Raw genomic sequence first — 138232 nt, 5'->3', positions numbered from 1 at the left:
CCCTGGGGTTCAGGATGGGTGAGGGCAGGCCCTGGAGGCTCCCAGGAGGGATGCCCCTGACCCAGCATGAGTTCAAATGCCTGATGCCCTCTGGCCACCAAACCAGGCTCGTCCTTCTATCCACTGGCCTCCGGAGGGGCTGGGACACAGGGCTTAGAGGGGACGGATGGGCCCTGTCTGGCCCCTTGGAAAGCCTCTGCCGGATGGAGGGAAGACCACGCAGCGGCCTGGCCAGTCCTGGAGCGTGGTCTTTGCAGGAGCTCACTGAGCTCCTCCCACTGGGCGTGGGGGTGGGGGTCCCACGGGTGGTGAGCCCTGGCCAGCTCCTGGGGGCCTTCCACAGGGTGCTCTGCGGTAATCCCCACCCGGTGGTGTCTGCGCAGTGGGGCTGGGGATCTGAGCCCCTCACACAGCCCAGGGGCTCCCCATTCAGGTGACCCCGCTTTGGAAATCCTTCCCGGCTGTGAGTTACCCCTCCCGGAGGGCGCCCATTGCTGCAGCAAGCTGAGTAGAAGTGGGCTGTGTTTTAATTTTGGAGGTCGTGCCCAGTGTTGGACCGATGCATGCTTGGCCGCTGAGCGCAGGGGAGCCCGTGGCCTCTGATGCCGGATTCCGCTGCTCCCAGCCGCGCTCGCCTGGCTTCTCCTCGGTCAGCAGGAGTGGGTCTGGCGGTGTGTGGGGATGCCCGGCTGCCCCTGGAACATCGCCAGGGCGCATGGGGGCCTCCCCAGCAGGGGTGCCGGGTGGCTGGGCCCGCGGGGTAATGCATCACCGCAAGGAGACGGAGTCTTCTGGTGGGTCCGGTGGGCGACGCTTCTCCTGGGGCTGAGGTCACAAGCAGCGTCTGCTGGCTGTTTCCAGGGCCTGAGGCTGGTGGCCTGGGTGGAGAGGGCTGGCCGGTGCTGCACCTGCGGCGAGACCAGGTCTGGGTCATTCCTGGCACTCTGGCTGTGCGACAGGAGCACAGTGACCTCAGGGCTCAGGGCAACAAGCCTTAGAGGACCCTCCATGGGAGCTGCAGCTGGGATCCTGTGTCAGTCAGAAGCCTCTGAGGGTTCCCGGGGATCCTGGCACTGGGAGGGCTGGGGGCTGCCCAGGGGAAGGGGCGTCCAGGGACTGGTAGCTGCGGCCTGCCCCTGGTGGGGGAAGGGAGAGGGGCTGGCATGGGCCGCGACTGTTGGCCGGGCTGCGCAGCGAGCAAGGCCTCACCGACCGGAAGCAGCCCCTTGCTGTGCCTCCCGTGGGCAGAGCCGGCGAGAAGGCAGCTGCTACCAGGGTCTCCTGGGGACGCTAGCTCTGTGGCTTTGATTCAGGCCCTCTCTGGACTATGGGGCCATCCTTTGCTGGTTCCTCCCACGGGAGCAGCTGCCTATAGCCTCGGATCCTGACCCGTGGGCCCATCAGATGTGGGACAGGCCCCTGCGAGAGCAGGTCCCTCATCTGGTTCCTCCCCCGGTGTCCATCCCAGTGGGGGTCACATGGCCACAGGAGAGCCCAGACAACAGGACTGAGCAGGGAGGCCAGGCGGGAATTTAGCAAGCCCCATGGAGAAGGGGTGCAGGCCTGTCCCCTGGTGAGTCCGCCCTCTGGCTTCTCTGGCCGTCCCCCAGGGCCTCAGCCCCTCCACAAAGCCCACGGAGCAGCCCTCTGCAGACACAGGGTGTCCCTGCCTGTGGCCCCATCCTGTCGCAGGAGACAGGGAACAAAGGGCATGCATATTACACATGACCGTCAGAAAGGAGGGTGGTCCTTCTGCCCCCCAAACTTTGCAGGTGACGGGGAAGGAATTACAGTCAGCCGTGTGTGCCCCAGGATCTGGTAGACAGAAACCTGGGACTCACTGGCCTGCAGGCGTGGGGTCTACCCTCAACCTGCTCTGACCCTGGGAGGGCCTTAGGAGGGCCCAGTGGCCTAACCCCACTGTTTTCCGCTGCTAGTGTGGGCAGCGGCCACCTCTCCCATGCTCCCTGGACCCTTCTAGACTGGACCTCGTGGGCAGTGTGAGCCGGCCTGGCCCTCCTCCCAGCTTCTGCTGGGTCCCTCGGCACCTGTCTCGAGCCCCCACCGGGATCCCCGGCCCCGCCACCGCCAGCGGCCCTCCTCTCCCGCCCCCGGGCTGCGCCCCATCAGCCTGTCCCGCGGCTCACACTCCTGACGCTCTTTGCTGAAAATCGGACGCTGGTGAAATCCTGCGCCTTTCCTGCCCTTTCGCATCTTTCCGCTGAGACACCGCAGAGACAGTAAGCGAGGGGCTTGATGTAGAAAACGTTGGGGTTCCGAGCCGAAGGCGGAGAAAGAATTGCTGAGCCATCCTCAGTGCAAAAAGGTGGTTTTATTCAAGCTCAGGGACAGGACCCCGGGGGCGGGAAGAGGGGCCCTGGGGAACACGCTGGGCGGGAACACGTTGCCCAGTTGGGAGGGGGTCGGGGCAGCATGAGTCTCTGAGGAATCTGGGAGCAGGGTTTCCGGGACCCTGTGGGGGCGAGCGGTTGCTGGGAAAAGGTCATTTATTACTGTTTAGTAAACACTCAGCCATGAGACCCTTCCGACGTGTACAGGAGGGTCGTATGCTCGGCGGGGGGTGGGGGGGACCATGCCGACACCTATCTTGGGGGCGGAGATAAAGGAAGTTTCCAAAGAATTTCTATATGTCAAAGTGGACGCACAGGACCCTGGGGGCTAAGGTTAACCTAGGATTGCCTTTTGCGCTCAGGAGAGTGTCCACGGTAAGGCCGCGAGCCCCCAGAGGACGGTCACTCGGTGCCTTCCAAGGGCTTGTCTTGGGGCTGTGGGCCGTAGGGAGACGCCCTGTTATTCTTCTCACTTGGCTCCGCGCGTCCGCGCTGACGGGCCTCACTCTAGGCCCGGGAGTCCTCTGGGCTGCGGGCGGCCCCTGGACCGATGACTCCTCCCCTCCCCCTCCCCCGTGGCCTCCGCCCCACCCCCACCCTCACTCCCAGGAGACCTTGCTTCCTGTTTCAGGGACAAAAGCGAAGGCTCTGCGGGGACGGGGTGGGGGGGGGTGCTTTCCCAGGCCTGCGGGTGCATCCTGCAGCGGCCTGTGGCCGTCCCCCCTGCAGAGGGCTGGCGGCTGCTCCTAGGAAGGCCACTTCCTGCCCGCACCCCAGCACTCGGCCAGCAGCCCCCTCTCCTGCCCTGCTGTGGTCTCTTTCCGTGCTCCTTCCCACGACACTTGGAGGCACCTCTCCCTGGCCCCACCCCCGGCCAGCTGCCCTGCGATTTGCATTTTGGACGCACCTGTTGCCTCTGGCAGTATTCTTAGCGCACAGCATCCCCCCCACCCTGTCCCCCCGGCAACCACAGGGTCTTTGCACGGCGGTTCCTCTGTGGGGACCCAGAGCTCTCCTGGGATCGTTAACCCAAGCTATCTCTCCAAAGCCGCCCCCCGGGGTCAGCACACAGCCCACCTTGAAGACATCTTGCTGGACTTCAGTGCTCTCTGGTTGAAGTCATGAGAACTTGATTAATTTTGTCTCGGTGTTTGTTTTGTGATGAAGTTCGATGGGACAAAGGAGAGGGTGCCCAGGCCAGGGCCCTCGCTGGGACAGGTTCCTGACTACTGGCTCCCTTTCCTGGGGTCCTAGATGCTGGCTGGCTTCCCCCGCAGGGGCCTGGGCATGGGCAGAGGGGTCGGGGTACCCCCCCCAGTTTCTGGGGGAGGCACTGCCCCTCCCCTGGCTGCCGGCAGGGCTGGTGGGGGTCAGGAGGCTACATCCTGATGCAGGAAACACAAGTGTCCCAATGTTTAATTTCTTAGGGGTCACCCATCTGCTGTGGATGGTGGTGAGAGCTTGCAGGAGGAGGGATGCCTCGTCCGACGACCCCCCCCCCATTCTGCCCCTGCTGGCAGGAGCTGGTGATGGTCAGGTCCCAGGACTGGCCCATGTGGGAGGGCTGGGCTCTGGGCCCCTGGGAGGGTCCACACGGGTCCCACGGACATCTCCCTCATGCCCGCTGCGTCTTCTGTTCTCTGTATGACGGAGGATGGGGGAGACGCGCGCTGACCCTGGAGGGGCCGTCCCTCCGGGGACTAGCCGACTCCCAGGGGTGGTGAGCAGCCCGTCCAGGGGACTCCTTCTGTGTGCAGACCACCCAGCCCTCCCAGCCCCCCCCCCCCACCGTGAGCAACCCTGTGGCCTCGGCGAAAGCCCCCGCGTGGCCTGGCGTGGCCCACCTCTGGGCCTCTGGGAACGCATTCTCCTCAGTGGCAGCTGTGTCCTGCCCTGCTGGCCTGCTGAGCCTCACAGCTCCCATCAGAACTCGCTGTTTTCAGGGGCGCCTGGTTGGCTCAGTGGGTTAAGCCTCTGCCTTCGGCTCAGGTCATGATCTCAGGGTCCTGGGATCGAGCCCACATCGGGCTCTCTGCTCAGCAGGAAGCCTGCTTCCTCCTCTCTCTCTGCCTGCCCCTCTGCCTACTTGTGATCTCTGTCTGTCAGATGAATAAATCAATAAAATCTTAAGAAAAAACCCCAAACCTCGATATTTGCCAGCAGCCGTCAGGCTCCGAGTTTGCAGGACGTCTTCGTCCCGTGACTGTCCCCGGACAGGCTTGCATTCTCTCTTTGGCAGCTGGAGGCACGGTCAGGGCCGAGCTGCACAGTGAACTCTGGGGTTTCGGTGACCTGGGGTGTGGGTTACACGCTCCCATGTGGGCTCGGAAAGCTGGCAAACCTCACCGCAACCTGGACGGCAAAATCCATGCTAGCAATTGTAACTCTTTCATTTAGTGAGAATGACATGAAATGCCAAGTGGGAAACAGCAGACAGGGACGGGGAGCAAAGAGACACTTCCCATGCGGGGCCCATAATGGCCCTGTTTTCCTGTGCGCTGGGTCCCGCGGACTGCACGGCGGGTCCCCCCACCACCCCCTTCCCCGGACAGGGTGGCTCCAGGGCCGGGGGTGTTGCCGTGGGGATGACGGTGGCTTCTGGGTTGGGATCTGGGGCGCTGTTGACGGTGGCGTAGGTGTTGTGGGCTGGGCGGAGCGGAGGAGATGCCCACGAGGTTTCCCGGGAGAGGACTCAGTGAGGACCTGGGTTCCTGCCGTCTCTCCCCGGCTACCCGGTAGGAAAGAATCCAAGTCAAGAAATCTTACAAACAGGGTTTACAGCCATGCAGGCGAGGCCCAGGGGAGCTGGGACACCCAGACGGGCAAGAGCCGGAAACCCCGTGTCCCCGAAAGCAATGTGCAGTGAGCATTCCTTCCTTGTGGCCCGCGCAGGCTGGGGACCCGGGGGCTGGGGGACACCCCACAGGACTGGCTGGCTAGCGTGGCAGACGGTGGGCAGGGAGTCCGAGAGAGGTGGCCCTGGAGTGTTTCCCGAACAGCAGGGCAGCCGTAGATGGGATTTGGCCACAAGTCGGGGCCTGTGTTCACCCGCCACACGCCAGCCCACTCCAGGAAGGACCCATCCCCGTAGCCCTACAGAGCCTGCAGTGTTGGGGTGGGTGGACTTGGGGATGATACCCTCAAAAAGGGCTCTTTAAATGCTCCAACCACAGGGTTGGATCCCATCTTCCTTTGGAGGAGTCGGGGTCATTACTTGGAAGGAGGGCAGGCAGAGGGGCCCCGTGAGCTCAGATCCAGCTCCTGGAAGCTCCCCCTTGGACCTCAGGAAGGCCCACCGATCCCAGGCTGGGGGGCTTGTGACTACCTTGCAGAAGACTGTTAATCAGCGGTTAATGACTCAGCCCTCCAGCCGCCCCAGCCCCGCATCGAGCCATGACGGCAGGTGGGCAACATAACACACAAAATTTGGCAAATCACTATTATTCACACACCCGTTGCTGCGGTGACAGCATGGGGTGCTGAGTTAATCCCGAGGGAGGCTGGTGAGTAGGGCTGTTCTCACCACCACAAGGGCTGGGGCAGAAGGCCGGCCGCGGTGATCCGCAGGGTGCGGGAGAGGCCCTAACGTGCACATGCCCCACTTCTCCGGACGTTTTCTCCCTCCTCTTTCTTTCTGGGCTTGCTCCTCCTCCCGCCGGAGCTTCCTTCCGTGCAGAGACAGATGCCTGCGGGGGTGGGGGAGGCCAGGGCTACCAGGAAGGCCTCTGCAGGGCACAAGTGCATTCTGGCAGGCCCTGGGGCTGGCCTCCTCACCCCAGCACGCTGGAGAAGCCTGTGTCCCTCCTGCCCGGCCGGGGCGGGGTGGGGGCGGGGTGAGCGGCGCCCAGCTGTGCGGCGCTGAGCCCGGGACTCTGGGAGCTGGCAGGACAGACATCCCCCGACCTTGGACCTCGGAAGATCCAGCCTGGGCGGGCCTTTCTGTCGGAGCACACGGACCTGCACAAGCACGGGGGCCTGGCCCCTGGCTTCTGCCGGGCTTTGTCTGGGCATGGACCGCCGGCCTCTGCTCTGCGGAGGTGGGGGCAGGTCGAGAGGCGGGGCTCCCGTTTAGTGCCTTTGGCACAACTCCCAACGGCAGGGAGGAAGTGAGGCTCAGAGGCCTTGCTCTGGAAGGAAAGCCCCCCGACACAGCTGCAGCCCAGCCCCCCGGGCCCCACTTGGCAACGTCTCTCCGGAGGAGGGGGGTGGCCTCTGAGCCCTGGTTCTGGAGATGCAGGCGGTGAGGGCGGGTCCTGCTTGTGCCCAGGAAAGGGAGGTGGGTGGGTGGGCTGCCGGCCGGCCTGCGGTGGGGGTGTCTGGGGCGATGCCCACCCGACAGGCAGAGCTTCGCGGCTGGCACAGGGGCTCGGCGTGGCAGCTGGGGAACTGGCCAGCGGCAGTGTGACCCCCTGGGCTGGTTGAGGGCTTGCATCCTCCTGGGGGGGGGGGTCGCTGGGTTCAGGTGCTGTGCAAACCCACTGGGAGAACAGTACCCTACCCCTGGGGAGGAAGGGGCTTTCTAGTGCTCCCTGCTGGGAACTGGTGGACCCAACGGCAGGCTGGATTTTACTGTTGCTTCATCCCACTTGGAATCCAGAGCGGCAGAGTTCTCGTGGGCTCAGGACGAAGGGCAGGGACCATCCCATGGCCTCTCATGCTCGGGGGGGCGTCTCGGCTGCTGTTCTGGGGCCAGAGCCTCAACCGAGGTGTAGGCAGGACTCCCTTCCTCTGGAGGCTCCAGGAGTGTCCCTCTGGCCCCTCCCGGCTCCTGGCAGCTGAGGTGGCCTTGGTGTTGCTGGCCTGTAGACGCACCCCTCCTCCCCCGCCCCCGGGACACGCGGCGACTCTCCATGCCTTCCCCGTGTGTCTGCTTCCTCCCTTCGTAAGACCCCGCTCCTGGACTCAGGGCCCACTTTCATCCAGGAGGACCTCATCTGCACGGATGAGATCTGCAACACACTTTTCCAGGTAACGTCACGTTCTGAGATTCCAGGGGACACACATGTGTGGGGAAGACCGTACAACCCCGTACGATACACGTGAATAGTTACTGAATCCCCCCCACACGAGCGCCCTGTGGGACGGGCAGAGTCGTGGAGAACGCACGAGAGGCCCCGTGGGGAGCAGACGCGCTTGTCTGTGGTTCCGGACTTGGTAGCACCCAGCAGCACCGGCACTGACCCGGTTTGTGGATTTGGGCAGGGCGTGCGGGGGGGTGGCTCTGGCTTGCATCCTGGGGTCAAGCTCTGTGAGAGCCAGCTGGCTGTCAGCGGCGGCCTCAGCAGGACACCGGCCTCCCACATGGCCTGGGCCTCCTCCCAGCTCGGTGGCGGTTCCAGGCGCCAGCGTCTGGGGTGCAGAAAGCCGGGTGGAGCCGGGCCTTTGTCCCAGGGGTGCTCAGGGGCACAGGCCCAGGAATGCATGCACTGCGGCGTGGCCTGACTCCTGCTGCCGAAGCCTGGAGCGGGAGGCCTGCCGACCCACGGCCCACGGAGTGCGGGCCCCTGTCCGCAGGCCTCGGCGTCCCGCCCCCGTGGGCCTGGCCCCACCAGGGCTCAGAGGCTGGGCCCCGTGGGATGTCCCCACACTGCCACCTGGTGGGCTCTGCCCCGAGCCCTGGGAAGTTCCGGGCACCTGGGCCACGTGTGGCTTCTCCAGGCCCAGGTGTGGTCTCGGCAGGGTTTTCTCACGCGGGCTCTGGCCCAGATGCTTCCTTCGCCGCCTGCTTCACCTGCGTGGGGCACCGTCATCCAGAAGCTGTTGGGAAGAACTCAGGAGCCTCTGGAGCCCACGGGCTGGGAACGCCCAGAGCCGCCACACGAAGAGGCCCCACCAAGGAGAGGCCCCATCCCAGCGGTCACAGCCCCGAGGACTCCCTCCCTCCGAGCAGCCACTCCCTCCCCAGTGGACGGTGCACGGGTCTGGGGTGTAGGGGTGACCAGCCTCTGGCTACGGGACAGAGAGTGGGGCCGGGCTGGGCGCTGGCAGGCCGGGCCGGTGGAGCAGCTGGGCTTGTGTCTGAGAACAGGGACTAACCAGCCTCTGCCCCCCAGGGCCTGATGTGGTTCAGCGGTGCCCACCGAGAGCTTCCCGCCATGCTCAGCCCCCTCCTGTCGTGACCCCACATGCCCTCCCCGCCCCCCCCAGTTCCTCCCTAGGAGTTGGGATGTGACTCACACACAAGGGCCTCTGGGACCTTCATCCTGGGGCGGGAGGTTCGTCACAGGTTGGCCCCGCACAGTGCAAGTGCCCTGGAGTGACCGGGGTCCGGGAGGGAGGTGGCTGGGTGTGGGAGCCACCTGCAGAATGGGGGGGGCGGGGAGCACACAGGTGCAGCCGACAGAAAGCTTTCCTGGGGGCCGCCCCTCCGGGACTGGCGTTCCCGCGGAGGATTGCTTCTGTTCTTTCTGGCCTCCGGAGGTCACAGAGGGTGCTGCCGTGGCTCAGTTTCCCTGAAATCGCGTCTCCCACGCCGGGGGCTCAACACTCGGTCTGGGGGCTGCTTTTCACGGAAGCTACACCAGGCGGGCGCCGGCGGCCGCAGCCCCAGATTCCCTCTCGGGGTGGGCAGAGCAGGCTAGCGGCCACTGCCTGGATGTCTGGACGCACCGTGGGCAGGGATCCAGGCTCCAGCATCCAGCACCCACTGTTGCCCTGGGCGACTGCGGGAGTGGAGATGTCATCCCTAACCTTAACAACCACTTCCCTACCCTGCCACAGCCTTCAGTCTGCAATCCGGATTAAGGGAGAGGGTCAGCTGGTTTAGGGACCCAGGCACCTCCCCCAAGCATCTGCGGCTCCCCCTTCCTGTGGAGATTAACTCTTCTACTTGCAGGGACCGTGGTCATGAGGTCCGAGGCCACTGGCGGGTTAGGGGCGTTGGGCGGGTTCTGCCCTCGGGGGCTCTGGGTCTTGGGGTTTTCCACGCCCCTCCACACCTCTCTCCTCTGTGGGGAGGGACCCCAGATGGGGGGGCCTGGTTGGCCTCAGCTCAGGTCAGCGCGGCCTCATCACCAGGCCGAAAGCCAAGACGCCTCTCTTGGTCTCTTGGCCCAAGAATCCTGTTTGCAGCACCTTCAAGATGCGCGCAAGTTCCAGGCTCTTCTCAGGAGACCCACTGCTGCCCCGTGTCTGGGCTGTGCCCATCCGTGTGTGGGGGACGGATGACCAGCCATGGTGCCCGCGATGGGCCTCACTCCTGCATCACCTTATAAACACTGGCTGGGTCCGTTTCTCCTTCCGGCTCTGCGTCCTGTTCTGTCTGATGAAGCCAGTGGCCACCCCCTTGAGAGCCACCCTGGGAGAGGCCCACAGACAGGGGACCGAGGACAGCGTCCCGCTGCCGGCCAGCAAGGAGCTGAACCCCGCCACAGGGCCCGTGGGTCAGGTCAGCAGGGCCTGCTTCCCCGGTGGAGCCTCCAGGTGGACCTCGGTCCCCCAACACCGCCTGCCAGGTTCGGGGTCATTTGCCAGCAGCAATAACCACCGTACGTGGGCCCCTACTCCCTCCCAGCAGCCCCAGCCCCTGTCCGCCCCGAGCCCAGCAGACGCCCTCCCGCAGCCCCCTCTGGCCGGCCCACCTTGAGCGCCCTCTTCCCCAGCCCCAGACGCGGCTACTGTCTTCCCACCTTCCCCGTGCTTCTGTCTCCGGGCCTGGGCGCGCGGGCTGTTGGCTCTGCCTGGGGTGCTTCCCCCGGAGCGGTGGGGGGAGCTCGCTGCTCACCTCCACAGGTCACCTGCCTAACCTTCCCCTCCCGGCACCTTCCTTTCCTGCATGCTGGAACCCACAGGGTCCGTCCCCGCCCACCCGCCGTGTCCTCTGTCGCCCCTCCTCCCGTGCTCTGGGGACAACGGGGGTGTCTCTGTGCGCCCCTGTCCCCCCTCACCGCTGCATCTGTAGCATCTGGATCCTCTCCAGCAGGCCCTCAATCAAGGGCTGGGAGCACACGGGGCACGGGGGCACAGGGCAAATCCAGCCCGGCCCACAGAAGGGGGTCTTGGGCCCTCAGCGGGCCTCAGGTGGTCCCCGTCTCTGTGTCCCACAGGATGCGGACGAGGACTCGAAATCCCCAGCACACCGGAGGAAACAATCCGCGGGCCTGCCCGGCGTGTCTGTTCCCGCGAGGCTCGGCTGAGAGCCGGGAAGCAAGGAGAGGGCAGGACACGGCCGGCCTGACCGCTGGGGGGACCGCCTCCCTCCGGCTCCTCCGGCTTCCCCCCTCGCCCCGTTGTGCAGGGGGAGCACCCTGCAGCCTCGAGCGACTCCCAACCTGTCTTCCCTGTTTTCTCCTTGAAAACTCACGAGAAGCATTTTTTAACTCCGCTAGTTATTGCCTGAATCCGTTCTTGCAAAAAATTCAGAGAGCTGGTAAAAACCACTGGCTCTGGCCCCTGCCTCCTGAGTCCCCTCTCTGGGGCCCGTGAGTGCGGGGAAACCCAAGGACCCGGGAGGTGGGGGCCTCGCGGCCTTTCTGGCCCCACACCTGTGGCGGGGTGTGCTGACCGAGGGTCTGAGCGCCCCCAGGACCCGCTGTGCTTGAGTGAGAAGCAGTCCTCAAGTCATCGACGTCCGGGGATGGAGCCTAGCTCACCCTGGCTGGTGCAGGCACGGGCACTGATCAACGCGTACCCTGGACAGTGGCAGGGCACGCCCGCCCACGTGGCAGACGGAGAGGAAGGTCTGCGCACACAGTGAGAGAGGGGGTGGGGCCAGAGGCAGGGGTGGAGGCCAGCCACAGGCCCTGGGCCAGCGGGTGGAGGTGGGCGGGGAGAAGGGGAGCGGGAAGGGGGTGGGGAGGAGGGTGAGTGCAGCTGTGGCTGCGCAGGAGCCGGGCTCAGCGGAGCAGGGAGGAGGGACGAGGAGGCTGCAGATACTGCGCCCCTCAGTGCCGGGACGGCCGACCGGTCTCCAGACCCCCAGATCCAGCCAGGCCTGAGGGCGTGTGGGTCGTGCCCCAGACCGTGCCCGCACTGGGACGCGCCCCTGGCCCCAAGCCAGGAGACGGGCTCACGTACATTCTGGGGCACCGAGCAGGTGGAGGAAACAGTGTGTCTTCTCGGTTGAGGGGTCTTCAGACGGCAGGTGCCCCTAGTGGGCCCGGAAAGCACCCCGCCAGGCAGGCATCCGCCGCGGGCCCCGGCTCCGTGCGGCCGACACATGGGACACGCCGGCAGGATTCACCGGTCTGGAACAGGACCACCGGAGTCTTTGGAGCTGCTCCGCACATCATTTGGCCTCTTTCTCTAGACACGTGCCCCTGCTTCCTGAAGTTGGGCCTGGCTGCGTGGACGGCTTTGAGCCTTCAAAGTCCCGGTCACGGCGTTTCCCGCTTTGGCTATGGTGGAGAGCTGCGTCAGCTTGGGGTCCCGACTCCCTGGCGAACGCAGAGTGAAAGCCTCCGCTGGCTGAGTCTGGACACGGGGAAGCAGGAGGGGGTGGCGTGTGCACGCACGGGGTGCGGGGGACAGAGTCTACTGCAGCCCCACTGCGAGCCCTACCCCTACCCCCCCGCCACGACCGGGCTCTGCCTCTCCCCTCCAGTCTGGGGGCAGCGTTCGTGGGGCTGTTCCTTGGGGAGGCTCAAAACTGCTTACTCCTGGGCCCCTCAGAGACAGGGAGAGGCACAGTGGGGCATCCACAGGGGTGCAGGGCCAGACAGCTGGGGTGGGGGCACAGCTCTGACCCCGCGGGCATGCGAGCCTTCCCGGTCGTGGGCACCCTGTGGGCCCTGTCCTGTGGAAGGGGCGGATCCTCCTCTGAGCGCATCCTGGATCCAGGCGGATCCTGCCCTCCGCACCCCAAACCCCGAGCCCCCCGGGGCCGGCAGCCCCAGAGCCCGCCTCTGGGGGGCCGGAGTGACCCCACCCTTGGAGAAGTGGCTCCAAGCCTGGGGTTTGCTTGTACTTTTAGACGCTCTGATTAAAGTACAGCTGTAACGCAAGGTGTTCGCGCCGCTGTCCGCCACGCAGGTGCCGCCTCGGGCCCGCCTCCCGCGGAAGGAGCCCGCGCTGCCCCCCGGGACGGCTCGCTGGTCTGTTCACACACAATTTCCGTGCATCTCTGAAGATCACTGTTCTAACAGCTTTGGGTATAGACACCAGGAAGCAGCGACACGTAACAGGGCATAAATCCAATTCCCCGTGCGTTTAATTTTCTCAGGCTGCAGAATCAATCTGAACCTGTCGGGGTCTGACTCCGGAGTCTATCAACGCCGGCTCCTTCCCTTCAGCCTCCTGTCTGGCTCTCCCCTCGTAGGAACTCAGCCCTGCAGACAAAGATGCGCTGGTACAAAGTCACAGCTTTTCTCTCTTGATGAGGAAATCTGGTTAGCTGTGAGGGGGCCAGAGCCTGGGGCCTGGAGGCTGCTCCTGGGCACTGGGGCCGAGGCCGCTGCCTCTCCTCCAGCCGTGGCTGTGGAGGACGTGCTTTGACTACCCCAGTGGCGCATGTTGGCCTTTCCCCTGGGCAGCAGCTGAGGGGGGCCGTCTCTCCATGGCATTCTGGGCGGCGCCTTAGCCCCATGGATTGGCTACGTGGCTTTTGTCCTTGGTCTGTCCTTCTGCCGCGGTGATGACAGCGGCCACGTTCCGAGCGTGGTTCACAGACCGGTCACTGAATGCCACGGGTCCCTGAGATGTACGTCTGTTCTTAACCCCATTCCACACGTGGGGAGCAGGCACCGAGCTGGTAAGTAAGGCGCCCACGGCCCAACAGCGGGCGGCAGAGCCAGGCAGGAAGCGCTTCCCCGAGGTGATTTGGACTCTTGTGAGCTCCTGGGGACACCGCATCATCCTGCCTGGTTCCATGGGCAGCCAGCATGCTTACCCTTTTGCTGAGAGCTCCAGGGTCCCCGTCTAGAACCACCGCTGCCTCTGGGCCAGTCGGGCACTGAGTGGACACAGCCCCTGCCCAGCCTCGGGGCTGGCAGCAGTGCCTAACGTCTGGAGCCGTGGGTGAGCTCGGGGTTCATGCAGCACCAACCGAAGTCGGGCCTGGGACTCCGGGCGGGGGGTGGCAGGAGGGGCTGTCCACGGGCAGCAAGCAGGTGGGACTGGCGCATGGGGGACGCTGCCCGGGGTCCCCTCTGCAGCGCGATTTCCCTGCTCTGCTTCAGCATCTGCATGACTGAGTGCTGTGATGCCTGCCCCTGTGTGCACGTGCCCACGAGGGTATGTGTGCCCCCGCGGTGCCTGGAGCAGGAGGGGCTGGGCTCACGGGCCACTCCCGTGGGCGCCGCATGCTCACCAGGACGGCTCAGGGAGATTGCAGAGCTCGGTGTGACCGTCTTTCTGAGTGAGCCCCAGGAGAGAGGCTCAGGGAAGGAAGCCACAGAGCCGACTGCCTGGGGACCCCCAGCTGCCCGTCCCAAGCTCCCGAGATGGTCTAACCCGTCCTCCCATTTAGGATTTAGCCAGGTCTGGGGTGATGAGGGGTTGCTTGGGTCGCTGGCTGTGCGCACCTCTCTGGGCCAAGCGGTGTCTTCCCTCTTGTCTGTTTGCAGGAGGGGAGCCCCCGGCAAGGGCTGGGTCTGGGCATACTCAACCCCAAACAGAACCCGGCCACTCTGGGACCCCGGTCCTGTTCCAGCCACAGTGTGCGCATGTCCGAAAAACGCGGGAGTCAAAGGGAGAGGTCAAGGTACGTCTGGGGCCCTGGGTCCTGGCGCCTTCAGCCCCCAGGGGCCCAGACTGTTCTGTCGGCGCCCTGCCCGCCCCCGCCCTGGCCAGCTCAGAAGGTCTGGCTGCCTCCATGTGTGCCCTCATGGGAGCCCTGAATTGGTACGTAAGGAATTCAGCCGCCCAGACTGTGGAGGGGCCACACAGAGAGGCCACGTGGAGAGGCCACATGGAGGGACCACACGGGGGGACCACATGCAGAGATGGCTCCTTCTAGTCCCCTAACTCAGAGACACGAGTTTAGTAGGGACGCTTCGGGAGGAAGAGAAGAGGCTGGACCCCCACCAGGACTACGTACAAAGGGAGAAGAGCGTCCAGGATTGATGGTGAGTTCTTAGGCTCCCCACTGACAGTCCGCAGGGGTGCGGCGGGGCTCCCCCGTCCTGCGCTCTCGCTCCGGACTGCCAGACATTGCCCAGGTGTTTGTGAAGGGACGCGGAAGTTGCCCACGGGGTCGTGGGTCTCCCCAGATCTGCAGGGTCACTCGTCACGGCTCCATCGTGGTAGGAGAGGACCAGGCTGCCGCATGCGCCCTCGCTCCCGTCCTGGGGCGTCCCCTCGGTCAGGGTCCTCTGGGCAGCCCCCGGCCCGGCCCAAGGGCCGCCACTCCCAGAGCCCAGCAGAGAGTTGGCCACTCCTGTGCTAGGCGTCGAGACCTGTGGGGCGGCCTCCTCCTTCTTGCTTTGTTTGGAGCCCTGATTTGTTGCCCTGTGGACGGGAGAGCAGAGGCTCCACCAGAGGGCCCGGGGGCGCGCGGACCAGGGTGAGCCCCCAGCAGGCCCGCTCTCTCTGCTCCTGGGCGCCGCTGCAAGAGCCGGGGACGGCTTCCCCTTTCCTTCCACGGATACTGCCTGGGGCTGGACGCCACCCGCGAGTGCGGGCCCGAAGAGGGTTGGACCACAGGCCGGGCGGCCACACATGGACCCCCCAGTCAGCAACAAGACGGCCAGCTGCCTCTGCCCTCGGCCCTCACCGACCGTGCGGGCCGTTTGCTCTTCCGGGTGACAGGGAGTGACTGTACCCCTGTCGGGTTACCTGCCCGTGGCACAGAGCACAGCAGTGTCAGCAGGGCCCGTGTTACTGTCCGTACCCAGAAGGACGATCGTCCGGGGACAGGACGGGAACAGCGTGACCCCGAAACAGGACCAGGCGCCGTCTTGGACTCAGGGGCCACTAGCGATGTTGTAACACGTGTGGGTTTTTTCCTGATTTCTCACGAGGCGTGTGAGGTCCTGGGAGACCGGGGTGTCGGTGAGGAGGGCCCCACCTGAGATGCACAGCGTCGCGCTGGGGCAGTGTCCCGGGAGGGCAGCCGCCGCGTCCCCCCTCCCCCGCAGGAGGCTTGTTACTGGACAGACGGTGGTCGGATGGACGGGCAGGCCCCCGTGTCCCGCCGCCTCATCAGTTTCCCGTGGGGCGTGAGCTGCCGCTGGGACCCTGTTAACCCCCTGCCTGGAGCCTTCCCGGCAGCCAGCTGGGCGCAGCCGTCAGGACCCATTGATTTGCTGTCCCTGTCCCTTCCCGTCACCACAGTCACGATGGCCTAATCAGGTCTCTCCCAGCGCTCAGACCCCGGTGTTGCCACGGCGACGAAATGACCCATAATAGTCCCTGCCTCCTCCAATAAATGAAGGAAGGCACAGAGATTTCCTACGCATCTGAAGCTGGGGACAGTGCACCCCGGCCTCTCGGGAGCAGAGCCCCTGGCTGCCGGGTCCCTCGGGCTGGATCCCGGTGACTGGCGACGGCTCCCCTGGCCCGCTTGAGGCCGCTGGTGCAAAGCGTGGGTCTCACAGAGTGTGCAGGGGGTGAGACGCACAGACCCGTCAGGAACCCCGGAGTGCTGGCAGGTTCTCCAAAACGCTGTCTTTCTGACCCAAACGTGCAGACGATCTTTGGCCGGGCCTGGTGGTAGACTGCACCGCCAGTGTGCCCTTGGCGACGCTTCTGTTCAAGGAAGCAGGGCAATGAGGCTGGCTGGGGTCAGAGCCCCCGGACGCCCTGAGACCATTTCCCCAGGCCTTTAGTTAGTCTGCTGGTCAGGCGTTCCGTAGGGCTGAGCCTCGGATCAGCGTTGCCTCTGTCCCCTTTTGGAGCGGGACAGTGAGGGGCCCTGTCCACCGAGCCCTGGAGGGCAGCACATGCCCTCAGCCTGCGGAGTCTCCCCCCGCGTTGTGGGGAGCCGAGACCCGACCACCACGGAGACCCTGCCTTCCTCGCTGATCCTGGAGGCCAGCTAGTCTGGCCACAGGGTGCGTTTCCCCGGAGGACGGACCTGGAGGGTCTGCCGAGGGCTCTGGTCTGGCCTGCTCCCCTGTAACACGGGGGCAGCTTTGCCCCAAAGCGATCCCCAAAGTGTCTGGGCCTCGAGGGATGGGGGCCCCTGGGGGCTGAGCAGCCGCCGGGGGAGCACGGGGAGGCTGGGGGCCGCAGAGGATGGCTTCGGCCTCTCTCCTTCCCTCTCGTCCTTCTGCGTGTCCCCCCAGCCCCGACCCATCTCAGGACGGGTGTCCGCGGGCTGCGTGCTCCGTGACTGATGGGCCGCTCCGGGCCCAGGACCAGATCAACCAGACTTTGTTTCCTCCTCCCCAAGGTCAGTGGGCCCTGGGCGGGAGTCATTGCCTGAGGCCACCACAGTCAAAGCTCCGCTGGACCGGACCAGGCCCGCGATTCACACCCAGAGCTGCACGGGTTAACGGAGAACTGGGGCCTCTAGCTCCCGGAGGATCCCGCCCCTCCCCAGGTCACTGCACTCACGCTGGGTGGCATCAGACGAGGGCGGGCGGACACCGTGTCCACCGGCTCAGGGCTTCCCGGGGCTGGGAGCACCCCAGGGGCTTGCAGGAGCACAGCCCACAGCAGACCTGAAATCCCAGAAGCCTGGCCGCCTGGGAGACTGAGTCCCAAACACCCAGGCCCTGGGCAGGCGTGGCTGGAGATGAGCGGGGAGACCCTCCCCGGGGGCAGGGGTGCGAGGGGTGGGGGTGCTCCATGGGCTCCAGTCTGAGCCCCTCTCTTTACTGGGGGCGGGAGGGGCAGCCCAGGGGGCACCAGCTTGGCCAAGCAGCCGGCCTGCTGCGGTGAGAGCTTGGGGACAGAGTCCGGCGCGTGCCCGCGGAGGGGGGCAGTCACCGTGCTCCAGCTCCAGGCCTCGTGTGGTCCCTCCAGGTTTTCGGGAATTGCTGCCGCGGCCCCGCACACAGCGCGGCCAACACCGACACCTAGCGGACAGAGGGGACGTTGCTCCTCGTGCTTCCGTGGGCTGGGAGGACCCTCAGCCTGGGAGGACCCTCACCCCTACCAGCCCAGTGGCTATGACTTTCACAGAAACTTCTCCTTGTTGGGGGGACTAGCAGGAGACCACCACAGGCTGCAGGAAGCCCCTTTCCCCGGGGGAAATCACGGAAGCCTGGCCACCTGGGGTACTGAGTCCTGACCCCAGACTCACGGCCTGGCTGTGCTCTACACCCAGGGTGCGCCTGCCCTGGCCTAGGGATGGGGGGTTGAGACCCTCGCCCATGCTGGGTGTGGGGGCTGTTCCACAGCTTCAGCCAGGTGGGGGCAGGGCTGGCAAGAGTGGTGTCCCCACGCTGGGACGCAAGGCTTCCTCTGGTTTCAGGAGCTGTCAGAGACGTTCCTAGCCCCCGGCCCCACACAGCTTCCTGCTCAGGTCCTCACCAGGACCCAGCGGTCTGCTCTCGCCACCTGCTCTGTTCCTGTTCCCACTTGGGTCTTCCGTGGATGTGGCAGAGCCTTGTTCAGCCCAAACCGTGACTTCTCCGGGGCACGCTCCTGCTGGGGAGAGCCACGTTCTCACTGCGGCTCTCTGGAGGCCCCGCCAGAGTCAGAGACCCTGTGACGGTGACGGCCCCACCTCTTGGGTGTGGTGGGCTGACGGACGTGACTCACTTCTGAAAGACAGGAGGGGCCCTAGCCCTGGGGTCAAGGTCACTTTGGCAACACGACCCTGAGGTGTCCCAATGGGAAAGTGTTTCTCCTCTGTAGGATCGTCCCCAAACCCACACCCACAGAGAACCACGAGAAAGCATCAGAGCAACCCGGACAGACTGAGGCCAGTCTGGGAGCCCCTGACCAGCGCTGTTCAAAGCTGCGGACGTGAGGGCCTGGCACAGGCTGACGGAACTCGGCGGGAGGCGGTGCCGTGGGCCCTGGGCACAGGGCAGGCATGAAGCGGCCTCTTGTCTCGGGAACGGCAGTTACTGTGGTCACTTGTTGCTTTGACCGCGGACTGTCGGGGGTCAAGGGTGAGCCTTCCCACGCTCAGGGAGGGTGTCCAGGGGAGCCGGGTGGGTGCACCCTGAGTTCTGCAGGACCACGTGCTCCCACTAGATGGCAGCAGCGCCCTGCAGCCTGGACCCCTCCAACCCTGGCAGGGCCGGGTCAGGGCCGCGGGGCTGGGGGGCTGGCCTTCCTCCAGGCGGTTGCCAGGGTTGGCAGCTAGGAAGGGGACCTGGGGGGCAAGGGGAGGGCCTCCTCATAAGGCAACCTGCCTGCCACGCTCTCTCAGTCCTGTCTCTGTATCTCTCTAGCTCTGGCTCTCTCCCTCTCTCTGTCTCTGTCTGTTAGTCGCCGTATCTCTCCATCTCTGTGTCTCTGTTTCTCTGTCTCTGTCTCATTCTGTCTCTCTCTCTCTTTCTCTGTTTCTCTCTCCATCACTTTTTCTGTCATTTTCTATCTCTCTCTGTCTCTGTCTCTTTCTGTCCCTCTTTCCAGACCTGAGTCAGACTGGTCTGAATTCAAGCCCAGGTCCCCCCGTTTTGGGTCAATGACTCGCTTTGCCTTGCGTCAGGGCCCATCTCAGTACGGGGTGGAAATAGCCTCTGTGGACAGGGCTGCTGGAAGCGTCATACAAGCCACTGTAGGAAAAGTGCCTGGGGTGTGGCCGGCACTGTCCTTGTCTGTGTCAAGTTGTCAAACGATGTCAGACGCCCGCCCCATTATGTGGAGCCCGCTGCCCCCAGGTCCTGGGTCCCAGTCCTTGTCTCCAACGGGGATGCGTCCAGCACTGCCCTCGGCACTCTTCCAAGTCCTCTGGTCTGGGTGAAGAACCAGGGCCCAGCGGGGACGGCCTGCCCCAGGCTCTCACTCCTGATGCTGGCCACTGGAGGCCCCAGCAGCCAGCCCTTATCCCACAGGCTTCTGCTGAAAGCCCTCGAAGGCAGAAGGACTGGCGTCCAGCACCCAGCCCAGGCGCTGTGGCCTCAGGGTCAGAAATCCCCGGGTGTGCTGTGTGTGCCCACGAATCGTTGGGACCCCTCTGATTTCTCCCTAGAACGCTCACTATGCAGCCCTCTGAGAAGCACACCTGTGATCAGCCGGATGCCCCCCGACCTCCCACATGATGCCGCCCAACCCCCGCCCGAAGCCCCCTGAGCTCCCCTCTGGTGCCCCCCAGCCTCGGGCTGACAAAGCCAGTCAGCACACCAGGTCCTGGCCAGTGGTCTTCCCAGCAGAGCTAAGAGCTCCGTCCACACCAGCTTCCCTCAGAGCTGGACACCCCAACCTCCCCTGGGGGGCAGAGGCCCGTGGCTCGGGACGGTGGAATCCACGTGAGTGGGAGCGGGGGAAGAGTGGGCGCTTGTGGAGGCCGTCCTGCCCGGCTCTCCTGCTCCCAGGCCGCAGGCGTGTCTGGCCTCGCTCCTGTCCCCGACGCTGTCCCCGGGCAGTGAGCACACCCGTCCCCCGGACTCGCAGGCTGGGGTTGGGCCCCCGCACCCTTCTGCTCACCCTGCCTGAGGCCGCCCTCCGCACTGCCTGGGTCCACGCTCGGTTCACCTGCGCCCTTGGCAGCGGGGCTGGTCCTGTCGGCTGAGCTGCTGGAACCCCAGCAAGGCACTCGGGGGCCTGGGTCGTCTGCGGGTCTGCGGCACCGACAGAGGCAAGGACGTCACGCTGTGCTGCCTGGACGAGGGCGTCTGGACACGCCTGCCGACGTGGGGCCACTGCTTTCTCCCCCGGGGACAGGAGGGAGCCGGTCCTGCCAGGGCCCAGGCTCTGGGTGCCAGTCCGCGGCCATGCACCTGCCCCCGCCTCGTGTCTTAGTCAGCTGGCCCGCTCCCCAGCACCAGCCGGGATGTCCCTCTGGTCACGCAAGATAACGTCCGAGCTCGGTGCCTCTGTAGTCCACAAGGGACGGGAATACAACTCGGACTAGCCTACGGAAAAGGCGGTGGGCGCTCCCTCTGTTTGCACAGGTCACTGAAGCCTGTGTCTCCCCCACGACGGGTTCCCGCCACGCCCGTGACATCACGATGGGTTCCCGCCACGCCCATGACGCCACGACGGGTTCCCGCCATGCCCACGACATCACGGCAGGTTCCCAGCACGCCCATGACGTCACGACGGGTTCCCGCCATGCCCATGACGCCATGACGGGTTCCCGCCACACCCATGACATCACGGCAGGTTCCCACACGCCCATAATCTCATGACAGGTTCCCGTCCCGCCCGTGACGTCACCGCGGGTTCCCAGCACACCCACGACGTCACGACGGGTTCCCGCACGCCCATGATGTCAGGGTCTGCGGCTTTTTTCCTGGGCTGGTTTCATCCTCCAGAGAACTTTGAAGGGGGTGCGGTTGGCTCCCAGCCCCCCGGACATACATCCCATCAGGTTACAGCCCAGCAGGAGGAGCACCTTGTCCCCATAGTCTCCCCGAGAGTTCCAGGGTGTCTCCAAGGGATCCTGACGGCGGTCCTGTCTATCCCCAAATCAACATTGATTTTGATTGGCCTGACGTAGATCAAGGGGACACCTTGAGCCTTGGGGTAGGACTGGCCTGGACCCAGGGAGCTGGCGCTGCACCAAGGGGGGAACGCGGGGCAGGCAGGGAGCAGGGCCTGGGGCAGGCAGGGAGCAGGGCCCGGAGCGAGCAGCCCGCTGTCTCCGGATGCACCTGGGTGCAGCGTCAGGCTACCCAGTAGGGCCCGGCCCGCCCTGCGGGGAGAGCTTTGTCAGAGGCAGGAAAACAAAATACTCTGTTGTCCGAATTCCGTGTTTCCCACTCAGCAAATAGCCATGAGCTGATTCCCCGGAAGAACTTGTGTCCCTGGCGGGGGACGACTGCTGGGGAGGGAGAGGGCTCCCTCAGTGACGGGGCCGGGCACGAGGAAGGACGCAGAAAGGATCATCATCCGAGGACTTGGAGACTGGAACAGGCTGGACCCCGGCCTGCTGGGGCTCTGGCTGGGCTTGGAGAGGAAACGGCTTTCACTCTCCTGGGTTCTCTCTCTGGGTTTTCAAACGCCTTCCCGCCCGCGCGTGCCGAGATCTCCTCCTTCAGAGTCTGGCCTGTGGTGGTCCGAGCGTTCGTGCCCACCCCACTTCGGGCGTTGGATCCGGATGTCCGGAGACGATGGTGGTGGGGTCTTGGGGCGGTGACGAGGCCTTGAAGGTGGGGCCCCGTGCGTGGGACTGGAGCCCTTTTAATAGGTTCCAGTGAGCGGTCCCGGCCGGAAGCCTGGAAGAGGGCCTTCTCCGGAGCGTGACCATGCGGGCCCCCGGTCTTGGACTTTCCGTCCCCCGGAACCGTGAGAAGTCAGTGTGTGCTGACGAGCGCCCCCACGCCCCCAGCGTACGTGTTCTGCTATAGGACAGACGGAGACCTAGTGTGCGCTTGCTTCCGCGTCAGGAACAGGATGGCTCCGTCTCCCTACACGGCTGTGGGGCAGGGTCCCCAATACCCCTCTCGCCTACTCTGACTTTAGCAGGGCACCTGACCACGGGACGGGTGGCATGTCCGTGGCGGGGGAGCCTCTCCTTTGGCCATAGGGGCGGGTTTCCCTCACCCTAAATGTACATCTTTATCATTGAAATTGATGCCACTTTCTTTTTTCTTTCATTGAAAAGGGGACTTATTTGGATTACGTGTTTCAGTCTAAAATAACACGAGGCAGAACCCAGGGAATAAAGACATAAGGAGGAAGTTAAGAGGGAGGATTTCTTTTCTTTCTTTTTAAAAAAGATTTTATTTATTCATTGGACAGAGAAAGAGATCACAAGCAGGCAGAGAGGCAGGCAGAGAGAGAGAGGGGGAAGCAGGTTCCCTGCCAAGCAGAGAGCCCAAGGCAGGGCTCGATCCCAGGACCCTGAGATCATGACCTGAGCTAAAGGCAGAGGCTTAACCCACTGAGCCCCCCAGGCGCCCCAAGAAGGAGGATTTCTTAGAAGCAGAACGCTGGGCCTGGGAGCCTCTGACCATGTCCCTTGGCTGCCCCAATGGTCTCTCCTGAGCTTTTGGGAAATAAATTTGTCCCACTTTTTCCCCATGTCTGGGAGCCACCAGTCCTGTATGTGACATTGTGCCTGGGGCAGGGTTGGGGGGGCTCATGGGGAGGGGCAGGGCTGAGCAGGGGACCCGGGACCCCTTCCTTCTCCAGTCACATTATTCTCAATCATTTCCGCCTCAACAAGGGGGCCCGGCCTCCCTGAGAGGAGCAGTAGCCTGCGGCGCGCCCCTTTCTCGCTCCTCCTGGGCACTGGAGGAGTTGGCAGAGACCACGGGTCAGGACTTGCCTCCCAGGCAGGGTGCCTGGAGCCTACAGCTGGGACTGCTCCTGGGCCCTCCTGCCCCATCCCTGCTTCTTCCGGGCTGGGGGCCGAGGCTGTCACGGCACGTCAGTGGGCGGAGATTAGCATCCCAGATGGCGAGCGGTTCCCGAAGCCGCGGTGCCGGAGGGACCGCCAGCCTTGCTGCACCCTGTCTGCTGGTGCCACACAGCCAGCCCTGCCTCTCGAGGGGAGACGCGTCCCAGAACTTCTGGATACACAGCCTCCCTCGACCCCTGTCCCGATAAACCCACCATGAGCTGGAAATGCACGTGACACACATAACCTATAGGGCATCGCCGCTGGGCTGGCCTGCCAGAGACGCACAGGGCAGGAGCAGAGACATCAGCCTGCGGCTGGGCAGAATCATGACGCGAGCCTCGTGTATAATAAAGTGACCAGCTCCCTCACTTACCCAGCACTGTGCTGAAAGAGACCAGCAGAACGGCTGTCGGGGTATCAGCTGTGGACCCTGCGGGCTGGGGGTCTGGCCGACCGGCTGTCACGACCCGGCCCAGCCTGCTGGGAGTTGACGGGCCGTAGACAGCACACCTGGGACTAGATCCAAATTCCCAATTCCGGTGTGGCTCCTACTGGATGCGGCTCACTTTCGCACCATCGTAAAGCTGAAAAGTCACGAGTGAAACCATCATAAGTTGGAGGAGACCATCTGTATCTTGAGGACCCCTCCCTGCTATGCACCTGTGAGGCCATCCCCGGTTCATCAGGCCGCCGTGCTCTGTCCGACATTTCCTGAAAAATCCCACTGGGTCAGCCCAGGAAGTCAGCTCCTGGGACCCAGTCCAGCAGGGCTGGCTTCCCATGGGGGTGCGTGGCCAGCCCCCCAGTCACCTGGCGCAGGGATAGCTCAGGACCGGGACCACGTGGCCCAAGAGAGGGAGCCCCACAGGGGAACGGACAGTGACTGGGCAGGGTGGTCCTGGGTCCCCACAGCATGGCAGAGGACACACCACAGACAAGTTCTGCTGTGGGCGTTGGGTCCAGCTCTCGAGCTGACCTCAGGAAGATGGCGTCTATGTGGGGTCACCAAGAAAACTGTCTGAATAGAGACAAGTCCCAGGAGACCATGGAAGTGAAAAGTAAGCATTTAATGGGAGTTACAGAAATCACTAGTTCCTCGGCCCAAGTAACCCAGCAAATCCACAAGAGGGAGGAGCGTTTCTTACAATCAGTACGACACGCATGACACACCCAGGCTGCCTTTGGAGAAAAGGTGCTTTGCCACTGGCCTAGTACGGTGTGCAGGCTGCCCTTGGACGCGGGAGGAGGTTCTGGGGTCTGTACGCCGAGGGGTTCACCAGGCAAGAGGGCTAGCTCTGCACCCACCCCATCCCCCACCCCAGGCTAGCTCTGCACCTACCTCACTGTCGGGGTCAGCCGGAGCCCCTGCCATGTCCCACGTGGGTCCCCTGGGAGATGTCCGGCTGAGGCTCCTCTCAGGGCCCCTGACGATGGCCAGGCAGAGTTCCCACTTTGTGCTGCGGGGCTGCCCACTGCCCTCCCTGTCCTGGACAAAGTCGGGGTTCTATTTGCCAGGAGGGCCGCGGGCACCACGGGAAATGCCATGTTCTCTCCCGTGGTCAGCACGGTTCACGGATCCCGGGCGCTCCCTCCCTTGCCCTGTCCGGGAGGCCCTGCTGTGTCTCCCTCCTTCCTCCTGCTCTGTCAAGGTCCGGAGGACACGCCGTGTGCTGGCTGTCCCACGTGAGACACCTCGCGTCCTGCCCCTGGGTCCCCTGTGTCCCCCAGTGTGACGCTGCGACTCCATCTTCCCACACCGGCGGCAGAGGGCGCGGCTTCCTCCAGACGCGGGGGCCTCACCGCCTGTGATTCCCCTCCTGACCTCGGTTCTTCCCAGCTGGTCCTGGTCTCCCTGACTTCTAAGTGCGGGGCATCCCCGGGGCTCTGCCAGCCTCTCTGCCTGGCTCCTCCCAGCATGCACGGCCTGGCACGTGCCTTCGGGGGCGTTCCATCCTCCCCGGCCCCCATCATGGAGCTGACCTTGCTCCGCTCCCTAGTCACAGCTCAATCACCAACTCCTCCTGGAAGCTTTGTCCCCCAGCCCCCGCAGACTCCGATTCCCACCCAGCATGCATGCAGGGGCGCTGACCCGCTGTCCCTCGTGTCCGGACTGGGATTCGTGCGCCCCGCGTCCTTGCTCGTGGAGTCACGTGGGGCCCTGAGCAGCAGGGGGGAGGGCACCCAGCCCCCAGGGTCTTCTCCGGTCACACACGGGGCGGCGCCCCTGGGGCTGAGCGTGCTCGGGGCTGTCACGGAAGCTTGCAGACTCCGAGGCTTTTGCCGTCTTCTGGAAGAGCCGCTTTGCTCCTGACCTACTTTGTTGGAAGACGCTAAACCGTCAGCACTGAGCGGAAACACCGGGGAGAAGAAAGAAAATATGTGTCAAGGACAGTGATCAGGGTGCGTGATGGCTGACCCCCTTGCTCACCTCTGGAAGGGCCCCCTCTCCGAGCACAGCCACCTTCTGGGGTGACCTTGGCGGGGCACAGTTGGGTCCTCCGAGCCTCCCTTCCCGAGAAAGCCTCCTGCACCGGGTCCGAGTGTGGTCGGATTGTGGTAACAGAGGCCGCAGACCGGCTGAGGAACAGCACACGTCTTTCTTGCAGCTCGGAGCGGGAGGTCGGGGTCGGACCCGGCACGGTCGCGGTCTGCTAGGAGGCGTCTTCCAGGACATCGCCAGCATCCTCGCTGCGTCCACGCGGTGTGGAAGGGGCCGGGGCTCCACAGAGCCTCCGTTATAGGGACACCGGTCCCCTCTCGGGGCTCCATGCCCACAGCCTCATCGCCCCCGAGGCCCCGGCTCCCGACATCCCGGGGGGTCAGTGTGAACACCCGAGTTTTGGGGAAGCACAAACGTTCAGGCCGTAACAGCTGGGTAGAATTAAATCCACCGTAGAGACGCGTTCAAGTCCTGACCTTCCATGAGGCTGACCTCAGGTGGGAACAAAGCTCGGCAGGCGTGAGCAGGTCAGGTGAGGTCTTCGTGGACTGGGAGTGGAGGGCACTGATCCGACGACCCGTGGTGTAGAAGGGGAGGTCGAGGGCCTGGAGGGTGCTCGGGGAGAAGGGCACGTGGAGGGGAGGGACGCAGGCCAGGGAGCCCTGTGGGGCCGGGACGGTGTCCCCTGCAGCCTCGGGGGCATCTGGGGCCTCGGGCCTCTGGGCTGGGAGAGGGTCAACGCCCAAGAGGCCGCCTAGCGGGAGCGTCCAGGCTGGGCTCTGCCCGAGTGAGAGGCACACTCTTACTGCCTCAAACCGAGGCAAACATGCCAGGCTCTGGGGCCTCGGCAGCCAGCCTGCTCCGAGAACAAAACAAGTCCCGGCTTGTCTTAGTGCGGACTGCTTCCTACCCACCCGCGGGGACGGGGCCCCAAAGGCACAAGCCACGACCAGCTGCGCCTGCGCGCCTCGCGCGATGTCAAGTGTGCAAGCCCGCCCGCGGGGCCCGGGGTCGGGGGGAGAGCTCGGCCCTGAGCTCGGAAAGAAGCTGGTCCTCACTTGTTCCTGAGAGCCATGCCGTCCCTTTCCAACGGTTCAGCTGTTCCCAGGCCTGGGGTCCCTGGCCGGAGCTGCCGCTACCACAGGAGGGCGCCAGGCGGGGGGATTCAGAGTCGCTGGGAGACCGCGCGCCCCATCTCCGGGCTACCTGAAACCGCAGCGCTGCCGTCCGCTGCATCTGCTCAGCCCCACACCCACCGCCACCTCGGGCCTCGGCCCAGGGCCCACGGCACCGGCAGCAGCCTCGCTGCCCAGGGACAAGCTTCTATCCGCTGGTCTTTCTCCGCGGCTCCTGCTTCTTCGTGCATCGACTCCCACAGGATGGGACGCTGGACATGGTGGCCTTCTGGCGTCACGGGGCTGCGCTGGGCGTCTGCGACTTGCCGGCCGCTCTCCCTGGCCCAGCCCGGTGGGTCCCTGTGGACACTCACATCCCTGGCCCCAGTCTGACTCGGGGGACCCTGTGAAGCTTTCCGGAGCACACAGTCCTCCTCTGGGACACTCACCTTGCACATTCCGCCTCCGTGACCTCGGCTCTGGGTCCTCTCAGTGCAGGGACACAGCTGTGCGTGGAGGGAGCCCCCCCCGCGGCGGGCTCAGCGCCTGCGGCCTGAGGTCTGCAGACAGCAGTCTTACCCGGTTTTCCGGTTGTTGATGCCGGTGGGCGTGTCCGTCCCAGGGAGCCCGGTGCGGCTGAAGGGGAGGTGTGGCGGTTTGCACCATCCCGGGCGGAGAGTGTTCTGGTCTTGAACCTGGAGCAGCAGGTTGTGGGTGACCATCAGTGTCCCGTGGAGACAGTCACCGAGCTCCGCCTTCCCCGGAAGATGCGTGCCGAGGGCACCAGCCTTGCCGGGGAGTGTCTGCACGCAGCAGGGCATCTCCGACTAAGCCTGGCCTCACGGGATAGGGTGGGGGGTGCTACCGTCGTGCGTCTTTCCGGACAGCTAGGCACCATCGCCCTGTGGGTGGGGTTGGGCCGGCGCCTCCTCCCTACCGAGTCCAGGTCCTCCTGTCCCTGTCCACGACGTGGAGGTGGCCAGGAGTTCCCTGGGTTTGACAGGTCAAGTATGGTCACACTAAACTGAGGGTCGATGCAGTGGGTTGAACTGTGAACCCCAAAAAGGTACATCCGAGCCCTAGCCCTGAGTACCTGGGGATGTGGCCTTACATAGAGATAAGGTCTTTGCAGATATGACCCTGTTAAGGGTGGCGAGATGAGGACCCCCCCTCGCTCTAACAACTGGTGTTCCTGGGAGAGACGCAGGCGTGCTGGGGAGAAGCCATGTGGGGACAGAGGCAGAGGTGGGCGGGACGCGGCCACAAGTCCAGGACGCCTGGAGCCCCCAGTGGCGTGGAGAGGCAGCAAGGACCCCTCCCCTGCAGGCTCTGGAGGGACCGTGGCCCAGGCTGGATCTCAGACTCGTGGCCCCAGAACTGAGAAAACAGCCTCTTTCTGTTCCAAGGCCTCCAGCGCAGTCGTTACTTGCAGAATCTCTGGGGGAATGAACCGTGCTGGCCGCACCTTGGTGTCTCGGGCTTGGAGCTCGGCTCGTGGCCAGACCCCTGGCAGCTCAGGAAGTCCCTGCTGCGTCTGACCCGACTGCACTCAACTTGGGAGCCACAGGGGTGAATGACACCCTGTCCTGCCCTAAGGACGCCGTGGGACACAGAAGGGGCGCACAAATACGTGGTTGTACCTGGGGCGCGTGGGCGTCCATCAGGTCCCGAGCTATGGATGAAACATGGGCGTAATTTATTAACCCACCGTCTGCATTTTGAGCACACCAAGGCCCGTCTTCTCAGGTGCGTTGGGCCTCAGGGAGGCCACCAAGAGAGGACAGCGTTCCTGGGACCCAAGACGGGTGCCAACGATGATCAGATCCCCAGGTCCTTGGTAGTCACACCCTTTGTGGCTCACGGCCAAGGTCCCCCTGAAGAGGCTCCGGTTACAGCCTCGGGGCTCCTCATGGAGATCAGCCGGCAGGTACCCAGGCGGACAGCCCAGTGCCCTCCGCATGGATCCCAATGCACGGATTCCCTTCCTCTGCCCCCGCTGGGCCACGAGCGCACAGAGCCCAGCCCTGTCCCGAGGTCCCCATCTGTCCCCTGAGACCTTCAGGCGGTCTCTGTCCATGTCGGCTCAGTCTGCAGCCACAAACGCCACAGCCCAGGGCTGAAAAAAAACAGGTGTTTCTGTGAGTCCGGGAGGCCAGAGCTCGCTGCCTGCGGGCGGGGCGTCTGGCGGGGTTTGCCTCCTGGCTCGCGGACACGGATGGTGTCTTCTCTGGAGCGCTCTGTCCTGGGGCTCCACCTTCACGACCCCTCCCCGCCCCCAGGCCCCAGCCCCTAGGCAGGGAGGGACCAACGTGGGAATTTGGCGGCCCGTTCTGATTCCGGCCGTCGTAGCACAGGCCGCGTGCTGCCCTCTGACGTCTGGACGTCGTGCCTCTCCCGGCTTCTCCGAGTCCCGTCTGGGTCCGGCCTCTGGGCTCTTCCCGCCCCGTGGGGCCAGTGCAGCCAGTGTGGATGGTGCTGGGGTGCTCCGGCGGATGCCCTCACGGGAAGCAGAGGCTCAGCAGCGAGGGGTGTGCGTGCCGCCCCCGCAGGAAGAAGCTGAGACGGGCCCCCCCACTTCCGCAGAGCAGCTCAGCCCCTGTGAGCCGACGTCCCGAGGCTGCAGCAGCTTTGCCCCCGATGTGCTCTCCGATGCGCCCAGTCCCAGAACAAGAACTCGGTTTCCAGGCAGCTGCGCACACGCCGGGTCAGGGCGGGCGTGAGCGCCGAGGCACCTCGGGCAAGGCCTGCCCTCGGTTCGCAGCAAGTTGAGGCAGCCAAGCACTGAGAATGAACCCGACCCCTGTCGCTTGTCGGAGTAAACACGTCAAACCTCCGGGTGGGTTTCTGCAGAGTCTCTGATGCCTGCAGGGAGCTCCCGATGCCCCACGCATCGGAGCGGCTAGGTGAGGGCAGGTGAGGGTGGGCAGGGGCAGGGCAGGGTGGGTGAAGCCAGGTGAGGCCAGTTGAGGCCAGGTGAGGCCAGGTGAGGCCAGGTGAGGCCAGGTGAGGCCAGTAAGGGGAGGCGGGGACAGGTGTGGGGGCCCTCCCGGCCGTTTCTGTGGTGTCCTAGCTTGTCCTAGCTTGTGTTCTGAGACACCCAGACTCATCTGGGTGTGAGGAGCTTGAAGCCCCTCAGAGCCTCCCAGCCTCCCAGAGCCCGGGCACCTCCTCTCTCCCTGGCTCACCTGCCCCCTCCCGGTCTCCTGGCCACGGGCTCCTAGAGCCCCGCACGCCTTATCAGTGGCCTGAGTGGTGGGGAGAAGCTGCAGTCTATTAAGATTTAAAGAGATTTAATGTCAGGAGACAGGCAAGAGAAGGAATCTAATTTAGTGATAAAAAGTAACCAAATCCCCACGTGTGGACAGAGAGCCCGATTGCCGATTGTTCTCGCACGCGTGTTACGAAGCCGGAGCTGGGGCGGCGCCTGGCTCCGGGGGCACAGGGCGGGGGCCGTGGAAGCGCTCCAGCCGGGGCCACCCAGCCAGGTGCACCTCCTTCTCACCGAACCTGAGCAGGTCTGCTTCCCGGGGCCCTGGGGGAGGGGTCGGCGCTCCTGGCTGCCCTTCCCAGCGCGTCCTCGGACTCCGGGGGTGGCCGGCGCCTGCGCCTGTTCCTCCCGCGGTTTTAGGAAGCCCGTCTCCGTCTCCGCAGGTTCGTTTATAAATGATGCTCTGACCCGCGGGCCGCGGCCACCTTCTCCTGCAGGGGGCGGGGGGGTGACCCCTCCCCGCTGGGGGTCCAGGGGTCCTTCCCTACTGAGGGGCGCATGACCCCTCCTGTTTGAGCCCAGTGGCAGCCGCGGGCGGGGGGCGGGGAGGCAAGAGGAGGAGGGAGAGAGGACACACGGGCACATAGCCTCCTTGGGAGTAGAAGGTCCAAGTCGCCTTTGGGGCTGAGTGTGAGGAGACCCCACTCACCTGGGGGTGTCGAGCTCCGTGTCTGGGGACGGCGGGAGTGCTCTTATCACCCTGACCTGCTCCCAGATTGGGGCCTTTGCCCCCTCCTACGCCCAGTCCCCCTGCAGGGCGTTTGCAGCCGTGCTGATGGGCCTCCCCTCTTGCCCGCTAGCCAGGCAGAGGTCAGCGGAGCCCCCAGTTCCCTTGCCCTGCACCCCAAGGGCAGCTGGCCTCCGATGCCCTGTCTGCGGAGGGTGATTCCTGGGTTGGGGTGGATCCGTCCAGAGGCAGATGAAAAGAACAGCTGTTGGGGTTGGGGTTGGGGTTGGGGTCAGGGTTATGGTTAGGGCAGGGTTAGGGACGGGGATGCAGAAGAGCAGGACCATCCTGGTGTGGTTTCTGACCCGGCATTAACGCCCAGCTCCGGCACATCCACTCCCCGCGCCGCCACAGTCTACGTTGGGAGGAAAGTACTCCGGTTTCTGTGAAAGAAGGCATTCTCATCACAAACAACGTAACTGGGGAAGTCCACAGATAGAAGCGTACTGCAGGCGCCTTTCCCAGAATGTCTGCTGTGCGCGCTTGGTGACACCCTGCAGGTGGGCAGGTGTGCAGGTGTACAGGTGGATAGGTGGGCAGATGCCGCAGGTGCACAGGTGTGCAGGTGGGCAGGTGCGCATGTGGACAGGTGTGCAGGTGTGCAGGTGGGCAGGTGCGCATGTGGACAGGTGTGCAGGTGGGCAGATGCCGCAGGTGCACAGGTGTGCAGGTGGGCAGGTGCGTGCAGGTGGACGCCCAGAGTGCAGCCGTGGCCGCACTGAGAAGCTCTTCAGCAGGACAGCCCCGTCCCATCCGCCTGAACTTCAGACGACAAAGGATGAGACATTTTTGAAACACAAATATCTTTCTGTCAACTCTCATTTCTTGAAAGAGCTCTTTAAATGTCGCTTTAAAAAGTTTATGAAGAACAGTAAAAGGTTTTAGAATGCCTGGCTTAATTTCTGATGTGGCTGTAAAATACGAGCCCTTGGTTGTGACATAATGAGAAATACATAGATTCAGTCTCTGCCCCTGTCCTACCCAGGGCTCCAGGGGCGGGGCCTCGGGATGGGCTGGCGGGAGGGAACGGACCCCGGGTGTGGGACCCCGGGTGTGGGGCTGCCGACGGAGGTGCCACTGGGGCTGCCGCTGGGGGTGCCCAGCGGCCACCGGTTAGTCAACGATGCCCACATGTGACGCCCGCGGAGCCATCCCCGGGGCGCGGAGAGCTTCCGGGCTGCCGAGCGCGAGGAGGGGCCCCGAGAGGGCGTGAAAACGGAGAAACCCAGTCTCTCTTTCCTCAGTCTGCTCTGCCCGTCTTCTTCTCCCCGCTCTGGCTTCGGTTGGCTGCACCCTTGTTTCATGTGGTCCCACTTGACAACATCGGTGGTCGGTTCTGGGGCTGTTCCGGGATTGCACGGAAGTGAGCACGTTCCCCGTGGACGCAGGGCTCGCCACGCTCTCCAGAGCTCCTCTGTCCCTGGAACTGGAGTCCGTTCTGGGTTGGTTGCTGGCAGAGCTCAGGAAGGACTCGTGGGTCCCGAGTTCTTCAGCCCCGGACCGCCTGCCTCCGCCTCCATCCTGGGGGTGGGGGAGCGCGTGTCCCAGCGGGGAGCTGCTGGGGGTCCCGGCCTCCCCCTTACCTCCCTGCACCCACGCGCTAACCTTTGATGGCTTCCGCTGAGGCCAGTCTTGCAGATGATTTCTTCGGTGCTCCCTAAAGCCGCCCTCTCTAGACGCTCTTGGTGTTAAAGGGTTAACTAAGATGGGTCACAGAGTTGGGTATTTCTTATCAGAATTTCCTGGGAAACAACCCCATCGTGAGCTCTGCCAGCCCGAAGCGGTTGATTGTCACTACTTCAGAGAAATTTCTCGAGTTCTACCATTGAAGGGTTACGTGTCTCGGTCTCGGAGCCGGGGTCCTCGGGGAGATGGGGGTTCCTCGGGCTGGACTGTCCCACATGTCTCCCACGCTGATCAGCTTCTCTCTTGTCTTGTTCATCTGTGCTCTGCTTGGTTTCTTCCTTCGGTGGCAAAAACTTGACGTTCAGTGGCATACATACGGAAGCGAGAGAATTAGACAAATACAATTTAGCGCGCGCTCACGAAGTTACCGTTCCAGGCCAGGACTAGAAAGTCTGTTGAGACAGTTCAGAGAATGGTGGACGAGGAGCCACGGGTTCGTCTCGTGTCCCCTGCTGAGGCCACGAAGATACCCTTGTGGGTGTGACCTTGAAGACACAAGGCCAGCGGAGAGATCAGATGGTCACTGCCTGAATCCAGGGCGTTACCTGGGACCCCCGCACATACAGTGTCTGTCACGTGAACCCCTCAGACTCCTCCCGGAGCACGTGAGGCCTCTGGCGTGGCTCCCAGACATGCAGGGGAGGCGGGTGACCACACACAACCGGCTGGGCCCCTTGTGGTCACGCTGGTCAGACGGAGACCGTGCCTGGTCTGATGACCCTCAAGGGACTTGACCCCCAATGCACCCAGGCCCCAGATATGGTTTCAACGGGCGGCAGCGCGGGGCGACTCCAGGGCGGCTCAGGAAACGTGGACATGGTCTGGGGATGAAATGAGGCAAAACACAGTGAAACAGGAAGATGAAAACCACCGACTGATGCAGGCAGGTAGTGGACAAAAACGTACAGTATGGTCTCAGTTTGTGCAAAAACGTGTATATATACGCATGCACACCGATCTGCGTGAGGAAGGATCTGGAAAGATGTGCCGCCAGTGTAGGTGGCCAAGACCCCTGGGGGTGGGAACTTGAAGTCGTGTTTTTTAATTCTCTGTGTCTCCCGATACTCTGCAGGGCACCCCCGTCGGTCCTGTAGGGACGGCGGGGCTGGTTAGGAATAGAGGAGGGCACGGAGTCAGAAAACGTCCCTCTTCGGGGGCGGCCCCGCCTTGCGTCTGCGCTGGGTGGTTTCTTAGACCATCCCCGTGGGAGTCTCTCCGATCTGCTCTCCTGCCCCTCGGATCACTTGGCAATTTCATTCTCTTGCCTCACGCATTTCTTGTTGAATTCATACCACGACCGTTTTACCGTGAAAAGTCACTAGAGCTTCCTTCAGTCCTAGAAGTCGGTTCTCCCCGGGCCGTGTCCGCCGCGCGGTCGCGCCGTCTCTTGGGGTCTCCCTGGGTGGGTGTGGGGGGGACCCTGGCTGGGGCGGATTGGGCGTGTTTGTGGTCACTTGCTTGTCTCTGCTGTGACGTGAGGGATTTCTTACTCCGCCCCCGGGACCAGGGACAGACTTGCTGCCCCCTCCCCCGGGGTCACCCTGGGACTCGCACTTTTGAGGGTGGCTGTGCTCGAAAATGACGGGTGCGTATTTCAGATGCTGCCGCTTCTTGCAAAACCTGGGCTCCGTTCTGCGCAGCGGTGAGCGCAGCTAAAGGCAATGGCTGTGATTCACAGGGTCGCCCACGCTGCTGGCCTGGGGGGCCCAGTCTGAGCCCCACCCTGGGCCCGGCATCCCTCCGTCGGGCTTGCAGCCTCTCAGGGTCTCCTGAGCATTTCCCTGGGTGGCCCCGAGCCTCCTTCCTTCCCTCCTGCCTCTCCGTGGGGCCGCCAGCCCCGTCCCGAGGCCTCCGCTGGAAGGAGGGAAAAATACAAAGACCCCCAGGGTTTGCTCCTCTGGAGATGAGATGTTTAAGAGCACGTGTAGGACTTCGCTAACTCACCAGTCTTTCTCGGTAAAATTATTTATTTAATTATTTATTGATTAATTATTATTATTTTTAAAGATTTTATTTATTTATTTGACAGAGATCACAAGCAGGCAGAGAGGCAGGCAGAGAGAGGAGGAAGCAGGCTCCCTGCGGAGCAGAGAGCCCGATGCGGGGCTCGATCCCAGAACCCTGAGATCATGACCTGAGCTGAAGGCAGAGGCTTTAACCCACTGAGCCACCCAGGACCCGCTAAAATCATTTATTTTAGTATCAAAATGGCAATAATCACCCGGAGGGTGTTGCTCCTGACCTATTACAGCCAAGAACTGCTGTCCACTTGTCTCTTGGAGCACATCATTCGGCACCCAGCCCCCAGCACAGCGGTCTCGGGCATAGCCCGCAGCATCTGGAAGAAGCAGCGGCTGCTCTCAGACGGGACCAGGACGCCTGCCTCTGCTTTACACAAATTCACAACCAGAGCTGGGGTAGGGGGTACAGGCCGAGAACTAGGAGAGGGGCTGGGGCAGGGAGGAGGCGGGGGAAGACTACGGGTCATTCCTAAGTGCCCCTCCCCAGGTGGCCCTGGAGCCCTTTGCTGAGGATTAAACCCGGCAGCAGACCCCCAGTTTGTCACTCTGACCCGAGCGAGGCGTGGGGCCTGAGCTCTGTAACAAAGAGCTCAGGATAGCTTGTAACAAAGGGTGTTTGGCAGAAGACGGCGGAGTCCTCGAGGCAGATGCAAAGCCTGGAGGCCACCCCGCGAGGCCCGTGGCAGGGTCCCGGAGAGGATTGGGAACACAGAGGCGTCCGGCTGCAGATGTGGTCCGTGCACTTTGCCCTCCGCGGATAGCCATGGAGAACCTCCTCCCCCACCACACGGGAGGGCTCCGGGGACCCAGCTCCAGGGGAGTGGTCGGCGTGTGCATGCACGGGGAGCTCAGGGAGGCCAGGATCTGCGGGAGGGACTCAGCGGCTCGGGTCACGCCACCGGCCAGCGGGAGGTGCCTCTGGGCATGTCTGCATGGGCTGTGGACGCAGCGCCGGCTCCGGAGAAAAGGCGTGGCTCCGGCCGCTCCATCGCCCGGCCTCCCGCAGGACGGGGACCGCCACTCGGGTCTGCTCTCTCCCAGACGGAGAGATGATCTCGGGTTTCATCGTTGCAAAAACTCATTTGAGTTCAGTGCTTTTCCGCCTGGACGTTAGTGGATTTTAGGAGGCTCTTAAATGCATTGCCTGGAAAGAGAGATGAGCTTCATCTGTCCTGACCGCCGCTCTCGCTGAGCGGGGCCGGAATGAGCCTGCGCACCGGGGGCTGTTGGGGGCAGGCGTGGAGGGGGAGGCGCAGTGAAGGCACGTGCGGGAGGCGCGCCCCTCCTGACACGTCTATTATTCTCTGTGTTTGGGGGTGTGTACAAGTCGAGCATCCTTTGTCCTGATCGTGTCAGGAGATTGCGTTTATGGGAGAAATGCTGGGAGGCAGAGGCGTGCACGAGCGTGGCCCCCAGGCTGCTGCCCAGCGGACGTCCCCGCTGTTGGGCTCTGGAACAACTGTGCTCCTCGAGTCTGCCGCGTGCAACGTGTTTCTCGTATTTCTCTCCCTCATGGTAGTGACCTGAGAGTGTTCCCTTGTGGAAATGGATGCCCCATTGTCTTGCTGTCACACGTTTCCCCGTCCCAGAGGTTTTGGTGCACGGGTCACCAAGGCCAGGCGCCCCACGTCAGTGGCTTCCAACAAGGTCAGGTTATTCCTGACACGGGTCCCTTCTGGCTTTCCCTCCTGGACACAGGCTGAGCAGCGAGTCCTGACCGGGCCACCGGGGTCTGTGCAGGGACGGGAACGGGCTCTGCCACTCCCAGGCTCCGGAAGCTTCCACTCACACCTTTGTCCCAAGTGGGACCCTGGCTGTGGCCGCCAGTACAGGGCCTCACCTGCAGCGCCAGCAAATCCCTGTGGTGGTGATACCGTCTCCCGCATCAGCCAGAACACGGTGGTGAGCATCCTGGAAAGATGTGATCCCACCACTCGCTGGTCCGGGTGGTGGGGGCTGCGGTGACAAGGCCCACGGAGCTGGGGGCTTAACCCACAGGCACACACTGCCCTACAGTTCCAGAGCCCAGAAGCCTGAAGTCTGGGTGTCCCCTCGCGGCTGTGCTCCGGGGGAAGGTCCTTCCTGCTCCCCGGGTACCTGCTGGTGGCCAGCTGTCCGCGGCACCCCTCACAGTCACCCGGGCTTCTCCCTGTGTCTCTGTGTCCCAATGTCCCCCTTGATAAGGACACAGTCAGATTGGGTCCCCCCTTCTTCAGCATGACCTCATCGGAACTGACGGCACCTGCAGGACCCTCTAAGGGGCCGGGGCTAGGACGGCAACTGGTGAGTTTTGAGGGGACACAGTCCAGCCCATGATGGACCACAGATGGAAAAGGAAAGTCTTGTCCCCCAGACTATGGCGTGGGGGCCACAAGCCACCGTGCTCCGGGCCCCTCTGACCAAGGAGCTCTTTTCACCGAGCGTGGGGAACACGAGGGTAACGGGCACCCCGACCGGCAGCCGGCTCCGTGGGCGGTTACGCCCTCACACGGTTTTGGGGCTGGGACTTCAGGAGAGGCCTGGCAGGGGCCCCGGCCTGGGGTCTCATGGGGTTGCCACTCGGCTACTGGTGGGCCTGGAAAGCTGGATGGGGCCGGACCCACTGCTCCCCGGGGTGGTCAGGGAGATGGGAGGATCCTCAGGCCCCGCACACCTGAGCTGTCACCACCCGCCCCAGGGAGAGGTCGCACAGGCCGTGGGAGGTGGGGGAGGACACCACACTCTGTGGTCCCACAGGTCAGCCACCCCCAGGGTGTGGGGCCACACGACCAGTTGGGCTTCACCCCTGCGGAGAACCAAGGCCCCAGCCGCAACACGGAAAACTGTCGGAGGAGCCGCCGGCTGTGGGCTCGCGGGTCCCACCCCTGCCGCGGGCTGTCGGCTCCGGAGCGAGGTCGGTGCTGGGGACGCCGGGGACACCCCGGGCGCCCGCCTCCGTCAGTGACACCCCGTTTCCCCACAGCGCCGCGTGTGCTCTTCTCCTGCCGAGAGGGCCTGCTCCACTGGGGCCGACCTTCCTCCTGGTCCTGCCCTCCCGCCTCCCTCCCACCCTGCACAGCCTCCTGCCTCTCTCCCTCACCCCCTCCCCCCCGCCACCAGGCAGCAGCCAGACCAGGCACTAAGGAAATCAGAGTCTCCCCACAGCAAACCCGCCAACAGCCTCCTGCTGCTCCCAGCACACAGCGCCCGCCCCACCCGAGGTTGGGTCCATGGGTGCGTTCGTCGGGGTCCGCCGGAGGAAGAGGACCAGAGGACATGTGGGCGTAGCTGTGGAGGTGCCAATCCTAGATCTGCAGGGAAGGAGGCGGGACAGAGACCTGGGGGAGAGCCGATGCTGTGTCTTGAGTCTGTAGGCACAATTCCCTCCCCGCCAGGGACCTCAGTCCCTCCCCCAACCCGTCAGCCTTCGACGGATCAGGCGAGGCCCACCCACGTTCTGGAGGCTAATCTGCTTTACTCGCAGTCTACTGAGTGAAATGTCAGTCTTTTCCCTCCAAAAATAGAAAACTCTCTTCTACAATTCCTATGGAACCCCCGTGGACCCTGAATGGGCAACAAAACTCTCGAAAAAGAAGAACAAAGCTGGGGTGTCTCACACTGATTTCAGAACGTTCTGCAAAGCTACAGTAATCCAAATGGTACCTAAAGACACACACAGAGGCCATAGAATGGAGAGCCCCGAAACCAATCTTCACCTCATGGTCAGAATGTGTCTGCCAGGGGTGCCGGTCACATCCCGGGGGTGCCAGTCGCATCCTGGGGGTGCTGGTCCCAGCACTGGGGACGGACGGCCTTTTCCACAAGGTGTGCCAGGCCACTGGGTCTCTCCACGCAAAGGAGAGAGGTGGGGGCCGTGCCAGGCATCATATACAAAACTTAGCCCTGAATACATCAAAGACTTAAATGTAAGACTTAAAACTATAAAATCCTGAGAAGAAAACACAGGGCAAAGCTTTGTGACATTGGATTTGCCAGGACACCAAACAGCAGAAAAGAGCACACAACTGCACTTCCCAAAGACAAAACCCTTCTGGGCGTCAGAGGACACCTTCGAGAGAGTGAATGGGAGCCCCCAGGGTGGGAGAAAATATTTACCCATCACTCATCTGGTAAGGGATTGACATCGGAATATAGAAAGAATTCCTAAAACCCAACAACGGCAACATAAACCCCCCAACAATTTTGATTCAGAAATGGACACAGGACTTGACTAGACATCTCTCCGAAGAAGACGTACAGTGGATGGTAAGGACTTGAGAAGATGCTCAGTGGCTTCTATTTGCACCCCTGTGACAGACGGAGGATGAACAGAATGTGGGGCGCACACGCAGCGGGCTACTGCTCAGCTTCAGAAGGAAGCGACTTTTGGACCCCGGCCTCAGCGTGGACGAAGCTCTGGGACTCAACGCTGAGGGCAATGAGCCGGTCATCGTCAGACGCTGCGTGATCCCACCTCCCAGGGGGCCCCAGAGCCCTGGGACTCCTAGAGATGGAGCGGAGTTGGGGCCAGGGGCCGGCGGGGTCCGTGTTTAGTGGGGACAGAGGGTCAGTTTGGGAAGACGAGAAAGTTCTGGGGGTGGACGCTGGCGGCGGCTGACAACGGTGTGAATGTGCTTCGTACCCCCGAACCGTCCACTTAAATTGTAAGCTAAGATGCCAGTCTTCAAGTTATGCTTACTTTACCATGATTTAAAAGGGTTCCTCGCACCCGGAAAGTACCCTGTAGTAACATTTACACTGGTTTTGAGGCAACACTGGGCACCATGGCATCGCCAGGTCGAGACACAAGATGAACAGCACAGAGATAGAGGCGGGAGGAGGCTGGGGTCCCAGGGGATGGGGGGGCTGCATCTGCAGAGGCCGCAGGGAGATGCCCGTGTGTATGTGGCCCCAGCCTCCTAGATGGCGCTTGTCCTACTGTCTCCCAGGCCAGGGCTGGCGGCTCTGGGCACACAGCCCTGCACTGCTCCGTCTGCGTGCCTGGAGGCTCACTCTGGCTGGGGGTGCCCTCCTGTCCCTGCACCCCCACAAAGCCCTAGGGGAGCCTGGGGGCCAGTGAAAGGGGGCAGTGGGCATGTGAACAAAGCACACAGGCTTGCCAGCCAGCCACCCCAGCCCTCACGCCACACAGAGGTGTGTCCTCATGGCCAGTGGCCATGAGTCAGCAAGCCACAGAACGTGGTCCTGACTTTCTACTAGGGGTGATGCTCTAGGGGCGTCCTCAAGGCCAGCTCTGTGTTCCTGTGGCCGATGGGATGGTGTTGAAAGCCCAGGGGCTACCAGTCGGCTCCTCCCCCAATCTCCCCCAACCTCATCTGAGCCCAGAAATGCGTCCTGACCTCTGCTGTACTTTGAGCCTGCCACGGGTCCGGCCCCTGGGGCCACGTGCCCACGAGCTGTGCCTGACAGCCACGACTTCCCGTCCTCTGACATTTCTCCCCGAGGGTCTGGCCCCCGAGGACCTCGCCCTTCCCCGAGGCTCCATCGCACAGCCTCTAGGCCAAGGGCCTCGGGGTCCCGCTAAGGATGATCGCTTCTCTTTTAACTGACCGTGGAAACGCGTTCGGTCCAGCGGCACCGTTCTTATTTGGGGTTGAATTTCAAGTAAAATAAGAATTAAAATTCTCAGCGCTGGCTCATCTGCAGTCATGAATCTCATCTCTGTTTGCCACACGGCGAGTCGCGCGTTCGAGAATAGTCATGCTAATGGATTCAGAAATGTAATTATATTGATAATTGGGAACATAAATTAGCTTCTTCTGTGAGTCTGGATCTAAATGTTAGTGGCATGTGTGCACGCGCACGCGTGTGTGATGTATATGTGCATGTGTGTATACACGTGTGTGTGGTGTACCCGTGCACATGTGTGTGGGTGCATGTGTGTATGAGTGTGCGTGTGCACAAGTGTGTGTGTTTGGCGTGTGTAATGCACATGTGCATGGGTGTATGGGCTCATGTGTGTGATGTAGGTGCATGCGTGTGTACAAGTGTGAGTTTGGTGTGTGTACATGTGCATGTCTGTGCACACACGTGTATGTGTGAGTGTGATGGACACATGTAGGTGCACACATGCGTACGTGTGCATGTGCGTGTGAGTGCACATTTGGCGCGTTGATGTACATGTGCACATGTGCACAGGTGAGCATGTTTGGTGTGTGTTCACGTGTGATGCATGTGTGTGTGTGCACATGGGCACGGGTGTGCATGTTTGGTGTGTGTGTGCACGTGTGATGCACATATGAGCGTGTGTGCTTGTTTGGTGTGTGTGTGCGTGTGCATGCACCCGCCCAGCAGGTATTTACTGAGGGAAACTTCTCTCACCGCACCCTGATGTAACCTAGACAGATCAGAGTAAACAGGCATGACTCCCTCCCTCGTTGGATGGGGCCAGAGCCCAGCCTCATTCTTCTTGGTGGCAGAGGGTGGACTCGGGAGGACCCCCGTGCAGGGGAGATAGGAGCCCTCCCCAGGGGTCCGCTCGGGGAGCTTGAGCAGGTTCTGCTGTTTGGGACAGAGTGACGAATGATGGCCCCAGGCTGCATGGGCTTCGCCCTGGGCACCCAGGAGGGCGATCTCGGACGTGGCCACCGGCTCTCCCGACGCAGCCCCCGGGCTGTCCTGGACTGGCCCGGGGCCCTGCCCTCCTGCCCTCACACCTCTGAGGCCCAGCAGTGAACGAGAAGGTGGCTGGCTCTCTTGGTTGCCAGGCAACATTCTCCAGGGCCATCCAAACCCCAATTCTGTTCAGGCAGCAGCACTGCGCTCAGGGAGGAAGCCCTCCCCAGCCCCCAGCTGATTCTCAGTCCCGGGCAGCCGATCCTGCAACGCTTTCGGCTACGCCGATGACCGGGGACCCCTCACCCCGGGGGTCAGCCGCCCGGGGGTCAGCTGTCAGTCGTCACCCAGCCTGGCTGATGGGGCTGAGGCAGAGACCGCCACGGGCTGCTGGGAGGCTGCGCTCTTGAGCAGGGGCAGGAGGAAAGGAGGGGCTCCCCGAGGCTTTCTGACGGTGACGCCCAGGGATGGCTGCGGGTCGCCGGAGAAATGCTCCCCAGCCTCCCTTCCTCCCGCCCCCAGCCAGCTGCTCTCACAGGTACGGATGAGAGACCTTTAATCCCTCATCCTTCTAGCTGCTTTTCCACTGGGTTTGTTTCTGGGTTTCCAGCTGCGTTCAGATGGGTCCAGGAGTGGAGAGCGGTTCCTCCAGTTAGGGCTTATCACCTGGGAAGCTGCTTGGTTTTGTCATCTTGTCCATGTCACCATTGAGATGGCACCGGCCTGGTCAGGAGGGCTGGGGAGATCTCCCTCCTCTTTTTCCGGGAAAGGCTCATGTAGTGTGGGAATTCCCGTCCTGACGGCCTCTCCACACGGCCAGGGGTGGGCCAGGAGCATTCAGCTGCCACTCGCTCAGGACCTCGGGAGGCCTCTCCTGCCATCCCTGCTACACGAGGGACGTGGGATGTCTACACCCCTCCTGCTGGCAGCACCTTCCCAGTCTAGTTCAAGGATGGCTTCTTGAAGTCATTTCTGCAGGGCTCAAAGCCTCAAGGTCAGGCCCTCCACGAGCTGCCTTGAAAGAAGACATTTCTTCTGCGAAAGAGAGAGGGGCCGAGCCCATGATGTTGCTGGGCTTCTGGGCCCAGCAGGGGGTCTTGGAGGCACAAATGTTCCCAGAAAATGCAAAACTTCCTTTTTGTTGAAATTAAGCAAATTAAGAAGTGGGTCTGTGTGTCTATCTGCTGGCCTAGCCGCACAGACCCGGTGCCCACAGAAGGCTCTCTCTCACCTCTGCGTCCCGTCCTGGTGCATCTACATGTCTCTCGGGCACAGACCCACTCGCCAGCTCTGTCTTGGGCCTTCCTGGATGACCTAGAGGTGCTTGGCCAAGCATCTCCAGGCTGAGCGGGGGGCTTTCCAGGTCCAGCTGGAACGATTGGCTCCCTCCCTTCCTGTACAGACTAACACCCATCCTGAGGACCTGCTCTGGTACTCCCTCATGCCCCAGCTCTGTGGAGAACTCCTGCTGCAGAAAATCTTTTTCTTTTGTTGAGTCTTGATTACTCAGGAATCCTACTACTTGATTGAAACCCCAAGTCATGAGGGTTCCTTGGCACTGACCTGGCTGCTGATCAGGGGCTGGGGCACTGAGGCCAAGGCATGGGCACAAGGGCATCTGGCTATGTACCAGGCCGTGTAGACCTGAACGGGCCAGCCTCAAAGGCAGTACACATTATTTGGGGTTATGTTCAACTGCATCTAACAAAAAGCTGACTATAGCAGGTTAAGCCAAGGAGGGCATATTGGTAGCACAAGGTTCAAACAACTGCTTGAGGATGTCCCTGAGACCTCAGACTCACTTCCTGCCCCATCATCTTTAATGTATGTCTTTTTGACTTCATGGGCACAAAATGGCTGCTGTACCTCCATGCATTACATCTATATTCCAAATAGGACGAAGAGGCAACACTTAAGTCAGAGAAAAACAAAAAACAAAACGAACAAAACAGCCTTTCCAGATATCCCCAGGAGACGTCTCCTTTGGCTTCACTGGCCCATATACACCGGGATGGGACAGAGCATGGAACCAAGCTACCCACTGAAAGGGGCCAGATGGGCAGGGGCCATGAGACAAAGTCGGGAGACCAGTGTGGGAGGAACTGCACTGAGTAAATGAAATTCACATTTTTGGATTTATTTTAAAAATTAATAGATTTGGGTTTTTTTCTTTTTTAGAGCAGTTTTAGGATTACAGAAAATGGAGCAGAAGTTACAGAGTTCCCCTATGCACCCCCACAAAAGGTTCTCCTATAGTTAACATCTCCCATTAGCGTGGCATCTTTGTTGCAACGGATGGAACCGCATTAACACATTGTTACCAACGATCAGCTCTGCTCTGCTGTGCAGTCCGTGGGTCTGGACAAAGGGAGGACTCTGCCAGGATGGCGGAGGAGCTCTGCTGCCCTACACATGTCCCATGCACGTACCAACTCCGTGTTTACAAAGCCCCACGAGGAAGGGGTTGTTACTGAACCCATTTCACCAAAGAGGAACCTGGCAAAGGAGGTGTGAACCAGGTCACCCCAGGGACAGGCGGCCCCCAGGAGCAGAGACAGCATCGAGTCTGTGTCGCCGGCTGCGGGGGGAGAGCCTCTGCCCTGTGCTGCCTGGAGTCACAGCGGGGGTCCCCTCCCTCCAGCACAGTGTCCCCCCACGCCCAGGCACCCGTACCGCAGCACCCCTCCAGGAAGCAGCCCAGCCCTTCCTGATAGAGAGAAGGTGTCACAGCCCGATCTCTCTCCTTAGAGGCGGGCCACAGAAATATTTCGGGTGCAATCTTATTGTTCTCTTCTGCAGTTCCAGCCGGCCTCCTCCTCCTCGGAGGCAGGGCAGGCTTTGCTGAGTAAACATTGTCCCTGACAGTTGCATCAACAGCGCTTCGTCTGTAATTATTACGCTTAGTCCAGGTGTAATTACCCATAATTTGAGGGGGGAGGAATCCTATATTTGCCTTGCAATTTGCAGAAGCATCCTAAACTGATGCACCAGCTCTTACCGCAGGAGCCTCCGCGGGGAGCATGGGGGAGCAAGCGCAGAACGTGGGGTGCGTGGGGGGGCAGCGTTTCCAGGCTGGATCCTGCGGGGCACTCAGGGGGTGTCTGCGGTCTAGACTTGGGGGTTCTGTTGGAGCCGTCCCCAGGGTGATCTGGCCTAATGTCCTGCCCTCCCTGTCACAGCGGCTGCCTCCACCCACATGTTGTGCGACAGGACATCTGTCTGAGGGGACTGTCCCACTTGTGATAAGAGCAGCTTTCTGTGCAGTTGGACAGCACAAGCCAGCTCGGGGAGGCCACCTCTCATAGGAGGACTTGCTCCTGGTCTCTGATTGTGAAGGGAGTAAGCTTGTGGGCTCCCCAGGCCTGGCGGGGGGGTGGGGTGGGGGTGGGTGGTAGGGGAGGATGGCCTTCAGGCAGCGTGTGCTCAAGGCGCCTCGTTGGGAGGATGTGGCCGCATGTGTGTGGAACCTAGGCCCTCCAGGATGGAGGCCTGGGTGAGGGGACGAGTGGGGGCTGTTCTCGGAGAACAGTCACCTCTGGGCCCATTTATCAGACATGGAAGCTTTTTAGCAATTTGCACAGACAACCGGCTTTAAGAGCCTAGAATGAGAAGATGCGCAGAGAGCAGGGAAGGGGAGGCATCCCGTGCAAGAGGCAGGCTCCGGGCACAGCTGGGGAGCCCCTGCCTTGGCCCTGTCACCGGGCCTGGCGCACTGGGGGGCTGGAGGGCATCTCCTAGTGGCCCTCTCGAAGGACAGTCTGGGACCATGGGCTGGGCACGGGTGTCAGGGGGCCGTGCAGGGCCCACGTGCAGCGACACTACCTCCGCCCTCCGCTCGCTTCTGGAGCTGGGTCTGCCCTGGGAACGGACCTCTCTGTCCTCTGCGCTTTTGGGGGGCGGGAAAAGCCTCGGGCACCATGAACCCTGTTTCTACCCTGAGAGCAGCTCAGCTCATACTGGGTCCGGCCCAAAAGGGCTCAGGCCCCTGACACGTCTGACAGCCCAAGCTTCAGGCTCCGCTTTCTCCAGGGGTGGAGCCGTGCTGTCGGGGGGCTTCTCTCCGCCGCTCTCAGCCGGGCCCTCTCCTGGGCTGGCTCCCTCCGCAGGCCTGGAAGCCTCCAAGCGTCTCTTTCCATAGAGGCTGCGGAGACAATGATCACACCTGAGCTCGCCTGGCCGGGTCACATGCCCTGTCCTGGTCGTCCCTCCACCCTGGGAGCAGAGAAGGGGACGCTGAGCACGGGAGCCACCTCACAGAGGAAAGCTGTCTGCGGTCACGACAGGGACATACCCTGGGTTCTTACCGGCAAGAGGAGCACCAGGGACGAGGCCAGGCGCATGAGGGAGGGGTCGCCGGCAACAAGGGAAGATGAGAGACGGTCACTGCTGTCGCCTGGGTCTGGAAGCTGCAGCCAGCCTCCACTCGCTGGACACCAGGGCCAGGGGGGAGCCTGTCCTGCCTCTCTGTTCTGCTCCTTCCGGATGGTTCTACTCCTTCCGGATCCCCCTGATGACCGTGTCCCTGGGGCAGCCCCAGGGCTCCCTCCGCCTTCATCCGTCTGCCAGCCAGGGACCAGCAGAGGTCAGGGGTGGCAAGGAGATGGCGATTCTTCTTCCCCGCCGCCCCGGCCGCCCTGGCCGCCGGGGCTCCCTGGCCGAGCCAGGCCCGAGAGCGTATTCATGAAGACCAGGCAAGCCTCCTGGTCGCTTAATTATGGGCTTCATTAAAAGGGAAGATCAATAGCCACGATAATAAAAGCCCACAGATAACGGAAACAATTAAACCGCTTTGTCCTAGGTGACACGAGAGATGTCCTGTCTGATGAATCCTTCCTTGCAGCCGAGCTTCCTGGCTCCTCCATATGGGCAACTTGGGTTGAATTAAAAATGACTGGGTACCTGGTATAGGGTCAAGACCCCCGACAGAAACTTCGCTCAGCTCTGACGGTGGCTCCGACCTGGGGGCAAATCCCTTGCTTTGGGACCACTCCCCGCGGAGGGACCCACAGAGAGCCAGTCCGCTTCGCCGGCATCTGAGTGGGCTGTCTGCCTGCATACCCCTCCATTCATTCAACAAACACCGGTATCTGGAGATGTGGTGGTGGGCGGGGTGTACAGTTGGGGTTTTGGGGACCTTCCAGTCCAGCAGGAAGGAAAGACACTCATTAAGTGGTCACAGGGTTACATTTCTGCAGACTTTGTAAGCATCGCAGACCTAGGGAGACGGACTCTGAGGGGACTCTTTACTGGCTCATCCGTGTCCGGCTGGGACGTTTCTCAGGTCAGCTGTGGCCTGAGCGAGATCTCTCATGGGGAGAGGTCTGCCCCACAACATCCAGCTTCCTTTCTTGGCTGTGTTTTCTCCCTCTGCACCTGTGTGGTCCTAAGGATGGCTTCCCACCTGGGAAGGGAGGACATCGGACTGGCCATCTGGAATCAACCTCACCATAGCTGATTGGCCAGGATGTGTCACATGGTTACACCCTGCTGCAAGGCAGTCTGGGGAATGTAGTCTTCATCTGGCAGCCATGGACCCTTGGGTTCTGTTGCCAGGTGGGGGACTGAGAGGGCCAGTCTAGAGCAGTACAGCCACAGAGACCAAGCCTTACGGAGTGTGGGTCTGGAAGCTTGGCATGGAGGAAGCCGGGGAGACAAGGAAGTCAAGGCGTGGGTTGGAGAGAGGGGCTTGGCGAGACCCAAACAGAGGCTCACCTGCCATTCCACAAAGTCAGATTTCATGGGTTAATATTACGGCTTCTAAGAACCGCATTCTAACTGGGTTACCACCACTTACCACCAAGAGCCTGGACAGATGTGGGCCGAGGGGGTCAGTGTGGTGCTGAGATGCCACGGACCCCTCTCATGACTCCCAGGGACTCGCCCTCGGTCGCCCCTCCCCCAGCCCCAAATCTCAGAGCAGCCCAGACGGATCCGTGTGGGCTTCCTGCTGGCCGGGGCCTGCTGACCTCGAATGAATGTGATGTTGTCTCCTCCCGACGGCGCTCGCATGTGACCCTCCTCCGCACCACCCAGGCCCCTGGAAAGCTCGTCTGCTGGCAGCCATCTCCACCTTTCAGAACAATTTCTGTTCTTCCAGAATCCCCAGGGTCTCTCCTCTAGGAGGAAAGCACTTGGCAAGGCGCCTCTTTCCTTCTTTCCTTCTTTTTTTGGTTTGTGTTTTTTAAAAGACTGAAGGCAAGCTGTCATGTGTCACAGCAACATATGAAAGGAAGCACATATTTTCCACACACAGTTGCTCCCCATCTCAGGTCCCAGGAATGCAAAGTTTTAGAAAGTAAACAGCAACGGATCGGAGTCAGAACGTTCCAGATGGCTGGGCTGCACCGGCTCCCTCGGAAGCTGGAAACTGCCGTGCCGAACAGAGAGGCTGCGTGAAGGGCCGGAAACGCAAGTCGCCGGCATTTCTGTCTCCTTGTGGGCATGACGAGGTGGTGCGGGCTGCTGCTTGTGCCAGGTGTCCTCACCCCTGCTTGAAGGGGTGAAGGTGTGAGGGGGCCACGCAGGTCTCCAAGCGTTGGGCAGTGCAGGCTCTGGGTGGCCCAGAGGGGAGGGCGGGGGCTCCATCTGCGTTTGGGTAAGAGGAGAGACCAGATCACAGTATGCAACTCTATTTTCACATAGTGACTGTGCGTCAGAGACCCCGAAAACAGCCACCATTTCCAAAGCTACGTTTCTATGCAATGGAGGAAATTCACGTGAGCCTGACAGTGCGTCCGCTGTCCGCGACGGGTGAGTTGCTGCGATATTTCTGATTGGGAGTAGGTTCGGGACGCATTGGGGAGGAAGAGGGGCTCCTGGGCAGGATCTTGAGGCCAAACTTCAGGGACTCCTTCGGGACAGGCCTGGCCCCATGCACCCTTGGGGGGGGGGTCTGTTCCCCAGCACAGGTCTGTGTCACATAGGGTCACACTTAATGAGATAAATCTGAAATCTGATCACAGCAGAGAAGGACAAATGCTGTCTGTGGAACTAGCCTGTAGCGTTCATGGTCCGTTGGCCTCGAGTGTTGGAAAAGCCACGAACCGGCAGGCAGAGGGGGGGCTGTGCTGGAAGTGTCCGGGACTGGAGGGTCCTCCAGCCCCGGGGTCTGGTGTCTCAGCACTTCGCTCCCTTCTGCAGCAGCCCTCCCACGGACAGGCTCCCAGCACCTGTCACCGGCCCGCCTTGCTCTCATACCCCATCCCCTGTACAGAACAGAAATCTCAGGACAGATGCAGGCCACATGGGGTTGGCTGGTGGCGATGATTGTGGACATGGAGGCCACTGGTGTTTCCCGAAAGCGTAGGGGCCCAGAGGAGGAGGGTCGTGTTCTGTGTCCACACCCCACATGCCATTCCTGCACAGTCCCTCCCACTGCGTCTGTGCCCCCTGGTCCCTGGGAACCAGCAGTAGCGTCCCCATGACTGTCCAGGGACTGGCCTTTAGCTGCTCCTCTGTGCTTCCCCGCCCAGTGACCCTGTACTGAGGGGTCAGGGCACCTCAACTGGGACAGTGGGAGCACGTGTCCCCCTGGATGTGCGACCCCTCCAGACACAAGGAGAACCCTGGGGACGGCCCCCGCTGGACGTGGCCATGTGCCCCCTTGGCCCCTGTGGACAGGAACTTCGCTGAGTCGGAGCCAGCCTGGAGGGCTACAGTGGGACAGACACTCGCTCCCTGGGCTGCTTTAGAGCCCTGGGGCTGATCAAGCCGTGCCTGGACCCAGCCTGCCCCCCATTCCCAGTTACAGGAGCTAACAAACCCTGTTTATTCTGCTCAAGCCCCTTCATGCTGGGTTTTCTATTATTTGCCACAGATAAAGTCCTGACCAACCAGCAGATATGGACTTGGGGCATTATATTAACAGATGCAAAAGAGGCCCACTGTGCAGAGAGCCACAACTATGAAATCTCCGGGGCTTAATACAGAAAGTGTTCACTTTCAGCATTAAAATCTCGTGCCGCTGTCCAGTGTAGGTCATCAGGGGCCGGTTGGTTGACAGGAGCAGGGTCGGCGCAGGCCCGTCTGAGTCCTGTGGCTCTGTTTCTCTTCTCAGCCCCGAGAGCCTCTCCACTCAGCAGGGGCTGGGGACGGAGCTGGGACAGAGCGGGGATCAGGTCTGGTCCTGGAAGGGAAACCCATCATTTTTGGTCAGAACTCGGTCACATGGCGACACCCTGCCGCTGGGGAGTCTGGGAAACGTAGTCCAGCTGTGCGTCCAGGTGGAAGAGAGGGGAAGGTGGGCTCTGCCTGGCTCTGCAGCTCACCTGCACACATCGTGGGTTCGCTTCTTACCAGAGGCTGGGCTGCCGCTCAGAGCTGGACCACAAGCCCTGGCCCCTTCTCCACCCTGGACGGGAGCTGGCTGGGCCCCGAGCTCGTCTCCACACAGCCCTGGTCATGCAGCATTGCACACCTGGGGGCTTATCGGTTTGATAGGAGCAGGCAGCAGGTTCTGGGAACATCCGGGCAGGCTTTTAAGGAGACACTTAAGACGTGGCAGAGGGGAGCCGTCCCACCGTTGAGCTGCTAGGTCCCCTATTTCCAAGTGCGGTGTTGGAGCAGCGCGTGGCGCCGTCCGGGACCTTCCCGGCTGTCTGGAGAGGGGAGGTGAGCTTAGAAACTGAGCCTCGGCTGCTCCCTGGCCCCATTCAGGATCACCATCTAATCGCCGCCTGTCAGCAGGGCCACGGACCCGAGGAAGACCGTCTCTCTCGGGGGAAGCCTGATTCCGTGCCGTTTGCCGCAGTCCCTCCTCCTCCTCGTGGGGGGAGCCGGTGAGGAAGGACAGTGAGGGCTCGGGAGCCCCAAACCTGCTTTAGACTCACATTTTCCTTTTCCTGCCTCACCGCCTTCTTCCCTCCTGCCCTGGGGGTGGGGTGGGGAGGCGAGGCCAGGAAGGAAGCGTTTGGATCCCCGGCCTGGGCAATGCCGCGCCCCAAGTACTGGCAGGGAGAGAGGAGGTTTGCCTCCACCCACTTGACAGGCGGTTTGGGAAGGAACGTGCGGCCCTTGTTCAATCAGTGCCCCTCGTCCCCTCCAGCGCCTCTCCTGCCGGGAGACTGAGCGTAGTGCCGGGGCCCTGGGGAGAAGCACGGACCATGAGGAAGGGGAGAGGGCGCGGTCCTGCGGGGGTCCCTGTGGGGCCCGCGGTTCTTGGCTTGGGGACTCAGACATGGCAGGCAGCTCAGGGTCTGGGGGTCTGGGTCACCGTGTGGCAAGAGAAGCCACGCACAGAGGCAGAACATCCGGGCTCTTTCCCCTCCTGTTTCTAATCATTTGCAGGGTCTGCAATTGGGTCGGTCTTCGGGAATCAGTTCTATCTACGAAATCACTGCCCGCTCTGCCTTGTCGCCACGGGGGGATCTAAGACCTGAAAGAGATCCGCGTGGGGGCCCTCGTCCTGCGCACGTGTGTGTCAGCGCACTCATTGTGGCCAGTGTGTGTGGACTGTGCGAAGCAGGACAGATTCTCTCTCCCTCTCTCAAATTTTCACTCTTAGATTTTCAGGCCCCTGTTGCAGATGTGAAAATGTGATGCTTGTCCAAGATCACCCAGCTAGGGAGTGAGGACCTGGGAGCAGCACTTCTGAAGCAACAGGAAAAGCCAAAGCCATCTGGAGAGGGTACCTTGGTCACTTGAGCGGAGGGAAGAGAGAGGTCAGGCTCCCCGGCAGAGGGGGCAGGAGGCGGAATGGAGCACAGATGCCTCGTCAAACCCTCGCCCTCGGGAGTCGGCCGGAGCCTGGGGGACTCGCTCATCCACGGCTGTGGGGGCCTTTGCGCGACTCCGGGGGCAGAGGGACCGGGGTGGTTCCTTGGGCACTCCTGTCGTGCCTGCCTCTAGGGCTGTGTCAGGAGGTCTGGCCTTAACTCTCAAGGAACAGGTACCCTTTGCAGTCTGTCCCCAGAGGGCATGGTTGTGCCTGGGTGGGTGAACTGGACACGGGGGTCGGGAGAACATGCTTGTCCTGGTGCCCGGGAACCCCAAGCAGAGGACCCGGCATAGAGCTGGGCGGACGGCAGAACCGCACCCTGAGCGCCCACTGCCCGCGGGCGCCGAGGAGGCCGCTGGAGGACAGTGTTTCCTCACGGACGTAGGTGCACTTACCTAATGTTTCTTGGAGAAGGAAATTGAAGCTGAGAGGATCTAGTGACCTGTGAGAGCTGCAGAACCCAGGCAGGGCTGGGACATTTCCAGAAACATCTTCCAGGAAAGGAAATGAATATGAATGCACCAAGACTGCTCTGGTTATAAGTGACAGAAACCCGGATGAGAGCGGCAGACAGAGCGGGTTCATTGGTCTTGAAGCTGGATGCAGGCACAGCTGGGTTCAGGGGTTCACATGTTTCCTAGGGCCCCTCTCTCTGCTGAGTTCTTCATTCTCCGCTGGGCCTCGGCGGCCAGGGAAGGTGAACCCCATGGGCTTCCTACCCGTGTCCCACAGGGGTGCAAGCGTCGTGGGGAAAAACACCATTTGCCAGTCTTCCACAAAACAAAATTCAAAGAACTGAGTTTCGTTGTTGTGTGTTGGGCGATGTGTCCGGCCCCAAACCAGTCCTTGGACGGGAGGCATGGGGATGTGTTAACTGGCCAGATGCGTCACGGGCTATTTCTGAATCTGGGAGTGGGGGGTCCCCCACATCAATCAATAGATTTAGAATAGGCGACTCCTCAAGGAAGCTTGGAGAACAGTTGTGTGAGGAGGAGACACGGATGCGGGCCCAGCCACGTGACACACAGCTGTCACAGAAACAAACAGCGCGCAAATCCTCGCACGGCTAGCTGTGAGCCCGGGTCGCACCACGTGAGCCCTACTCTCCAGCGCATCTTCTTCAGCTCCGTGCAAGGTGGACGTTCTTTTTTTTTTTTTTTTTAAAGATTTTATTTATTTATTTGACAGACAGATCACATGTAGGCAGAGAAGCAGGCTTAGAGAGAGGAGGAAGCAGGCTCCCCGCTGAGCAGAGAGCCCGATGCGGGGCTCGATCCCAGAACCGTGGGATCATGACCTGAGCCGAAGGCAGAGGCTTTAACCTCCTGAGCCACCCAGGCACCCCCAAGGTGGACATTCTTAACGCAGGCTCCAGCCTCACCGCCACCCACGCCTGCGTTTAGCAGCTCTGGCCCAGCTGCATGCACTTGTACCTGTAGCGGTCGTTAAAGAAATGAATTAAGTTAAGTGAATTGAATTAAAGAATTGAATTGAGTTAACTGAATTGAGTTAAAGAAATGAATCCGAAGAAAGAGAGAGAGAAAATCTCTATGTGTGTATTTTACATACGTGTTGGGTGAACTGACGGAGGTGGTGATGATGGTGATGGTGATGGTGATGTGATGGTGGTGATGGTGGTGGTGGTCGTGGTGATGGTGGTGTTGGTGATGATGTGTGATGGTGATGGTGGTGGTGGTCGTGGTGATGGTGGTGTTGGTGATGATGGTGATGGTGGTGATGATGGTGATGGTGATGGTGATGTGATGGTGGTGATGGTGTTGGTGATGATGGTGATGGTGTTGGTGATGTGATGGTGGTGATGGTGGTGGTGGTCGTGGTGATGGTGGTGTTGGTGATGATTGTGGTGATGGTGGTTGCCCTTTGTTCCTGGCACAGAATACTTGAAGGGGAGTCAGGGGTCTAAAAACGTGATTCTAAATTTAAACACACAGAGGCCAGGGAGGTAAAATAAATGCCTGACATGGGCCAGACAGCGAATGTGGCAGACCGCGTTGTGCACGTCCTTCCGAAGGGAGCCATACTTGCCCAGGACCCTCCCCCTCCCGTGAGGAAACAGGAGCAGTCTAGGGCCCTATTTCTCCATACTGCTAGAGACATCACAAATCCTTTCGGATGTGAAATAATCTGGGGCACCTGGGTGGCTCTGTGGGTTGCGTATCCAACTCTTGGTCTCAGGGTGGTGAGCTTGGGCCCCACATAGAGCTCTGTGCTGGAAAGGGATCCTCCTTAAAAAAAAAAAAAATCTGACTTTCAAAACAAACAAATAACTCAGATTTTGGAAGAGAGTGTTGGTGGCCTAAAGAAAACAGATCTGCCGGAAATACTTCAAGCTCCTTTGAAGCGAAGTTGCAGTGGAGAAGGGGCAGAACAAAATCCGAGGGGCCTGGGGAGCGAGGTGCATGGCCTCTGCCCCCGTCCAGGAAGGTCGGTCAAGGTCCCCACCAGGCTTCCGCCTCTCTCCAGTCTGTCTGTCTTCCATCTCCAAGGCCTGAGTTTCCGGGGCTCAAAGGTCCGAGGGCACCTGGCTTTTCCTGTCTGGGGGGCGGGCGGCTCAGAGAACTGCTGTGCGAAGTGTTTGATATTCAGAGGAAAATGGGGTTTGTTTGGGAAAGCTCAGCTCCACGCGACCCTGTGATTGCAGCTGTGGAGACATTCACACTTACGGAGAATGAACGGAAGACTTTAAGGAGAAACCTTGGAAATTCCACCACGAGGTGTTCTGAGAGCCCCCGGGCCCTTGAAAGGTTAATGAGGAGGCCAAGCCCCGGAAAGGCAGGAGCTCTTCCCCCGTGGGCCTGGTCGGGAGTGATGCCACCTCCCCTGACCTTGGCCACCAGGTGACCGGAGGGACAGGGGCGGGAGGTAGAGCTCAGAGGTGCTGGGGTTTATCTGGGAGCTGCGAGGCTGGTCCTCGAACCGACTGGAGACCGTGATGGCCAGCAGGCCCTGAGCTCCTCCGCTGGGCCCTACTATTCTTCTTTAGGGGGATTTACTCCCGAAACCCCCCAGCAGCCTCCGCCAGAACAGCGGTGATGTTCCTCAGAGAAGAAGGGGCCCCGGAGAGCTTACGTGATCTGCCCGACGCTCTCATAGGTGGCTGTTACGGGTCCCGTTGAATCGTATGCTGACATCCCAACCCCCCACGACCTCAGAATGTGACCTCACTGTGAGTCCTTGCTGATGTAATCAGTCAAGTTAAAATGGGAGGGGGCCCCCATTCACAGGACTGTGTCCTTCTGAAAAGGGGAGATTTGACCACAGACGCGCAGGTAGGGAGAAGGCTGCACAAAGACAGGGCAGAAATTGGGGTGGCCTCTCCTTTGCCTCTAAAGGCCAGGAAACCCAGGGGACTGCCGGCCCCAGCAGCGGGAGGAAGGAGGGTGCGGACTCTGCCCCCGACCTCAGGAGGAGCCCGGGCCTCCGACGTCCGGCATTGAGCGCGCATCTGTGCGCCCGCCGTCCGTGCGCGGCGCTGGCGAGGGCAGCCAGGCAGACTGTGCCGTGGTGGCCCCAGCTGTTCCCACCCCCCAGAATGGGGCGTGGGTCTCCCAGGCAGGCACCTCCGGACACAGCTGGGGGCTGGGCAGGCACCCGATGGGGCTTCTCTCCCCTCCACACACACGACTGCCTTCTCTGCGTGCTGGAGGGCCCCCGACGGAGTGCTCACCTGCGAACACACGTGCAGGAGACACAGACAGTGAGGGGGTCTGGGTGGCTGGCGCCCACGGCTTCACATGGGGCTTTGTCGTTTGTGCAATGCTACCCAGTCCTCTGCTCCTGGGGACTGAACCCGTCTTCCCGGTCTCTGTGCCTCTGTCTGTCTCTAGCCCTGTCTCTCTGTCTCTGTTTCGTTTCTGTCCCTCTCAGTCTCTTTCTCTCTGTCTCTCTCTGTCTCTGTCTCTGTGTGTGTCTCTTTTCAATGATGTATCACTGATGTGCAATGCTACACCCTCTTCTCTTCTGGGGTCATTGCTTCCCAGGGCGTGAGGTCTTGGAGGGGCCGGTCCACACTGTTTCCTGCCCTCCACAGAGAAGCCGATCAGCCTCTTTCTTCTTAGGATCTGGCTCCTGTGCAGAGTACTTGGAGCCTGAAAAAGGTGATGTTTCTGCAAACGGAGAGACAGCCTGAAGCCACTGTCCCTCCGACCCTGTTGTCTCCTCAACTCGTAGCGCAGATGCTCCTGGCCCTTGTCCAAGCTCGGTTCCATGCGCCCCCATCTATCTTGCTCAGGTCATCCCAGTCCCTGCTCAAGTCCTTCTGGATCAGTCTGCCACCTGCCACCAGGGAACCTCGTGTAGATTGGTGGCCCCGGGGAGGGAGGCAGGGTCCCCGCACTCCAGGCCGTGGCCTGGCATGTTGCGATTCCCCCTCGGATGCAGGACCCTGGCGGCTGGGGCAGGAGCCCCCTCGGTGCCAACAGCTGGGAGCCCCGTGGGCGTCTCCGCACCTCACCTCCCTGTCCGCGAGCACCCGCAGAACACGCGTCTGCTACAGGGGGCCGAGGCCGCAGACGTGAGGAAGCCGCACTGACGACGGACCGCAGCTGACCGCAGCCGCGCCGGGAGCTCAGCCGAGGCCAGAACCGACCGGCCGCCGGTGAGCCCATGGAAATAATTCCTGGGGGTCTTGGGGTTCCGCCTGGCCCGGGAGATAGCCAGCAGATCCGTAATCCCACCGACCAGACGGGGAAACCGCCAGATCTCCACGCAGTCGGGGGACCGATCCATTCCAGCACGTGACACCGAGAATGACCCAGAAGGACCACCGAGTCAGACCGACCGGAGGCTGCCTCCGCCCTGGGGGGGTCATGACCTCCGCCCCGGGCCGTGAGCGCTGAGGACAGCCTGCTCCAGAAACCCGTGGGCCTCCGGGGAGACGGCGATTTCCACAGGCACCCGGCAAACCCCAGCGAGCAATTTCCTTTGGTAAAGTCGTTAAGAAAATTATATGTCGTGCTGAAATTATATAACTGTTAGCGCAGCTTGTTTAAAAATTATTCGGATTTAATTGATCAATTAGATTAAATTATACAGTCGTGAGGGCTGGCAAAGGCCCAGGCCAGAGCTCGCAGGATTTGAATAGCCCACGCTCCCGGCCCCTGAAGGCCTTGACGCCGGCACGGATTTATTTTTGAAAATGAGGTTGTTACAGGTTATTCCAGTTGGTCTGTTTAAAACAGCATGCAGGTGGCGTCCCTACACCCCAAGGCCTCGCCGCCGCCTGGGGGGTGCACTGAGCAGGTGCATGGTGTGTGCCAGTGGCGAAGGCTCTCCTGGGCCCCGGCCCCCGTTTGCCCCCGATTCCCCACCTCCTCGGGACCCCCTGTCTGCAGACAAGCCTAGAGACGCGGAGCGGCTCAGGACAGCCCAAAGCCTCCGTCTTCCATCTTTATTTACCGCCGGGAGCCTGTTTGCGGTTGGCCTGGAGGCGCCCGGCTTTGTGCAAGAGGCACTGTGGCGCCAGTCCCCTTCGGCAGAGCCTGGGACACGGGACCTGCGTTGACAGGCCCCGGAACGGTCGCCTGAGGCATTCCTGGCACCCCGGGAGTGTGCACGTGTACGTGCAGGTGTGCGGGCTGTGGGGCGGGGACCAGGTGGGGCCGCTTTGGCCAAAACACATCCCATCAGGTGAGGGGCGGGAAGAGCTGCAGAAATGTCTTCTTTGCCAGCACAGAAGAGCAGTGAGTTCCCCGAGAAATGAATTCGTGGAGTTGGGACAGTGCAGGAGGCCAGGTGTCCCCCGGAGCTCGGAGTCCGGCTGCTGCCCCCGCCACCCTTCCCAGCATGCCCTTCTCCGCCAGCCCAGCCCCATCTGAGGTCTTACTAGAGGCAGCTGAGCTCGCCTCACCTCTCCGGAGCGCACCCGGCCAGCGCCAGCCCCTGCTTTCCGGATCTGCGTGTGCAGACACCCCGGAACTCCAGCCGGGAAGGAGCAACTTCCCAGAGGTAAGTGTCCACCCTCGAAGTCCGCAGCGGCTGCGGGGACCTTGCTGGGGTCCGGTCTCTGCCGCCTGCACTCGGCGCTGGGCAGTGCACAGCCTCGTGCACGGGCTCCTCCGTGGAAGACGTGCGCGGCCCCCCTGTCCTCCGGGCCCTGGGAACCGGAGGCAAGCGTTTGTTTCGCTTCCCCCAAGTGTAGGTGCCGTCCCTGCCCGGGAGCCGTGTCGGAACCGAGGCAGGGCACCAGCGCCGAAACCCAGGAGCCCCATGGTGCCCACTTTTGGGTGACGAGGACCGTCACGGGCTGGGCGTGGGGGACCTCGGTCCGAGCGTGTACGCTCTGGGGGGCGATGACATCAGGGCTGAGACCTGCACAGTGGGGAGCGAGTTGTGTGAGAACCCGGCAGCGGTCCCTCAGCTCAGAGACACCCCAGCAGGCAGGGGTGCAGATGGGGGCGCCCACTGGGTTTTTTTTTTTTCCAGACATTCAGGTGTAAACGCTTCCCGAGTCAGGCAGAGATGGGCAGTGGAAGCTCAGTCCCGAGGAGCCCAGGGGCTGCACCTTTCCTTTCCTCCGTCCGCACACCCCTGGGGCCCATGGTGGGTTCTGGGATGCACTACGGAGCAGGCGTGGAGCCCCGCGCCCTGCACAGGGTCTCCCCACCCCGGTTCCCGGAGCCGCCCTTCCCGGGAGACACTCCACAAGGTCTGATTTACGAGGGATGTGTAAATGTGGTTTGGGAACAGCTTGCTCCTTCGTACTAAATAAAATGGGAAGGCGGTGGTGGGGCGCCTTGCCTGCAGGTACACTCGTGTATACCGATGGCTGTCATAAATCTGTCGGCGCGGTGGCCTTGCTTCGTGGCCTGTCTATGGGGAGTTCGACGAGAAAGCCGGGGTGGGGGAGAGGAATGTCCGTTGTAAGGGGTGGGGGTTGCCTGCATCCGAGCCCCACTCCTGCTGCTCACTGCTCCCCAGCCTCCCCGACAGTGCTGGGCTTTCCTGCTGCCAGCTTGGAAAGAGTCCTTGGGAAGTTAATGTCCTTTTGTGACATCCACGGGGACCACAGCTTAGAACAAAAAGGCACTTGCTGGGAGCAGGGCCAGTGGGGTTTTGGGCCATTAAGGGAGATTATGTTAGCAAGCAGCAGAGACCCAGCCCACACAAGCTTAACCCAAACAGGAAGCATGTTGATTTCTGTAGTGGAGTTTGTGTGATGGATGCAGCCTCAGGCATAGCTGGATCCAGGGGCTTATGTGATGTCCTCACAGTCTGCCATTGTGTGTGTGTTGGAGGGTGGTAATTTCTTTATCCTTAGTAGCGATACTCTGTAAAGTCACTGCAAGTACTTATTTAGTGGATACTAAATTGTTGCTCCTAGGGGGAAAGCAGGATTAGATTCCTATTAGCTTTTGGTCACATCAATTTCCATCAATTTAATGGATACATAATTTTGTTTAATGTGTGTTTGTTTCAAGACACGTTTTTAATCTACACTGTTGGTTCAATAACACTGACCTTATGACCAACAGCTCCACGGTCACAGCTCAGCCCCTGAATCCCTCTGCCTGTCACTCAAACGAAAATGATGGGTTAGCTCTGACCAGACCTCATAGCTCGGCCAGGGTCATGTGTAAGTGAATCGTAGCTGCCAGGGTAATGCTAATCTGATGGGCCGCTCGGTGCCCGCTGGAGCCTGGACCCTGGAGTGAAGCTGAGTGAAGGGTGGTTCCCACAAACAGACACCTGCTGTCCCCCTGCCCCATACCCCTGCGTGAGCCATCAGACACATGTCCTTCCCGATGAGTTTCTGTGTGTTCCTATGGAGTGGGGAAAAAAAAAAAAAAAAAAACGCATCACAGAGGACATGTGTGGTGCGGACACGGTACAGCATTGTTCAACTTTAACAAAGGAGGAAATGCTGTCCTCTGCCACCCCATGGGTCCACCGGAAGACGGATGCTCAGTGGAATAAGCCAGACCCAGACAGACCAGCCCTGCAGGACCTTGCATGTGCCGTCTGAAAGGCTGAGCTCCCAGAAGCACAGAAGTGGGGCCAGGGGTTGGGGGCTGGGGGGGCGGGGGCTGGGGGGGGCATGTTTCCCCAGAGACGTTCTGGGGACTTGAATTATTCTCACCACACGCACAAAACCGTAACCAGGGAGAAACACCATAATTTCAGTGACAGGCTCAAGAAGTATCAAATCGTCACATCATGCGTCCTAAGTATCTACAATTTTTATTTGTCAGTTATGCCCCATAAAGCTGAAGAACACAGGTCTTCTTGTGCAGACCTCCTGCGGCCGGTTGCTTTGGTGGTAACGATGGCACCGGCACTGGGCCAGAGCTGTGGGCTGGTCCCCGGGAGAAGGAACCCGCCCAGTGCTCAGGTGTCGTCCGTCTGCTGGTGAAGGTCCAGGCCGCGCGGTCTGCGGTGTGGGGACACCGTCCGTGCGCTCCCCTGGGCCTGTTCTGTCCCGGGGGCTGTGGGTGGCTGGCGGCCCAATGCCTGGAGCTCATGTGTGGCGGGGCTGCCCCATGCGCAGTTTGCCCCCTAAAGGCGCAGGGTATCAGTGAGCTGTACAGGACCTCACGGAGCCTGTGCAGTGAACCTGCGGGAACCACGGCCCCGGACCATGGTGGACCTTCAGGGCTGCTGGGTCCTCGAAACCTTTCAAGGGACGCAGATGAGGGAGGCCAGGCCAGAGTCGGTGGAAATGAAAGCCATTTTGATGACTATTTTTTCTCTGACAGAGGGAAGAGCATCCAGTAGCGGCCTTTTTCCGGCCGAAATGTTCTCTGTGAGCTTTGAGCTAATTCTCCCTCTAGCAGAGAGAGGATCAAAGATGTCTCTGCCGAGGACGGTGATTTCAGGGCCCTGATGTGCTGCTTCCCCTCAGAGGTGCCGGTGCTCTTTGATAATGCCCGGACCCAAGGTCATGTCCCTGCCCGGGCTGCCAGCCGCGGGGACCCTGCATGAAGACCTGTTCCCCACCCCCACCTCGCCGGGCCTGAAACATGGGCGGGCCCCCACCGTCCCTACGCCCCAGCCATCAGCCACCGGGATGCCCGCCCCCCAGGAGAGGTGAAGCTGGCAGCCTGGCCCTTCACAATGGAGGTCCCTCGCTGGGGGTGCCCAGCTCTGCTTCCTTCCGCAGAGCGTGGATGCAGGGCCATGGCCCAAGGTCTTGCTGCTGGCACTGGGTCCTGGCCACACAGCCCACCTGCCCTGCTGCCAGGGGCTCTGAGGCATACCCCCATCCCCCACATACATACACACGTACACACGCACACACATACCCCTTACATACACACACACATACCCTCACACATGTAAGCGCCCCCACCCCCACACGCACACACATGAACACACACAAGCACCCCTCACACGCATGTGCGCACACACACCCCTCTCACACATGCACACTGGCACACTCACCCTCTGTCCCCCTCCCACGAGCACATTCTCATCCTGGCACTACCTCTCCTTTCCTTGACCCACTGGAACCTTCCTGGGGAAGGCAGCTGGTGGCTTGGCCTGCAGACTTGGACCCTCCTGGCCCCCCAACCGCCAATCTTCAGCACACTGTGAACCCGCAACACCTGCAGGGGTAATGGGCTGTGGGCCCAGCAGCCGGCACAGGGCGGCATCGGTGAGGGGTGTCCTTGGTTAATGAATGATTTCACACACATATCTGCTGGCTCTGTGGGGCCATGAGAGGTCAGATTGGTGGCCCAAGCCGGGCGGGGGGGATAGGATTGAAGCTGGGGTTCTGGGTATCATTAGCACCCTAATTTGTCTTCAGAATGGGTCCAAGCTGCCAGTGGGTTTCTGGAGGTCAGTTACGGGGTGAGAATGTGGCCGGCACAGCCCCGGACTGCACTTCATGAGGCCTCCAAGGGGGACCTGCAGGAGGAGAAATTGTTACCACGTGGGAGCTCGACTTCACGCTCTGGGCTCAGGAACATGAAGCAGAGGCCTGAGACACAGCCTCATCGCTGACTGGGTCAATCATAGATGACAGGACACGCTATGTGGAAAACCCCAAAGACTCTGCCCGAAGCTTCTAGAACTCATCCAGGAATTCAGGAGAGTGTCAGGATGTAAAATCAACGCACAGAAATCAGTTGCATTTCTATAGAGCAACAGCAAGACAGAAGAAAGAGAAATTAAGGAATCGGTCCCGTTTACAATTGCACCAAAACCCATAAGATACCTAGGAATAAACCTAACCAAAGAGGAAAAGGATTTGTATCCTAAAAACTGTAGAATACTCATGAAAGAAATTGAGGAAGACACAAAGAAATGGGAAAACATTCCATGCTCCTGGATTGGAGGAACAAATTGTGAAAATGTCTATGCTACCTAAAGCAATCTACACATTTAATGCAATCCCTATCAAAATCCCATCAACCTTTTTCACAGAACTGGAACAAATAATCCCAAAATTTGTATGGAAGCAGAAAAGACCCCAAATAGCCAGAGGAGTATTGAAATAGAAAACCAAAGTCAGCGGCTTCACAATTCCCGACTTCAAGCTCTACTACAAAGCTGTCATCATCAAGACAGCATGGTCCTGGCACAAAAACAAACACATAGATCCATGGAACAGAATAGAGAGCCCAGAAATGGACCCTCAGCTCTATGGTCAACTAATCTTTGACAAAGCAGGAAAGAATGTCCAATGGAAAAAAGACAGCCTCTTCAACAAATGGTGCTGGGAAAATATAGACAGAAGAATGAAACTCGACCATTCTCTTACACCACACACAAAGATAAACTCTAAATGGATGAAAGACCTCCATGTGAGACAGGAATCCATCAAAATACTAGAGGAGAACACAAGCAGCAGCCTCTGTGACCTCAGCTTCAGGAAGTTCTTGCTAGACACGTGTCCAAAGACAAGGGAAACAAATGCAAAAATGAATTATTAGGGTTTCACCAATAGAAAAAGCTTCTGCACAGCAAAGGAAAAAGTCGACAAAACCAAAAGACAACCGACAGAATGGGAGAAGATATTTACATATGACGTATCAGATAAAGGGCTAGTATCCAAAATCTATATGTAACTTATCAAACTCAACACCCCAAAATAAATAATCCAGTCAAGAAATGGGCAGAAGACACGAACAGACATTTCTCCAAAGAAGATATACAGATGGCCAACAGACACATGAAACAATGTTCAATGTCATTAGCCATCAGGGTATTTCAAATAAAAACCACAGTGAGATCCCACCTCACACCAGTCAGAATGGCTAAAATTAACAAGTCAGGAAACGACAGATGTTGGCGAGGATCTGAGAAAGGGGAGCCCTCCTACACTGTTGGTGGGAATGCAAGCTGGTGCAACCACTCTGGAAAACAGCATGAAGTTTCCTCAAAAAGTTGAAAATAGAACTACCCTATGAGGAATACTATGCAGCCATCAAAAATTGAAATCTCGCCATTTGCAACAATGTGGATGGAACTAGAGGGTATTATGCTGAGCGAAATAAGTCAGAGAAAGAAAATTATCATATGATCTCACTGATATGAGGAATTTAAGAATCAAAACAGAGGATTATAGGGGAAGGGAGAGAAAAATAAGAAAAAATCAGAGAAGGAGACAAACCATAAGATGCTCCTAACTCTAGGAAACAAACTGAGGGTTCCTGGAGGGGAGGTGGCTGTGGGGACGGGGTAACTGGGTGCTGGGCATTAAGGAGGGCATGTGATATAATGATCACTGGGTGTTATATAAGACTGATGAATCACTGACCTTTACCTCTGAAACTAATAATACACTATATGTTAATTGAATTTAAGTTAAAAGAGGAAATTAAAAAAAATAAATTTGTAACAAAGCGTCCAAAAATAATGACTGTGTCTACATCAAGATTCATTGCAGTCATTGCTTGCTTTAGGGTTCCCTGCTGCGTGATGGTTGCATTAAATTTTGGTTTAACAATGATCATGTATTGCTACTCTGGGTAGCCTGGTATCTGGGGGTTGGGGTGAATTTGGAGTAAAATCCTGACCATCTGGAGGGACACTGTGTGGTCATGAGTGCTTGTCTCCAAAGCACGTGGTAGAGTTTCACTTCCTAGCCCCACTGTTGGTGTTGAGGAGGCTCATGTGACATCGTTCTGGACTAGAAGTCATGAAAGGAAATAGCAGGTATCACGTCTAGGCTGGGCACTTAATGGCCGGTACGAGGGCTGCATACACTCTCCTCCCTCTTTGGCAGAGCCTTGGGGATGCTGGAGCTACTCTCTGAAGGTTGGTCCCAGAGCGACTAGAGGGGATATGGGGCATGGGTGAGAAGTGGCCTCACATTGTTCAAGGGCCTGAGACTTGAGGATCGCTTGTCACTGCAGCAGAACCTGACCTATCCTCACCGATGTGCTAGACAGTGAACACGGCATGCCTCATGCATGGGCTGAACTGGGAAAAAGAAATGCCTTGCTTTCCATGAGGCAGGAGGGAACAGCTTTAGGTTCTGCCAATTTTCAGCTTATGGTCCAGCTTGGGGCCCAATTTGCAGCCCAGCTCAGAGGACATTCCGTTCAGACCTGCGTGTGGTCTCAAGGCCAGACTCCCAGGGGAGTATGACCTCTTTATCATCAGAGACCCCGGCATGTCGCTTAACTGGTGTCTCTCTACATTCCAGTACCCCATCTTCCCGTCCCCTGCACCAGCACGGCGACGCTCCCAGGACCTGTCGATGCCTTCACATGGGGCGCTGGCAATACCAGGAGACCTTGTCCTACACCCACAAAGCAGCACTCTGGACCTCGGACATGCTTGGGGCTCCTGAAGGGCGGGCTGGCTGCGTGAGGTCCCTGAGAGGCAGGGCTTTGTGGTGGTGGGAGGGGTGCGTGTACCACGGCAGGTGTGTGTACTCGGACACTGGTGCCCCCCGTGGGTCTGCCTCTCCTTCCGTGGACACTGCCTCCTCCCACAGGATTGTGGCACACCTCATGGCAAGCATCAGTGTGGTTGACAACCCAATACCGGCTTGCTGTACTATCAGACTCATTCCCTCTCTGCAGGGTCCCCCACATTATCTTTTTTATTTTTAAAGATTTTTATTTATTTATTTGACAGACAGAGATCACAAGTAGCAGGCAGAGAGGCAGGCAGAGAGAGGGGGAAGCAGGCTCCCCGCTGAGCAGAGAGCCTGATGTGGGGCTCGATCCCAGGACCCTGGGATCATGACCTGAGCCGAAGGCAGAAACTTTTACCCACTGAGCCACCCAGGTGCCCAAGGTCCCCCACATTTTCAAAGTGCCTGTATCTGGAATGAAATATTTAGCCGAACATCAATGCAGAGTTTGGATGTATTGTTTCCTGCTAAATTTCAGGATGCAGTACAGTGTATTTACATGAGTGAAATAATGTTTTCTCCTGCAAAACCACTTTAAAATCACTTTCAATAAACATATAATGAAAAGTGCTTGATTTTTTTCTTGAGCGACAGTAGCTAATAAATTGGATTCTGGAGCCAGATTGTCTGGGCTGGAATCCCAGATCCACGCTTTGCCATCAGCATGACCTTGGGCATGGCATTGGCCCCCTTGGTGACTCAGTTTCCACTTTTGTAGAATTAGAGGATACCAGGTTACATGGGAATGTGACTGCTGTCAGTCTCAGTGTGTTAACTGCCATGAGGGACCCAGAACGGTGCCTGGTACCTCTTACCACTGTGTGAGTGTGAGCTTTCCGTATTATTATTCTCAAAGCTATCCTTGTAAAATTGGGAAGCATCTTACCACCTGGCATTTTATAAACAGAAAAAAATATGGCATTTCCTCAGAAGGGACATGGGATTGGCTCTTTTTCAAAAACAGACCAGTGTTTATGAAACTAGCTGCATCGTAAGACTCTCCTGATAATTAAAAACAGAATTCCCAGGCTCCTCTCGGAACAAGTGCTTTACACGGTAAACACTCTGGAGACAGCTGGCCCCGAGGCCCAGCAGCTGGTTCCTTCCTGCTGGTGGTCCTCTGACTTTCTTGAGACAAATGTCCTGAGAAAGAAGAGAAAGCGTGGATGAGGACGAGGAGAAATGGGTATTGCCGCTCTCACCAGAATCCACCAGGAGGCACAAATGTCCACGCTGGGCAGGCCGGCCTGCCTGAGGTCACGAATGTATGTTAGAGAAGACAGGAGGGGTCAAGAGTCCGAAGACCCTAACATGCCCTGACACACAGCTACAAGACAGACACCCGTACAAGTGCACACACGGACACACAGACACAGGCGCACACGCTTACATAGCCAGAGCTGCCTGAAGCCCAGGGTCCTTGTACTCACCACTGTACACTGGGGACCCAGTACCAAGTTAGCTCTTAATAAATGCTCTATCACTTATTCAGTCCACAAATCTCTGCCAAGCACCCACTAAGTGTCAGGTGCTATTTCCAGCACCGGAAGGCAGCCAGAAGCAGACAGACAGGAAGCCCTGCCTGGGGGTGCTCACCGCGCCCGCTCTGTGGGATTTGTGCAGGTCTTTCCCCCCTCATGGCCCAGCTGCCTCATCTGTAAAAGCCTGTGAGGGGCTGGATCCCCAGGAAGGGCGGTGGGGGGTGGGGGACGGCCAGGTTTGCTCTCCCCTGAGGTCTGAGCACGGGAGAACCTGACGCCCAGCGGTCTGAACCTTCTTTCTGGCCCAGTAGGGTGTCAGGTACAGCCTGGTGGGGTTTCTAGGTCCCCCTGAATCCCAGGCTCCCCGTCCACCCGCCCTTGAACTCAGCTTTTCCACCCTTTCAGCTCCTCGACAGGTATGGAGGGGACTGCAGGGGTGGGGGGTAAGGGGTAAGGGGTTGGGACTGGGGGGTGGAGGTTGGGGGGAAGGAAGCGGGGCGTTGACTCCGTTTGGCCTAGGTGAAGGGGAGACCGCGGAGGTGACTCTGACCCTGCTGCCCGCCCTCCTCCCCACAAAGGCAACCCCACCCCAGGCCCATTCACACAGACAAGGCGGCCTTGACCAGGCACTGCCCTAGGCCTCACTTCCTGGGGTTAAGGTTCGGGTTTATTTGGGGGAAAGGGGCCTGGGAAGGAGGGTCCGCGCAGCATCCCCCACCCCCACGGCTTCCGCCCTGATGCCCTTGGTCCGGGTCTCCAGAGCGTGTAGCCCCGCCCCGCCCCTCCCCTCCCGCCACGCGGGCGGGCTCGGGGCAGCCAGAGCTCGCCCCGGACTCTGCGCCCCCGGCGAGGGGGCCAAGGGCGGTCCCGACAGGGGCGGTCCCGGCGGGGGGCGGGCGCGGAGGCCCCGCGTGCATGCTGATGAGCTGGGCGGCCGCGTCACTCCGCACCGGCGCCGTGGCTGCGGGGCGGGCAGGAGCCGCACGGCAGCCGGAGCGCCCGCCCGGTCCGCGCCTCCCTCTCCGCTCCCGCCCGCAGGCCCGCCCGCCGCCCCCCGGGACGGGGCCGCGCCCCTCTGCGGAGGATGCCGGCTGCCCCCTGCGCGCGGCCCCGGGCAGCCCCTGCGCGCGGGGACCCCGGGCGGCGGCGGCCGGGAGCGCTGAGCGGGCGCGGGTGGTGCTGAAGGGACAGCTCCCGGGCGCGGGCGGAGCGCGCAGCCGGCCCGCAGACCCCGGCCCGAGCCCCGCACACCCCGGCCCGAGCCCCGCAGACCCCGGCCCGAGCCCCGCACACCCCGGCCCGAGCCCCGCACACCCCGGCCCGAGCCCCGCACACCCCGGCCCGAGCCCCGCAGGCCACAGCCCCCGGGCCCCGCCCGCAGCCCCCCTGCCGCAGCCCGGTGCCCGCAGCCCCCGGGCCCCACCCCCGCCCGCGCCCTTCCCCCACCCCGCCCGCAGCCCCCGCCGCCCCGCGGTCAGCCGGGCTGGCTCATGGTCCCCGAAGCGGCGGGCCGGGCGGAGGCTGCTGCGGCCGCTGGGCCCACGGGGATGCCCCGAGGGTGAGGCAGCCCCCCGCTTCCAGCCGCGTTCATGGCGGTGGCCAGGAAGATCAAAACTTTGCTGACGGTCAACATCGTGGTGTTCGTGGGCATCATCCTCTTCTCCGTGTACTGCCGCCTGCAGGACCGCTCGGAGGGGCTGGTGCAGATCGTGCGCAGCGCCGACCGCCGGGTGCGGAGCCGGCACGCCAAGGTGGGCGCGCTGGTGGACCGCGAAGCCATCCTGCAGCGCCTGGACCACCTGGAGGAGGTGGTCTACAACCAGCTGAATGGTGAGCCGAGGCAGCGTCCCGCTGGGAACAAAGGGGCTGGACGGGGGGACTGGCACACCGCGCAGAGGATGCAGCTGTGTGTTCCAGCCACTGAAACCCTCGCTGACCCCAGGGCCTAATGGCCAGCAGGGGCTGGGATCAAACTCCTTCCGTGTTACTTTGGGTGGAGACTGGGTAGGAGGCAGATAAGGAAGAGAAGGGGTCCCTTTAGCAGAGAGCATTGGCTGGATGGCCACTCATTCGTTCACTCCCCCAGTGGACCCTTGAGAACCAACCCCTCAACCACACATGCAATGTCTCCAACTTATTCCCTGAGAGAACTTGAAAGAACTTCTCAAGAGGGTCTAGGACTTGCTTTAAGAGCAGGCAGTGCCCGGGTCCAAGAGTGAGGGGGCAGTGCTGCCCTCGGAGATTGCTGATGGTCTGTCTCGAATGCTGGTGGGGAAAGATGCCTCCCCGGGACCCCTGGGCCTGTTCCACCTCCTGTCCTGGGGATGTGCAGGGCTTCCTCCAGAAGGTGTTGCTGTGGGGCAAGCACGAGGCCAGGGGCTGGTGACTCCTGGACAGAGAGAGTCAGGGGTCCAGCAGGGGCTTGGCCAGTGTTCACTCCCTAGAGGGACGCTGGGCTGTGCTGCATGGCAGCCCACAGCCCTCGGAGCTCCCGCAGCAAGCCCAGCTCCTGGGATGGGCTGCTTACTTCTTCCCCAGAGGTGTGGGCCCCTTGCAAGGGTCCACATCAGTGTGACTGAGGGTCAGGCTGGGTCAGGCTGGGAGGAACGGGTATTTTTCCACTTGGGTATGCAGCAGACGGAAAATAAAGTCCCTGCCACTTCCTGGGCTCTCTCTGTGCTGAGGTACAAGGAGGAAGGAGAAAAGTTCGTGTGTTTACCTCATTAGTGGGCTTTTTCCTTCTGTTCTGTGCTATTCTGGTTTCTGCACCGGCAGCCCCAGCAAAGCTCGTCGGAAGCGTGGGTAACAGGCTCTGGGCGGGGGTGCCTGGGAGCTGGACTGCACCAGTGGGGGGTGTGCATGCTTCCTGCCCGGATGGGGGTCTTCCTGAGGCTTCCCGTGGGAGGAAGCAGCAGCCGGAGACCCAGGGGCTTGGGGACACAGTGGAGGAGGGCACTGTCCACATGCAGCCGACTGCCTGTCTGGGAGGGAGCAGAGCGTCCTCTGAGTCCTGGGCTCCCTCCCGCTCCCAACCCCAGCCCCTGGCTCCTGGTTCTCCTCCAGACATGACTTCCCCTTTGGTGAGTGAGCTCTGTGGCTTTTCTGATCTCTCCTGTGCAGCCGAAGCCACGAGGGGAGAAAAGTTTGGCCCGACTGCCACTTGGCTGCTGTGGCGGGGTGACGGATCTCTGGAAGCCGTGCGGCCCGCTGACAGCACCTAGCTTTACTGAAGTGTATTTGCCAGGGTGTTATGGTCTGTTTTATGGGGAGAACCGGAGGATTATATAAAAACATTGGCAGCATACTGGGTTGTGTAACATCCTGACGCCCAGCTCAGCGCTGCGAGCGGCTCCCCGCCTCGCCCTTCAAGGTGAGAGGAAGCCGGCTCCGCGCGGCGCAGCCCGGGGCCTCGGACACATGGTCCTGACAGTAGCAGGATGTCGCCAAGGGTTTCGGAAGAGACCCTTGCCCACCCAGCCTCTCCCCTCTCTCTTTCCTTCACCCACCTCTCTCTCCAAGTGTGTCCCCGTCTCTCTGCCCCGTCCCTCTGTCTGTCTCTCTCTGACTCTCCCAGTATGTGCCTGTCTGTCTCTGTGTCTTGGTCTCTGTCTTTCTCTCTCCCTCCTCCTCTTGCCCGCTCCTCTCTAATGAGGGTGCTGCTCCCCACTTCTAGGCCATGTACCCAACACAATGCCCCCCCCCAGGAGTCACTCGGTATCTGTTCTTGGAGACAAGGAGAGCCAGACTCTCCTGCATCTGGGGTTGGTCCTTAAGGAGAGCCAGTGCAGGAATGAGTGGACCTTTGCCCACAAGGGGCCCTTTGAAAGCAGGGCTTAGCCCCCCAGCCCCGCGCTGGCTCCCGTGTGATGGTTACTGCAGGCAGCCGCGCTTCCTGTGACCGCCTGTCCCACTTAGAAATGACCCCTGGGAGTCTCCACCGAGTGTGGGAAAGAGGGAAGACATCCAAACCGAGTGAACGTCACTTCTGTTTCCTCAGCCTTGAGTGCTTCCTGGAAACGTCTCTCCTGGCTTACGGGAGCTGGGGGGAAGGCGAGGTGTCTGGAAGCACCCATGCCCTTTCTTCTCTGCGGTGTCTGAATGCCCTAACAAAGACCTGGCGACCGGGCTGTGCCCAGCCAGGGTCTGGGTGGAAATCATCCACCCCAGGACTGGGGAGAAAATCATCTTTCAGGAAATGTGATGCAGTCACATCCTGTGTGTACATGAGACGTTGGCTTCTAAATTCAGCGCTCAAGGCAAGAAAAAAAATGTTTATAGCCAAAACTCATCCTTCTGGATATGTTCGTCGCACATGAAGTACAGCTTCCACGGTCGTGTGTGCGTGGCTGGTGCGGGGCGTCTCGTGATTGCGGATTTGAGAGCCTCCAGCCCATGAGGGCATCGGGGAGGGCATGTCCTCATTTGGCTGCCTGGCCAGCAAGCCCTCTGTCCTTAGGAGTGCAGCCGTCCCGGGGGCGGGGCGGGCAGGGGAGAACCCACGCTCACTTCTCTTTCGCAGGTGAGCTGCCACCAAGCAAAGCGTGTGGCCCCGTGTCTCTGCCGTTGTGGCCCCGTGTCTCTGCCGTTGTGGTCATGGGCGTTACAGGCTGCGAGCGTCACTGGCTAACAGGCCTCATGCCCAGCCAGGACGCGGCCTCCTCCCTGTGGGGGAGAAGGTGCCCGTCACTTGGCCGCCTCCTCCTTTCGTGCCTCCTGACACGTTCTTCTGACCTTTAGGGGGCGTGGGTCTGACCCGTGTGGACCCTGGAGGGTGAGCTGTCCGTCATGGGTGGCTGGCCTCTGTAGACGGAGGTACTTTCTACGATTCAGTTCACCCCACTATCTCGACCCGGCCCTGCCCAAGCCTGTGCAGCTGGAGGGCAAGACCCAGGTCTGGTGTGCAGACAGACAAGCCTAGAGCCTGCGGGAGAGCGAGGCTTGCCTGAAGTCAGCGGTGGCCGCGGCAGAGGGCAGCACTTAGGTTAAAATGATCTACGTCTCTACATCGTCCCGCCGTCAAGTTAAAACAACAGAGGGTCCAGTGGGTCTCAGGCCTCCAGGGTGTGGGCAGCCCTCACCGCCAGCCACTTGTCCTCCTCTGGGAAAGAGATGATTCTGACTCTGCTTCCCCTCGAGTTTCCGAAACCCGCGTGTGACTGACGCTGTCTTCACCCTATTTGTGTGCGACGGCTGCCTGGAACTCATCTGAGGGTTTGCCTGCTCCGTGTGCAGCTCTAACCCCGGGGTCCCTGGCCGGACCCTGCGTATTCTCGGTGCTCTGTAAATATTTGTCGAATGAGTGAGTGAGCAGATCTTTCTCTGAATAATTCACTGCTGTGCTAGTGAATTTATTTAAAAAGCTGCAAATCAGCCCCACACCCACAAGCCGGCGGTGACCAGAATGAGGAAGACAAGACGTGGGCTCAGGTCCAGCCCGGCTGGGCCGTGCTGTTGCCCCGGGGCTCTGAGCCCGTGCCATGCCCCGGTGAAAGGCCTGTGTAGGGAGATGTTAGCAGGAAAACCAGACTCTGTCCTTGCAGAGATCGGGAGATCGAGACAGACCTTAGAGGGGAATAAGTCTCATGGTGACAGTCAGTGTCACTCAACCCTGTGTCCTTCTTTGGCAAAAATCCTGTCCGGCGTGTGGCCCCTGCCTGGGCTGTGGCTCTGCCCTGGGAAGCCTGGTCTGTGGCGGACCATCTGAGCAGCCAGCTGTCCCTGGAGGACAGGGACGGCCGGGTGTTAAGGGGCGCGTGTCCGCGGCTGCAGGGTCCCCGATTTCTGACCAGGAGGCCAAAATCCTACCAACGCTCTGAGCATGCTGAGTTTTGATAATGAAACCCTCGCTGAGCTGCAGAGGCGAGGCAGAGACGGCGGACTGAGACGGCGGACTCTGACCCAGCGTTTGCCTTGCGCGTCGGGCCGCAGACGAGCCACGTGTAGGTGTCCCGTGTCTCCCGCTGTGCTGTGTGCCTCACCGACTGGCCCCGCCACGGCTGGGAAGCGGAAGTAGGGAGCCTGTCCAGAGACCCTCCACGCTGCGGTGAACCGTGCGTCGCGGGCGGAGGTCTCGGCCCGCCACAGCCCTGACTGAGGAACAGAAGCTGCGTGAGGACCACAAGGGGGTCTGACGCCCCCGGCGCGTTCTGTTTGCACCCTCCAGTGATGAGTAAACCAGGCCCTGAGAGCCTGCAGAGGACGGTCGCGGGGGTCTGAGGACACCAAGGGTTCCTGGAGCTGCCAGGAGTGTGCGGGCAGGCACCCTCGCCCCCACCGGCTGCCTGCCCGCACACTGTCCCCTGGGAGCCCCACGTGCAGAAAAGGTGCTGGTTTCTGGAGGGAGGTTCCGGGCTTTTCTGTGCACAGAAGCAGGTCCTCATGGGAAATGCTCCAAGATAATCCCCAGGTTAGGGAGTGTGCATTCCGCCGGAAAGCTTTCCCGTTCGCTGCGTTTCAATCCCACCGACGGCTTCCCGCTGGGTCCGGGGGCCTCTCGAGCTTGAGCTCCTGGTCCTCATCTTCCCGAGCCCTGGGAGCTGCACTGCTCTGCACACTGGCCTTGGCTGGCCGTGGCCGGAGAGACGGCGCGGTGTGTCTGCGAGGCCCGGGGGTCCTGGCTGGTCTGGCTTCACCGTGGTGGCGGCAGGAACTCCGCAGGCCCTTTGTCCCCAGGTCTGTGTCCCTCGTGTCCCATTGTGTCCCTCCTGTTCTGCCACTGTTGAGTTCCTACGGCGAGTGAGAAACTAGGGCATCTGCCCGGAGCCGGGCCTCCCGCCGACGCCAGGGCAGGGCCGCCTGCCGTTTGGTGGGACCTGTCCTTTCTGTCCCCCTCCGGCTGCCCCGTGCATAGCCTGCCGGCCCCATCCGGCCACAGATGAGGCAGGGAGGCCCAGGCCACTTCCCGGGCTCAGGGCTCTGCTCTGGCAGACCGGGGCCCTTGTGTTTGGGAGCAGCAGGCCGCAAGACGCTCCAGCCCGTGATAAACACCTCTCCCGGCTCTCGGGGTAGGAGGCGGACCCCCCAGCCCTGGCTCTGTGTGGAGACGTGTGCCTGCAAATCCGCAGCCACACTTCTAGGAATAATTCATGCCGGCGGTGACCCCAGGCTCGGAGGAGCGGACTAAGTGATTGCATTTACAATTCAGCTCCGCAATCTGCATATTTCAAAGGCTCTACTTTCTGAAAGGACGGTTTATCCTTTGTTGCCTGAAACACGACGAAAATAAGTTCTTAGATGTTTCCCTATACGGTGTCCCGCAGAGGCATCCTCGGCTGGGATCCACGTCTTAGGACCACAGTTCTCTCCCCTGCCAAAGGGCCCAGTGGGCTCCCAGCAGCCCCGCCTCCCGGGCCCACCTGCCTGGTCCTCGGGGTCAGGTCCGTCCTGACTCGCTCCTGCCACCGTGGGTGTGGGCTCCCAGAGGCCTCAGCAGTCGGCGTGTTATTCCTCAGTGAATAAGCAAAGTGGTTTCCTTCCTTAAATGCTGTCCCGGGGCCCGGCACTGTGCCAGGGAAACCGCGTGGTGTGCGAGGCGTCAGGCCAGCGGTGGGTCCTCACGGGGCTGCACCTGTGAGGTCCCGGTTAGAAGTGGGGCCCGGCTGCGGGGCCCGACTGGGTGAGGGGTGGGGGGACACGCAGGGGACGGCAGGGACACGGGAGGGGGCACGTGGTTGAAGCAGGACGGGGGGCGTGTGCTAGAAAGTGGGGAATGGGGGATGCTGAGCACGGAGGACACGGCGTGGGGGCTGCCGTGGTGGAACATGGGACCCAGGCGTGGGAGCGCGTGGCAGAAGGCGGAGACACGGGGGTGCCGAGCACAGGGGGCAAGTGTGTGGGTGAGGCCGTGGCCGTGCGGGTGGCTGCCTGGCCCGGCCACGATGCCGGGGATGTCCAGAGGGGCTGTGGTCACGACCAGTTTGTGACCTGCCAGGTGTATCGGAGGAGGGGACGAGGGCAGACAGGTCGAGGCCTCCCCAGACCGCCGTGATCTTCGACGCCTGCTGTGTCCTGCTGCTCTTGAGAAGACGGGGCATTCGCAGACGTGTTTCTGCGGGACGGCGGTCCAGGAATTGGGGGCTGGAGAGTCGCCGAGCGGCACCGTCCTTCAGGCAGTGAGGGCCGCTTCCACGCTGTGGACGAAGGCAGGCCAGGTCCTCTGCAGCCCTGCGAGGGCCCTGGGGTGGCAGGGGGGACGCTGCCCAGCGGCCCCCACCCTGGCATTGGCCTGAGAGCGACGCACGAGTGGACAGCGTTGACCTGACCGGCTCCAGACGGTGGGGCGCCAGTCACACGCAGCAGGCCCCTGGGCGTTCGGTGGTCAGCGGACGGGGGTGCCACGTGTCCACAGCACCCAGCCCAGGCCCGGCACCTGGGCAGCATGAGCCGAAACCCAACTGTGTGTCGTGTAAACACAAATCATGTCTTTCACAGTGTTAAATACATCTTTAGAGTGTTCCTGGGAAGATCGTAAGGTTTTTGCCCAAGATGTACAAAAGGGTCAGGCACATGCGTGTCCCCAGGTCCCCTGAGGCGGTGGTGCCAGGACCCCCAGGGTGGCTCGCCTCTGGCCCCAGCCTCGCGGAGGCCTTCACTGTGGCTTCTGCTGAGGTCCCCTGGGCGATCTCTGAGCTGATCCCTCCAGGGTGTTCCAGGCCGAACCGGAGGCAGCAACACTGCGCGGCGACGCGCCACATGGACCTCCCCCTCGCAGTTCCCGCGTCCGGTGAGGAGGCACGGGAGGCAGAAACACAGGCAGATTTCCTCTCCTCTTGCTGTGACCAGTGAGCACGGATGTGGTGGCTCAACACGGCATGTACCAATTCTCTCGATTCCGGCGGTCGCAATCCACCATGGTTCTCCCTGCGCCAAAATCGGGGCGTCTCTGGGGCTGGCTCCTTGTAGAGGTGTGGGGGGAGGAGTCCCAGCATCCAGGCCCCTGTGCCTCCCTGCCTCTCCCTCCTCGGACTCCCTCTTCCACGTTGAAGGCCCCTCGAGGGCCTCAGCATCCCCCCCCCCCATAAGCCAGGACCACCTCCCCAGCCCGGGGTCAGCTGACCAGCAGCCTATTCTCTTCACCACGTGGTTGAGCTGTCCTCGGGCTCTGGAGCTGGAGGCTGCCTCTGGGCCGACCACAGGAGGCGCACTATCCACCATCCGGAGAAACGCTAAGAAGCAAACTAAGGTGGGGAAGGACAGCGTCCCCAAGACAACCGGCGTCTTCGCTCGGTGCCCGACGAGGCTTTGGAGAGAGACCGGCTTGTAAACGAAAACTAAAGTGTAGGCAGGGCATGCGTGGGTGGTGGGAAATGCTCCAGGCCCAGCAGGTGTCAAGGTCCTGGGGCAGCGTGGGCTCAGTGCATTGGCAAGAGGGCTAGAAAGCTGGTTGGGGGAGTCTGTGCTGGAGACCCATCAGGGAGCTGTGGCTGTGGCTCAGGCTGCCATCCCGGACCAGGCTGCGTGCACGACAGAAGTTCCTTGTCTCATGGCTCTGGAGGCTGGTAGTCCAGGGTCAAGGTGCTGGCAGGACCGGTTTTCGGAGGGAACGCTCTTTCTGGCTTGCAGATGGCCTTTCCTCTGTGTGCACACGGTCCTGGTCTCTCCCTCTGTGAGGTCAGTCCTCGCACAGTCCTGCCGCCCTCTCGCAGGGTGCAGGTGACCCGGCGGTCTGTTGAGTGGAAGGGGCGGGCAGGGAGAAGTTAGACCCCGCAAATGTGCTGCTCTATGGGGAGGAGGAGCAGGCAGATGGTTCTCCGCCCGTGTCGTCTCCCAGCTCGGGCTGCCATGTGCACGGAGCAGGGTGCCCAATGGCACCCTGGCCTCCACCCGTGATGTCAAGGACACCCCCTCCCCACAGTGTCCAGTGTCCCTGGGGGACTCCTGCTCGCCTTGAACAGGGGCGAAACAGGTCTGCCTGAAGTGAGGGGTGGGTGGCATTTCTCAGACAGCGGGGGCACGAGGGTGCAGGGAAGGAGCGTGTCCCGAGCGTGTGATGGTGGCGAGACCCCAGCTCTTGGGGCCGGTTCTGGGGCGGCAAACGGGGCGGGAACTCTGGGGTTCTCTTCTGATTCTGCTGTTTTCTCAGGGAGGCATAAGCCAGGTCATCGGCCGGGGGTGGAGGTCCACACCACCCCCCCCTCCTTCTTTCTAAGGTCGGGCCGCAGCCGTAAACGCATGTTTGAAAAGCACGTGTGTGTTAGGTTGTGTTCAGTCTGCGCGATTCCTCTCAGAGCAGCGGCGCGACAAGTGCGTGTCAGGTGACGGGCGGGGACCCTGGGAGGCTGGAGGATTGGCCGGTCTGCAAGATGGAGATGGTGGTAGGGGTGGGGGGAGGGGGCCTGGGGGTGGGAAGAAGACTGGGAGAAGGCCCAGAGGGAGCAGGGAGCGGGGGCGGCTCGGCCGCCCTGCCCCCCCCATCTGGGGAGGAGTGTGTCTCCAGCCTGCACCCCCATCCAGGCGGTTCCATCCAGGTGTCTGCTGGGGGCACGGGTGGGAGGCTGGGGAGCGATGCAGCAGGCTCCTGGGCCGGGGTGGGGCTCCCGGGGAACCTTCTCAGGGGAAGGTTGCCCCCCTCCCCACACCTGGCCCCTCCCAGCCCCACGTTGCTGAGGGAGACCCCAGGATCGGGTCTGGTTGGACTCTGTCCGGCACACCTGGTGTTTACAGCAGCCGCAGAGCGCCTAGGGCCCCGACCACGCCGCCCCCAAAGCCACCTGGGGGAAGGTGAGCTCCCCATCACTCGGGCCCGGGCAGGTCAGGTGCTGGCCGAGGTGGGATTTGAGTCGGACATGTCTGGCTCTGGGAGCCCTGCCCTGTGCACCCCGCAGGAGACGGGAGCAGACGTGAGCTTAGATCGGCGCCGTGTATTACAGCTCCTGCCTCTTGCAGCAGGAAAAGGGACTATTTTTATTTTTAACAGAATGGTTCGGTCAGATGGGCTCTGCATGCAGCCCGGGTCTGAAACCAGCAAGCCTTGACTTTATTTCAGAGAAACGGCCTGGCTTATGCAGGGACTATTTTCACACCATTTCAAGCAGATTGTGGAAAATGCCTGTTAATATTCTGCGTGCTTGAGCACTCAGCGGCGGACACAGAAGCAAACACGCTTATCTTAATTGGTAGGAGGAGGCTGTTGTGGTTAGAACGGGGCTGCGGCCACCCCGCCCCTCCCCGCCTGGGTCAGGTTGCTTCCTTGCTTGCAGCTCCTTCCCCCACGAGGGGGTCACAGGCGTGTCTGCAGAAGAGAGTGAGGGGTAAGCCCTTGGAGGGCCGCCCGGCTTGTGGGCTCCACTCAGAACGGTGAGAGGCTGCCGCGGCCACGGCTCGGCCTGCTCATGTCCAGGGCACCCATCTTCCCAGCCAACCCCAGTGACCAACCCGGGAGTCCCTCTCCGGCCGCAGCCCACGGTGCGTGGTGCCTGGGCTTCCCCGGCTAGCTGTGGGGGCTCGGGAGGGGCTTCATCGGGTTCACGCTTCTTTCACAGAAAGCTGGCTCAGATACGGGGCCTTCTGAGAGCTTACAGTCAGGTGGGAGGTAGTGAGTTACCAGTAGTGCAGAAATTCAGAGGTGCACAGGAGGGAGAACGGGGGACATTGATGGGGTGGTCGGGGGGCTTTACGGAAGGTAGGTGTTTGAGCTGTACAAGGAGGCGGATCTGGGTCCAAAACCCAACTGGGTGGCCTTGAGCAGGTCACTTCCTCCCTCTGCCTTGGTTTCCGTGTCAGTGAAATGGGAAGAATGATTATCCTCTTGCATTTAGATCTTGAGGAGATTAGATGAGAGAATGCGTATGAATGGGTCCCCTGGGTGGCTCGGGTTGGCAAAGCATCTGCCTTCAGCTCAGGTCATGATCTTGGGGTCCTAGGATTGAGACCTGCCCGCTCAGCAGGGAGTCTGCACCGCCCTCTCCTTCACCCCTCCCCCTGCTTGTGCATTCTCTCACCCTCAAATAAATAATTTTTTAAAAAGATAATGCATACAAAGGGTTTAGCAAAGTGCCTGACACAGGGTTGGTCTTCAGAAATGTTGAGCAAAGATAAAGGAAGAAAAATAGCTGAAACTGGGTGGTATTTGGACAGGTGGATAGCATGATGCCGGACACATAACCGGTTCTTAATAAATATTTGTTCACTGGATGGGTGAAAAGATGTTTGAGTGGTGGATGAGTGGATGTGTGGGTGGATGGATGGATGATGGTTGGATGGATAAGTAGGTAGATGGGTAGTTGGATGGATGGACGTGTGGGTGGATGGGTGAGTGGATGAATGGATAAGTGGGTGGATGGATGGAAGGTAGATGGGTGGGCGGATGGATGGACGGACGGATGGGTGGGGTGGATGGGTGGGTTCATGGATGATGATTGGATGGTTAGATGAGTGGGTGGGTAGGTAGATGGACAGATGGATGGGTAGATGGATGGATGGATGATGGATGGACGGACGGACGGATGGATGGACGGACGGACAGACGGATGGATGGATGAGTGGGTGATGGATGGATGGATGGACGGACGGATGGATGGACAGACGGATGGACAGACGGGTGGGTGGGTGGATGGATGGATGGATGGATGGGTGGTTGGATGGATGGATGGATGGGTGGTTGGATGGATGGGTGGATGGATGGATGGATGGATGGAAGGTTGGATGGATGGATGGATGGATGGATGGATGGACAGACGGATGGACAGACGGGTGGGTGGGTGGATGGGTGGATGGATGCGTGGGTGGATGGATGGTTGGATGAGTGGGAGGGTGGATGGCTTTGGGAGGAGATCCTACACAGTGAGAAAAGCCAAGCATTGAGAAGGGAAACAAGTATCCTGAATGGTGGAGGATACTTGTCCAGGAGGAAGACAGAAGGCCAGGAAGGCAACTCAGACCTAGATGTTCCCATGTACAAAGAGCCTGTCAGGCACAAGTGTGGGTCTGATGGCCTCATGCCTAGTGTGGCCCTGGCAGAAGGCTGTTCCCAGTGGGGGCAGAGACATGGAACTGTAGGCACCACCCAGGGCTTCAGCTCCCCCTGAGAACAGAGGTGTGGGCAATGTTCTCCTTCCCAGAGCTGCAGAAGCTCAGATGAGGGGAAGAGACAGCTAGGTGTTTGAGTCCTGCAGAAATCATGGGGCCAGACTCTAGACCTTCCCCATCTCCCCTCTCCTGAGGGTCCTGCCAGTCGCTGGGAGGGCAGACACCCAGCTCTGGCCTCTCTGTCCCTGACGAGGGGCCTTTGGGGTCAGAGGGCACTCAGTGGGGGCTGGCTTAGACCAGGTATTGTTTGCTCTGTCCCCACCCCAGACAGACAGCTCTTCTGGCCCAGGACTGCCCACCACTGAAGGCCCTGTGCCTGGATGTGGATTCTGGGGAATAGAGGGGCGCCCCTGGGGGTGTGTGGGTCCCATGAGAGAGCCACTGTCACCTTAACTCAGATGGGGAAGCCGACGCTCACAAAGCTTAAGTATTTTAAGCACAGTCAGGACGTGGGTGAAGGTGGGGTTGCCAGGTAGAGCCAGCCCAGACGCCTGCCCGGCAGCCATGAGGGGTGTCTGCAGCCCGGTGGGCTCAGGTCGGCGGAGGCGTGCGTGCCCCTGCGGGCTCAGGCTTCCACTTCAGGCTGCAGAGCTGCTGCCGGGATGACCGACACCTCGGGGAGTGCGGGGCGTGCGCACTCGGCCTGAGAGAAGCACGAGTCCAGGGGACAGAGGCGGACTCCGGTGATGGAGGCGCGCCCCAGACTCCGCCGCGGGAGCCCTCCGTGCAGTGCGACGGCACTGGGGAGGCGGGTCTCTGAGGGGGGGGCGGGCTCCGATGGGCCCTCCATGCGCCCTGGGAGCGTTCCCTGGGGGCGTCGGTGGCCTCGCAGGAAGAAGAACAGACGGATGTCTGTTTCTCACTCTGGACAGACTGTGGGGGACCCGGCAAGAACTTCCAGCCAGGGAGCAGGCCCGGAAACAGGCTCTGACCAGGAGGCACACCGGGGCCTTGCTGTGGAGCTGGGAGAAGTGAGGGCGTGCAGGCACCCCGCGTGCGTGTTTCCTACGGCAGCCTGGGCGGGCTGAGACTTTGAGACGGGGACACTTTGTGCTTGCGCACCGTTGCCCTGGGTGGAGCCCTGGGAGCAGGACCCACGGCTCTGGCTCTGTGTCCTTCAAACTGGGAGCCCGCAGTTGCCTGCCCCCAGTCACTCCTCCACGCGTGCCTGCATTCTCTCCCTGCACCTGCTGCGGACCGGGTCCTGGGGCTGGGGCAGCCAGCGAGGCAGGCAGTCCCCCGCCGCCCCCCGGGGTCGGGAGGCCCGGGGAAGGAGGAGCCGGATCCTCTGTCCCCACCCGAAGGGGCACCCGGCCAGAGCCAGCCAGACCCTCCACTCTCTGGGGTTCGGCCCTACATCCCCACATCTGTCCCCAGAGCACGGGCCCTCGGTCTCCTCCTGTCCTTGGTATCCCCCGCGTTTCCCGGGACATTCGGCAGTCGGGACCTGAGCAGAGAACCCAGCCTGGCGCAGCCAGAGCACATCTATCGTCAGAGGCCGGGGACCTGACCATGCAGCCGCACGGGGACCCAGGTGGCTGCTGAGGGACAGGACACCCGACTGTCCCTGTGCTCACTCCCCAGCAATCAGGAGACCCAAACCGGAGCCAGATGGAGCAGGCCACAGGGCAGGCTTACAGGGAGGCAGCCAGGAAACGCATTTTGCCGGATATTTGCAGTCCCTCCTTGTTTTTTCCTGCTTTGGCCCCATAAATATTGCCATTGCAAATGAAGATGTACCCAGCGCCCGGCGGGTCTCCGTGACAATGTATCTCACAGGCTTCGCCACGTCCTGCAAGATATTCATGGCTCCACGGCTCCAGAAGGCCGGTCCGTCTTTGGCTATTGACAGCTCAACGCTAGTTCGGGTCCCCAGAGGTCCTTAACAGACGCCCCAGAGACGGGATTTGCTGCAGCGCGTGGGGAGAGCGGGTACGCAGAACCTGGGGCGGAGCCGGCGCCCGCAAAGCCATGCGGGGCCTGTTGCTTTGACGTTGCAATCGTCAAAATTCATAGCAGGCGTGTTGGGTTGGCCTACATTTTCACAGGGCAAAGCAAGAGAGGGGCTGCAGCTGGCGGGTGCCCGCTCCCTGCTCCTTCCGCCCCGCCCTCCTGGGGAAGGCAGCGGCCGAGGTAGAGGGTGCGGGAGGCCTGGCCCGGGGCCCTGGAAGGTGATCAGCCGCCTGTGCCCCACGGGCCTCGGAGTCCCACCTGCCGGGCGACCTGAGGTACGGGAGACCGCTGGTGCGGTCAGTGTGGGCAGCCCGTCCTCTGCCTCAGCGTGGGGGCCCTGGCGTGTGTGACAGGTGTGGTGGCCGTCAGGGAAGGTCAGTCCTTGGACCCGTGGTGGACAGGAGTTTTGCCTCTGCCCTTCTGGGCTCCTGGGGCGGTGAGTGGGCCTTCCTGCCCCGTCCAAGGCTGCGCGCCCCACATGGGGGGCATCTGCGGACGCCACGTGCGCGGTATTCGGGACGATGCCCGCCTTCCGCAAAAGCACTCGTCTCACAGATTCCCAGTTTTCCTCACGCCTGTCCCTGTCATTTCTTCCCACTTGCCACAGATGTTTATTGCTTTTTAGCAATTGGTACTGGTGTTCATTGAAATCTGAGCTTCTTGGTGGACTCCGGGGAGGCTGGTGGTCCGTCTGCCGGCCTGGCCCGCGGCTGCAGGGTGCGGGGTGGGGGGCCTGGCTGCCGAGGCCCTCCGCTCTGCCTTTGAGGCGGCGTCTGCAGTGGGACTGTCTCCTGGCTGACGTCACTGTGACAGATGGAATCCGTGACTCAAGGAAGCCGCGAGCCCGGGAGCCGCGCTTCCTCCCGCGCTGAAAACCCTCGCAGCCCCCGGTGTGTGCTGGGCCCCCTGTCTGGAAGGCGTGGGTCGCAGGTGTGACGTGACTCCTCTGGGGAGGGTGGCTGAGGGGCCCCAGGATGGGGGGAAGGGCACGGCAGGGAGCCCCCCGCCCCCACCCCCTGCCCCCCCTCCAGGGCCCACTCCCCTGCGTCTCTGGGAGACGGATTTCAGGGTTTGCTTGCAGCCCCAGGCGCCCAGCCCCGTTGGCTTCCAGCTTCTCCCTTCCTGGTGAGTGGCCTCTGGCCTCGTGGTCACAGGGTGGCTTTCCGGCCCTGGGCACGGAGTCCTAGTTCCAGGCAGGGGGAGGGACTGCAGGGAAGAGACGAAACCCACATACACCAGCCGGGACTGTGCCCTTTAGACGCGTTTCCCAGAAATCCCACCCAGCAAACTCCACTTAAGTCCCATCGATCAGACCTTGGTGCCCCGCCACCCCGGCTGCAGGGTCGGCCCAGGGAGCCGCGCGTTTCCGCTGAACTCACGTCCACCCGGATGAACTGTGCTGCTACCCGCCGGAGAGGACAGATGCCGGCCGAGCCTGCCCAGGGTCCGCCCGGCCCCTTGCCTTAGAGCTTCCCTCCGCGCCCCACCCCCATCCCCGCCCGTGCCCCCACCCCTCCCCTCCCCATCCCCCCTCCCCCCTCTTCTCCCCTCCCCCCACACCTCCCACTCCCCCTCCTCTTCATCTCCTCCCCCTGCCCGACAAGTGCCCTCTTGGCTGCCGTAACAAATGACCGCAAACAGGGTGGCCTTAAACAGCAGGGATCTGTTCTCTCACGGTCTGGAGGCCAGAAGCCTGAAATCAGTGCTGGCAGCTCTCAAAGACACCCCGTAATCGGGGTGAATACTTCCCCAGGCTCGGAGGGAGAATCGGTTCCAGGCGCCCCTCCAGCCTCTGGTGGCTCCTGGCAATCCTCGGCGATCCTTGGCTTGTGGACACCCGACTCCGTCTCTGTCTCCATCATCACGAGGCTTCTCCTCTGCGTGTGGCCCTCTGAGCCCCCTCTAAGTTACCAGGACACATGTCCTTGAATTTACGACCCACCCGAATCCCAAAGTCCTTACTCTAGTTACACCGGCAAACACCCTCTTCCCAGGAAGTCCACCCCACAGGTTCCAGCTTCTGGGGCCTCTATCCGAACCACCACCTTCCCATCCGTCTAAACCAGGGGCACAACCTTTCAGCCTCCAGGCAGCCGTGAGAAACAGCCTGGGGGCAGGGAGCTGACCACCTGGGCCGGTGTAGGGCCCTGTGCCCAAGCACATGCGTGCCGTCAGGCGGCTGGAACCTTCCACAGGAGCTGGGAGCCCAGGCTTGCACCTGAAATCTCTCTCATTGGGCAGTGCCCGGAGACTTGCTCTAAGCCCCAAGGCCCTCCCAGACCCTCTACATCAGCTGCTCTTCTCTGAAACGTCCGGGCCATCGGTAGGAACAGCTGTTGGGGCAACCACTCTGCGGGTCCACGGACGAATCCGGATATATCCTCCTGGCCCTGAATGTGGTCACTGTGAACCACCCCTGCACCTGCCTGGGGTCCTCTGCCTCTGTGAGCACAGGGCACTGCTACCTCCCTGCCTCCTGCTGGCACCCAGGTCTGGGGAAGCCGTTGGGGGACTGCAGGGTGTCCACAAGGTCGCTGTGCCACTGCCAGGAGACCCGGGGCCAAGGCAGGTGGTGCAGTGGTTACACACCGCTCCAGAAGCCTGCTCCCGGCCTGGGCATGCCCGTGGGAGGCCGCACCGATGGCTTGCACTCTGCCTGGGTGCTCTGCCCTGTGCCGGGGTTGCCGGGACCCATCATCGCATGCCGACGGGCTTAGAGCAGCCCAGAGTTATTCTCTTACCATCCTGGAGCTCCGAAGCTCAAAATGGGTGTCCCTGGGCTGGAACCATGGTGTGGGCAGGGCTGGGCTCTCTGGACGCTCTGGGGTGGATCCTTCCTGCCCCTCCAGCTTCGGGGGCCCAGGCGTCCCGTCCATACGAGCTCTGCCTTCAGACCTCACGGTCCCCTCGACCGTGTTTGTCAAACCTCCCACAGACTCTGTGCTTTAAGGGCTCCTGATGGCGCGTAGGTCCCTCCTGGACGGCCCCAGACGCTCTGCATCTCAGGGTCCGTACGGTGATCCCGTCTGCAAAGCCCCGATTACGGGGTGTCTTTGAGAGCTGTCCTGTAGCCTTCCGTGGCCTGCCACCCCGAGCTGGCAGATGGAGACCCTCTCTGTTAACTGAATGCTATTTTTTTAAAAAAACGTGAACACGTTGCTCATATTCAGAGTCGTCTGTCTTGGAAAGTCTTGGTTTTAGCCCAGGGACACCCATTAAAACGCTCCGCCGCGAGGGGGGGTCCTTCCTGCCTCTGCCTCCGCGCGGTGTGAAATGGTGCTGAAGTGACAAGCCCTTGTAATTAACGTCCTTGGTGTCAAAATGCGAAATTGGGGACCTTTCCCGGTTCCCTCTAAACTGAGGTGATCTGAAGTTGAAAGCGTGTGCGTAGGAGGTTGTGCAGCCTCGGTGAGCCGGGGGGGTGGGGTCGTGTCCTTCTGTGAAATGTGGGGATAAAAGCACCGGGAGTGGGTCCCACGGCCCGGGGACCAGCGTGATGACCGCCAGCTGTCGCGACCAGCCTGTGACGCCCTCATCAAGTCCCAGCGTAACAAGCAGGAGTGGTTTCTGCTTCACTGTCGGAGAAGTCAGCCGGGTGGACGTTCCAGAGGCCGGGCTGACGCATGCATTTCCCATTGTTCTCGAAATCCCTTCTCATTCACGGGGACAGAGAGTCTGGGGCTCCGACTCCCCCACAGGAGGGAGTGGAACATTGCAAACCAGAAAAGCCGCCTCTCCCTCCCGTTCCGGAGGCCCTGGGCACCTTTGTGATCTGGCCTGTCCCTGCACCGTCCCCCGAGGGACGGAGGGCTGCCCCACACGACTGAACAGCTCGTGTCCATGTGTCCAGCTGTCACCGTCGGGGGCGGCAGGTCAGCCTGGGGTCTCCAGGACCGCCCGGACAAAACAGGAGCTCTGGATGGCTGAAACCACAGCCACTCATTCTTCCACAGCCTGGAGGCTCCAGGAGGCCAGGGCCCCGGGGGAGGGGGCTCCTAGAGCTCCTGGCCGCCCATTGCATTCCCTGGCTGGTGGCCTCGGCCCACAAGTCTCTGTCGGGGGTTGTCATGCGGCCATCTTCTCTTTGCCAGTGTCCAAAATCCCCTCTTCCTAGAAGGACCCCACCCCAATTCAGGATGACTCTGTCTTAGCTGGTGACTCCGCAGGAACCCCATTTCCGCAGGTCCCAGAGCTCGCCACTGTTCAGCCCACAGGCTGCAGAGCCTGCCTGTGCCCCATCCGGTGGCCTGACGGATGGGATGAGAGATGAGCCCCTGAGGCCGGCAGCAGGACAGGGGACATTGTGCCGCTGCCCCGCCCGGCACCAGGCCAGCTGGGGAAGCCAGGACTTCGGGACCTGAGGACAAAAGTTGGTTCTGTAGATGTCGGTGTCGACCCCGGGGCCTTCACGGTGCTCGGGCTGTGGACCCCCAGTAACGGCCGGGCCTCTTTCAGTCTTTACAAGTTTCTTGTGGTTCTGCCTGTCCTCGTCACTCAGGGATCAGGCAGTCCTGCCTCTTCGGAAGGAAGTCTTTGTGAAAGAGACAGGGGCCCACGAAGGGCATCCCGGGAAGGAGGGAAGATGGGGTCCGCAGAGCCCCGGGGGAAGCCCTGATGGGCGGAGCTGTAAGAGAGCTGGGGCAACCCAGGGGCGCCCCCTGCCCTAGGGGACAGCCTCTCCGAGTGGCAGGAAGCCTGAGGCCGCCCCGTGGTGATGTGGTGAGGAGGCGTGTCTGGGCCTCAGCGCTCCCACCTGGGCCAGCCTCCGTTCAAGGTCCCACCTGGTCCTGTTCTTGCTGGTGTTTCGCTGTTTCGAGGCGGGTGTCCGCGAGCACAGACGCTGTGTCTTTGCTGAGAACTCGCGGGCGCCACGAGCGTTTGGTTCCCATGTGAGCCAGAGGCCGCTGGCTAACGAGGTCACAGAACGTATTCAGGAAGGGGACGTTTACAGAAACACACGTAAAACCAGGTGGCTTGTTGGGGGGTCGATGGAAATGTGGCGACCAGGGCCTCGCGGGAACCCGACCCCGTGTGTCCCCGGGAGCAACGGCTCGGGGCTTTATAGCTCAATCCCCACCGAGGAGAATCTGGGATGTCTCTCAGAGCCGGTGAGGGGCCCCAGCAGCCCCCCACCCACCCCGGGCACTCAGGACCAGCCGTGAGCCTCCAACCAGACCGGATGCCAGTCCAGCCCTCAGCCTCTGGCTGTGAGGGTCCCCAACTCCAGGGCGCCCTGGGAACATTTGGGGCTCCCGGGGCCTTGCCATCTGTGCCTGCCTCCACGTCTGTGTTTCGGGGACTCCCTCATGACGGACTTCCATCTTTCACTTTCTGCAAAAGCACCAAAAACGAGGAAACACTCATGCGCAAACTTCACAGATTTTCTGGAACACTGGCGTCGTGGGCTGCCCAGTGCCACGGGCTTCCCGCCTCCCTTCCCCTTGGACTTGGCCGGCCTCCTCCGAGCACACGGCTCTTGTCCGGGGCCCGGGGCGTGGCGGCGCGTGGCTGCTGGCCACAGCCCCGTGTCCGAAGCCCGAGCTGTGTGAATATTGTTACTAATCATCCTTACCTCTCCGCCCTGAAAAGTGCCCCGAAAGTCAAGATCCAAGCCTACCACCAACGACGATGCACATAATTTGGGGGGATGAGGCGTGTCTGGAGGGCAAGTGAGGCTGCCTGGACATTCCACCGAGGGCGAGTGGGTGGTCAGGCCGGGCCGCGTGGCCTCCGTGGCTCGCTCGCCGAGGCCCGCCCACAGCCGGCACGGGGTGGTGAAGGTGGGCTCGCTCCTCTCTTGGAAGCAACCTCCAGCCGTGGGGAGCTGGGTCGCGGTGGTGCAGCAAAATGAGCTGTTCTAAGTGACTTTGCCAGCGGCTGACAATGTGGAAGCCACGGCGTAGCTATTTCTGTCTCTCTGGGGGTAATTCAACGGCTTATTTTTAAAATTTTTATTATTGTAAGAACACTTACCGTGCCGTCTACCTCCGTGACAAAATTTTAAGTGTTGCTGACTAGGCGCGGTGACGTCCGGCAGACCTCTAGCTTACCCCTGGAGGTTCCGACGGCTCCGCAGCCGAAAAAAATCTATAAATGACAGCAACCCCCGTCGAGGGGAAGGCCCGGAGGAATGCTAATGTTTCCTTTAGCCCACGAGGACGTGGACAGACGCTGTCTGACGTGACACTTCCAGAAATAGAGCCGAAAGCGTTCCTTCTGAGGTCACAAAGTCACCCCGGGGATACCGGAGGCTAAAGGCGCAGCCGGGAATTGTAGAGGGAGGAGGGGCGGGCGACTGGGCCTCAGGCTCTGGGCAGCCCTGCAGGGGCGCTGTCCGCCCGGAGCACCCCGCGTGTGGGGACAACCAGGGAAGCCCCATCTTTCGCAGGCAGGGGCTTGCCCAGGACGCCCCAATGCCTCCTTCTCGTGACTCTGCACACCGTTGGAGATTCTCACATGTGCGTGTCTCACTGTGACAAGCGAAAAAGCGACAGGAAGCAGCCCCGTGAGTTCCAGGGCCTGACCCCGCTCAAGCTGGGTCCTCCCTCTGCTCCAGCCCCAGCCTGTCCGCCCTGCTGCGGCCCACCTCACGCGGGGGAGGGAGCCCCAACCCTCAGGCCCCAGGGTTTCTGGAACCCACCACGGGCCCCGCCCCCAGCCACAGACCGACCCCACTCCGGGGTCCCCCAGCCTCCTGTTCCCTGCTCTGCCCCCACCCTCAGGCCCCATCCCCTGGAGCTCACGCCCTAGGGCTCCTCCCATCCCCCACGCCCCGGCCCCTTAGCCTCACTCGGCCCCCGCCCCCACCTCCCGCCCCCACCCTCAGCCCCCAACCCCCCCAGAACCCACCCCCAGGGCTCCCCCACACTGGCCCCCACTGCAGGTCCCACCCCACTCTGGGTCCCCCCACCCCCAGGCTCCACCCCCCAGGTCCCCACCCTGGGCCCCAGAGACCTCTGGGGGGGCCCGGCCTCGATCGCCGACACTGCTGTCCCCTCAGGTCTGAGGGCACATCTGCCTTTGGGAGGTGGCTATTTACAGACTTTCCAAAGTAGAAAATCCAGCACAGACGTTTAAAAGTAGCATGATTAGATATGTATTTTTGGTATATTAAAATAAGAGGAAGTGATTTCTGCGTCAGGCAATTTTTCAATTTTATATGCAACGTGTGTCCTTCGGTCCTACATAAACACTAACACAGGTTTGCTGGTTCAAGACTTCCGAAAACTGAGGTCCAGGTGCCGGGGCTCCCCTCCTGCTCCCAGACTCAGCGGGGTCCCGGCGCAGGCCAGTGGGAAGGTGTGTGCGGCTCCCGGGCGGGGACACAGGCTCTGCCAGGCCGGCGGCTGGCCGGGGAGGGGCCGCCGGTCAGTGGGGTTTGTCGGGCAGCCTCGGCCCCGTACAGGCGCGGCCTCTTGTTTCAGTCACGTCACAGACCTGAGGGGGCGGTTGGCGCGGAGAGGAGCCCGCTGCCCGTGCACCGGGGGGCCTGCACGTGGGGGGCCGACCAGCCTGCCTTTCTGCCCGTTAAAGGACAGTGCCCTGGGGCCTCACTCCCAGAACCAGCATGTGCCAGTCACCCGTCCCAGAGAGCCAGAGTGCCGTCCCTGCGCGCAGCGGGCACTCCGGCCCTGCTCCTCTCTGGCACATGTGACCACTCCAGGGAACGTTCCGGAACAACAAGCCCCAGTCCTGACCTTCCCAGGCAGCCCATGTGCACACAGGCCTCCTCTCCTGCCTGGTCTACCAGGCCAGCTCCGTCCCTCTCCGCCCTCCGAGGCAGGGCCCCCACGGTGCCAAGTCCTCTGCGTGGGGCATTCCGGCGCTCCCGGAGGACCGTGGGCACACCGGGTCGAGCCCCACTGTATGCGTGCCGTGACGTCAGAAAGACCAACAGCGTCAAGGGTCCGGGAGCGGGTGGGCAACCGCTTTGCATTCTTAAAATTAACTTACTTTTATTGAAAAATGTTTTTTGAATTAATAGACTTTCCTTGAATTCCTGGAGTTGGGCCTGGGAGAAGTGGCAGCCCAAGGCTGGGGACGGGCTGGGGGCGTGGGAGGGCCCGGGGACCTGCTTGACCACCCTCCTTTCCCATGTCCCGCCAGGCCTCGCCAAGCCCATTGGCCTGGTGGAGGGGCCGGGGGGCCTGGGCCAGGGCGGCATGGCGGCCTCACTGCACGCGGACAGCCAGGAGACAGAGAGCAAGTACGAGGAGTACGGGTACAACGCGCAGCTCAGCGACCGCATCTCCCTGGACAGGACCATCCCGGACTACAGGCCAAAAAAGTGAGTATGTGGCCGCCGCCCAGGCGCCCCCCGGCCCAGCCCCCGCGCGCTGTGGGCTCCCAGAGCACGGACACGGCCGTGCACGGACGCGCAGGCAGGCATCCCCGGCGCAGCGTGTCCACCCTGCCTGCGCTCTGCGCTCTGGGGTCTCTGCTGTCGGTGGGTCGCGGGCACCCGGCCCACGCAGACGTGCGCGGGCCTGGGAGCCGGTGGAGACTTGCCGCCGCTCCATGCCAGGACACCGGTGAAGCGCAGGGACCTCGGGGCTTACTTGCTCGCACGGCACCCCCACCTAAAGCTGTCTGCACTCTCCACCCTCGAGCCCCTGGCCCTTCTGCCCCCAGTCTGCCCCTGGCTGTGGCCTTGCCTCGTGGCCTCTCAGGACATGACCTCCTGTTTGAAAGCTCATTAGGTACCTTGGCGGGGATGACTTTGAACAAAATGCCATATTAAGTGGACATGATTACTTGAAAAAATTCCCTCAGGCTGGCACGTGGGCCCTGGGAAGGAAAGGTGAGCTTGGCCGGGCTCCTCGCTGTGGCTCTGTCTGTGGAAAGCCCTGGGGCAGGGGGGACCCTGGGGGCTGGCAGTGGGGGGCGGGGCCGAGTGGGGGTGGGTGAGGCCAGCCCTGGAGCAAACCCCAGCACAGCGGCTTGGGGGTGTTTTCAGAATGTGTTTGAGACTGTGCTCGGAAGTGGTCCAGGGAGCTGGGTGGAAGGGCTGCGCTGCCCCCCACCCCGCCCCAGGGAGGAGGAGGCCTGAGCAGGTGCATCGTGGGGGCGGTCCAGGTGGGGCACAGTCGCAGGTGCGATGCCCCTCCCCCAGGCCGGGCTGCGGGAACTCACTGCAGACTCCCCAGACCACGGAGTGAGCTGTCCTGGGCCAGGGGTCCAAGTGAGCCTGGGAGCGCGGCGTGGGCCTCCTGCGGCCCGGCCCTGGGGTTCCCTTCACCCTGTGCTTCGGGAACAGACAGTAGGAGCGGCCTGTTCCCTGGACAGCACCGTCTGCGAGTGAGTCTGCAAGTGAGAGGTCACCGTCCACCTCTCCTGTTCCTGTGGGACGTCATCCCAGAGGAGTTCCCCTTCGTCCTGGCAGACCCCGAGCACACGTGCCCCCTTGGCCTCAGCCCCGCGCCACACGAGAGAACGCGGTTTTATGTCATGGGTACCATCAAAGCATAAGCCATGCTGGCTTTCCTTTCGAGGGATGTTGTACAGGTTCCTTGTCTGGGTAAAAAATGCAGTTCTGCATGAAACAGGCCAATTTGAAGAAACACGCGAAGTGGGAAATGCAGGTGACGGAAGTGGGAAATGGACGTGACAAAGGCACCGACGCGGGCTTGAGGGGCTCGGGTTCCGGACGTACCCAGTCTGTGCTCTAATGGCGTGTGCGCGTGTGTGTGTGGTGTGCGCGTGTGCGTGGGCATGTGTGGTGTGTGCTCGTGCGTGACTGTGCGTGGCATTTTCTGAGCGCTCCCCAGGGCACCCTGACCTCCGGAGCGTGGCCTCAGTAAGGCTCACTCAGTGGCTGGAGCTGAGTTCTTGGTTCTGGGCTTCTGGGTGCACAGCAGCCTCCGGAGTCCCCCCAGGACCACCCAGGCTCCGTGACTCCACCCTGGGCAGCCCCGTTTTACTCCCGCTGTGTTTTGTGGAAAGACAGAATGACATCACGCAGAGGAGTGCAGAGGGCGGGGGTGGGGGGTATAAGAGGCATTTTCCAGCTGCCCTTCCCAGGGCAGCCACAGAGACGGCGCGGAGCCCTCCCAGCCCCAGCGAGTGACCGCCCCCATGAAGTATGACAATGGCCCTGCTGTCCAGGGTTTTGGTGGCCGACTGACCTTGGTCCCCAGGCCCCAGAGGTCAGGCTGACCCTGTGGCTCAAGCTCCAGCATGGACGGCTCTGCAGCACAGACCACCCCACGTGGTAACCAATGGCGTTCCGATGGTCACCTGGATGCCCGTAAGCAGTGACGCTCTGGTCACACACGGTGTCCCAGACTTCTGCCGCACAGGGAGGGTATTTACAGGCAAGCCAGCCTGCTGTGTGAACCCCTTCCTGTGCACGCAGTAGTATTGACTCGGCAAGTGAGTGGCACTCACTTGAGAGTGCCAGAGAGAGCGCTGACCCTCTCTGTCTGGCCGTCACCAGCCCTGGGCTGGGGCAGGCTCTCCTGGTGGTCCTGCTGTGTCCTGAGCCATCAGAGCATAGAGCAGACGTGAGTGTGTGTCATGGATGCCATTGTTGGCTGCCCTGAAATGTGGTTCTCTTTCCTTGGGCTCCAGCTCCTCATTCCCACAGGGGAACCCCTGCAAACCTTCTGCTCCAGCCCCAGGGCAGGTCACGTGACTCAGGATTACGGCAATTAGAGCGTTATGTCCACCAGCCACATCTACGGCTCAGTGGTGCCATGTGGTCTGGGCCAGTCCAATCAGAGTGCATGTTGGAATTATCTGAGGTCACTGGGGAAAAAATCAGGCTTTTCCGTCAAAGTAAAACTGCAAAAACGGGAACATGGGGACCTGCTCACGATTATGAGCCCAAAGCTTGCGGCTCCCGTAGCCCACTTGCGGAACTCAAGGAAAAACCCAGTGCAGAGTGTGGCCAAGCTGGGAGGTAGGGAGGAATCAGTTTCCAGGGCCATAGTTGGAGCACCTAGATCAAGCTGTTCCTGAAGCCAATATCACAATAAATTATAAATAAATGAAAACTTCTTAGCACACATACACACGTATATTTTTAAATCTTTTGCTCAAATATTTGGATTGCACTTCTTGCATTTTTTTAAAAAAGATTTTCTTATCTATTTGAGAGAGTTAGAGCATGAGAGAGGAGGAGGTCAGAGGGAGAAGCAGACTTCTTATGGAGCTGGGATCCTGATAAGGGACTTGATCCTGGGACTCCAGGATCATGACCTGAGAGAAAGGCAGTGGCTCAACCAACTGAGCCACCCAGGCGCCCTATTTCTTGCTTTTTAACGGGCTTTCCCTGCTCCGTCTAGCACAACCCTGCACACTCCTGAGTCCCCAGAGCACTTTCCTCTGACACCTCACTGTGCTGGCATTTGCCTGAGGGGCAGATGTTCCTCTGGCTTTCCCTTTGAGGACTGAGGCCACCCTCCTTCCCTCCCGTGGCAGAGGCTCCCTCTTCAGGAAGGCTCCATCTGCCGAAATAAAACCAGATGGGAGCGATCAGTTCCCTCTCAGCCTCGCGTTACAGAAGAAGATATCAACGCAAACTCTGAAAGCGCCAACACGTACAATACGCCTTAATTGATGGAGATCTGATTTACAGACCCCGATGGGAAGGGGTACAGCTCTCTGCCTCCTTGTAACAGAGAATGCGGGTCCCGTTTTCTTACATGTTTATTTATATCCATTGCTTTCCCAAAAACAAATGGGGAGGCTTTGATGATTGTGACACGCACAGACCCCTGCCCCGTGCACGTGCGGATGACAAACTAGAAGCCGGAGAGAAGCCCTCCCGAGCCCGTGCTCTCCTGCCAGGCTCCTGGGCCTGGCGTATAGTCATGCGGTGACAGCCCGCATGTGACCTTGACTTTGAACACGGCCCCGGCCATCCCTGGGGAGACCCACACCCTGTGCAGCTCAGTGAGTGGGGTGCCTGATTGTTGCCCCGGGGCTTATTTAAGAGCATTGTGCTGCAGAGCACTGCCTACAGACCGGGCACTGCCTCACTCAACCCTGTAGCAAGGCTGTGAAGACAGACAGGGCCCACATTTTGCAGACGGGGAAACTGAGGCAGGAAGCGTCAAGTACCCGGATTGGGCCCATGGGCCATAGTTTGCATGAACCCCACGTGCATTTCCCCCCAGAATCTCATTTGCTCCATATGAGCCAAGCATGGAAGGGAAACTGTCTTCCAGAATCTGCTCTCTCTCCTGCCTCAAGGGCCGGGGACTCTACCTCCCTCCCCTAGATGGGATGGGCTTTGTGGCTGGTCGTCCAATAGAGGAGGGCAGAGGTGAAGTCGTGGGGCTTCCACGGATTCCACCCTGCCCAACCCAGCCCTGGCCTTGGCCTGTGAGCCGCCCCAGAAGCAGCCTGCCTGTCCTGAAGCCGCCGTATTGGGAGGAAGCCCAGACGTGCCCGTTCAGAGCGTCCAGGGACAGGCCCAAGAGCACACAGGGAGGGCACGGCCGGTGGGGCCAGCCGCTGCCACCCCCGCGGCCCCATCCAGTCCACCTGATGGCCACGCACCGTCGCTGGCCCCGGACCCGCCACGGAGACCTTCCAGGAGCTGTGATGGGCAAGCAGGTCACGGTTGCCGTGACCAGGAGGGTCTGGGCTGGAGGTAGTCACGCCGTTGTCGGTGACAGGAGCCCGCGGGAAGAAGGCCAGGATGGGCCACAGCAGAATGCTGACCTCTCGGTTTGTGACACTGGTGGCTGTTTGTGGGAGCCCTCGTGAGCTCAAGAGGCCCCCAGCAAACATCTCTGCATGACCAGCTGAACAGACACGTAAATCCAAGTTCGTCTTTGCCCACCTTTAGCTTTCAGATTTCGACTCCCTAAACAGCCTCAGCCTCCGCAGAGCCCACCCGTCCGGTGAGAAATGGCCTCGTGCTGGATGCTGGCCGGCGCCGCCACTAGAAGCACACATGGGGTGTGGGCGTGCACGTGTTTGCGTGTGTTAATGTCTGTGTGAGGCCCCCATGCTAATGCATGTGCACCCATGCACGCGTGTGTACGTGTGTCCGCGTGCGTGCCGGCCCCGACCCACGGTTCTGTCCGCTCTCAAACTACGGTTCTCACTCACTTTCTTGCGTTAGGTAATTATTGATTCCCTTTGTCTGGACTGGGTAGCTTTTCCAATTAAGCAGCAGCTTTAATTATGCCACAAAGCACATAACATAGATCTTGTTTATTAAGACCAGCCCACGGGATAATAAAAGGGAGACTGGCGGATCCAAATTAACCAGGACCGTAAACGCGAGCGGCCGAGCCCGAGCCGTCCTCCATCGTGTGCAGTAACGTGCCCCCTGCTGCCTGTTTGCAGAGTCTCCGTGCGTGTTAACCGTCTGCGCCGCGCATAGCTCGGCGGCCGGCGCTGGTGAGTCTGATGGAGTGCCTGGGCCGCAAGCAGAGCTGGATCCAGTACCTCGTGCCAGGTCCCGGCTCCTGAGGCTCCTGGGTTTGGGGTCGGTCGGAGGAGGCAGGTGTCTCCGATGGGGAGTCGTCATGGGAGTATGTGGGGTGAGGTAGGTGGGTCTTGTCTGTAGGGGAAGGCACGTGGTTCCCTTACTGGCCAGGGAGCACGGAACTGCAGCCCCGGGGCGTCCTGAGTGGGAGGGTGGTCAGTTAAGGCAGGTGACAGGCTTCCCTTCTGCCCCCCCTGGAGACTGGGGTCTGTGCCTAGGAGGGAAGTGCCTGTGGGGAGGGCAGGGGTCCCGAGCGAGGCTGGAGCCCGCTGCAGCCAGATGGGGAGAGGGGAGGCCGCCTGTCCTGGGCTCCCTCGCAGCTGGGGATCTGTTGGGACGGGGGCAGGGCCACTTCACCCCAAGCTCTGGAGCTTGTCAGGGGGTGAGGGCTGCGTCCACCCTTAGAGGCCCCATGGGGCCGCGGGGGCTGATGGCCAACAGAAGTCCTCCATACTGAGCCGGACCCTGGCCCACGGTGGGTCTGTGACCCCAGGGATGTCTGAGGGCGAACCTGGAGGGGCTGGAGGGCACGGGCCGCACCGATGGCTCAGGGATTCGTGGCACCCCACAGGGTGCATGGAGGTGTCCAGGCTGCAGGATGGTTGCCCAGCCCGTCAGCACATGAGGCAGTGACCCCGCAGCCCCTGCGACTGTCCCGCTTGGTCCCGTGCCCTGGTTCTGACATGTGGGGGTTTGTGTGTGGGTCTGCTGGGCTCCACAGGCCTTCCTGGGGTCCGAGGATGGAGCACCACCAGCCTGTGTGTCGGTGAGCCTGTGGTGCAGTGAGTCTGGGCCCTCCAGCTGGGGATGCAGGCTGCCTCTTGGCCGTGGCCTTGTCTCTCTGAGGACGGGTGGGGACAGGTCAGCTGCGGCTGCTTTGCCTGTACATCTGGGTCTGGGGGCACGCCAGTGGCTTCGCAGTATGTGTGCTCCCTTAACTCTGCACACGAGAAAGTACGAGCCGTTGATGTCTTCCGGGGCCGTCTATGTCTGCGGTGTGTCCCCGGGTCTCTAGGTGAGATGCTGTGTGCGTGTGTGGTTGTGTGTACGTGTGCGCCATGCATGAGCCAGCAAGTGCGTGTGTGCACGGCTGGGCATGCAGCCCCGTGTTTCTGGGAGGTCTCGCAGCCAGCTGCCCGGACGGACAGGTGGACGCGGGAGGCTGGCCGCACGGGTCTGCCCCACGCTGCTCGCGGTGGGGGCCATTCTGCCTCTTGGCCCCCCGGGTCCTGCCTGCCTCGGCCCCCTCTGCCGCCCGGCCAGCGGGAAGGCCTCGCAGAGGTGTGGCCTTGCCTGCCAAGGTCTCCGTGGTTGTGTGCACGCTCCTGGGAGTGTGGGAGCGTGTCCCCCAGAGCAGGCAGGGGCCAGCCCCAGGAAGGCGTCCTCAGGGAGGCGGAAACGCTCCCCGGGTGACATGCTTCTGAGAACCCGCTGGCAGCCGTTCCCAGAAACATCTGTCATGGCTCCGGAAGGCGCAGCCCCCAGGGCCGGCGCCCCTGACGGGAGATAGATGTGTGTCCCGCTGTCGGCAGGCGAAGCCCGCCGCTCCCCCGGGAGGGGTGCTGCCTCTCTGTCCTGCGCTCATTCCTCCAGCGGCACAAAGGGCGTCCCCATAAATTTCCATTAGTGTCACTGCCGTGGCCCTGTTTCCTGAGAGGCCAGCAGGGACGTGCCTGCCACGCGCTCTAACCGAGACCTTGGAAGAGGCTCTTCAGGGCCTCGTAACCAGCCCTGCTCCTCTGTGGGTTTATAAATCCTCTCAGAGCTGTCCCTGCGGTTGAGGATTGCCTGCGGCTCCGGCTGTGGGGGGGGGACGTGGAGCCCGAGCCGGCGTCGCCGTGCACCAAGCTCAGCTGCCCGGCCAGCCGGCACCTGCCACATGTGCGGCCCCCAGCGCACCTGCAGGAAGCCCCCACGGTGTGCCAGCGCCTGCCTGCTGAGCCCTCCCCCCCCCGCAGCTGCATGGACACCGGGTGTCACGGATGCGGAGGCGGGAATCAGATGGGTCGCGTGGGGACCTTCTGGACTCAGCTGGGGCTGTGATGTCAGTGGCCTCCATGGCTGGGAGCTCCGTGGCGGGGCAGTGACAGGGCTGGTGTCGTCCAGGGGTGGTCGCACGCGTGGATGCCGACCCCAGCTGTCCACCGGGGAACCCCTGTATGGCGGTTGGGTTGCCTCTGTGGTGCCTCAGGGCCCCGGAAACAAAGGATCCTCCTCTCTGTGACTCTGCCCAGAGACACGTGGCTTCACCTCACCACGCTCTGTGGGTGGGAGCTGGCTGCCGTGGGAGGGTCCTGGCCGAGGCATGCAGGGGTGCGTCCTGCTGCTGTGGCCTCTGGGAAGCACGGTGGCCACCGCCCCTATTTGAGACCGCGCATCACAGTGTTTGAGGTACATGGGCTAGATGACACCCCAGGGAGGACTGGGGTCCCCCAGAGAGAGTGCATGTTCTCTGTCAGTGACAATAATGTCACATGAATATCACACACCTCAGCTAGAAGTGGCTACACAAGGAAGGGATTCCTGACCTCCTGTAACCAGCTGCCAGTTGAACGCCTCTGGACCCTGACTGCAGCGGCTGACTGCGTCAGGGCCCCGGCTCTCCCCGGTTCTCTGCTCTGCCACACCCATCCTCATGGTCACAATGTGGCTGCTGTAGCTCCCAGTGTCACATCCTCACACCCTCCCGAGGGGCTAGAAAAATATGTGTCTGCATCTTGTGTGTCCTAAGAACAGAGGACCCTCTCCCGGAAAGATCTACAGACCTTGCCTCGTGTGCCCTGGGCCGTCCGCCCATCTGCCTGCGAGCTGTGAGAGGCAGGGGTGCTAGTCTGCTTCTCTCAGGAGCTTGTGCTATTCGGTCCACTCGCTCTCTGGCCTCTCAGATCCTGGGGGCTGGCTGAGAATTCAACGGACAGGTTGGCGGGTGGCCCTCCCCTGCACCCACAGAGGTGCAGCCCCAAGCTGGGACTGCCTGTCCTGGCAGAGGGCAGGGTCAGGACACAGCCCTGTTGCCGAGGGAACCCCAGCTCCCATGGACAGAACCTCTGTGAGACGAGGCGGCAGTCAGATGCGTGGCCGTGAGCATCTGGTGGTCCCGGCTGTCCCGTCTGCTGAGGGAGAAGCTCACCGCACGTCCAGGCAGAGCCCTCCCGCCGCACAGCGAACTGGGGATGTGCGCTCCAGGGCCGGCGCCGGGTCAGGACCGCTTCATCGCACGTGGCAGACGATCATCTCAAACTGGCTTCAGGTGGAGTGAGAGACAGAGCAGGGGTCTCGGGGGGCCACGATGGCCACCGTGGGGAGGGCGGACGCGGGGGGCCACGATGGCCACCGTGGGGAGGGCGGACGCGGGGGGCCACGATGGCCACCGTGGGGAGGGCGGACGCGGGGGGCCACGATGGCCACCGTGGGGAGGGCGGACGCGGGGGGCCACGATGGCCACCGTGGGGAGGGCGGACGCGGGGGGCCACGATGGCCACCGTGGGGAGGGCGGACGCGGGGGGCCACGATGGCCACCGTGGGGAGGGCGGACGCGGGGGGCCACGATGGCCACCGTGGGGAGGGCGGACGCGGGGGGCCACGATGGCCACCGTGGGGAGGGCGGACGCGGGGGGCCACGATGGCCACCGTGGGGAGGGCGGACGCGGGGGGCCACGATGGCCACCGTGGGGAGGGCGGACGCGGGGGGCCACGATGGCCACCGTGGGGAGGGCGGACGTGCAGGGGCTGGGTCCCTGTGCCGCGCAGTCCCGAGGGCAGCCGCAGCCTGGCAGCAGTGGGTACTTAGCCCGTGGCAGAGGGAGCCGGGTGGGAGGGCCGCCACCTCCGGTGATGCATGGCCACACTAAGCCCCAGCACCCATGGCCTGTCCCTTGGGGAGGCCAAAGGGAGGTGACCCAGGCAGGCTGGGAGGAAGCTGCCTTCTGTGGGGCCTGGTTCTCCTCTTTTTGTTAGGCACGAGCCTTCCCTTATAACAGCCCTTTCCGTCTGCCTGGGTTGAGCACAAACTTTCTCTAACGGGATAAGGATCGTATTATGAGTAGAAGAGGGTTTGTTTCTCTAACTTATTAACATACAAGGTGTTATTTGCTTCAGGGGTACAGGGCTGCCAGTCGTCAGGCTTACACAACGCACAGCACTCACCCTACCACGCACTGTCCCCAGTGTCCATCACCAGCCACCCCCGCTCCCCTCCAGCAACTCTCAGTTTGTTTCCCGAGATTAAGAGTCTCTTATGGTTTGTCTCCCTCCCGATCCCATCTTGTTTCATTTTTTCCCTCCCTGTCCCTCATGACCCCCAGCCCTGCCTCTCAGATTCCTCCTATCACAGAGATCATATGATAATTGTCTTTCTCTGATTCACGTATTTCACTCAGCCTAATACCCTCTAGTTCCATCCATGTTGTCGCAAATGGCAAGATTTCGTTTCTTTTGATGGCTGCATAGTAGTCCATTGTGTATATATACCACATATGCTTGATCCATTCATCTGTTGATGGACATCTAGGTTCCTTCCATAGTCTGGCTATTGTGGACGTTGCTGCTATAAACATTCGGGTGCACGTGCCCCTTCGGATCACTACGTTTGTATCTTTAGGGTAAATACCCAGTAGTGCGATTGCTGGGTCATAGGGCAGTTTTATTTTCAACTTTTTGAGGAACCTCCATGCTGTTTTCCAGAGTGGTTTCCCCAGCGTGCATTCCCACCAACAGTGTAGGAGGCTCCCCAAAGAGGCTATTTTAGTGCAGTATTGCACTGGGACAAAATGGACCATATGCATTGTGCCGTTTCTAATTCCAGCAACTTAGAAGTACACACGCTCCCAGTGGGGTGACTGGTCAGGGCAGATGAATGCCATGGGCAAGGACGGCCTCTCCCTGCCCAGCAGGTGTGCCCGGGAAAGGCCCGTGCTCTCAGAAGCGCTAATTTAAGCGTCCCACAGCAGGCGGACAGCCACACTCATCCGTACGATGCCTGCAGAGATTGGCCCGTGGAACTGCATGGCTGTGGACCGGGGTGCCCAAAGCGCAGGACTGTCTGTGCGCCCGCTCCCCACTGCCCGCTCGAGCCCCTGGACAGGACAGCAGTCAGGCCCACGGTGTCCTGCCTGTGGTCCTCGGGGGGCCAGCATCTCTGCTATGTGACCGGACTCAGCCTGGACTGCCCTGAGGGGGTGCTGTAAGGGGCAGGCAAGCACGGGGAGGGGCTGGCGAGGGCAGGCAGACCCTCGTTGATGAGTGAGGTGCCACGGACCCCAGCATCCCTAGGGCTCTGTACTGTGAGTGGGGCTCATGTGGGGAGCACCCCGGCCCCCCAGTGTGGAGGTGGGAAGGAGCCCCGAGCCATGCTGACATTCCCGCGCTGTGTGGGGCTAAGGCTGGTCCCACCCTGCACGGAGCCCGCCGTTCCCACAGGGGCCGCGTCCTGGCCAGTGGCCCCAGCCCTTTGGCCCCAGGCACCCCTCCCATCTTCTCTCCCTTTCTTCCTCCTTAACGGAACCCCAGACGTGGCTGGGCGAAGCCCGTCGGAAGGCTGATGGCTGCAAACCTCGCAGGGGGCCGAGCCGTGGTCAGTGGGACGTATGTGGACTTGGGGAGCGTGTGCCGGGCGGGAGGGCAGGATCTTTCCCCCCTTCCTGCTTCCTGCCATGGCACTGGGGCTGCCGGTGCGTGCGGGCTTGGGGACCACCCCACACTCAGCACAGTGACGAGGCAGAAGGGCCCGGCTGCCGGCATCCCAGCCCCCGGCCGCCCCAGACCCCAGCTCCACAGCGCGGCGACACAGAAACCAGCATCTGCTTTGTTATTATCATACCTGTGACCCCCAGACTGTCCTTCAGTCATGAACCTCAGGCCCTTCCCCCAGTGTGTCCCCACAGCCGTGCCCTCCTGGGCTGTCTCCCCACTGTGCTCCCTCCGGACTGTCCCCCCACAGCCGCACCCAGACACACTTGGGTGTTACTGGGCTCAGGGAGGGGACAGCCCAGGCACGGCGTTGGTGTCCGCTTACTCTGTCACTTCGAGATTACATGTGTCTGTTTGCCAAGCTCCAAGGTAATCTGTCCCGTGCTTTGCAATCATCGTGACCACGGTCACGCTGTTCTTACAAAGGCTGTCTGGACAGCACCAGGTCTCATAAGAGACATGACCCTGTGGATTTTCTAGACTCATTCTTGTTGGAGGAACTAAGTGAGAAACACCTCAAGAAGGAACATCACTTCGTGTGAAGAATTCCTTCCTGGCCGTGACTTCTAAGGCAGAGGCGGAAAGGCAGAGAGGTTATCCGGGGGCCGCCACGGCACAGAGGGCCCAGCACGGAATCCAGGCTCTCAGCACTAATTTCGTGGAATAGACTGGGCTCGCGTGATTCCGGGAACCGACCTACCCCAGTGAGACGTGTGTCCAGGCGGTGGAGAGCTGAGCGGGGAACACCACCCTGCTGTGTCAGTTAGACACTCGGGGCATGTCATCCGGGCCTGGGGAGGGGTGCCCCGACGTGAGCTCCCTGCGGACTCCCAGCCTGGGTCCTGCCTCTCCTGCGAGTTCCATATGGTTGGGACTCAAGAAGTGACAATCCAAATGTAAGCCAATCAGAGCGTCCTGTCTCCTCCGCCACGGTGATGGTCCAAGGCAGCGCGTGCCGCCCAGTCAGAGCCAAGGAGTCAGGGGGGCTTTCCCACCTGTGCTGGGAACCGGACTGTGCTCCCCAGAGCATCTCGCAGCCCCACGAAGCTGTGAAGCGAGAAGAGCCCGTGTCCTCTGAGCCCCTGGGCCAAAGTCTCCGCCCGGACTTCTCCCGGAGGCCAGCCAGTGACTCCCCCGCAGCACTTGCCTTCTTCCTGCCTGATGTACCCGCGGAGCAGAGGATGGACAGTGTATCTGGAAGGTTCTATGGCCCTGCATTCCCGGGGGTCTTGTGCTCTCCCCGGAGTGTCTGTGTCAGGGACCCCCAGGGGCGTGAGCCTGCACAGACAGCATTTTCCATCCAGTGAGGGCGGCGTGTTCTAAGGTGAGCGGCTTCCATGACCCCAGGGTGAAGTGCAGGTGGCCGGCAGGAGCGTCTACACCCCGTGGAAGGTCGTGAGAACAGCCCCCTCGCAGGGGCCCCCGTGTCCTGCTGCTGCCTCCTCCGATGCCACGCCGTAATCAGTCCTGGGACTCGTGGCCAGAGCTGCGGGGGAGGCCGGCGGTGCGTGTGTGCACAGTGTGGAGGGCGGAAAGGGGCACTGAGTGTCCCCTGGGGCAGGGGCTCGCTGCCCTCCACAGCCCGCCTTGCCAGCGCACACAGTGCACCCCACTTGCTGGTACCTCCCTGTCCCCCCCCAACCACATGTTGGTTCCTCCCGGTGGGGTCCGTTACTGGCTAACTGTGTTCCTCAAGTTCATACCTGGGAGCCCTGACCCCCAGCACCTCTGGATGTGACCGTGTGGAGGCAGGGCCTTACAGAGCTGACAGGTGAAGTGGGGTCTCCCAGGTGGGCCTGTCCCCTATGGCTGAGTCCCCATGGAGAGCAGAGCAGGGTGCAGACACACACAGGGCACAGCCGCTGAGACACGGTGGGAAGGTGGGAAGACCGCGTCTGCCTGCTGAGGGGAAGCCTCGGGAGGAGCCAGACGCACTGCCCTGGATCTGGACTCCAGACCATGAGCACACATATGAGGCTTAGGCCGTCGTGTCTGTGGTGTTTGTTCTGCAGCCAAGCTGAGGAGGCCAGGGCTCACCTCACTGCCCAGCTACTCAAGTCTCCTCCCTGGCTGCCTGGTCTAGAGACAGCCCCAGGGTCCCCACCCATGACCCTGTGTGGTCACTGCCTCTGCCCCTTCCTCTGCAAAGTCATGCTGCCATGTCCACTGTTCTTGTCTGTGCGCTGTGGTAAGAGCAGAGATGCTAGTGTGCTGTGGGCTAGGAGGGGTCATCGGTGCTCTCCTGCCGGAGCTAGGGTGCCCCCTGGCCTTGGGCACGGCTGCTGGCTCAGGTTCAAACCCCGGCTGTACCCACTCCATAGGAGGGAAGGTGGCCCTTTTGAGCAGGGTTGTGTGTGAGTATGAGTCAGTGTGAGAACGAATGTGAGTGTGTGTCAATGTGAAAACGTGTGAGAATGTGTGTGTGTCAATGTGAAAACGTGAGTGTGTAAGTTAGCGTGAGAATATGTGTGAGCATGAGTCAATGTGAGAGCGTTGTGAGTGTGAGTCAGTGTGAGGGTGTGTGAGTCAGTGTGAGAGTTGTGTGTGAGCGTGTGAGAATGTAGTAGGAGTCCGTTTGAAAGCGTATGTGTCGGTGTAAGAACATGTGTGAGTGTGAGTAACTATAAGAACGTGTGAGTATGTGAATGTGTGAGTAGGTGTGAGAACATGTGTCAATGCGGTCAGTGTGAGAATGTGCACGAGTGAGTGTGCGAGCGCCTGTGTCTAGCTGAGTGGCCTCTGCCATCTTAAGGAGAGATTTGGTGCGTTTACATTTATTGTGGCAGCAAATGGACATGACTGGGCTCCTCCACGTGTATCTTTCTGTTTCCTTTGCTCTTGTTTCCTCTTTTTTCCATCACGTTATTTTTGACCGTTTGCTAAGTTAGTTCCTGTCTGTCTCCCTTGGCCCCTGGTGAATTCATTCCACCACGTTATTACCCCAACAGCCCGTTGCCTTCTGTAGGCCCCTTAGCAAATGTGTATCATTTAATCAGATCAAGGAGCCAGATGTGCCTCGCCCCACGCCCAGTCCCTGCATCAGGACCCCTGGGAAAACCACACGTCCCCGCCTTGTGCCTCTCAGTCCTTAGGTTTGGCCGAGGCTGTTACCTTCAGCCCCAATGATGAGGCCGTCCCTGCAGATTTCATGTCCACTTCAGAGACCCTCCACTGACGTTGGCCAGGCCCCGCTCAGCCCATCGCCGGCTACCCGGGTTCCACTTTCCGCACCACACTCAAGGTACAGGGTTCACTGTGGACGCTGCTCCCACAACCCTCCACGGCACACCCCCTGCAGTTGGAACCGGGTGTCGATGGCATTGGGCTCAGGGCTGCGCCCCGCCCACCACTGGGTCACGACCTGACATGACTGCCATTCCCTGACTTTCAGCATGGACACAGCGGGCTGAGACTCAGAGCGCTGGAGCCTGTGGCTTCGGACGGACGTCATCACTGAGTCTGGGGCTTCCCCCACAGCCTTGTTGCTCTCCCATTCGGTATCAGATCGAGAAGCGGCTGAGCAGGCACGCCCCACGCTGACCACTGACCACAGACTGTGTCTCCCGCAGGTGCAGACAGATGACCCATGCCACTGACCTACCCCAGATCTCTGTGGTCTTCATCTTTGTCAACGAGGCCCTCTCCGTCATCCTGCGCTCCGTGCACAGTGTGGTGAACCGCACGCCCTCGCGGCTCCTCAAGGAGGTCATCCTGGTGGACGACAACAGTGACAGCGGTGAGTGGGGGACCCCAACAGCGCAAGCAGCCTGGAGCTGGGGGCCGGAAGCCTGGAGTCAGGGTGGGCCGGGCTGTACACCCCACGGGCTCCAGGACCGAGTCCTCCCTGCCTCTCCTGGCTCTGGGGATGGCTGGTGTCCCTCGTGCCCCGGCTGGAGCTGCATCCCTCCCCCTCTGCCTCATCTTCACGCAGCCTCCCCCTGTGTGTCTCCTCTTGTACTGACACCTGTCACTGGACGAGGCCCACCGGAAGTCTAGGAGGATTTCTCCTCAAGATCCTTAACCAGTTACATCCACAAACACCCTACGTTGAAACTCATCCCGTTCTGAGGCTGTGGATGACCTTAAAGTGGGGGCTCTATTCATGCCCTACAGATGTTGCCCAGAAGAGCCCAGGCAGGCTGAGTTCCCTATCTGCTGATCATACCTCCTGCCTCTTGCCTGTGAGGGGGGTGTGGGCTCCAGTGAGGGTCTGCTGGTGGGGGAGCGGGGCCGGCACGCACAGCGGGGACCCCGTAAGCATCCCATGCCCGCCAGGCGCAGAGGGCTCAAAGCTCCTGCCGGGGGTCCAGAGACGCCTGGGCACCAACTGAGCCAGGAGTCTGAACCCACCACGGGTGGCCCCGAGACTGAGGTCCCACGGGCTCATCATGCGGGCTCTCCTCTGCACCTCTGGAGGGACGGAAGTGGAGGAAATTTGGGGGGCACCTTTGGAGCCCTCCAAGGGCAGGAGGTGCTGCGTCCAACCCAGGGCCGGCTCCTTGTCTACACTGCGGGTCCCCAAGCTGACCTTGTGAAAGGAGCCAGGTTCAGCCATCTCTCTGCAGGAGGTGCCTATTGGGGCCTCGGGGAACTGGGGCCCCACAGCATCTGTCCTCAGGGCGCATGAGTGTAGTAGCGGGCGTCACGGCTGAACACCGCCCAGTGTGGGCCGACCTGTGTGCTCACCCACGGTCCATGCGAGGCCTTCCTTCCTCTTCGTGGGGGAGGCACCCAGCCCCCGGGGGGTGCCTTCCCCATGACACGCGCCTCAGTCCAATCAGTCCGTTTGCTGGTTTTTGCCTATTGTGCCTGCACGGGAGGGCGAGCCCCACGGTATCCCCGGCCCCCGAAACACATCCGGCCGCCGCGGGTGCCCTTCAGCGGCTGTGGAGGATGGGCCTGGGGCACACAGCGCCCCAGCCTGCCCACGCTGACCTGGGGCGACCTCGGGGCCCTCCCGGGGCGTGGGTCGCTGAGGCGATTCTGTGTCCCCTGCAGCGGAGCTCAAGGCCAGCCTGGACCAGTACGTCAACAGGCGGTACCCGGGCCTGGTGAAGATCGTGCGCAACAGCCGGCGGGAAGGCCTGATCCGGGCGCGGCTGCAGGGCTGGAAGGCAGCCACGGCCCCTGTGGTGGGCTTCTTTGATGCCCACGTGGAGTTCGGCACGGGCTGGTGAGAGCGGGGTGTGGGGGCAGGGCCGGGGGCTGGCTGAGGGCACTCCCTGGGGGGCCGGCAGAACAGGAGCCTGGGGGCCGGGGCGTTCAGGTCCAGCTCCCGGGCCGAAAGCCGCTCATGAGGTGCCAATGGCAGGACGCCATGCACCTGGCAGGTCACCGCGCACAGAGAGCACCGGCACACACGGCTGTGTGCTTGCGCCGCCCATGGGGACCCGGCGCACTGTCAGCAGCCCAAGCCCCGAGCACCAGTTGGAAGCAGTTTCTTGTCCCGGGGAGCCCTCTTGTGCACCATGCAGGTGGGAAGCGGGCCTCTAACAGACACCTGCAGGGGCACGTGGCCAGGGAGCGGCGGGGCTGCGCGGGGGGTCAGGAGTAGGTGTGACCCCGCACCCCGGCATGGAGGCTGGGGCGCTCTCCCTGGGCTCGTGTTTGCCCTGCCGGCCTGGTGCTCCGTGAGGCCTCCCGGCCAGCAGCCCCAGCAGCCCCTGAGGGGTGGCCGGAAGCGCAGGTCTGTGGGGCCTCAGGTCTGCAGCATGGGTCACCCGGAAGCCTGGTGCAGCTCTGCAGCAGCCTTAAAAACAGTGTCTGCAGCCTAGCGTGTCAGCCCCAGTCCAGGGGGAGGCCCGGGCCCAGGGGGTGTCAGACCCAGGGCTGCTCCTGCCGCCTCTGTCCAGACCCCACTGTCCCCAAGCAGGGGGTGTGCTGATGTCCGCAGAGCAGGTGCCTGAGGACGTCTTGAGCAAATAGCAGGACGTGCTTCGGAGTTTTCTGGACAATAGCAAGCGGGTCCCTTAGCCTCTCTGATGACGGCATGTGGGGGCGGCCTGGGCAGACGAGAGAGGGCTTTATCGTGGCTGGGGGAGGGGGCGGGGGCAGCGATCCCGCGGGGACACCCTAGGTAGGGGACAGTCACGGTGGGATGTCCAACGTGTCAGCACGTGTCAGCAAGGCACGGGCAGGGGAGGCGGGGGAGGTGCGCCCGTCTCCCCTGTTCAGGTGGGATGCTGGATGTGTGCCCAGGGTGGGGGCTGTTGCCAAGACTGTGTGAGTGTCATCCAGGAGCCCCCCGTGGGCACCTGGCTCCGGGCCTCGGGGTCAGATCAGAACTTCCCTGGGATGGCAGACCAGCCCCCAGGGGCCGGCCTGGTTTGAGGTGGCCTGGGAGCCGAGGGGACGCTTTGGACACAGGATGTGCCCACAGGAGTGGCCCACGGGCAGAGGGAGGTTTGACCATGCGTCTCGGTGTCCTGGGGTCTGAGCCACAGAAGCCAGAAGGCTTTGAACAACAGAAACTCTCCATTCTGGGGCCTGAAGTCCACTGAGGGGACACAGGGGTCAGCCAAGGCGCCTGGGGAGAAGGGGTCCTTCCTCGTCTCCTGCAGCCTCCAGGGTCCATGGTGTCCTTGGGCTGTGGCTGCAGCCCCACGGCCTCTGTCCTCCTACGGCTTCTCCCCGTGTGTCCATGACTTTCCTCTTCTGCTTCTCAAGAAGGTCCTTGTTGTTGGATTTAGGGTGATGTGATCGAGGTTAAACCTTCGGTGGGGGTCCTGCAGGGGCAGCAGCGAACAGGGGCTGCCCGTGGTGCCCACCCACTGAGCCGCAGGGAGAAGTTGGCCCACGGCGGCGGCTTGCCCTATTTCAGTAGAAACTAAAACTCACGATTTATGTATCAAATCTCCCCACGCATATTTTCAAACACTGCGAAGCCTAACCTAAGACATTCCCTGGGATACCAGCCGCAAGAAACGAGGGGTCGGTGGTGGCCGTGCTGGGGACCCGTAGGCTGGGTGCAGTCCTGAGTCTGCGCGGCTGGGCTGGACCGGTGCTGTGCGTGGCTCTGTGTCCCCAGCTGGTCTGCGAGGGTCTGGCGTCCCAGGGTCTCCAAGGTCGTGGTTTCCCGCCAGCTGCCGATGGCCCCAGCAGGGGCTTGGCATCTCCTAGGCCAGTGGAGGCTTCTCCTTCCCCTCTCCTGTAGCGTCTCAGCTGCCCCAGGACCATGCTTTTGTCACGAGGGCTGGTTCTGTTCCCGCACGTTTGGCAGAGATGCGAGTTTCTTCTGCTTGACTTCCCCTCCGAGGGCCCTTTTTCTCTCCGCTCTGCTGCCCTCGTGAGACAGCCCTTCTTCTCCTACAATGTGTATCACCTTCTATCGTTCATTACGGATCACTGCCTGCCCCCCGCCAGGGTCACTCCACGGGGTTGTGTAGGTTGCACACTGCACAACCATACTTGGTAGCTGTTCCTCCCTCCACCGTATCATGAGCTCCCTTGGGCATTTGGAAGCCATCTGGGAGAGCTACAAGTCAGTCACTTCAAATGCAATTTCAAATCAGTGTAACTTTAATTTTCACAACCGAAAACCCAGTTATCCGTCTGCAAATAGCGCCCTCCCCGCCCAGGAGTGGCCTCCACAAAGATGCTGCCTTTTTAGCAGATGTGGCATTTGCAGAGGGTTCTTCATCTCTGGGCGCTTTGCTAACAGTAATTAATTAATCCTCGTCGCAAAGCTGGAAGGCAGGTAAGTACCAGGCTGTCACTCAGCAGGATGGGAAAGAGGACAGGCCGTGTGGCCGGTGTCGCCAGGTGGGACCAGAGGACCTGTCCCCACAAGCGGCCCCACCTGGGGCTGGCGCCCTGGCCCTTCCAGCCCTCCCTGCAGCTCCTGCCCCGGCCCCAGGCAGCGGGCTGCCCATGGCCACAGCTGAACTCCAGCTCAGAGCCCCGGCTTCTGGCGCTGTCTCGTGCTTGTCCTTGCTGGAGAAGCATCACGTCCAAGTCCCTGCTTCCCCAGGGACTCCCCACAGTCTGCAACTCACGCTGCTGGCCAGAGAGGTCACCCAAGAGCCCAGGTCCTCGGGTCCCTCTGCTCTCTGGCTTTACTGCATATGCTGCCCCGCTTCTCCACTCCAGGCTCACATCCCAGGGCCTCAGTGCTGCCCGTGCCCTCACCCATCCCTCCGACACCCATCACGCCCCTCCCGCTCCTAGCCCAGGGCAACCTACACTGACTCCCTATTTTAAACTGTAACCCCCAAGTCAGCCTTACCTGTTCTCTTTCCTACACAACACCTGTCACCTTCTTGTACCTTCCCTTATATGTTGATGTCTGCCCCCTACCCTCTCAGGACCACTGCGTACTGTTGTGTCGGTTGCACACTGCACAACAGTGGCCAATAGCCTGTCTCATCCTTGCAACAGACCATAAGCTCTCGGAGGCATGGATATATTCCAGTTTGTTAGACCAGGGTGTGGCACATAATCGGTCCTCAGATTAGGGCTTGTGCGTGTACCTCTCACAGGAACAGAGCAGAAGGATCAGGGAGCAGGATCTGGAGCCGTGAACCAGGCCAGTGGCAGAGTCTGCGGGCTGCCTTTCAGGGGGTGTCACGGACCGGAGCCCAGGTGGCCTTCATGTCCTTGGGGTCAGACAGGTGTTGGTGGGGTCAGGGCAGGAAGGTGAGGTCGAGGCCCCAGGCAAGGCAGGTCTGCGGCCAGACGCCCCTGGGCTCCCAGGGCCGACGCCCTTGCCCCGCAGCGGGCTGCCGTCTAGCGGGCGGGCGGGCCTGACCACCTCCCCCTGCCTGTGGGTGGCGGACCCGTCTTCAGGTGCAAGCTGGGGGTCCCGGCGCCGTGGCCCCCCGCACAGGCACACGCCTCCCTGCAGGGCGGAGCCGGCGCTCGCTCGCATCCAGGAGGACCGGCGGCGCATCGTCCTGCCGGCCATCGACAACATCAAGTACGACACGTTTGAGGTGCAGCAGTACGCCAGCGCGGCCCACGGCTACAACTGGGGCCTCTGGTGCATGTACATCATCCCGCCCCAGGACTGGCTGGATCGCGGCGACGAGGCCGCACCCATCAGGTGAGCCCACGGGGGTGGGGGGCGAGGCTGCCACGGGGGCGGTGGGGGGGCAGGAGCTGGGACTCGTGGGGGGGCCACAGGGGCTGCTGGGGGAGGGGGCAGGGGGGCCGGAGCCGGGACCAGGAGGGGAACTGCCATGGGGGGGTGTGCGGGGTCTGCCGCGGGGGCGCAGTGGTGGGGGGCGCAGGGGGCTGCTGTGGGAGTGGGGGTGGGCGGGAACAGGAGGGAGACAGAGGCGAGGGGCAGAAAGGAGGAACCAGTGAAAGAGACGGGACAGGACGGAGGGAGAGAGGGAGAGGGAGCCGGGCAGAGACACCAGGAGAGCCAGGCACGGAGCGCGGGCAGCGGGCGCGGGCGGCAGGCCAGCAGGGCTGCAGACAGGGACCCCACAGCTGTCCTCAGACGCGTGTCTTTATTTAAATCGATTCCTAAACATGAAAACAGAGAGTTTTCCATGTTGAGAATACCCAGATCCCACACTTTTCGGGAGGTGGGAGGCCCGCACTCTGACAAGGCAGCCATGGGCCGGAGCTGAGCAGGGCCGCGTCTGAGCAGGCTCCGGCCTCCAACGGCTGCAGCCCCCACTGCCCCGTCGCCCCAGAGCCGCTGCCTCCTGTTCAGCCGTGTCCATCCGCAGCTCGCTCTGCCCTCGGCAGCCCCTCCCCCATTGCCAGAGCCCTGGGAATCCAGGCTCCCTAACTCGGTCCTGGGGGTGCCTGTCACCCGCTGACCTCCGGGGGCCCCCCCAACAGGGGCTCGAGACTTACGGGGCTGGGAGTCACCCGCCCCCCACTCTGTTCAAACTGGCATGTCCCTGCCCAAACCCCGCCGAAACGGCCCACTGTGCCGGGCAGCCACCGAGGCCTTTGAAAGCCTCTCCCCCAGGAGGGCCTTGCCGGGGCTTCCAAGCAGCAGCCGCTGCGGGCCGAGAGCCGCTGGGACAACCCACTGTGAGGTCTACGGACCCTGGGGATAAACAGCTCGGCCAGAGCCCAGCATGTCGTGGATTTTGAGGAAAATAGTGTTGTCGACACAGAGAGCTGCCCGGAGCAGTAATTCCCAGGACCTGGAGAGCAGCCCCCCCGGGGCCTGGCCCTGTCCCAGCGGCCGCGTCCTCAGAGTCGGCCACGGTGCTCCCGAGAGCCGAAGGAGCAGGAACTGGGGCTCTGGGGCCTCTGCAGGGGACGCGGGACACAGGGCCACCCGTGCCCAGAAGCGGGCCAGCGGGCCCCCAGGCTCGCTCGGAGCAAGGAGCAGCGGTTTGAAAGGAATTTTTCTTCATTCAAGATGCACTCGATGCCTCGTCCACAAAACCGGGGCCCAGTGTTTCCCGTCGTAGGACTCAGTGAAGACAGCCCAAGGGGAAGCACCTGAAATTTTTGGCAAACTCTGGACGCCCCGAGCCGCCCGGGAAGCAGGATTTTCTGGCCAGACGGGGTCTTGTCTCAAACTCCCCTCGTCAGTGGCCCTACCTGAGAGCTTCTGAAAACCCCGAGGCCCAAACTCCAAATCAAACACGGGCAAAGCCTTTAGACAGACGCGCTGCCAAAGGAGATGGAGAGGCCCACAGGTCACGGAGACGCCGGCCTCCGCCAGGAGGGACACGCGGACGACCGCAGGGAGGTGCCCGGGGCCGTGGGGAGGGCCGCACTGGGCACTGCTGAGCTCCCCCACGAGCCCCAAGGCAGGACTGGCAACACCGCTTCGGAAGACGGGTTTGGCGGTTTCTCCTAAAGGTGCAGCCACATCCCGCTTGGCACGCCGTCCCCGCGGCTGTCGGCCTGGAAGCTCGGGAAGCCTGTGTCCACGCAGAGACCCCCGTGGACACTCACCGTGGCCGCACCGTTCCCAGTCTTGGAAACGCCGCACACGTCCAGCAGGTGTGAACGGGAGGCTGAGCGGCCTGGGCCCGGCTGCCAGCGCCCGTCGTGGAGCCGAAGGGACCAACCGTCGTCCATGTAACAACAGGGGTGAGACTCAGGACGGTCGGGCTGGGCCGGCGAGGGGCGCAGGAAGGAGACACGACCGGCTTTCAGGGCGCTGCATGCCAGCTTTGAGCTGCACTTAATTCCTGGAGACCCCGTGTCCCGCGGGACTCCCCGCAGATGTTGGGGAACGGGGGCTTTGCTCAGGACCATGGTGGTGGAGATAGTGGGTCCCTGGGCTGTTCCCCCAGTTCTCGCGTGGCTGGAGACACGCGCTGGAGTACTGAGCCCTCGGCTGAGCCAGGCCGGGGAGCAGCTTTGAAGCCCTTTGCCCCTCACCCTTGTCCTCACCAAGAGGATCCCCTCGGGCCCCCCCACCCGGACACGGCTTCCTACCGCTGCCCACGGGGCAGAGCCCGGCTGTGCCTGGCTCCCAGCAGAAGGATCTCTTGGAGGTCGTACGACCCACCCCGACTGGACGGATCGCTTCCAGGAGCCCAGCGGAGGGTGAGTGCGGGTCCATGCGGTCTCTTCTGGAAAGCGGTCTGAGAACTGTCCCTCCCGCCGACGTCACTGATGGGAAGAGCCACTGGCTTTCCTGAGGACACGTCTGCCCGTCAGAGCCAGGCCCGAGAGGCAGGCGTGTGAAGATTTACTGGAGGAAATTTTCTTGCTGTTCATCGTACCTGAAGCTCAAGGAAGAGGGAGAGTGGACGCGGGGGAAGCGCGTCAGCCCGGCTGCCGCCTCACGTCCCAGGGCGCGGCTCGTGGGGCCGCGTGCAGGAACCCGCGTGCGTCCCGCGGCCCTGAGCCCGTGGCCAGGGCTGGAGCTCCCGTCCCCAGGACCAGGGCAGAGTTCCACCTATGCATGCGGGGGACGGTGAGGGCCCTGTGGGCATGAACTGGCTTCCCGCAGGCCCAGGGGCCCAGGACAGGCCCGCAGGAAGGAGCCCTCTGGGTTCGGCTGTCGGGCCCCTCCCACAGCCAGGTGTGTGCGGGGCGAGGGCCCGAATCTCACACGCACACACATACCCTGCACACTGATAGACACACTCACAGCTGCGCGCACCAACCACACACAGACACGCGCACGTAAAGCTGCTTGCACACACAGACACACTTGCACACACACCCACGCACACGTGTGCAGACACACATCCGTGCACAGACACAGATGCAGTCCCGGACCCACACAGGACGCTTCTCCATCCCCGTGGAAGAACTGTGACCGTTTAGCCTCTGACTTTCTCGCTTGTCTTCTGAGAGGTGCATGCAGGGCCGCTGGGTGTCCCTGCTGCCGCAGGCTGGGGGGCTGGTTCCGTCCCCCGAGCTCATGGCAGCATCCAGGCGGACGGCCTCCAAGCTGACCTCGTCCGTGCTGCCGCTTTCCGCAGACCACGCCAGCTTAGTGCCCAAGACAGACGCCCATGGTGGGGTGGGCGACAGCAGTCCTCGCCGAGGCCCCCAGGCTCCAGACACCTTCTACAGTCGGTGCTGGCAGGCGGGGCGGCTGGAGGGAGGCGGCGTCCGGCCCGCGGGGTGTGGGCGAAGGAGCCAAGCGCAGGGAAGGCCACATGGCCCATGGGCTCAGAGCCCCCCGGGCCCCCCCTGCTCTCGACACCTCTCGGGGCACATGGGGTGCTTCTGGCCTTGCAGCGGTTGCTTCAGACTTTCCCGAGAGGGCCGGTCCCATGCACACCGGTTCCTGCACACACCCGCGTGGAACGCGCGCAGACCGGGCCCTCGTGCTCCGTGTGCCCGCATGGCGTGCGTTGCCCTGGGTGCCGTCCCCGTGCTCGCTCACTGAGCATGTGGCCTCTCGATGCCTGAGCGGGCTCACCCCCACCCTTGTTGGTCTCCCGGAGGCCAAAGGGCTCGTTTGGGGGTCTTCGTTCCGTCAGCACCCCCGCGTGGGGCTCCGGAGTCCGTGGCTTGGGAGCGTGCGTCTGCACGTCTGTGCGTGTCTGTGTGTCTGTTACGAGGCAGGAGCCTCAGTGGGGCCCCAGCTGTGGGCCGTGCGTGTCACGCGACAACCCAATGTAAGGGTGCCCCCGGACGACATCTCCTCCGGGACCCAGAAACCCCTCAGCCAAAGCAGCCGGAGGCTTGCTGTGTTCTGTGATCACTGCACGATCTCCTCACGCCGGCAAACTCCACGGCCGCTGGTTCCACTCCCCTCACCTCGTGCATTTATTTTCTGTTTATTTTGGAATTCTGAGCAATAATAAAAAAATCATTACCAGCTACAACAGACTCGGCAGGGAATCTGGCACTCTAATTCACTAGAGCCCATACGGAGATTTTCGTTGCCGTGAAGAAAACGAGAGAAGTGTCTGTGATACGTCGGTGCGTTGTAACTTCACCCGGCAAACCCTTGCTATTAAGTCAAAAGCAGTTGGGGCGCCTGGGTGGCTCAGTGGGTTAAAGCCTCTGCCTTTGGCCCAGGTCAGGATCTCAGGGTCCTGGGATCGAGCCCCGCATCGGGCTCTCTGCTCAGCGGGGAGCCTGCTTCCTCCTCTCTCTCTGCCTGCCTCTCTGCCTGCTTGTGATCTCTGTCTCTCTGTAAAATAAATAAATAAAATCTTAAAAATATATATATATATATAATTTTTTAAAAAAAAGTCAAAAGCAGCATTAAAATTTCGTTACCGTTAGATTTGTGACCAAAATCTAGTGACAAAGCAAATCGACTCCTCGCACAAATAAAAGGATAATTGTTTTTTAACACCTCTGTTAACTGACCTCTGTTAAACTGATGGGCGTTTACTTCCGACTTGCCACTCGCTGAGCAGAAAAGCTTCTCTGAGTTGTGATGGAGACCCTGCTTCCCTGTTGTTTTTAGTGAGGAGGGACGTCTCTGCAGGAGCAGCAGCAAGAGGAGGGAGCAGCTTGGCTCTGGAGCGGCCCCAGGGCCTTTGCAGACACCGGAAGGCCTTTGCTGCCTCCTGACAGGGCCTGGAAGACACCAGCCCCTCAGCCTACAAGCTGATGGGCCTCGTCTGTGTTTTGAGGCAAAAACCCTTCATCAAAGCCTAGAGGTCCTGCTTCCTTGCGCCATCTAGACTGTGCACTCTCTTTTTATCCTTACTGCCTGGGACTTGCTCACTGTTCCCTCCGTTAGTGATTGAATGAAAAGCGGATGACTGCGTGCTAGCAGACCCAGTGATGCTGGCTCACCGTGCCCGCTCTACTCACGGTGCTCTGTAAGACCACTTCCTCGGGACGCATAACCCCGGTAGATTTGTGAGGCATACTAGAGAGAATGTAAGTAGCACAGAGATGCTTGATTCCACAGATAGAATTTCTGCAGACGAGGCAAGATTGACAGTTTTTAAATGTGTGGGTGTGGATAATTATAGAAATAATAGAACAGATGGCAGTCTGTGGTCTACAGCTGCACGGGTTGTGCATTCTACAACTTCAAGGTGTGTCATTCAGAAAGAGCCTGATATCAGTGAGGTTCCTTAGCACGGAGCAGTGCACAACCTATGCCACGGCCCAGTGCTGCCCTGAGTCCTGGCATAGAGAACGGACAAAATAATGAAGGAGGAAAGCAAGTGACTCGGGCTTGGGCAGTCAAACAACTCGCTCAGTAAACTAGTGTCTGTAAAATCCCCTACGCTACCTTGCCCGAGTCGAGTGCTGGTTTTCATCGTCCACTGATGCTCTTCACTTAGCCTTCGGACTTGGCCTGTGCTGGGAGCGTTCCTGGGCTCTGAAGGGGACAAGCATGACCCCAAGGGGGGCCCGCCTGGGTCTGGGAAGTGAGAAGCCGCTATCCTGAGTCCTGGGCTGTCCAGCTGCTGGCCTGTTCCATGTCCAGCACCGCAGCAGATCGGGGCGCGGGGCCGCATGCCTCTCACCGCTCACAGCGGTCTCTGCCCCCGCCAGGACCCCCGCCATGATCGGCTGCTCGTTCGTGGTGGACCGGGAGTACTTCGCGGACATCGGGCTGCTGGACCCGGGCATGGAGGTGTACGGCGGTGAGAACATCGAGCTGGGCATGAGGGTGAGTGGCGCCTCACGGGGCCCCCCGACCTGTCCGGGGAACGGATGTGCAGACCGGTTAGGGGCAGCCCGTGGAGTCGGCGTGAGGAGCCACACTGCGCGGGACACCGTGCTGTGTTTGCTCCACTGCAAACGCCACTCGCTCTCGGGCGCTCACGGCGCTGCGGGGAGGTTGGAAACATTCTAAGCTGCTCCTTCGGCTCAGGGAACCGAGTGTCCGCCGTGGGACCACGGCCCTCGAGCTGTCCCCCCTGCCGTGCACGGGGTCTGGGTTCATCTCAGCTGGACGTGGAAGGCAGGGGTGCCGGTGTGGGTCGTGGGCACTGGAGGCCCCATGGCTGCTCCCGGTGGGCGTGGAGGCAGCTCGTGCAAAGGCCCCAGGCAGGACTGGGCCCCTGGGGCCCCACGGGGGAGAGCATGGGGCTGCATGGCCAGGGGCACCTCCGAGGGAGGCCACCAGCCGAGATCTAGGGGCCCTGGCCCCCACCCCTCCACCCTCTTCCCGGCACCCCAGGGGCCCCTCCTGGTTTCAAACTTTCTCACCTGGCAACTTGGAGAACTAATAGAAAGTTCTGGAAGAATCTTGGTTGCAAATCAGGGTCTCTGGGGTGACAGAGCTCTTCTCTCTTGGGTGCCCGAAGCTTAGGTCCAACCTAGCCCCCCAGGGAGGGCACTTTGTCGCTCAAGCCTTTGGGAATGTCGGTGGCGGGAACACAGGTCCCCTTCAGGGGCAGCGGCCCGGACAGGCCTCAGAACCAGCACTTGACAGATCTGAGCAGGCAGCTTTGGAGATCTGAAGCGCTCAGAGAGCCAGCTCCCTGCCAGCGCTGGGCGAGACCCTCCTCCCCGGAGCCCACGTTGCCTGCAGGGAGCTGAGCCTCACTTACCAGCTCTGTGAGCACCGGCTGTGCGCCCGCCTCCGGCTACGGAGGGAACAGATGGCGTAGATCCTGTTTCCCTGCAGCTCACCTTCCAGCGAGGAGGTGAGAAGAGAAAGTGTGTCGTTTAGTGAGAAGCACCAAATGGAGAAAGGAGGCAGTGGGGGGCAGGAGTGCAGAGGAGGGGGCAGTTTTAGAGGTGGCAGTCAGGGAAGCCTCCCCCCAAGAAGGGACATTTATAGAGAGACCTCCAGGTGCCACGAGGGAGCTTGGATGATCAGGGGAAGGGAAGGGTGTTTCCGGCAGATAGAATGGCGGGTGCAAAGGCCCTGGGGCAGGAGCATGCTGATGCGCTCAGGAAGCAAACACACATGCACAGCTGGAGCTGAGGGGAAGGGCGGAGGAGGAGAGGGTAGGGTCAGCTTCTGCTCTGAGGAAGCCAGGAGGCATTGGTGGCTCTGAGCACAGGCTTGGCTTCCATGTTTCTGGGGCCCCTCCGGCCCCTGGGATTCCAGGGTGGAGGGAATGAGGGCTTCTGGAGTGATGCAGAGAGGTGAGCTGGTGAGGACCGGGGAGGTGAGATCCTGCATGGTCTGGTGCATTCTTGAGGAAGCGCCCCCCGGCTTTGCTTGGGGGTGGGGTGGGCGCTCAGGGAGGTCAGAGCTGCCTTGCTAGTAGTTGGCCTGAGCAGCTGGGCAGGTGGAGAGGTCCCTGTGGCGATGGAGACACCGGCTGTCCCCGGAGCCCGGTGCTTGCAGAGGCCGGGTCCCTCCCCACCACGGGGCCTGGCATGGGCTCTGACTCTCCTCTGCTTCAAGAAAAAAATGGTTCAGTGCTGCGTTTCAGTCTGAAAAGTAATGAATCAGGTTTTAATTTGGAGTGCACAGCGCGCTCGAAGGCTGGTGTCCCCGGTGAGGCCGGGTGGCCGGCTTTCCGCAGTCGTGGGACCTGCAGCGCCCAGGCCGTCACTCCTGAAAACCAGCGCGGCTTCTGGGGACGGGCTGGGCCCTCAGTGACCCAGCCTCCACCCCCCGCCCCTGCCCCCACTTCCCACCCCACGGCTCTCCCCCAGGGCATAGACCCCTTCCTCGGCGCTGCTGGTTAACTCGGTCGCGGGTCTGGACTGTGGAGTGGCTCTGCTTGTGGGGCTTGGGATCCGGATCCTCTCTCAGGGGCCACAGTGTCCACCTCGGGGCCTGCTGTGCTTGGCGCCGTGAAGCCACAGCCCGGCGGCCGCGCTTCTCTAAACTTTACTTGGGGCCCAGCCGGGACAGGAGGCCCTCAAGGGTCTGCGACTCTGACTCGGGGACCAGACGACCGGACGGCTGTCAGTGGGCAGGGGCGGGGGCCCGGGCTGCACCTCCAGCCTCCAGAGGCTTCCTTAAAACACCGACCCCTGGGCTCCACCCTGGAGGGGTACACCCGTGGGGGGCAGGGCGCCGGCACCCCGCAAATGCCCAGGAGCAGAGCCAGGGTGGGGGGCCTGGCCGGGGCTCGGTGGGCTGCACTCCGGCTGGTTTGGGCTTCTGGGGGGCGTTGTTTGTCTTTGCTTCTGGAGTCTTGACTCACGGAGAGGAAGGCTGGGCTTGAAAACTTGCCACACAGTCTGTAGCAGTCACACGTTTCTAAACCTATTTGCTCTAAGCTCTTAAGTTAAACCTCGGGACCCCGATGATTACAGTTATAAATCTAATCCGGTAAGAACACTTACCTCCCCTTTCCCTCTGATTAATGTTTGATTAACTCGGGTTGAACAGATTAAATGCCGTTAAACAACAATCAGTTCCATTTCTGCCTTGAGTTAATTAAATTCCCTTGGATCTTTTAAAATGACACTTACAGATATAATCTGTTTACTCTCCTGCTTCAGCCCTTTGAAGGTCCGGATATCACAGCAGAAATCCCTTCACCCCAGGTGCTTGGAAAGTTCTAGCGTATCTGATCCCTGGAACGTCTACCACACCTCAGATTCTCCGAAGCATTTCAGAAATGTTTGCCGTTCTCTTTAATTCTCTGACACAGACTAATTTTAAATAGAAAATTTAGAGTCAACCTTCAATCATGCCTGTTAGAAACGGAAGCAGGAGGCTACGCCGGCAGGTTTTTTAGTACGCTGACTTTTCTCAACTGTGCTGGTCATCGGACACGGATCCTTCACTAACGATCCCCATCCTCGCGTGGGGAGCGAGCTCAGTGTGGGCCGTGCTCCGGGCTGGGAGCCCCGGGGAGGCCGCCGCGGGTCTGCGCACACACACAGGGGGTCCTAGGAGCCGTCGGCACGCGCGGCAGACTCCAAGGGGGCCAGGGAGCCGGGCTGCGGCTGTCCCCTGCGGCTACGGCTGGGTAGGGGGAGTGGGAGCCCAGGGAGCTGTGGGGCGGGGGACAGCGCTGGGGAAGCCCCATCCAGCTAGGGTTGCAGGGACAGCAAGGTGTCCGTGCAGGACCAGCAGGATGCTCCTAGTACTTTCTGCTCCCTCTCTCCTTCCAAGGCAAGCCCAGCTGGGTTGAGGGCAGGAGGGTCTGCACGACCCTGAGGACCCCCCCCTGCTCAGAGCAGAGCCCCCTCCAGGGCCCTCCCCGGGGGTAGAGGGAGGTCAAGCCAGCCCAGCGGGCCAGGCAGGGAATGTCAGCCTGCGGTTGGGAGGACCGGCAAGGGCTGTGGCTTCCGAGGGGCCTGCGGGTTCGGGCAGAAGCTGGCCTGGGGGACAGGACAGGGAGGGAGAAACAGAGCAGAGAGGTCCGGGCGTGAGGTCACACAGGGGCCGGGGCTTGGACAAACCCATTCCCAGAGGAAGCGGGGAGGGCAGGCTGAGCTCCCCACACCGGTGTGATGTGGTTCTCCCAAGACCAGGGGTCCACGATGCCAGGAACCAGGTCCTGCACGGATAGTGACCCCTGGGAGCCCACGGAGCTGAGCGGAGCCGGGCAGGAGGGCGGGGAGGAGCTGTACCTGGATGTCACCGTGACAGCACGTCGTCCCTGAGAATCCGGCAGGTCAGGGAACGGGGGAGGAGCTGCGTCCCATGAGGGAGGCTCTCCCGGAGGACAGGCGGAGTGCGGCGTGTTGGGGAACCGCCGCACGGGGACGCCCTGCTGGGAAGGGGGCGCCCAGCAGAGGCGACCGCAGGGAGGGGGTGTCTGCACTGTGACGTCCAGAAGTGGGGTTGATGTGTGGCAAACGCAAGGACACGTGTGTGACAGAGAAGGGCAGAGCACCCCGGCCCACAGGTGACAGCCAGCAGCCGCTGCTGGTGTTGGTGTTGGGAGGTGGGAAGGGCGGCTCTCACCTGCGTGGCCGACGGGGCAGGGGAGGCGGGTGTTAGCATGGACAGGAGCCCTCTGGGACCTTTGAAGAGGGGTGTCAGCATGAGGAGACCCCAGTGCCCAGCTGTGCTCGGGCCCCAGTGCTGTGACCATGGGTGGGACCGGAACGTCCCCCACCTCGCTGTCCACTTTGCATGGTGGACTCTGGACTCGGGGCTGTGCAGGTCCTGCCGGGTGTGGGGAGGGCTCTGGGGCACCGCTGCCGGGGGGCCTCGGGCCGGTTCGCAGAGGGAGGTGACGTGGCGTGGACGCGGAGCGGATACGGATACGAGTACAGTGTAGACGCACGAGCAGACGCCAGCGTAGATGCTAGACGCGGGTGTGCTCACACAGCACAGCTTCACGTGTGTTACGCAGTTTTTCACGTACAAACCGCGTGGACGGGTGCGTTCATACGTGTTCCTTTTTACTTCTGTTGCTGCGGGGTTCAAGGTAGCTTCCCGGGTAACACGAACATCCCAGCCGGACGAGGTAGATTATATAGATTATATATAGATTATATAATTTATGAGGTAAATTATATACACATGACGCAAGCCAGTGGGAGGACCCAGGTGCAGACAGGCCTGCTGCAGGGGTCCCGAGTCACGCCTGCCCAGCACCTCCACAGTCGGGACGCAGTGGACGCCACTGGCTGCTGGTGGGGTCGGGACAGTGGTTCACCTGCTCCCGCCACCAGCCTGGGGCCCCAGCCCTGTCCCCAGGTTTAGAGCAAGGTCTGCCCCAAAACCCGCCCGCCATGGGCCTAAGACGGGCACAGAGAGGTGAGGGCAGGGTGACCAGCACACTCCCTCTGTGTCCCCAGAGCAGGAACCTGCCACTGTCCCCATGAGATGCTGACGGCTGGGAGTGGGGGGCGGGGCGGGGTTATCTCTGAAAGCCTCACCCTGTCCCCCTTATCTGCTCCCTACACAAGCCCTCAGAGCCCCAGGGCTCCCCACGCCCTGAGAACAAAGTCCAAACGGGATCCACAGGCTCCCCCCCAACACCCGCCCACCTTGGCGCACAGTCAGCCGCCCGGCCTCCCCTCCCGCAGCCAGGCCCGGCTGGCCCCTCTGGAGGGTTCCCTTCCGGCCCTGCTGCTTCCAAACCCAGCTCTCGGCCCCACAGCATGTTCCTCCCCATGACATAGCTCTGTCCGTGGCCCCTCGCTGACACCTCCCCCTGCCCACCCCGCTGGACTAGGACTAGGTCCGGGAAGGCCAGGCCTGCTCCTGTCTCATTCGCTGCCTATTGGCTGCTGCGGGTGACCCCGTAAGTCCGGGTCCCATGCCCTTGTGAATGAGCACAGGAATCACCTGGGAGGGAGAGGGCCTCTCTGCGACCTGCTGGACGCCAGAGCCTGGGGTGGGGACACGTCGAGGAAAAGCGAGCTGTCCTTTTGTGGAACAATTTCTTATGGGTGTCTCCCAGACAGTCCCAGGTGCTAAGGATTCCGCAGGGTCTCTGCCGACCCGAGGCCTGTGTATCCAGTGCAGGGCATGCTATCTGTGGCGTCTGTGGAAAAACACGGGCAGGGGAGGGACGGCCAGTTGTCGGTTTACGTGGGATAGTCTGGGCAGGAACGCCACATCTGAGCAGGTGTGAAGGGGAGCGGAAGCAAGCCAGGCAGCTGAGGGGAAGGCATTCCCAACGGAGGGCGGCACGTGCAAAGGCCCCGAGGCAGGAGCGTGCCTGGCAAGCATGTGGCCCTCATGGCAGAGACCGCAGGCAGCCCCATGACCCCGTGGTCTTCCTCCTGCCTTCTGGCGCAGATGCACCTTGCAGCCACACTGTTTCTGGCCCGTCCTTGGCAAGGTGGCCATGGAGCACGGCCCACCCAGAGGAGTAATTCTGTGGTCCTAGGGCCACACTCCCCTTCTGTGACTGTGGAAATGCCAGCAGTTCCTCCCCTAATGTGAGAGTCCACGAGGCCATTAGGGGACATGAATCCATAGCCTCCGTTAGGCTAATAAAGTTCAAGCCAAAACCAAGCAGTGTGTGTCCCAGCTGGGAGAGCCATGGCAGAAGGCAAGCTGGAAATCGTCGCCTATTTGGAGACTCTTGGACTCGCTGCTTCTCTGTGGTGTTACGGGAAAGCCTTCACAGTGCTGGGCGCGTCACCGCACCTTCAGACCCGGCCTTTTCAGTGGGACGTGGGTGTCAAACCCCTGGGGGCTGGGTGGCAGGCCTTTCCTTGTCATCCCAGAGGGGAGTTAGATATGCTCCTGTCTTGCCAGAGCGGCGGAGCGTTGCGGTCACTCCAGGAGGGCTCAGGGGATGTGTGACCACACTGCCGCCGGACGTCAGAGGGGTGCAGGGAGCGCTTGGGGCCAGTTCTGGATACTCCTCCGTGGGCAGCGAGCACAGGCGAGTGTGGGGAGCCGACAGTGAAGTCCTGCTCTAGCGGCTTTCAGGAAGGGCTTGCTCTAGTTGCAAGCGGTGGGTCTGCCTAGCACAGTGAGGGTGCCTTCCTGCTCCCCACAGCCCACGGGACCCGGTCCACGGTCCACTCCCTGCTGCCTGCCAGGTCCCCCTGAGCAGAGGGTCAGACCTTGGGGCCAGGGGAGCACCTCCGTCCACTTGGACATCTCGGTGGGAAAACCCTCCAGAGAGCCCTCTGCCAGCCAGCCGGCCGCCCTCTCTCTGAGCTTCTCCATCCGTCACGGGCAGGTGTGGTAGGACCACCCTCCAGGGCTGGCAGGGATTTGGTGAAACGGAAGCTCACAGCACCTGAACGAGGCTCACAGCGACTGTAACAGTGATGACACACGGTGCATTTGGAGCACAGGTTCCCCCTCCTTCAGAAAACCAGCTCTTGTTAGAAAAACCCTGAAGTAAGCAAACCAGGACAGAAGGAAAGTCACGGTAGTTCCTGCCGGCGCCCAGAGGCGGCGTCCTTTCAGAGACGGTTTACCTATGTGGGAGCGTCGCCTGCGGATGCGCGCGCACACGCGGGAACACTACCCCCCCCCCCATGCCGTCATAGTCGCAGGCCTGTGACAGCGCCGGGCTCACTGCCCAGGGCTCCTGGGCTTCCCGCGCGCGCTCCAGACCGTCCGTGGGCTCTGCTACCTTGCGCCGCACAGACGTCCGTGCCCGGTGTCCGCTTCACGGCTCAGCCGCTCCCCCAGGATGGACATCTGGAGACAGGATCGCTGCCGGACGGAATGCCCGTTTTCAGGGCATTTGATAGCTCTTCCCAAATCCCCGACCTGTCCCTACTGCCCTGTGTCTGTGTGTCCGTCTCTGTACACATCTTCTCAGCCACGGCGCGTGAGGGAGAGAGTCTCCAGGCCTCAACAGGACACAGCTCTAATGAAGTAAATACTGTTACTTTTCCCGCCAAGATGGCAGGCACAAAGGAAACGTCTTTGTTGGCTTAATTTGTATTTTCCCTTGCTAGTGAGCACGGACCGTTTTCGTACATGTGTTGACCGTATGTTTCTTCCTTGGCCAGTGGGTTCTGACGGCGTTCCTTGTTTCCCGTTGATTTTAGGGACACTGGCCCCGTGCGGGGTGATGCAGGGGCTGTCCCGTCCGCCCCTTGTGCCGCTGGCCTCTCGCAGACAGAGACCCTGTCGGCACGCGTGTCCCCCGTCCTCAGCGTCTTCCCCGTCCCTCTCGGAGAGGCCTGTCTGAGCCGCCCGGCCGCACCCGCACCTCTGACACCTGCAGTCCCTCCTGCACAGTAAAGGTTGAATCCCCGTAGGATGGATGTTCTGTCCGAGCAAGGCTGTGATCTTTCCTTCTGTTGTTTGAAAGTAGCAGCCCCGGGCTTCTCACCGCGCTCATCAAACACGCCACCCTTCCCCGCCGCCGGGCAGGGCCACCTTTGCAAAACCCCAGTGCCATCGGGGCACGCACACCTGTCCCCTCACTCCCGCGTCGTGGGTCAGGCGGTACCGGTGAGTATGTCCTTCCCTGTCATCGCCATAGAGTTTCCGTGGCTCTGACCTTGTGTTCTCTTTCACGGGGATGTTAGAAACACGGAGCCTCTCCTGCTCTGTCTGTGCACCCCGTGAGCTTGCCGGCAGTCAGCACGCCCGCAGGAGTGGCCAGGGGACCGTCTGGGTCCCTGACCCCCTCGCGCCCGTGCATTCCTTGACCCGTCTTCTCCTCGGGTCCTGGTAGACGCCGTGGACCACGGCTGACGTCTTTTCGCAAATACGGAGAATGCCGGGGTTCCTGGCACGTGACCTCATGGTCCGGGGGTCCAGTCGCATAGCTGGGGGGGCCGACCCTACCCTGTTGGGCCCTGCGTCCTGGGTGATCGCCTCAGCCCCATGTCCAGTGAACGATTGCTCTCTTCAGCCCTGTCCAGACGACTGTGCAGGCCCCTGTTTCCGTTGCGCTGAGGGTGCGTTGCATGTGTGCGGCACGTGTGTCCCTGCTGGTCACCTGCGGCCGCTCGTAGACTGTGTGTTTTGACTCGTGCTCTCCTCTCCCCGTGGCTGGTTCCCCGCCTCCGTCCTCTCTGGAAGGCCTCACGGTCTGCGCACGTCCCCCTCCGCTGGTTCCCTCTCCTCCGTGAACCCCATCTGGGGTTGGGGGCTGACTCCTCTGGGCTTGGGCTTTCCTTGTGCGTTCGGCACGTCTGAGATCCCGGCTCTCACGGGCATCGTACCTTCGTGTTTGCCTGTCCTTGCGTGGACGTCCCGGATTACTGGTGCCGGCCCCGCAGGCCCCGGCGCGAAGCCGAGGGGCTTGGCTCTCACCCCCAGACCCGCGGCCGGCTGTCGCACGCGTCTCCTGGTTCCCGGGGCCGTGCGTCTCTGCTTCCTCCTGTCTCACCGGGTCTGGCTGCCGCCGGGGAGCAGCTTCTGGTCACAGTCAGGCGCCCAGCCCAGCCCCAGGCCTCACGCGGGGCCCCGCACTCCGTCCCCGGCCGTCCGTGAGGCTCAGGCGCCCGCGCCCCACAGCTCCAGCCCCCGCTCGCCGGCCTGTGTCTGCTCCTTCCGCGGGGCGGGGAGCCATGTGTGCTTTTAGCTTTTAAATGACGTCGCTACCGTTTCCGCGTGTCTGGGGGAGGCGGGGAAGAGCGCCGCGTCCGTGGGGTTCTCCCTACCTCCTCCGATATTTCATCAGCTACGGGGGGCTCAGACTTGGGCCGGTGCAGGGGCACGACCCAGGAGGCACGGCCTCACCCCTGCTGGAGGACAGAACGTGCGAGGACACGCAGCCCCATCCTAGAAACTGTCCATGGAACAGAGGACCGTGCCCAACGCCCAGGGTACCCAGAGGCCAGGCGGAGGGGAGGGAGGCCCTTAGCACAGCTGCCCCCAAACTCCAGGAACATCAGAATCCCCCGGAGGCCTTGTTAAAACGCAGCCCGCCGGCCCAGGCCCACCCCAGAGTTTTCGATTCGGAGGTCTGCAGCGGCGACCACCCCCATCTCCAGGGCACCCCAGGCAAGGCTGCCCCCACCAGCCTGGGGGTCCCACTTTAAGAGCCACTCGTTTGGAAGTAAGGCAATCTTGTTTTGTTTTGTTTTATTTTAACTTCTCGTTTGTTTGGGGTGTTTGACACGTTCAGGGAAACAGTGGGACCTTGGAATGAAGGCCCCGCTCAGAAGCTTCTGGGGTCTGGCGCCGGGAACGGGACTCGGGAGCACCTGTGTCGGGGCATGTATGTGGATACACAGATCATCCCCGAGAGAGACGTTTTCTTATAAAAAATGGATGGATTGAGCCCAGCTAGGCCCTGGGAGGTGGGGCTTGTCCGTCCGGCCCTGAAGCTGGACTGCTCCTACAGAGTGAGGTTCCTGGTGACGAGGGCAGGCGTCGGCCCATGGCTGGGTTGGGCCCACACTGTAAGGACATCGAGCAGAGTATAGATTTTTGAAATTAGATTCAGATGCAAAATCTGCAGAAATCATACACGCAGTTTTCTCCTGAGTATGAGGCCGTGTTTGTTTGTTGGGGGGGGAGATTCCGCACGACCAAAAGGAAGATGGCGGCCGGGCATCTGGTGGCTTTGCACCGGTGAGATGTCCTAGGGGGCCGGATGCCTTGTTCCTGCCCACTTCCAGCCTTTGGCCTGGAGGTCTGGGCTGGGAGGCAGGGCTTGCTTTCCTCTCTGCTCGTGGGCCGTCTTCATGCACAGCCGTGCACCGTACCCGGATATCCGGCCTGGTTGTTTGGACCAAGGCAGATGGAGGGGGGGTGGTAAGTGGAGGGTAGATGGTGGACGGATGGACGGACAGGTGGACGGATGGACGGATGGGTAGACGGGTAGATGGGGGGCCGTGGGAGGACAGGAAGTGGACGGATGGCTGGTGGCTGGCTGGGTGAACGAATGGTTGCGGACGGACAAGTAGGGGGAGCACGTGGGCAAAGACGTGTCCTTAGGAGGGTGAATGGCGTGCTCTCAGTGTCGCCGGGAGGGAGGGCTCAGAAAGTCCTTCCCACCTGAGCTCACATCAGGGCGCACGGAGACGCACTCCGCCCAGCCTTGGCTTGGACGCTGCGTGTATCTGCACACACGGTGGCGCAGCCCAGAGCAAGGGACGGGTTTTATCCCTGAAAGCCCCTTCTGTGTCACCTGCACATCCTCTGAGAAAGAGGTGAGCATCTTGGGCAGGTCACGGATGAAGCCCAATGACTTCCGTTCTGTCACAGTGGCTGGGAAGGTGCCGGGCCCACCTGGGTCTACAAACCCCAGTGCCTTTGTGTGGCATTTCCTCCCAAGTGCAATCTCCATGGGCTGGACCCTTCCCACTGCTTTCTGCGAGGTCACAGGGCAGATCCTGATGGAGGAGACCTGGGGGCCTGACCGACGGTGCTGCTCTCAGGCCCAGGCTGCTCTGAGTATCCAGGAGCTGCTCTGCCCCCCACCCAGCTTCAACACCAACTGCTCTTCCCCTGGACCCCCCTTCCGGAACCCCCTCCCACTGTACCCCTAGGAGTTCAGTTTGGCCAGAGCTGGTTGCCTGTGACCAGCATTTCCAATCAGGTCTTCCCGGAGAGGTGGTGAGGCCTGTGAGGGCCACTGTGAGTCAGGGGCAGGGGCGTCGGGACCCCTACTGCCCCGCCCCCTGCTGAGACCACAGCGATGCTGCACAGGGCCAGCTCGGAAGGCCTCGAGAGTCACAAGTCTCCAAGGAGGCCCCGACCCCCTAGCTCCAGCCTCCCTGCTGCCGCTGTGCTGTTACGTAGGGCGGCCTCTGTTCCCAGAGGCCGGTGAGCTGGGCCCAGGGCTCCCATGCTGCCCAGAGAATGCAGAGGCCCCGGTGGCCTCCTGGGTGTCCACTCTGAGGGGCAGGAGGGCTGCTCCCGCTGGGGCTGAGACAGACACAGGAAGGGCCAGGAGGGGTGAGTGTGCACGTGTGTGCGTGTGAGTGTGGGTGTGCCTGAGTGGCCGGTCAGGGGTGAGGCTTGGACTACAGGATACTGAATTCCTCCCACAGACTCTGACGGCTAGCAACGTCTGGGGCTCCTGTCCCCAGCTGGCCGACTGCAGCTCTCCGGACGCCCTGCTCTGTGAGCTTGGGCCGAGGTGTCCCTTCTCGGGTCAGCTCAGGGCGGGTGAGGACGGGCAGGGCTCCCTGAGAAGTGCAGGATCACTGAGCAGCGGGTGCCGTGCTCCTGGCTGTGGGGCGGCCGCACGCAAATTAAAGGAAGTCGGGGTCCAGAAAACATCTCACGGCGGGCACAGCCTCCTCCCAGCGCCCTACAGGCCAGGGCAGAGCCACGCCGCGGTGCCCGTCTGCCCTTTCCGCGCCGGCGCAGGAAGCCCTGGCCTTCAGAGAGCGGGGCCCTCCACGAAAGTGTCATTTTGATCATAGGGGCACGGAGAGAACAGAGAACCAAGCAGGAGACAGGGCACCTCGCTTCAGGTGTTGCCTGTGTCCCGATGCGCGGGCACCGCGACGGCCAGACCCCGTGGGCTGCATCCCAGCCCTGCGGGCTCACACCACCCGGCGGTGGCAGCGGGGCCCATCTGAGCCCCGTTACCTGGCATCTGTGCTGACCCCTCACAGTTTCCGGGCTTTGAAGCAGTAAAAGTCCTCGCCTGCAAGGGCAGAGGACAGCTCTGGAACCCTCCATCAGACACGGGCTCGACGTTGGAGGAGCTCTGATCTGGGGGTGTCGAGGGCGTCCCCCGCCCCCGAGCAGCTGTGGCAGCCCTGACACCTGGTCCTCCCCTCGTGTTTGCGGTTTCTGTTTGGGTGCCAATTAAGCAAGCTGATTGAAGTAATTAGTGGTTGGGGCGCGAGATGGGTGTGACGGTCACATCCAGCCCCTGCGACTCTGCCCCTCCGTTCTGGGTGAAGAGGCAGCTTTGGGGGTCACGCAATAGTTCTGGCTCCCTGTCCCCCCTCTGCCCATGAAGCTGCCGTGTGACCTTGGACCCGTCTCATGACCCCACAGTACCTCGGTAATGAGAACGACATTAACCCTCACGGCACCTCCCGGCAGCACGTCCTCGTCCAGCTTCCTGTGTCGGGAACGCAGGGACAGAAAACCCCCTGCGGGAGGCTGGGCAGGGTGGGGATCCAGGCCTCCCACAAAGCTCACAGCTGATAGGCTCTAGCTTTCCGTTGGCCATCCTTGGTGTATAGACCCCGAGCCTCGTGTGGGCTGCCTCATGGCCACAAGACGGCCGCCACCCCCTGGACCTCTCGTCCACAAACCATAGCCTCCCTAAAAGCCCCGCCTTATCTCAAAGGCCAGAACGGTCTGGCAGGTCCCCTCTAGCCACAGGGGGGACAGGAACATGCAGCTTGAGTCTGGGTCTGGAGCCTCCACATAGAAATGCCCCCACCGACCCTACCCGACCTCCTGCCCCCCAGAAGTTGCCCGTGGGGTCATGCCCAGAACCCCCGGCCAGAGCTCGCCTACTCACTTCCTGCACACGGTGTCCTGGCTCGGGGGCCACACAGCACCCTGCCACGGCACCCTTCCCTCCCTCCGAGGCCAGTTTCACCCAACAAAGTCGTGGGGAGCGGAAGGGCCCTGAACTCCCCACAGAGCCCACATGAGCCGTCCTCACGTGACTAAAGCTTGAAGCCACGGAGCCAGATGAGGCAAGGCCCGTCCAGCCGTCCCGACCGTTCATTGAACAACCGTTCCCTGAGCCCCGGCCGTGGTACAAGTTGTGTTCTGAGAGTGGCAGGTGGGGTGGTCCTGAAGCTCACACATTAGTGGGAAGGACAGACCAGGGGAGCCAGGAGCCCCGAGGGGCTGCAGCTTCAGATGGGAGGGTGCGGAAGGCGCCACGAAGGGCGGCATCTGAGCAAAGCCTTGTGGGCAGCCTGGTGCAGAAATCAAGGGAGGGCATGCCGCCCGAGGGCACAGCAGGGGCACAAGCCCTGGGGCCATGGGGAGGGAGAGAGAGCGGTGAGGCTGGAGAGCCCCGGAGCCCCGGGAGCACAGGGCCAGCGGCAGGAACAGCAGCTGGGGCGTGGCGGTCCCTCCAGAGATGGGGGGAGGCGGCGGCCGCCGTAGGAGCGTGCAGGAAGCACGGCACTGTCCCTGCACCTCCATGCTGGCCTTCTGGAAGAGTCCTGGCTCACCGCATGTGCACCTGTGTTCCCAGCGTCCTGGCAGTCCAGCCGGAGGCGTGTGAGCAGAAGTGGTGTAAGTGCCCCCTCCACGTCCTCCTGGCACCAGGCTGTGGAAGCAGGACACAGGGCCGGCCTCTCATCCCGTCGCTCAACACAAAGAAGCGAACTTGAGCCCACGCCCTTGTCCCAGGGGCAGGGTCTGCACCAGCATCATGAAGGAGCTGTGCCCTGGGCTTGCACGGGCTGCAGAGGGGCGGTGCGGGCAGGCTGGGAGCCAGCAGGGAGACACGGTGGTGACTGCGTGCTGGGAATTCGTGCGTCTGCGAGCCCAGACCGTGAGGATCCCATAGCCTGCCCCCGACAGGTAGGGCATCCGACCTGCCCAGACGTGACGCGGTCCGGCTGTGGGTGACATCAGGAGGGCCCCGTCCTCAGCTGTGGGGTTCCCCTCCTTTCTCCAGTTCCTGAAGGTGACGTCAGGCGAGGCAGGAGGCGGGGGTCCGCTGTCCTTGTGCCTGAACAAGGACAGGGCTCTGTGGTGAGGAGAGGCAGCCTGGAAAGGCGTCAGGAAGGTCAGGCGGCGGAGACAAGACAGACAAGGGCAGGCGTCGAGGGCGTCGCGGGGGAGGCTCTGCAGGGGGTTCTGTAGTCGAGGGAGCAGCTGTAAGGGTGCTTGAGGCAGGGTTCTGTGGTGCGTGCTGCATCGCGGTGGGTGGGGAGGTTGACGCGCTCTTTTCAAACTAGACTGCGGTTTGTTTGGCAGGACGCAGCTGCTGGTGTGGAAGCCCCCTGGGACCAGGCCCGTGCACCGAACAGGCCTGGGGCTGGGGTGGGGGATGGAATTGGGTAGGAAACCCAGCGGGGTGGCAGCCCTGTGCCCAGGCTCTGGGGCGCTTAGCCTGAGGCCCTGGACAGCCCCTCTTGGGCCGTCTTCCTTGGAACAAGCCCAGGCTGGCGCCTTCTGGAACCCGTGTCCTGGGGCCTGTGAGCAGGGACGAGGACCACCCAGCCGCCCGGGTCTCCCCCTACAGGTGTGGCAGTGTGGCGGGAGTATGGAGGTGCTGCCCTGCTCCCGCGTGGCCCACATCGAGCGCACCAAGAAGCCCTACAACAATGACATCGACTACTATGCCAAGCGCAACGCCCTGCGGGCAGCCGAGGTGTGGATGGACAGCTTCAAGTCCCACGTGTACATGGCCTGGAACATCCCTATGACAGTACGCTGGGCAGGAGGGGGCAGGGCAGAGGGGGAGAGGGGCGGGGCTGGGGGAGAGGGTGGGGCCTAGGGCAGGGGGCGGGGCTGGGGAAGAGAGGCGGGGCCAAGGCGCACGGAGCGGGCTCGGAGAGCTGGAGGGGTTGGGGCCTGGGCACAGCTGAGCCCGCCAGAGAGCAGGCGCATGGCAGGCAGCCTGGGGTCCCCCTTGCCCCTGCCGGGAGTGGGCCCGGTCTAGGACAGGGCTCCCGGAGTGTGGGCCCAGCCGTTAGGTGCCCCATCACTCAACACATTTTTGTGTTGATTTTTGGTGAATGTTTGCCCTGGAACAAGGCACTGCCGATGGCTGGAAGTGAGGGTTGGCTCTTCCCAGCTCGCTGCACTTGGTGCTGACCCCACCACCTAGAAACGCACCCACAAATGTGTGGGCGAGGGAGCGCGCCCCCCACACAGCCGGTCCTGGGGCCTTGCGCAGCCCCAGCTGCCCGCCGGTCAGCCCGCACGTGGTGCGGGGGTCTCCTTGGGTTTTGCGGCCAATACATGTGAAAGAAAGTCTGCCACTTGGGCCTTTTCAAAGCACGTGGTCCCTAACACTGAGCACGTGCGAGCCGGACAGCCGTGGACATTACCTTGTTCCAAAGACCACCCCAGAAAGAGCTGCTGTGTGCAAGGAGCGGCTAGCTCCCGGTTCGCCCACTCCCAGGCCTCAGCAGCCAGCAGCCTGCTCTGTCTTTGGATGTGCCCGTTCTGGACGCAGCCCGTAGACGGATCCCTACAGCGTCGCCCCTATTGTGTCCGGCGTCTTCGCTGAGCCCCGGGTCCTCAGGGTCGGTCTCTGCGTCCTCGCTTCTTTTGTTCTGTGACCCACTCGCATTCCGGGGTGTGCATGGCCACCGTCGGTGGACCCCCGCACCTGCCGCAGACGCCAGGGTTTTGGTCCATGCAGGTTCGAGCCACACCTAGTTAGGGGTTGCTGTTTGGGCTTTTGCTTTACTTGGTGATCAACTGATTTCCCAAAGATAGCCCGTATTCTGGTTTTTCTTGGGAACCTAAAAGATGGGCTCCCCGCCCCCGTGACAGTAATGAGGGCAGGTGCTGAGAGGCGGCCCCTTATGTGGGGTGCCCCCCCCCGCACCCACTCCGCCACCAGCCCTCATGCACATGCTGCTTCCCGGGGACGGGCGGGTGCCAGGCTCCAGCTACCCCGCTGCGCCCATGCTGGAACTGACTTCTGGGTCAGCCCCAGTAAGAGCTCACCTTGTCAGACCCTGAGCACACCTGCGCATCTGTGCCCGTGCGCTCACCTGTCGACATGCGGAGCCTCAGACACGTACAGAAGTCACAGAAACAGCCCTGTCTGTTCTGTGCTTTTTTCTCTGCGCCTCCTAAGCCAGCTCACCACACCCCCGGCGGGGCGTGCCCAGCGTTTGGCTGAGGCTGCCAGGGCGCCAGGCTGGGCCGCCGGCTCACACCATCCCCCTGAGGAGGGACCAGCAGCTGCTCAAGCCTGACCTTCCCCATGGGCCCCTCACGCGGCAGTTTCTAGCCGATGAGGACTGGATGGAAACACGCACACATGTATCAGACACAGAAGGAAGGCTCACCATCTCTCGTAAAGCCTCATTGTCCACCAAGGGGACTGATTCCGAAATGTGCCCATTACTACTCAAAAGGGAACCCGGGTGCAGGCCTCATGTGGGGGAGGGGCCACCGGCTCGGAGCCAGAACCCAGCAGACGCCCTCCCACATCACATTCTCAGGGCCCTCTGGGGGCCCTCCACACCCACGGCTCACCCGACACTCGAGGGGAGGCTGGGAGGGGCTCCTCTGTGGCCACGCCCACCACACAGTTGAGGGAGAGGGGTCCCCCAGGGCAGCACGCCTTCCACGGCTAATAGGGGAGCCCCGGGCCCACTGGCCAGGGGAAGGCGCTTGCTCAAGCCCACTCACACCCGCAAAGGACTTGGTGCCTGCCACCTCCTCAGGGGCCCCAAGACCACCTCAGTTTCAGTGTTGGGCTAGAAGCACCCAGAACTCAGCAAAGCTGTTGTGCTCAGGGTTACGGGTTCTTGAGTGAGGGATACAGACTCCCGGGGGTTGGACAGACAGCACTTACCACTCACGGTGATGCCGTGTGACACTGTGCACAGCATGTCGCCAACCAGGGACGCCCACCGAGCCTCTGTTTCTCCATGCACACATGGCCAGCCTCCCACAGGGCTGGCCTTAGTCTCTAGCCCCTGAAGAAGTCAAGCGGAGAGCCCACCACGGCCCAAAGCCCCCCATACATCACCCTGCAGCCGGGGCTCTCAGACCGAGACCCCAGTAGACAACCACAGTCTAACCACGTGGGATGTTCCAAGACTTTGGAGGTCACCACCTTCCCTGCCCTGGGGTGGGCCAAGGGCAAGTCTTTTGTTTGGAGTGTGCAGGTTGTGGACGAGCCAGCCCACAGCCAGGGACAATCTGTCTGGGTTGGGGCACGGCCGGCAGGCTGGAGAAGCAGGCCCTTCCCCGCCGGAGCACCCGGAGAACCCTTGCCCGGACCTCCAAGGGTCCCTGGGGCGAGGAGGCAGGAGGCCACCCCAATCACACCCTGAGGGGTGGGCTGCTCCCAGGGCCTGGGGCTCCCCCATCTTGAGCAGAGACCTGGGTTGTGGGCACTTCTCCACACCAACTCCCTTCCTGCCTCGCTTCCGCTCACAGAACCCAGGGGTGGACTTCGGGGACGTGTCTGAGCGGCTGGCCCTGCGCCAGAGGCTGAAATGCCGCAGCTTCAAGTGGTACCTGGAGAACGTGTACCCGGAGATGAGGACCTACAACGACACCCTCACGTACGGAGAGGTACCGCCTCCGCCGGGAGGGCCCCACAACCCGCACCCACGTGAGGGCTCCTGGGCATAGGATGGCAGTGGGCATGGGCGTGGCACATTCATGCATACCTGGTGCCTAGCAGAGGATGAGCCCAGACCCACCCGTGTACGTGCATACAGAAGCACACACTAGTAGGTGCAGATACGTACGCACACGTGCACACACCTGTGTACGTGCACACAGAAGCACACGCTAGTAGATGCAGAGATACGTACGCGCATTCGCACATAGGTGTGCGCAAATCCATGCATGAGTGTGCCCACATGTTCACGTGTGCACACGTGGATCCGTATACATACACTAGAGTCTGTACACATGTGTACAAGTGCACGTTCACGTGAAACTCTGCGTGTGCATGGTTTCTGATAGAGCTCACTCGTGCACAAGCCCACCTGCCTGGGCCCACAGAGACGTGCAGACACCCTCGTTCAGACCGGCTGCCGCGTGAGCATGTGCTCCTTTACCAGACACACCGACACACTCACGTGAACCGTTATGTTTGGAAGGCACAGTGCGTGCGTGTAAGTGCAAACAGCACGCACACGCGGACGCGGAGACAGCAGCCGCACAGACACGCGCACGTCACGTCCCCCTCGCGTGCACGACTACACACACAGGTCTCTTTGAAGCTGGCAAGAGGGTGCTGTGCCCCCCACACACATTGTCACCCTGGTCTGTGCTGTGGGGGGGGCGGCCTCCCTTCCCTCGGGGCTCCAGCTGTCTGGGGAGCCCAGCCCCGATGCGAGCACGCCGGCCCCGGGCTAGCGCTCAGCGGGAGGCTGGGCGAACGGGGTCCCGGGGTGGACAGTCCTGGCTGGCCGGGACTACAGCGCACACCTTCCTGAGGCGCCGGCCGCCCAGCTGGGCCCTCTGTCTCTGAATGGGGATGGGGTGGCCTTGCCCTGACCTTGGGGAACCCCCACCATGGGGTTTCTCCCTCGGTTTCTGGCTGTAGGTGAGAAACAGCAAAGCCAGTGGCTACTGCCTGGACCAGGGAGCGGAAGACGATGACCGCGCTATCCTCTACCCCTGCCACGGGATGTCCTCCCAGGTAGGGGCGCAGCAGGCTGTGAGTGGGCTCTCGGGGTGCTGTGGGGACCCTCGGGCAGGCCCCGTGCTGGGGGGACTAAGAGCAGGGCTTCTGGGGCCCAGCAGGCCTCGGGCAGGCACGGCACATTGCTTGCCTCTGTCCAGTCCAGCAGCTGGGGTGAAAACCCGTCAGGGCTGTCGTGTAGGTCACAGTGGGTCGTGTGGGAAGAACACGTTTGCCACCCTGTGGACGGAACCAGAAGCGCTGCCTAGAAGAAGGGTCAGCCCTGGTTCTTACCGCTGAGGTCCTCCCCGGGGATGGGGGCTTTAAAAAGGTCTACACCCACGTCCAGACGCCAGGCCTCCTAGAGAACCAGATGGCCCAGGGGCAGATTAGGACTCTGGTCTCCGCGAATCCCGGCTGGTAAAGACAGCACTTCTCCAGAAGGAGCGCTGGTGTCGTTTCAATTAAGCCCCAGAGGGCTTTCCCCACGTGATCTTCGCTCGGCCCCAAGCACTCTGAGGGTCTGAGCCTCACTCACGCACGTCCCTCCAGCGGAAACCCGCGGGGACCTGTGCCAGGCCCGGGCATCGAGGAGCTGCCCCGTCCACACCGCCCGCCTGGCGGTGCATCTCGGGCATGAGCACTTAGCCTGTGAGGCTGGGGCGGAGGGTGTGCCCCCACCTCCCGCGCCTCGTCCCAGGACCCCGGCCGGGCGGCTTCCACATTGACAAAGACAGAATCACCCATCACCCATCGCAGTCAAACGTGGCCTCTGGGAGGAAATCCACCGGGCTTGTCAGAGGCCATGGACGATTCCGGGGCCGCAGTCCACACGAGAGGCCCCGTCCCGCCGGGTCCTCTGAACACACCAGCAAGCAGTCGCAGGAGGTGACCCGGCAGACGGAGGTTCCCCCAGAGTCCTGCAGCCCGAGGAGAGATGCCGCACACCACGTGCCCTGGGAGACCCCTCTGCACGGGGCTCACACGTGTGCAGTCTCGGCTCCAGCAAGCCCCGACCTGCGCTCCCCCAGCCGGCAAGCGCGCTGGCCCTCAGCTCGGGGGGCCTCAGACCCTCCCCACGTGGCCTCCGCCCAGGCCGCCCGGTTCTGAGGGCGTGCACCCCGGGAGAGCCAGACGCACAGCCTCGGGAGTCGGCGGCGCTTCGTGCTTCGCTGCTGCCATGCTCCCCACAGAGATCCGGGGAGACGGCGGACCCCCAGCCTTCCTGCGGGGCCCAAGTCCCCGCTGCGGGGCGTGCAGGGTGGGAGGCAGCGTGGCGCCTTGTGTGGGAACACCCAGCCTTCGGTGGGGAGCCGCCGTGCACACACTGGCCGCACGGGCGTGTGTGCACACGTGTGTGTGCACACGTGTGTGTGCGCAGGTGCTTGGACGGAGGAAGAGGACGGACAGGAGGGGCAGGGGTGAGGCAACCCCTGCTTGCAGACAAGCCCACACTACTCTTGAGCGCCTCTGGGTCATGTCTCCTGGATCCCCACCATCACCGCCGGGCAGGTGCCCTCGGGACCGCCTGCTGCCAGGCAGGGAGGGCTCACGTGGCTTGCCCCAGGCCGCGCAGCTGGCGTGGCAGGACCTCTAGGGCCGGTTTTCCTCCTGAGCATTCGCTTGCTCTTCCCATGGTGTTTTGCAAACGTGAAGTAGGACCCAGACGTGCGTAGACTTGGGGCTGCTCCCCTCGTGGAAATAAGTGCTCACCTCGTGGTTGTGTGAGGGAGCACCCTAGGGGGGTGTGAAATTCTCTCTCCAGCAACTGGGGTCCGAGGAAAGTTCTGGAAAGGAGGTTAAGGCAGTGCTGCTGGGGGACCCTGGGGGAAGGCAGGGGCCGGGGGAGCAGGGCGGTCTGGGGGGCGTCCGCAGGTGGGCTCCCTGTGCGCCCCCCCCACTCCCCCTGGGCCTGGGCCTCCCCAAGGAAGCTCCGGAGCCCGGGCTGGCGGCCGGGGGTGCCCCCCCCCGTTCCCTGACCCTGGGCCGCCCACGTCCTCTCCCAGCTGGTGCGGTACAGCGCCGAGGGGCTGCTGCAGCTGGGCCCCCTGGGCTCTACCGCCTTCCTGCCCGACTCCAAGTGCCTGGTGGACGACGGCAGGACCCGCGCGCCCGCCCTGAAGAAGTGCGAGGACGTGGCCCGGCCCGCGCAGCGGCTGTGGGACTTCACCCAGGTCAGCGGGGCTGCGGGGCCCGCCGTGGGGAGGGGCCCGCCGGTCCGGTCACAGCGCTGGGGCGGCCCCACGCTCCTGCCTCCTCGGGCCCCCGGGGACGGGGTTTAGATGGAAGGCACAGGGTGTGGGCGACCCCCAGACGGCCTCGTAGCGGCTGCCGGCGGAGCTCCGCTGGAACCAGCCCCTGCCGGGCCCTGGGGCTGTGGGCACGAGGGGTGAGCAGATCCAGCCCCAGAGCAGAGACTCCAGCGGCCCCTGTGGCAGGTGGGGCGTCTGCGTGGGAACCGCACCCTGATCCCTAGGGTGCCGCCCACGCCCAGGAAGGGGGCCTCCTGCACCTCCCAGCCCCGCTGGCTCTGGGCTGCCGGTGGGCGGCCTCCTGCTTGTCCTTCTGTGCGTCTGGCCTTCCTGCCGGCGGCCCCTCCGCAGCCCCTCCTGCCCTCTGTCCTCCCTCAGCCCCCCCCCCACCGCACGGCGCCCCCCCCCCCCGGTTCCACACACCCTTCTCTGGGTGACCGGACGTCGCCTCCCCCGGCTCAGGCTCCGTGGTATGGCCTCCCGTGCAACCCCCCCAGGTCAGCCAAGGACACGTCCCCGCACGACCTCGCCTGGAGCCCCCATCCCCCTCCAGCCCTGAGCAGCACCCGACCCCTCTCCCTAAAGCCCACTTGGGTCCGAAATCCCCGCTGCTCACGGGGCTGCTGCAGCACATGACCGCAGACACGCACACTCCCACCGTCCCCACGCGGCCGGAGTTCCGTGTGACACCCGGTGTCTGCCCTTCTGCCTCCCCGGCTCCCCAGGCCCGTCCCTCCTCCCGCCCCCTGCTGCGCCCCCTCCCTGTCTCCGCATCTCTCCCCTGGCGAGGGCAACCACAGGGGAGGAGGGCCACCTGCTCCGGTGTGACCTCATTGTCCAGTCACGGCTGCTCAGACCCTAAGGTCACATTGCCGGGTTTGGGGTGTGGACTCGGTGTGTCTGACCTGCTTGTCTAGAACTCTCCGCCCATGGTTCTCTGTTGCAAGGCTCTTGGGACTCTGAGACCGAGGGAGCCACTTCCAGTCTCCCCCGACCATCCGGCCCACGCCCTGAGCTCCTGCCTTCCCCTCCGTGGGCCGCAGGTGTCTTCCAGGAGACATGTCTGTCTCCGTCCCCCAATTTCATCCCCACACACTCTCTGCCATTGGTCCCACCAAGCAGACTCATGACAGATAAACACTGTCGGGCGACCCTGCCCTCCACGTTGGGGTCTGGGGGTTTCTGGCTGCAGGAGAGGCTGTGGAATGAGCGGTCACGGATGCAGGCACAGCCTGTAAGGGTCAGAGGTCCCCAGGAGGCCCGGCTGGGGTCGAGACAGCGAGAAGGACCTGTTTGAAAAAGAATGGAGAGTGTATAGTGTACCGTCCTGGGGTTCTCAGGCTTGGGCCAGAGTCTGGGGGACCAGGGGGTCTGCAGGGGTGACCAGGGGGCAAATTGGACATGACAGGAGGCGGGAAGCACCTGGGGGAGCCTCCATCTGAGGGGCCCCATCTCCCTTGTGTTAGTCACTCCCCAGGAACAAGGCAGGTGACATGGGTAATGGGATGGAGATGCCTGAGGACAGACGGACAGGAGGGGCCAGAGGGCCAGGAGGAGACAGAGGGCCAGGAGGGGACTGAGGGCCAGGAGGCAGAGGAACTAGGGGGAACAGAAGAACCAGAAGGGGGCAGAGGGATGAGGACCATCCCCCGAGTCTCGGGTGACGGTCGTGCAGTGACCTGCGTGAGGCTTGTCATCACCCCCGCTCCCGAGATGCTCTCAGGACGGGAGCCCTGGGCGTCCATGCTGACTTGGGGCACCTCCCTGCAGAGCGGCCCCATCGTGAGCCGGGACACCGGCAGGTGCCTGGAGGTGGAAATGTCCAAGGACGCCAACTTCGGGCTGCGGCTGGTGGTGCAGAGGTGTTCGGGGCAGAAGTGGACCATCAGGAACTGGATCAAGCACGGGCGGCACTGACCCCCAGCCCTCCACCCCACACCCCTCCCTGACGCAGACCCTGAGCACCTGGGGAAGGCGGCGGGCTCCCCGGCTGGGCCGGGGGTTGGGACTCAGGCCCCTCCCGCCTGCCGCGCCACCGGAACCCAAAGGGCCCCGGCCACGCCCTGCCCATCCCCGGCCGGGACCTCGCCTCGGCTGCCCGCAGGCCATGACCCTGGGACAGCGGGGACCTCCCTGTGCACTCCGGAGGCAGAGGCCAGGGACTGGCCACCCCTCCAGGAGCACAGACCCTGAAGCCAACTCCAGCTCCAAATCACGTGCCTTTTCTACAGTATTCCTGTCCAGGCCGCCGGGACGGCCAACTGTGCATGTGCTGAAGCCCCCTGTCCATTCCCCCCTCACGGAAATGACCCCCGTGAACTCAGAGGGCGGCTGAGCTCCCGTCCGCTCCAGGCAGAACTGTGGCCCCTTCCCTCTTCTGGTCATCTAGGGCAAGACCCAGGAGAGCAGAGCAGTGCTCTCGCCGAGGCTGGGGAGCAGGAGCCGGGAGCCGTGGCACCGTGGTCCCCACGAAGCCTCCGGCTGGGGAGACAAGGAGACTGTGCTGCTTCGGTCCAGCGCAGCGCAGAGCTAATGGGACGGAGCTCGTCCCGTCCGCAGGAGTCCCAGCTGCTGGGTCATCCGGGGTCGGGGCCCCTGTTGCAGTGTCTCGCCCGGGGCCAGGAGCCTTCCCTCGTTGCTCTGAGGCAGGGCTCAGCCAATGATGACCCACGGCCCTGCGCCTGTTTTTCTAAATAAAGTTTTATCGGCACATAGCCACACACGTGTTCATGCATTGGCAGGCACAGCCTTCTTGCTCCGGGGCGGGAGCACAGAGGCTGTCCCGGGGCTCCGAGACGACAGGGCCGTCGTCTCTGGGCAGGGCCATGCTCCATGATCGCAGTGAACACTGCAGGGCCCTGGGAGGGAAGCTGGACACAGTTGCGCCTGTCCCCGTCCCCCATCAGACTCTGTGCGCGCCGACACTAGCTGCTCCCTGATAGGACCAGCACCCCCTACTGGCTGTACCCCGAGGCCAGTGGCACCTCGCTGCTCCCTAACTCTGGGTGGAAGTCCTGGGCTGTCCAGCAGCAGGACCTCCAGGCTGACCTGGCTCACCCAGACAGATGCCAAGCTTCTGCAAACCAAACCGCCCGGTCCCCCCAGTGTGGGTCCCCGATGCCCTTCAGGGGTCACCCAGGGGCAGAACCTGTGGCCCCATCTGTGACTCCCCATTCTTGTCGAGTGGTCTCGAGCCAGCTGCCAGGATGTCTGGACAAGAGGGCTTCACGCCGAGGGCACGTGGGACTCACCTCTCGTCGTCCTGCTGGGGCCAGGCAGCCCACCTTCTGGGGGGGCAGGGCACCCGGCTGCCCCCCCAAGGGAAAGCATCACAACCGTCACCCACACCGTGGCTCTTTCCAAAGACGAGGGCATTCTGGGGGTGCCGGGGGTCTCAGACCTGGGGCCGCAGCTGCCCTTCCTCTCCCAGGGTCAGAGTCTCTGGGGAAGGTGCGGGCTCTGACCTACTGTTGGGGTCAGAGAGGTGTGTGGGTCATGCATTCGCCGTTCTCTGGCCTCGCAGAGACAGTCTGCACCTCACTCTCCCTCATCCCAGACCCCTCCCCCTGCACCCTGCCCCCTGGGCACCCTCTCTCACCAGCCCCTCCTCCC

At 61.9% G+C, this 138232-nt stretch overlaps 2 protein-coding genes and 1 long non-coding RNA gene across 7 annotated transcripts; all 3 read left to right on the top strand.

The window, feature by feature from the left end:
• Positions 1-6194: 6194 nt before the first annotated feature.
• Positions 6195-10989, top strand: LOC116572461. Its single transcript, XM_032311548.1, has 4 exons — positions 6195-6388; positions 7238-7319; positions 9409-9805; positions 10270-10989. Exons 3-4 carry the CDS (start codon positions 9433-9435, stop codon positions 10773-10775), a joined length of 879 nt encoding a protein of 292 aa, XP_032167439.1. The 5' UTR covers positions 6195-6388; positions 7238-7319; positions 9409-9432; the 3' UTR covers positions 10776-10989.
• Positions 10990-46765: 35776 nt separating this feature from the next.
• Positions 46766-51345, top strand: LOC116572462. 2 transcript variants are annotated; one of them, XR_004278335.1, is made up of 3 exons: positions 46766-46955; positions 47093-47200; positions 49961-51345. It is a non-coding gene; the product is annotated as an uncharacterized LOC116572462 (long non-coding RNA). The 2 variants fall into 2 exon arrangements; XR_004278336.1 differs by having other exon boundaries at positions 49953-51345.
• Positions 51346-65883: 14538 nt separating this feature from the next.
• GALNT9 (polypeptide N-acetylgalactosaminyltransferase 9) lies at positions 65884-137475 on the top strand. Of its 4 annotated transcripts, none has more exons than XM_032311543.1 (11): positions 65884-66305; positions 87561-87741; positions 102156-102322; positions 103585-103759; positions 107429-107626; positions 113443-113560; positions 128280-128465; positions 131168-131305; positions 132291-132386; positions 134375-134542; positions 136391-137475. In XM_032311543.1, the coding sequence occupies exons 1-11, from the start codon at positions 66065-66067 to the stop codon at positions 136535-136537; spliced, it is 1815 nt and encodes a 604-aa protein (XP_032167434.1). In that variant the 5' UTR covers positions 65884-66064; the 3' UTR covers positions 136538-137475. The 4 variants fall into 4 exon arrangements, with proteins under 4 accessions (XP_032167434.1, XP_032167435.1, XP_032167437.1 ...); XM_032311544.1 differs by having other exon boundaries at positions 66199-66305; positions 87561-87745; XM_032311545.1 differs by lacking the exon at positions 65884-66305 and adding an exon at positions 80281-80344.
• Positions 137476-138232: the final 757 nt, after the last annotated feature.

This window comes from Mustela erminea, chromosome 13 (assembly GCF_009829155.1).
Source record: "Mustela erminea isolate mMusErm1 chromosome 13, mMusErm1.Pri, whole genome shotgun sequence".
Taxonomy (NCBI): Eukaryota; Metazoa; Chordata; class Mammalia; order Carnivora; family Mustelidae; genus Mustela; species Mustela erminea.
Note: the sequence above shows the minus strand (reverse complement) of the source record. Positions and strands in the feature narration are given on the sequence as shown.

Coding starts and splice junctions, on each gene's coding strand:
- LOC116572461 (XM_032311548.1), top strand. CDS start 9,433: ATGCGCGCAAGTTCCAGGCTCTTCTCAGGAGACCCACTGCTGCCCCGT. Junction 9,806..10,269: donor CCCCCAACACCGCCTGCCAG/GTTCGGGGTCAT, acceptor GATCCTCTCCAG/CAGGCCCTCAATCAAGGGCT.
- GALNT9 (XM_032311543.1), top strand. CDS start 66,065: ATGGCGGTGGCCAGGAAGATCAAAACTTTGCTGACGGTCAACATCGTG. Junction 113,561..128,279: donor ACATCGAGCTGGGCATGAGG/GTGAGTGGCGCC, acceptor CTCCCCCTACAG/GTGTGGCAGTGTGGCGGGAG. Junction 131,306..132,290: donor ACACCCTCACGTACGGAGAG/GTACCGCCTCCG, acceptor TTCTGGCTGTAG/GTGAGAAACAGCAAAGCCAG.